General features: G+C 37.8%; 5 protein-coding genes and 1 non-coding gene across 10 annotated transcripts; 4 read left to right on the top strand and 2 right to left on the bottom strand.

Moving 5' to 3' along the window:
* The first annotated feature begins 37494 nt into the window (after positions 1-37494).
* On the top strand, positions 37495-37566 carry trnaq-uug. The gene has a single exon. It is a non-coding gene; the product is annotated as a tRNA-Gln (tRNA).
* A 696-nt stretch (positions 37567-38262) lies between these two features.
* LOC102233261 (calcitonin gene-related peptide type 1 receptor-like) lies at positions 38263-74953 on the bottom strand. Its single transcript, XM_005807655.3, has 13 exons — positions 74856-74953; positions 53480-53539; positions 53208-53382; positions 49982-50089; positions 49709-49821; positions 49344-49435; positions 49043-49172; positions 48681-48834; positions 45143-45203; positions 43587-43653; positions 42807-43022; positions 41249-41290; positions 38263-40543 (listed from the first exon to the last, which is right to left on the bottom strand). The coding sequence occupies exons 2-13, from the start codon at positions 53531-53533 to the stop codon at positions 40217-40219; spliced, it is 1539 nt and encodes a 512-aa protein (XP_005807712.1). The 5' UTR covers positions 53534-53539; positions 74856-74953; the 3' UTR covers positions 38263-40216.
* A 1967-nt stretch (positions 74954-76920) lies between these two features.
* LOC102233519 (E3 ubiquitin-protein ligase Itchy-like) lies at positions 76921-103948 on the top strand. 3 transcript variants are annotated; one of them, XM_023339125.1, is made up of 25 exons: positions 76921-77067; positions 81553-81591; positions 82529-82620; positions 84045-84186; positions 85521-85645; positions 88285-88419; positions 88537-88585; positions 89171-89340; positions 90315-90546; positions 90896-90991; positions 92545-92719; positions 93424-93493; positions 94609-94693; positions 94776-94904; positions 95864-95936; positions 96201-96272; positions 96449-96537; positions 96754-96913; positions 97016-97149; positions 97730-97870; positions 97948-98068; positions 98161-98265; positions 99780-99876; positions 101519-101591; positions 101714-103948. In XM_023339125.1, exons 3-25 carry the CDS (start codon positions 82551-82553, stop codon positions 101811-101813), a joined length of 2643 nt encoding a protein of 880 aa, XP_023194893.1. In that variant the 5' UTR covers positions 76921-77067; positions 81553-81591; positions 82529-82550; the 3' UTR covers positions 101814-103948. The 3 variants fall into 3 exon arrangements, with proteins under 3 accessions (XP_023194893.1, XP_005807713.1, XP_023194994.1); XM_005807656.2 differs by lacking the exon at positions 81553-81591; XM_023339226.1 differs by lacking the exons at positions 101519-101591; positions 101714-103948 and having other exon boundaries at positions 99780-99884.
* A 130-nt stretch (positions 103949-104078) lies between these two features.
* On the bottom strand, positions 104079-115567 carry znf341 (zinc finger protein 341). Of its 2 annotated transcripts, none has more exons than XM_023339002.1 (16): positions 115521-115567; positions 114536-114646; positions 113253-113443; positions 112132-112281; positions 111734-112060; positions 111450-111621; positions 109099-109192; positions 108928-109018; positions 108342-108501; positions 108033-108265; positions 106766-106974; positions 106445-106541; positions 106064-106196; positions 105825-105936; positions 105621-105691; positions 104079-104707 (listed from the first exon to the last, which is right to left on the bottom strand). In XM_023339002.1, the coding sequence occupies exons 1-16, from the start codon at positions 115549-115551 to the stop codon at positions 104163-104165; spliced, it is 2727 nt and encodes a 908-aa protein (XP_023194770.1). In that variant the 5' UTR covers positions 115552-115567; the 3' UTR covers positions 104079-104162. The 2 variants fall into 2 exon arrangements, with proteins under 2 accessions (XP_023194770.1, XP_023194821.1); XM_023339053.1 differs by having other exon boundaries at positions 109099-109189.
* Positions 115568-116107: 540 nt separating this feature from the next.
* Positions 116108-130463, top strand: e2f1 (E2F transcription factor 1). Of its 2 annotated transcripts, none has more exons than XM_014471961.2 (8): positions 116108-116214; positions 117140-117431; positions 117701-117800; positions 122099-122318; positions 122386-122538; positions 123135-123249; positions 123593-123881; positions 125157-130463. In XM_014471961.2, the coding sequence occupies exons 2-8, from the start codon at positions 117180-117182 to the stop codon at positions 125396-125398; spliced, it is 1371 nt and encodes a 456-aa protein (XP_014327447.1). In that variant the 5' UTR covers positions 116108-116214; positions 117140-117179; the 3' UTR covers positions 125399-130463. The 2 variants fall into 2 exon arrangements, with proteins under 2 accessions (XP_014327447.1, XP_023193310.1); XM_023337542.1 differs by having other exon boundaries at positions 117100-117431.
* A 1732-nt stretch (positions 130464-132195) lies between these two features.
* tgm2 (transglutaminase 2) lies at positions 132196-137674 on the top strand. Its single transcript, XM_023340287.1, is given in 11 exon segments — positions 132196-132451; positions 132540-132638; positions 132723-132871; positions 133027-133204; positions 133751-133864; positions 133867-133888; positions 134026-134129; positions 134281-134431; positions 134433-134460; positions 134723-134799; positions 137378-137674. Coding segments are annotated over 11 exon segments (1341 nt in total). The 3' UTR covers positions 137541-137674.
* The last annotated feature ends 6505 nt before the right edge of the window (positions 137675-144179 follow it).

Below are 144179 nucleotides of genomic sequence, written 5' to 3'. Positions count from 1 at the left end.
AGAAAATCATTAAAGGAGTTAAAGAATCTGTACACCCTGGAGAAATGGCTTCAACCCAGCAACAAATTGACGTGATCTTCGAAACTTCTGTATTTCTGCAGTAATCTCAGAAAAACATTTGAAAACCACCAGGTTTTCAGATGTTTTTCACAAAATATGAGTTTTTCAGAAAACTCATATTTGACCGTCAGCTGACCTCAGCCACAGCTTAAATCGCTTCATTGATCAGCTGTTTCTTTTCTAAACACTCATTCACCAGGTAGGCAGGAGAAAGATGCAACAACACACTTCAAAAAATATCCCAAATCTGCTTGATAAAATTAAGGCAACTCATTTCAACCAATGTTATTAACTAAATCTGACTATATTTTTTAATTTGGGTTAAAGTTAATTCATTTACACCTTTTACTTCTAGTAATTTAAGTATACTCAAACAGTCATATAGAGATAAATGACCTTTAAAAACGCTAAAATAAAAAAACTTTATAAAAACTTGATAATCAAATCTCTCATTACTACAGTGTAAACTGCATATTTAAATAATTTAGAATTAACCAGTATTAAACATCGTATTCAAATAATAAAAAAAACAAAACAATGTGACAGCTTAAAAATCCAAGTTAATGTTAGATATGATGATCACCAATGTTAAATGCAAATTTGTGTATGAAAAACTAACAGACAAATCTGAAGTCATTTAATGAAACTTTAACTTTGCATTTTCAATAAGAGTAGCTGGTTCATTTTACTGACAAAAAATGTGCATAAATAACATTATTTCATTTCATTTAGCTGAAAAGCTTATTTATTCTGATCAGAAACATAATCATTTTACCAGAATTCACATAATCATTGTGAATTTGTGTCACAACTGTGACAGAATTAATTTTGAGTCACAAAATTAATTGAATTGAATTGAGACAAATCCAATTTGTCTCAATTCAGTTCAATAAATGTCACAAAATTTATTTGTGACACAATTAATGTCACAAATTGTGACACAAAATTAATTGTGACACAAAATTAATTGTGACACAAAATTAATTGCACACTAAGACAAGCAATTCAGGAATGAAATTAAAAAAATTAAAACATCAGAGATTTAAAAAAAACACCTTAATTTCTCAAAATAGTATCTTTTTTCTTTAAATCGAGATTTGTGTAATTTGTCTCACTGACCTTGTGCACATTACATGTTAATGTTGAAATGGTTTAATGCTTCTTATGAATATTTTTGTGTTTTATCAGATGGACCCAGGAAGATTAGTAATGGGTAGTTTACACTAATGGGGATCCTATTAAATAAATAAATAAATACACCAAACAGTTTAATTTCAGATTCAAATAAACAACTTCCACAAAGTTATTACGGTACCTTAGTTATATTTTTGCTTAACATATGAGTTAAAATCTTGATCAGGGAATCATTTTTTTCTTTTCTTTTTTTTTTTTTTACAGCGCATACAGGAGGAGAAAGCTGCTGCAGACCCTATTTTATTAACACTGAGTCCCCTGGTGGTGAGCGGAGTGTCAGGAAGCTGCGAGAGGAGAAAAAAGGAGACAATGAGGAAAAAAAAAACACTTCTAACTGAAAGGAGATGTAATTAAAGGTCTGAAGGAAAGTGGTGATTGGGTGAAATGGGAGGATAAAACCGACTGGGCTGTAAATACGCGGGGGCGAAGGGGTTGTGGGAGGATCAGGCTCACAGTTGGAACGACAGATGACTTCTATTACAGTAAAATTGCTACTTGAGTCGAGTGGTGTTGTAATAAAATTGCAGTCTCCCATAAAAAAATCTAACCGGGATACAAATCTTTAGTCTTTACCTCTCCTAGACGACTTCTGCATCACTTTGAGACAGGCTTTTGTCTCAGATCAAATAAAACAACAGATTCTCGGCCAGGAAACACATGAAGCACGTTGGCATATCGGTCATCTGGAAGGGCTATTTTTGTGTTTGTTTTGTTGTTTTTTTTTTAGTGTGGGTGGAGTTTTTTAAGCTTTCAAATAGATTTGGATTGTTTTTCTTATCAAGTTGATTAAAAAGTAGTCATTTTGAAATTCAATAATTCAGTTTTATATCTTTCTTTATTGTAAAAGTATAATTCTGACCCAATAGTTTTATCCAATTTTAGACCTATAAAATGGCCTTTTATTTGCCTCTTTTTTCCACGCTGCTGTAGAGAACCCATTACGTCTTTCACATCACTGCTTCTTGGACTCAGTTCTGCTTTTGATATGGTAGACCATTGTATCCTTGGTTATGCCATACTGTCAGGATTACAGAACCTAAATAGCAACAGGCTTATTGGAGGAGCTTCAGTCAGACTGAGTGACTCGTTGTCCTCAAATGCTTGCCTCTCTTGTGGCGTCCCTCATGGCTCAATTGTTGGACCAGTTCTTTTTGCTCTCTCAATGCTCAAATGTTAATTGTTAAAGCACATCGTCAGAATTATACGACTGCTTATTATGGCCATTGTTGATAGAAAAAAAAAAAACAAGAGCAGTACATTTCTGCTAAAAATTTTTTAATTTTTAAGATTAATCTCAGAAATTTTCTAGAAAACATTTGGAATTTTCTGAGGTCGAAAAGTCAAACATTTTCAACCTTTGAAAAGTTTTTTCTAGAAGATTTGAGATCTCAAAATTACTGAGTTTTTTTGGAAGAAATTTGCTCCTTTTTTGTCTGCAATGGCCGTAGTACGGTATGTAGAATTTATCACTATGTGGATGACACTCTCTATGTGACACCAGACCTCTTTTGAAAGTCAATTTTTACCTTGAGTGTTTAGAGGAGGCTAGTATGCGATGGGATGAAACCGTCTGAAATCAAACACAGGGAAGATGTTGTATATTTTAGAACTTACATCCAGTAACATTTTGTCCCTTCAAGTTGTAAAATGAAGCCCTTTGTCAGAAGCTCCTCGGCCTCTGGACAATTTCATCTTTTTTTACAAATAGACAAATCCTCCAAGCTTTTGTTTTCTTGTGTGATTAAGAATGATCACAGAGGTGAGTCCACCTCTTTCCTCTAAAGTTGCCTTCATTACATTCAGCCCAGACTTTTAAACTGGTCTTTAAGTTGGCGTTAGAGTGTCATAGTTGATCCAGCTAAATGTTTTAATGGAACATGAAAGTGAGATCACGTTACTGACATCAGTGGCTGCCTGTGCGGCAATTTTAGAGTCAATTGTACGATTTTATTATTTGCTTTTAAATCTTTATATGGGCCAGCAGCTTGCTTTATTAACTCTCCATATTCCAATTAGCTCTGCTGAACTACTTTTTCTTGCAATAAGGTGGAAACAGAGAAAACTCTGGAATAGACTATCCCTGCAGATTAGGCCTGCTCCATCATTACACTTTTTTAAAATGTGTCCTATTTTCTGTTTTGTAAATTTAAGTAAACCGATGCTTTTCTGTGTGATTCCTTTTTTGATATTTTATGATTTGTAGAGCCTTTTGGTTAATTGATGCTTTTAATGTGCCTCAAAAATGCATTTGATTTGAACGGAATAGTTCATGTAATCAAAAAACCTCATTAAAAAACATTGAAATTTTACAAGATTCTCGTGGTTAATCTAAGAAATTAGACTGCCATTTAAAATTAAATTTCTATTTGGAAATTAGTTTTTGAGTTGAATTAAATGAATGTTCAAGGTTTAGATCTGTCATTTGTTTCTGCTCATTCAAGTATTAATAGAAAGGAAGCTTTATCAGATGTTCAGCTGATAAACCACGTTCTGCTGTAAGTGTTCAGTTCCTTTTAAGCAGCAGGAACCAAAATAAATAAAAAGTACAAAGCTGAAAACAAAAAAAAGATAACCTATAAGAACCCACTTTGCAGTCTATTTCTAACCCATTTTTTCCCCAGCCTTCCATTTCGTTTTATTTATTTTTCTCCACTTTAAAAATGTCAAAACAAGTGTTCTTCTGACATTTTTACACCTTCCCCTTTTCAAGAAACCAATATTCACGACATATTTCCCAAGACAGTAAGGCGTTTAGCACGTGTTTCCTGTGCAGTTAAAACTTTTATAGTTTTGTTTTTCTTGTCTGCTTCTGTCTTCATGTCAACAGTTTGAGCCACTCAGAAAATTTCTTCTCTGCATTTTCTTTTTTGCTACTTGAAAATACAGTCCAAAGTATCCACCAGCTTACTGTGTGTTGCACCACCTTGGCAGAGTCCAAAATATATTTGATGGATTATGTCCACTCGCTTCAGCTCTTCAGGAAGTGTTTAATGTGAAGTGGCTGGTTTGGAGAGCGGATGCTCGCTGTGTAAGGAGCTTCCAGCGGGACTGAATACAGTCATCTGCACAGAACAACACAAACATAAATCAACCGTACCCTGACAAAGCATCTGTGGAGAGTAGTTTTCAGTAAAAAACCCCAAAAAATGACAGTCCTTCACAAATATGTTTCATAAGTCAAGATCTAACCAGTGTACAATTACGTATCTTCAAACTAATGCACCTTAAAGGAAGAAAATGAAAGATGGACATGATGCTTATTTCTAGTTCTTCCAATTGTGAAACAAATAAGCAAACAGAAATTAGATTCAATTGCAGCTCAAGAGAGAGAGAGAAAAATCCATTAATTAAGATGCAGTTATAAAAATACACATTATCTCATCATCCATCAGCCAATCAGAGGAGACATCAGCGTCTTATTCAGGAGTTGGAGCTACAAGCCTCTTATACTCCGGAGGCTCTGCATTTTTGTCTGAAAACAACCTATCATCCTCCTATCACTTCCAAAGGTCTTTTTTTCGTTTTAGCCATTAGTAACGTCCGGTTGTTGATCATGTGACTTTCCTAATGTGAAACTTTTCATCAAAAAATTAGTTTTTTTCGAAATTGCCGTGCTACCATTTAGCAAATTTTTGGAATTTCAATTTGTACAATTCTATGGTTCAATGTAACTAATGTTAGCTAAATGTTGTCATTGATCATATTATTCATACATAAGCCTGTCGCAGTCGTCAATTAATAGCATTATAAATTAAAATGAGCTGAATAATATTTATATATTTTTTAAGGCATCATAATCAGTTTTATTTATGGTTTCGATTGTAAGTGTTTTTTTATTTCTGTTTTGTTTATTGTTTTTGGTTGTTTTCTTTTTGAAATGTAAAAAAAGAAATGTAAAATATCTCCCAGTTCCAGTGTTCTGTACAAAATTAAAGTTTATTGATCTTTGAAATGGTGAACTTGCTTCATAATTCAATATATATTACTTGAAAATTGTCATGATGGGTTCCAGTTTCTTCACCCACATACAGAACACCACCAGGAGAATAGATATTCAGATAAATAAAGTTTATTTTAACAATAATGAGAAGTGAGATTGTGCGAGTCTGGTCCTTGAGCTTGGCAACCGGAGTCATCTGTACAATGAAGAGCAGTGAAAAAGAGAAGGTGAGTTTGAGGTCATAGGAAAGTGGAACTTCGAGAAGAATAAGACCGATCTTACTTGATTTGAAGATAGACGTCCGCCAGGGGGGCACTACAGTGGTTTCCAGAGTATAGTCTATTTGTGGGTGTGCTTGAAGTGGTCCGGGTTCCAGGGGGAGGTCTTGACAGAGTGAGTTCTTGTTGGTGATGTGAAGGCTGCTGTGGAGGGCGGACAGGTAAGTTCAGGTGCGGAGGAACAGAGGAGCAAACTGACTGCCAGCTGGGAATCCAAGAACGGTTTATTGGAAATCTGCAGGGGCGAAGAAGGTACTCGGGTAACCAGTGGGTAACGATCCACAGCGTCACGAGGGAGGAAAATCCAAAAATCCAGGTCTCGGACTTTACAGGGGAATTATTAAAGCGTCACAAAGAAACACCTGAGAGAGAGGGGCAACAAAAATAAATTACTAAAAGTAATCTTCAGAGAAAACTCAGAGAGCTAGCTCGGAGGGGCACAGAGTACCATAACTGGCAAACACTCAGGCGTTGAAGTGCTGGCAGCCTGCTCCTCATATACTCCGGGATGATATAGAGTGATGAAACACAGGTGCGCTGACACAGTCAGCGGGCACGCCCTCCAAGGTGTGAAGCCTCTAGTCACCATCTAGTGGATGAAGGGGGAAGCAGCAGGCAAAACAGAAAACAACCCACAAAGAAACCAAAACCCCGGTTCCCAACAAAAATGGTCTCAAAACAACAATGTTTATCATCAAGCAAAGCTTGTTATTGTGACAGGCCTATTCACACTTGTACAAATAGCTGTTAAGTACAGGAAATGCAGAGGAGAAATATGTTTTGTTGGCGCCCACTCTACTGTGGTGCCCAATGCGTTCCATATCCACTTTTTGCACTACTGGGTCGCATCTGTTTTAGTTAGTAGTTTATAATATACACAGTCTTTCTCAGCTCTGCTACAAAGAAAAAGCAAAACTGTGAACTGTGTGAATTTTAACACTTGAATACTTTATTATTACATTCCTGATTTTGTACAATCTTACTTCTGCTTTTCTATCTCAATATATTCGTCACATTCTCGGTTTTAAAATCTGCACTTGTCTTAGATCATCCACATTTGTTGCTGTTTGTTTTGCCTCAGAAGCACACTGAATTGACGATCGTCTCATCTACAATGTCAATAAAGCTGACTCAGTGGACCACGTTGTTCTGACTTATGTGAGGAAACGGGACTAGAAGTGTGTGTGTGGCACTAATTGAGAGAGACGGAGAGGACAGGAAGGAGAAGGGGGGTTACACTACAGACACATGAGACAATGGGAGTGCCGCGTCACCATTTGACAATCCTGGTCAATGTCAAGCTGTTGCACAACACCCATCCCACCCCTCCCTCTCTGGTCTCCTGTGTCCTCCTTTGTTGCCTCATTTTCTTGCAGCTCTGCACGCTCTCTGCCTGTCTGCTCTCTCCAGTCCACACAGCAAACGTAATTATAGAAGGCCTTTCTGCTCTCTGGAGCAAAACGTAGGACATTTGGGAGCTACCTGAATGTCGCAATGATGAGAATGTTTCAAAATGGACCTAAACTCAAAGCATTTTCAATGGCCTCCACTCCCCCCTCCTCCTTACATGTAGTCCTTCAGCATTCTTTAAAAGGAATAACAATGCTGTGTCTCTTTGCTGTCTCGCCTTTCATTCCTGCATGCCTCTCTCTCCCTCTGGTCCCTTGTGACCTCTGCCTCAGTGGGAAATACAGAGGAGGAAGTGCAGATCACAGCTTTAAATGATTCTGTGTGTCTGGAAACACGGACAAGTCCACAACCAGCCAGCCAACCCCTGGCTGACCTGAACTCTTCTGTCTTCCTCCATCGTTTCCCCTACATCACATTCCTCACTGCCCAGTTCTTGCCTAATGTAACGGTGAAACATAATTCTCCTGTAGGGCCATCATGTGGCAACGATGCAACCATTGGTCAAAATTTCTGATATTTGCTGCTATAATTCTGTTTTTTCAAGAACTTCCTTTTAGATTCATTGTTCTTGTTGAAATGATTCGAGTTGACAGTAAAATTGCATAAAACCTCCCTACACTTGTTTTGCACAGCTGAAAACTGCCAGATGGTCTGGAGAAGGACGCTTGGCTTTAACCCGTCTGACACTGACCTACCGCTGCTGTTTATCTTTACTATTAACGGCCCCAATGGGAAAGTATTTGTAGAAGAGCATTTTCTGTTCAATATGTTTCTCCTCATATATAAGTACAATCCTGAATAATCATGATAAATATTCTTCCCATAGGCTAGACTGTTGGCTAAATAAGTGATTAAATTGAACCCAATTTAGAGTTTTACAGGTCAGCCAACCTCTACAGTGAAAACAACATTTAAACCTTAAAGTAATAACAGAACACTGGGATAAAAAAAAATTATCAACTAAATTGCAGAATCTGTAATTAATTGAAAAACACTTTTTGTTGCAGAATTATTTAATAAATAGTCACATGAGCTCAACAACAGACATTTATTGTTTCTGATGTCACCTTTATGTTATTTAACTATCAGATCAATGCAAAGTGCTATTATAACTATTCACATTTTCAGGGTTTTATTCATGTAGCTTCTTTGAAAAAGTACTTCTTCAGAAATGTGGACACTGACGTTAGCATTGGTAAGTCTGTGCTGCTGCCACATGCTTAGCATTGAGATGCTATTTGGACAGCTTTGCAGACAGGCTAACTCCTTTTAGCACAAAATGAACACAACAATAGTCTTTTCCAGCATCCTATCAGATCAGTTTTTAAAGCAAAATCAACCCCCAGTGAGACCAGAGAAGCTGCTTTGTTGTCAGTCACTGTTTTTTTTTTTGCTTTTGCATCAGATTTACTAACGTACCAGAAACAAATACAAAGGTTACCAACTAGTAGCTTTAATTGTAATTTTATGTTGAATGCAATCACATACATCTAGTCAGGTTTGCAAAAGCAGACTACGCATTAAACTTGGTAAATAAAGTGTCCCATTTCCCATTCTTGTTATCCAGAATGGAATAAAAAATGTATTAGGTATGAAAATATAAATAACCGACCCCAAAATGTACGATATTTCATGACTTTCTTCTAAAAGAGAATCTTTTTTTTTCAACAGAAATCCTTTCTGTTGTCTTATTAAAATACTGTGCTTGTTGAAAACATTTCATAATAATAGCAGTCGTAGTACACTAAATGTGACAGCTTCTGTTTTTCGGTCTGATGTAAAGAGCAATGCAGTTGGCTCCTCCACATCCTGCTGCCCAGAAAAAGTAGGAATCACCATAGCAACCAGTGACTATCCTTTGTATGAAAAGTATGAAAATTACACATGGGAACGACTCATTTCACCCAGATCCTCAGAGGAGATTCCAACCAGCATTATAACAATCTCTGACTTCGTCCTTAAATAAGAGCCACTTGTTTTTTTCCCTGAATGAAAGTGTCTTCAATCAGAGGCTTCTTCAGGTTCACTGCAAGACTGACTGCTACATAGCTGCTCACAGCATCACCATCTTTGAAAACACTAGAATGATATCACTTTCCACAAAAAACATTTTCTCTTTGGGATAAACAAGGTATTTTTGAACTGAATTACAGAGAATCGGCATCATGAGGGACACAACTGCTGAATCTGTTGGTTTTCTATTGCTTTACTACATCTTGACAATGTAGAAAATTAATGACAGATCTGGTTATGGTGGTGTTGGGTTGCTATTATTTTGACCAAAGCTCTATGTTAACATATGAAATAACCAATAAATTACTACTTGCTCTTTACTTAAAATGTGTCTTAAAATGAAGTAGATTGCATAAACATCTCCACCGGATTGGAAGATTTTCAGTAAAAAAATTTTTTACATACATTCTGTTTCTGCTAAAATATACAAATTAGAGTATATTTGTATTTGTAAAAGGTTACTCCTCCTGAACATCCATAGGCTGAGCTTTCTCTGTGGAGCTTTGATGAATTTTGCATGGCTGTTTGCCTAAAACGTTCCCCTGCATAACCTTATTTTCGAACACACTCGTTAGTCTATTAATGAGCAGAGCCATGTGAACCTGATCACAACATTCTGAGAGCGCACAACGCTGATAGTTAAAACCAGCACAAAGCTCGTGACAACGCAAACATCTGGTGGGTTTTGCTCCATGGGGGACGATACGTGCACATTTCCACACGTACAGGTATGATTGCTTCTTGTATCCACGCGTTTGGACACACGTGGAACACAGGTTGTTTTGATTTTCATTCCCAAGACAACAGGTGCAAATCGGGAGCTTATCCAGATTTCCACCTTCCTCTGTTATCCCACCTAATTTCCCCCAGAGGGAAAACACGGAGCGGGGGAAGTGGGTTCAAAGAGGTATAGGCCAGACTTATATAAGTGGAGCGTTTCCCAGCTGTGATGGCTGAAGAATGTACGGTATGCGCATAGATGCACATGTTCACAATTTGCACAGATGCATGTCTTCCTACTTGCATCTATTGCATGTTGAAAAGCAGAGCGGGAGAAAAACGTAAACAGCTCTGATCGTTATTCCTCAGAGGCCGGGTTATACATAGAAAATTATACACTGGAGAGCCAACACCATCTGACTAAAGCTCTCTCTTTCAAACCAAGAAGTGAATCACATTTGTTCCATGAGAAAAAACAGCATTAAAAAAACATGAAAAACAAAAGTTTTTTCCTTACAGTCAAGCATGTGAAGTCCTTGTTTAGATAGTAGAGGGGCCCCATTTGCAGTGTGTGTGGGTGATTTACACACACACCCCTACCCCCACATACGCACACACACACTAATACACATGCCTATGTGGCATACAGGCCATTTTGATGGAATAGTCGAGGTAAATTAATACTGTTTTGTGTTTATTAATACTGTTTTGTGTTTCGTTGTGTGTTATTTACTAGTGGTGTCGCAGGTTGACGTGGTTGCGGAGGGGGTCAATATCACTCCGCCGTTGCTAGGTAACGACGGTTGTGGAACGTTGGCGAGTGTGCTTTTTTTTCTAACGGCTGTTAGGAACGAGACCGCTAACGGAGTTACTTTGTAACAATTATTAAATTAAAATGTTGCGGACTCAATCTCAATATCTCTTTTGATTGTTTGTCACCGTTACATTTTTGGCGAGCCAGCCCCAGGAGGAGTTTCAGCTAAAAGTAACTAATCCAAACGAGACGAACCGAAGACGGAGGAGAAACTACCGATGGAGCAGCTTCAAGACGAAGTGAGCAGAACGCTGCTGATGCTAGAGAAGTCAGAGCTAATTTTAGTTTGTAAACACCTCAAGAGTGATGAACCTCCAGGAGGGTTTACTGGCCAAACTCGGCGTTCCCTCATCAGACTAGCAGAGACCACACTGGACGATATCGGAAATGAGGAAGAACCTGAATCGTTTCAACGGTTTCTCCAGAATTTAATCACCTTCATGGAATCCTGGACGTCGGATGAGCCCAGAACACCAGAACAGACACAAGCTGACGAAGGTGAATTAAACTCACTAAAAGTCAAGTATAAGGAATTCCAGGAAGAACATAGCAAAGCCCGACAGCGCATAGAGGAGGAAATTGGGGTTTTAGAGAAGAAACTGAGCATGACAATGCATATGGAGGAGACTGAACCACACTGTGCTCCATCACCTCACATACCAGAAGTGACCCTCAGGCGGGAGTTTCGGATTTGTGGGCAGATTGGAGAAGCTGGTCAGAGGGATAAATTGTCCTATACAAGCCTGATCAACCAAATTGAATCTGGGCAGAGGAAAGGATATTCAGAGACTGAGATCCTGGAAGCAGTCATACGGGCCATAAGCCCAGGGCTTCACCTGAGAGAGATGCTGGAAATCAAAAGAGGACTGACACTGTCCACTCTGAAAATTATCCTAAAAAGCCATTTTAAAGTGGACTCTTCCTCTGACCTCCTTCATCAGCTGATGAACATCTCACAAGATCCAAAAGAATCTGCACAGAATTTCTTATTTAGAGCTATAGAACTGAAAGAAAAAATGCTCTGGAAATCAAAAGAAGAGGATGAAAGCGAACAATTCAGCCCAGAACTGATACAAAGGAAATTTCTGCGTTCCATAGACACCGGACTGCTAAGCGATGCAGTAAAATTCCAACTAAAACCTTACCTGACTAATCCTGCAGTATCAGATGAGGTCCTAATTGAGCGGGTGAGTGAAGCTGCAAACTTAGAGCAAGAAAGACAAAAAAAACTGAGAAAAAGTGCAGTGAGTAGGTTCCCGAAAATAAATGAACTGAGAGCTGAAGGAGGCATACATGAGTTTCAACCTCCTTCCATGGGAGAAGCTGCAACCACAAGTGAGATAGGGGACACAGTGATGACCAAAGATGTACTGAGAGGGGCCAAGAAAAATCGAAACACAGAACAGGAAGCAGGAACAACTAAACTCATCGAAGGACTGAAGGCTGAAATGTTAGAACTAAAGAAACTGGTGTTGGAAACAGTGGAGATTACTAAGAAACATCAGACAGAGAGAGCTACCACACACAGCTACCGCAAACCCAGAGGTTGCCCAGCCTGTCTAGAAGCACAGTCAGGGGAGAGGTGCACTCACTGTTATAAGTGTGGTCAAGGAGGACACCTTGCCAGAGGCTGCCGTCAGAACAGGGGACAGCAGGGAAACTGGACAGGGCTGCTGGGCCGGGACCCTCAGTAGCCCCACACAAAACACTCAGTCCCACCACAAACAAACCAGGCTCCCATACAGAACTTTCATCTACCCCAACAGCTCACTACATGAATCCACGGAGCAGACAGAAACTTCTGAACCTCATAGGTAAGAGATGCATTGTTCATTGTTGGATGGATGCCACTCCAGTAGAAGCATTATGGGACACTGGTGCCCAGGCATGTCTCATTAATGAAGAATGGAGACAATTACACTTACCACACCAGCGAGTTAGACCTCTGAATGAACTACTGGAGGTGGATACACTTATTGGGCTTGCAGCAAATCAGACACAAATTCCTTTTCTGGGCTGGGTGGAAGTGGAATTTAGACTGGGCAAAGATTCACTCTCAGCAGAACCCCTGTTGGTACCAGTACTTGTGTCAAGTGACTCCAGTGTGGCACAACAACCAATAATTGGCTACAATGTCATAGAGGAAGTGCTAGGAGACAACACACTTAAACACAGGAAACCGGAAGTCATCCAAAATGTGTGTGGAGCCTTTGCTGTCACTGTCCAAACTGCACAGACAATTGTCAAACTAATTCAGACATCAGATAGTCAGGTTGATGTGGGTCTTGTGCACACAGGGAGAAGTCGAATCAAATTAGCAGCTGAACAAATCACCATCATCCATGTTAAAGTTAATACTGGAACTCAGTTCAGAGGAGAGGACCTTCTTTTTGTTCCCTCGGAGGACTCGGTGCTGCCAGAAGGTGTCAGTGTTCAGGAGGGTCTCATGACAGTTCCTACAGAAAACCCAGGATTCGTATCAATCCCAATTTCCAACACCAATAAGTATAATGTTACTCTACATCAGCGTGCAGTCCTGGGGCACCTAGAAGCAGTAAAGACAGCTTATACTGTAAATGCACAACAGTTGAACATCACTGTTGGTGAACAACAAGATGACCCTTCACACAGAACAAAGCCAGCTGCAGCTCAGTCCCTGATTATCAACAGCAAAGCAGAAAAACAGAAGCCAACACAGTGGGATCCTCCAGTTGACCTCAGCCACTTAACGGAAAGCCAAAGACAGACGGTGAGACAGATACTGAGAGAAGAGTGTCATGCATTCGCCTATGATGAAGGTGACATAGGTTTAATTCCCTCTTTGAAACTTCAAATCACTCTGCATGACACTACTCCAGTGAAGAAAACATATATGTCAGTTCCCAAGCCATTACATCAGGAAGTTAAAGAATACCTTCAAGATCTACTGAATAGAGGCTGGATAACTCAGTCACGTTCTCCATATGCATCACCAGTGGTATGTGTGAGAAAGAAAGATGGGGGTCTGAGGTTGTGCTGTGACTACCGGGAATTAAACAAAAAATCTGTCCCTGACCGCCACCCTATTCCCCGAATCCAAGACATGCTTGATTCTCTAACTGGCAGCTCCTGGTTCTCTGTATTAGATCAGGGGAAGGCGTACCATCAAGGGTTTCTGGATGAAAAAAGTCAGCCCTTAACTGCTTTCATAACACCATGGGGTTTGTACCAGTGGATCAGAATCCCCTTCGGTTTGAGTGCTGCCCCAGCAGAGTTCCAAAGAAGCATGGAGGAATGTCTGATTGGTTTAAGAGATGTGATATGCCAGCCCTATCTGGATGACAATTTAGTTCACAGCCCAAGTTTTGAGGATCATCTCAACCACATGAGAACTGTGTTACAAAGATACCAGAAGCATGGAGTGAAGCTGAGCCCAAAGAAGTGTGAGGTGTTCAAAAGAAGAGTGAGATTTCTGGGACGTCTTGTCTCTGGTGAGGGCTACACGATGGATCCAGCAGAAGTGGCACCAGTTCAAACTTTGAAGGAGAGAACCCCCACAACTGTAGGAGATCTGAGAAAAATGCTGGGATTTCTCTCCTATTATCGAACATATATACCCAACTTCTCCAGAATAGCTAAGCCCCTCTACCAGCTTCTGGCTAGTCCACCGGAAAATCAACCTGAAAATCCACCATCAGGAAAGCAAAAAGACAGACGGAACATCAACACTGCAAGAAATAAAGGTAACCTCCCATCAAACACTCCCATTCACTGGACACAGAACCATCAAGAGACAATAAACACACTTATTGACAAACTCACTGAGCCTCCCATCCTTGGGTATCCAGATCTCACCCAACCATTTATTCTGCATGTTGATGCTTCCCAGGAAGGGTTGGGAGCAGTTCTGTATCAGAGACAGAATAACAAAATGGTTGTCATCGGGTATGGATCTAGAACACTGACCCCACCTGAGAAAAATTATCACATGCATTCAGGAAAATTGGAATTTCTAGCACTCAAGTGGGCAATATGTGAAAGGTTTAGAGATTATTTGTACCATGCACCTCATTTCACTGTATATACAGACAATAACCCCCTGACCTACATTCTCACCACAGCCAAGTTGAATGCCACAGGTCACAGGTGGGTTGCCCAACTTGCCGATTTCAATTTCACCATTAAATATCGACCAGGCAAACACAATACAGACGCAGATGGCCTCTCTCGCATGCCACTGGACATAAATGACTTATTGCAGCAATGTACAGAAGAAGTGACTCAGGATGTGATTAGTGCTTCAATTCAGGGAGTGACTGTGCTTCAAGATGCCCCATCTGTCTGGATAACCACAGCTCACATCAATACACTGGACTTAGTAAGGGATGCCTCTTCACCTTCATTGCCTGCCCCACTAACACCAGAACAGATCAGAGAAAGTCAAAAAAAAGACCCTCTCATCAAGCGAGTCATGCATTATAAAAGCCAAGATCAATTCCCCCCCAGAGGAGTGGTGAAAACCGAGACTGCAGATGTTAGAGTGCTCTTGAGGCAGTGGCGAAAACTATATATCAGCGATGATGGGATCTTATACAGAAAAGCAGGACATACGTCTCAGCTAGTGTTGCCAAAAGAACATCATCCGTTAGTGTTTCGAGAATTACACAAAGAGATGGGTCATCTGGGGGTCGAAAGGACTCTGAATCTGATCCGAGACAGGTTTTATTGGGTCAGAATGCAGCAGGACACAGAACATTTTGTGACCCAAGTGTGTGAGTGTCTAAAGTCAAAACGACCACAGAGAGCAGCCAGAGCACCACTGATGCCAATTGTGACAACACGTCCATTCGAACTGGTTTCAATTGATTTCCTGCATCTAGAGGCCTGTAAGCAAGGCTATGAGTATATTCTGGTTATAATGGATCACTACACTCGCTTTGCACAGGCCTACCCCACAAAAAACAAATCCGCAAAAACAGTTGTGGAAAAGCTATTTGATGACTTTGCCCTTCGCTTTGGCTTTCCGGAGAAAATCCACCACGACATGGGGAAGGAATTTGAAAACCAGTTGATGGCTCAACTGCAGAGGTGTTGTCACGTGCGAGGGTCCCACACTACCTGCTACCACCCACAGGGTAACGGACAAGTGGAGCGATTTAACAGAACCCTGCTGTCTATGCTCCGTACGCTCACAAGTGCGCAAAAGTCTGACTGGAAAAAGTCGTTATGTAAGATGGTGCACGCATATAACTGCACCCGCAGTGACACCACCGGCTTTGCTCCATATTATCTACTCTATGGGCGATCCCCACGTCTGCCGATAGATCTCCTGTTTAACATACAGCCAAATGAAACACAGCAAAGCTATGCTGAGTATGTCAAAGATTGGCAAAGCAGGATGCAGCAAGCCTACAAGATCGCAACCAAAACTGCCACCCGTGAATCGAACAGAGGAAAAAAAGGATATGACAAAAGAGTTTATGGAGCTGACCTGCAGCCTGGGGGGCGTGTGCTTGTACGCAACTTATCAGAGAGAGGAGGTCCTGGTAAGCTCAGATCCTTTTGGGAAGATAAAGTGCACATCATCACAAAGAGAAGAAGTGATATCAGCCCAGTATATGAAGTAGTACCAGAAGGAGGTGGCAAAAGACGTGTGCTGCATAGGAACCTCCTGCTCCCTTGTGACAGTCTGCCAATCGACAGCCCAGAAATAGACTCAAAAATGACAAAAAGGACTAAAAAGACTAAGTCGAATACATCTCCATGCCATCTTTGTCAACGAGAAGAATCTTCAGACAGTGAGATGGATGAGGAAATGGAGCTAGTGTGCCAGTTTCCTCCTGCTCAGCACAATGGTCACCGAGCTGTCAGCTTAAACCCAGATGCTGAACCATTTACACCAGACCAGCCTGACCAAGACAACGCATCGAAAGTGAATGAATCTCAGGCTAATTGGATGAACAACATACCAGAAGAAGAAGATGGAGGCCAAGACATGGAGCTACACCAGGATCGCCCTGAGCCATCTGCAGAAACAGCTACTGAGGAAGAAGAGGATGCAGCTGTTCCACCACCTGCATTCAGCTACCCAAAGAGAGAGCATCGCCGTCCGAGGATGCTGACCTATTATGCTTTGGGGGAGCCAACCATGGTGGAATTAGGCATTAAAGAACTACCTGTGAGTATGATCCCAACCGGTAAAGAACTTTGGCGACCCTGGGTAGTTCCAGGTGTTAAAGTACAGAGTTAAAGACACACTGTATATAGGTTTAAGAACTACATTTAAAAGAAAAAGACTATACTTGAATTCTCAAAAGACAGTTTATTGACTGTGCTTTCAAGACAAAAGACTGGTATCAGAAAAAAACTGTGGCTGAAATTAAGGTTCTGTTACACTAGAGAGATGATCTGAACATATTTAGAAGTATTTGTAACTGGACATTTGTAATCTAAAGTGACAATATCCTCTGTTAGTGGTGGACACTATTACAATAATATGTAATATATGTATGTAATGAATGTCATGTTAAGTACCTTACTTATAACATCACTTCCAGTAAAAGGTCTTTAAAATGTCATAGGACATTTTTTTTTAATGAGGGGGAGAGTGTGGCATACAGGCCATTTTGATGGAATAGTCGAGGTAAATTAATACTGTTTTGTGTTTATTAATACTGTTTTGTGTTTCGTTGTGTGTTATTTACTAGTGGTGTCGCAGGTTGACGTGGTTGCGGAGGGGGTCAATATCACTCCGCCGTTGCTAGGTAACGACGGTTGTGGAACGTTGGCGAGTGTGCTTTTTTTTTCTAACGGCTGTTAGGAACGAGACCGCTAACGGAGTTACTTTGTAACAATTATTAAATTAAAATGTTGCGGACTCAATCTCAATATCTCTTTTGATTGTTTGTCACCGTTACACCTACACACGCACACATGCGTAAGTCTACTGATGGTGGGACAAAACTTAAATTTTTAATAAATTTAATTTCAGGGTCTGTAATTAATTATTCACATTTAATCACATTTGAATCAAACTACATAAAATAAGCAACATGTTCAATTTAAAACAATCATTTGCTGTTAAATTATTGTGTAAATAGACACATGAATTCTGCATCAAATATTTATATTTTTGATACCAGCTGATTTAAAGGGCAGCTGGCCCTTTAAATCCTCGTTTGATTTTTACATCACTCTTTATGTTCTGCTGCAATTCAGTGCGATTCTGCTTGAATTTTTTAAACCTGTAGTTTTAAAAGGACATGAGGTAGAAAAAGGCAGCCAAGTACTGTTGTGGCTCTACGGCCAGAGCAATAAGCTCCCTGACATGCTGGGGCTAAATCTTTCATGTGAGAGGGGAGATGGGAGTTGTGTGTGCGTGTGTGTGTTAGTATATGAGTGACAGACAGCTATAAAGCAAGCTTGGTCAGACTGTGACTGAGTGTTCACATCCTTAAAATTCCAACTGAAAGGAAAAGTTATTTAGAGCTGTAAAGTAATAAAACAATGAGCACTGTATTTGTTAATGTTTGATGGGAACTGATTCAGTTTATATTGTAAACGCGCTGCAGCTGCTGAGGGCCGTTTTATACATTAAGGTTAGTTACAGGACTTGGTTGGGGTCAATGTTTAACCATGAGTGTCTGTGCTCTCCAGATTTGTTGCATGCACTAATAATAATAGAGGCCTAAACTGGGAAAAGTACACAAAAAACACAGAACTGAATGGAATAAAAGAGTCAGTCTTTTAAAGCTTATACTACCTAATTATGACTCTTAGACAATCAAATATTATTAATTCTGTTTTAATATGAGTGGCTTGTATTGTGGTGAACTTTTGTGCTATATGGGTTTTTATTCTTTTTAAATTTGTAACCTGATATGTTTTTTAGATAAAAAAGAAGCTTTTTATTCATTATTATTGTTATTCTCTTTATGATGGAAAAAGCTTAACTTGTGTGTAATGGACAGTAACATATTGTGTTTCTCTTGATTGTACCCTGAGGGACTACAGATGAAAACTAGCACATTATATCATGTGCAACATCCGTTTTGAAATAAATAAACAGCAACAATGTTGATCATACAGCAAATATATTTATGACTTTTTGGTCATGTTGAAACCACGGGCTACCAGGTGATTTATTGGGATTTTATGGAATAGATCAGAATAATGCCCACAAATTTATGTTGAGGATTTTCATGTAAAGAATTGTAATTTGTTTTTATTATTTTTTATTGTTTTCTTTCTGACAGTGTCAATGTGAAGCCCATCAGATTTACCTTCACAAGTGGAGCAATACTGCTTTCTGTATGATGCGCCACCTCCGATATATGTATGAAACTTTATTAGAAATTGTTTTTGTTTATTTCAAATGTAATAGACACAGAAGCAAAAAAGAAAAAAAGAAATGGACAAAGGTGGAGGAAAAGGTTTAAAGGGAAAGAAATTGATTAGAGAAAGAAGCAGAGGGAGAAAACAAGTCAACACCCTAAAAGTGAATTTATACATGTGTATCAATGACAAAATGTAAATACAATACCGACTTGGAAAAATAGTTACAGTCATTCATTTTTTCCACATTTGGTGACATTGCCATCTCAAACTTTAATGTATTTTATTGGGATAGGCAAGGATTGATATTTACTATTTATCCTCCTTCATTTACTCCCTGGTAAAATCACCTTTCACTGTAATTACCACTGCAGCTTTCTACATGCAGACTGACATTTTAGTCCATTCTTTACAAAATAGGTCAACCATAGTCAGACTGGGTGGAGAGTATTAGAACAGTACGTCATGACACAGATTTGTATCTACATTTTCTGACTGACATGAATATGCTTTCATGTAACCATTCATTTGTCTTTTGGAGACAAAACCCAAAAGTGTTAAACTCCAACCAAAATTCCAGAACCAGCAGGACTAAAGTTTGAAACCATCTGTACTAACAGGTTTTCTTCCAGGACTTCCCTTGTATTGAGCTCCATCCGTTTTCCGACCAACTCTGATTTACTTCCAAATCCCAACTAAAGTCAATGATGGTACCTCCACCAGGTTTCACAGCAAAGATGATACTTGAAGTGTTCTTTCAGAGTTAGTTTGGAACCAAGCGTCGTGTTTTGCATGTGGGCCAGAGAGGTTAGGTTTTAGTCTTGTCTGACTCTTTCAAATGTTTATTTTGTTGTTTTTGTTGTTATTTCTTAAAGGGCTTGCAGCAGGCTGAAAACAGGATTTCTTATTGCTTTCTTTCAACAATGGCCTTCTTCTTTCCACTTTTCCACCAGGGCCATGTTTGTGGGTACATAAATAATACTTACCCTGTCAACAGATTCTTCTCTCTGGTTTCTCCAGAGCTACAATGAGGCTGATTCTCTGACTGGTGCTCCCTTTCTCCAGGTTTCCATTCAGGTAAACAGCCATGTCTTGGTAAAGTTGCTGTTGTGCCATAGAGAGTATTCACTGGTATTGTCGCTGGTATGAAAAGCTACATACCAGCGACCTCTACAAGCAATGATTGTACTTTTAAAAATGTTGTTAAAGAAAATGTTTTATTTTTGCCCCATTTCATTACTTTGTGTTTGTCTGTTACATAAAATCACTACAAAATACTTTGGAGTTTGTAGATGCAGTGTGACAAAATGTGAAAAAGTTCAAGGATGTATTTTTGCAAGGCTCTGTGCTTGAAAGAGCCTTCTCTTTTCTGGTCGGTCTTTTTAGTTCCACTGAAACAGGCATTCTCTTTTAAAATTACTCTTTATTAATAGTTCTTCAAGAATTCTGAAGGTCTTTTTTGTAGAATTGTACTCTCGTTTCCATTATATTGCTTGAAGATTTTCACCAAATGGTTTCTTTTGTTAGTATCGCATGGGCATAAAAGATCTTGCTAAACTCTCCACAAATAACAGATGATTTAGTAAAGAACTAGCCAGGGATGACTCATCCACTTATATCTCATTTTAAGCTGCTACACTCACTACAAAGTCAGTCTCTGTTTACTTTCTCAAACCCTTAATTTATTATTTGTTCAAAATAAATGGAGTTCCCCACAGGACCCTGAATACTTAGGCTCCACTGTGAACAGCCATCAGAAGTAGTGTTCAAATGCAGAGCATAGACCGAGGAAAGCTTTAAAGATTTATGGGGAGACTAAGCTTCGGTTTAGAGATGAATGATGCAGGCGGAGGCCAGTGACCCAAAGGGCGGAGGGAGTGGGTGTTGGGGGTATGGTCGATTAGGGTGTGGCTACAGACGGGACGAAATTAGGACACGGTTCAAAAACACAAACGGATTCCAACAAGGAACAAAGAGCCAACTATAATGAGTACAACTGTGGCGACACAGAGCACGTTAAAGAAGAGGTGACGACACGTCTGCACGTTGTTTGACCGCTGGAGGTGACTGAGGGATGAGACGCAGGTGTTGATGATGACTGTTCTGGGTTGCCCAGGGAAACAGCGAGAACAGGAAAACAGAAACAGTGCTGTTGTTACAGATGCACTTGTTCACGCTCACTAACATCCTAAATGCCCTTTGAAGGTTTATTAGCTGTGGTCAATTGCCTAAGGAAACCCATTAATAGCACTATCTGTGACTCAGACCATATATTTTGTGTAATTTTTGGGCTTTATGGTGACATGTTAAGCAGGAACTAAAGGAGAAACTAAATGTCCTTTGAGGTGGTGTAATTACATTCAGTTCCTGACGAAACTCACCAGCCAAAAAAAAAAAAAGGTTCTGAATGTTCTTCATCTGGGAGCCATAATTATTTAAACAGTGAAAAGATGACTTTCAGTTGAGTTAGCAATTAGTGACTAATCTAATTTCCCGGAATAGTTGCAGGGGGTCACCATCCCTGTCTCAGGAAGCCTCAAAGATGCGTCATTAAGTCTGGATTTCAGTGGAAAGTTACTGTGTCGTAAAAATCCTGCCGAGGTTTTTCCTCCCCTCGCCAGGAAACACTGCCGGCTTGCAATTTGGGAATGAAAAAAAAAAATAAAATCTTTAATCCCAGTTGAAATTTGAACATTAATTGTGGGTTTTGGTCAGTGACTGCTCATACGTGGACCATTTACAGATGAAGAGCACAGGGCCCAGTGTGTGGTCAGGCAGGTCTTTAAAGTGCTAAAATAAGACCACTGACACTTCTCTTCTGTTAGCAAACCACTTGCATTTCATACCAAGACCTTGTAAACAGATAAAAAGCTGAAGATTTCAAAGGAGACAGTATTTTTCTCCAGGTGGAGGGCAGATTAAATGAGTTTTTACAATATCCATCCGTCCACGCAGTCCATTCGTCCGTCACTGTCCTGAACACATTTAGAAATGTATTTCATGTCTTCTTTTCTGTTCTCAGTTTTATACATAAAACTTTGAGCTTCCTATGTTTATTTTAGCCAATTCCCATTAAAAATCTAAAATATAAGAAATCAAGGATCCAAAATATGTAAGCATGTTTGATGTAAAACATATTTTTACAAATATTTAAAAGACAAAGCTAAAATGATTACAGATTTGACATTTTGAACAACATTTTATGTGTTTTTTATCTGTTGTATTAACAATACAGTTCAGTTTGGTGCAGATAATAGCTGCCTTTAAATTGCTTTATAAAAAAAAATGGACATTGACATTCTTACATTAGCAGTTAGCTAGGTTAGCAGGGCTAGCTTCACTAAGATTTCAGTTTTTGTGTTTATATAGAGAATGTATTGTATCTTTGTAACTTAATGCTGAGACTTCCAAATCCAGTGTAACAGAAACTGATATTTCAAAATGTTAAACTTGTTTAAGCATGTTTGCTTCCTCCTACTCCCCAAGGATGAAAAACCTCAGACATGTCTTGACATGTTGCAGGAGATTCAGTTTCTTTTGAAACGACTTCTTACCTACTTACACTGCCTCATATTTGTTTTTGAAAATAGTTCACTTTAAAACTTTATTCAGTATTAGCTTCCACTCTGAAAGATGTTGTTAGAGCATCAAGGATGCGTTTATGTATCTTGTGTACAGCAATGAGAAAAACCTTTGACTTTTGAGCTTCTGACATCAGTTAAGGTTGAGGTCTAATGACCAACATTACCTACGCTACACACAGAAAGACACACACAGGGACATTTTAGAAGCACCCCTTAGCCTCACACTCTGCTATTTTTGCTAATTTATGGAATATTTTGCCTTGAAAGAATCATGAGAATTTTATGTTGTGAGCTAAAATTTGTGTCCTGTGTTTTGTTTTTTTTATTACTATTCTATAATAAAATACTTCATATATTGACTGTGATGTAGTTCAGCTGCAGAAAAAAAACCCCTCTAATTAACTTGGTAAAAACCAGCCCCTTGTTCTATGCTTTGCTTCATCCAGAGGGTCTGGACTCTTAGCTATTGAGAAAATTGCTTCCTGGAGGCATGAACTGTTGAAATTTTAAATTTTACCCAATCGTTAATGTTGCCTGTGATGTATGTTATGCGCAAGTTTCATGCAAGTTTAATTGAAATTGCGTGCGCTATAAATAACTATCAGAGAGAAGTACTCATCCAAACGAGGTGGCTGTTATTGCTAATTCTTTAAAATCACTTCCTCTGCTGCCTTTGCTAAAACTACACACAGATTACAAGTGTAAAACAACGCAGAAGTTCAACGTCCTCATTCACAACTTCTTCTGTTCTTCGTTTGGCCTTGTAGAAATTCTACCAGAGGGAATCCAAGCAAAGGGGAGCAAGCCCAGACTGTGCTGGAAGTGAGACTTTATTCTAACAGAATTGCACAGGAAGGCACTGATGTGGCTAGCACCAAATAAATCTTATGTCATAATTCTGTACTGGCCATCAAAAAGACAGGTCTTAATCATTTTTGATTGTAGACCAAAAGTGCCAATACCTCTCTCTTGAAGTTTTGTGTTCCTGTAAATTACCACCCTGTCATGTCTCATCTTAATTTTTGAGGAGATTTTTCAGTTTCCTCACTGCATTGAAACAGTGTTGATAAACCCAATTTAACTGTAAACCAAATGATTGGTTTGTGTTTGTTCTACATAACTAAGCTACAGTATGGAGCATTATTTGTCATGAGCAACACTTGTATCAGTTGTCTGTCTACCTAAAGAGTCTAAATAACGAGACATTTTGCCACAGCCTTTGTTACAGATTGCACACTGATAGCAGCTAGGCATGATGCTTCTGTATCCTGCAGCCTGAAAGGTCACTGTCATCCAGGAGTTATCATCTGTTCTCAAGCTCATCAGTCAGTTATCTCAGTGGCGCTGAATGTTTACTCCTATTGCAGCTGACCTTCAAAGCAATCTGTAAGATTCGGTTTTTTCCAAACCCCATCTTATCCAGGTCCATCTGTATTTCCTTTTTTTCTCTCTCCTTCTACAATATAAAGGCCAATGATCCAAATACATTTCATTTATTGTGGAGTGGAAGACCTATTTACTGGGCTGGTAATGTTCAGTTCACTCTGAGGAGTGCTTGCTTACACTGCAAGTCTGTCTGTGGGAGTTTTCATCAGTGCAGCCTGTGGGTTTTATCAGAGGTGTCCCACCTGGAGGGAGTCTGGGAGTAAAAACAGCTTCAGACAGATTTAGAGGTCTTCTTGCTCCACAGGAATGAATGAATGAAGAGTGTTTGTGTTGCAGTGGTGTTTGAACAGCGTCCTTTTTTTGGAGCGAGTTTCACGTAAGAGGCTCCCGAACTGAGCAGACAAAATGCACCACGGCGCATTTGAATGATTTTTTTAAAAGAACCAAAAGGACAAAAACCTCTAAAACAAAAAAAAACCATTTTATGTACAAAAGAACATGACAGAAAATTGGGGCCTTTTAAAATAATAAATTACAGAAATTACTTTGTTTACATTTATTTTAAGTTTGCAAATCATAAGAATAAAACTTTAGAATGTTTTCTGTAAAATACAAAGGGCAATATACTATATATTACAACAGTTTGCCTAATTTGGAGATTTTGTGGCTCTTTGAAGGGATCTGAGTCTTCAGTTTCACGTCAAAGAGTCGTTCAAATTATCCATTTCTAAAAATACATTTTTGAAAGAAAAAGTCATCTTATTCCAAATATAGATTTATTTTAATTGCTTTTATGACTGAGCTTCACTAAAAAGTTGAATCCTCTGTATTAAAGGGGAATTATTAATGTTTTACAGGCACATAGTGCCATTTTATAGCACAATCAAGTCACTATGTTACCTTCAGTTGTTATGAAAATGCTACATACATGATATATGACTGAACAGAAATGTGACTGCTGCACCATAAAACTTTATGCTGTAACTAGGCTGAGAGTTGCTTTTCAACCGTAATAAATGGACCTATTTAATGTGCGGATGAATTTGATGATGACACTTGACAAAATGTAATGTCTGTTATTGGCTTTCATAACTGTTGACTCTATGATGTATTTCTGATGTTTCCCTTTGTTTTCACGATGTAAAGCACTACAAACTGCCATGTTGCTGAAATGTGCTACACAAATCAACTTGATTGATTGATTGTAATAACATATATATGAGATACATAATTTATTTTTCTAATTTAATCTAGTAGTTTTATTTTAAACTTTTTCCTGGTGGTGGCCATAGCAGACGACCAGCAAAAGATTAGTCACTGATTAGCCTGATCTGTTTTGAGGAAACAGAGAAAGCTCCATTGAGAGTATTATTGATTTGGTGGAGATGTAGGCATTCTCATCTGGTTTATCAGAAATGGAAGCGCAGATGAAAGATGAGGCCAGCGGGAAGAAAGTAGGACAGGAAAAGTAGGGGTTCGAGCACACAACCTTGGGGAACGCCGTGGGATGGAATTGGCCAGGAGGAGGCGCAGTTGTTTACATAGATGAACTATGTAAACTTTGTCTGTCTGAAAGGATGGATCTGAACATATATAGATGGCACAGAGTCAGTGATGTGGAGGAAGACTCCAGGTGGGTGCGTTGAGTAGCCTGGTTGATAGTGATGAAGGAGAGGTGGGGTTAAGGTAACTTGATAAGGAAGAATACGTTCTTCAGATTGAGTTTTCAATAGAGTAACATTTAAAGAGACAAGTCAATTATATAGCATTATGTCGTAGCATAGCAGTGAAGCGGGCATATGAGACAGGAGTTATTAGAGAAAATAAGAGGGTGGTGAAGGTTCACTGCAGCTGAGGATGTCAGGCCAGCTTTGGCTTGCTTTCCCCTGCCGCTGTCTCCTTTTTGGAAGTCGGTCGGGGTTACCCTCAGCAGAGTCCTGAAGGTGCAAAGCGGGGATTCTTGATGACTTGATCAGACATGACAGAGCAGCGGTGAAGGAGCCATCCGTGCCAACTAGTATAGAAGGAGAGGACAGAGGAGAAAGTCAGTCACAGCCCAGGGGCTGAAGAACACGAGAACGCGTCATTGTTTATATATCTGGTTTATTGGAGATTATTGTGACATAAAAGAAAAACAAGAGGAAAACTAACTTAACTAGCAAGATCCCCTGGATGCGCTTAGCAACAAGGAAGACATCTGGAAGACATAATTAGTAAAAGAGAACGGGTTCAAAATAAGATCAAGGGAGCTTATATGTCCAAGGTGTGAGGAGAGCAGGTGTCAAAGGGTGCTAATCTGGAGCCGAGTGAGCTACTTAGATGATCCCCCTGTTACCCGGCTGGTTGAAGTCAGGTTGCTGGGTCCAGTCAGAGCATGTGATGTAATAAACACAGACAGAGCCTAGCATGCAGCTCCCTGGGCCAAAACACCAATCTGGCGCATATGACACGTACCAAGGGATTCAGATCAACAACAGAGTAGGCTCATAGACGCTTTGCTTTCTTCATAATAGTTTTTATCTTTTTGTGATGACATGAAAAGATGCTGATGTAGGCTATAATAAAGTAAAAAAACAAAAACAAATAAACATTAGTGAACTCTGCAAGAAGTTTAAATAGTAAAAAAGAAGCAGCTAAAATATATTGTTTTTATTTTTGATTTTGATATGATTAATATCTTTTTGTTTTTCTTACAATATAAAAAGGGATTTTGTTTTTTTTACTTTTTCATTTTAATATTCTTAAACCATTATGCTTGTTTAATATATATATATATATATATATATATATATATATATATATATATATATATATATATATATATATATATATATTTTTTTTTTTTTTTTTTTTAAGTATTTATAATAACATTAGGAAGAAAACACTCACTTTTCTATTCAATGAAAATATATCTTTATAAGCTTCACTAAAACTCCCATTTTTAAAAGAAAAACAATTTCAAAAACACAAACTTTGGTTTGTTGGCAACCTCTAACGTCTTTGTCATCGTCACTGATTGGCTGCATTTTTCTTTTGCCTATAAATTGGAACAAAATCTCAGCTAGGGTTGAAACAATTAATCGATTTAATTGATTATTGAAATAATCAACTAGTTTAGTAATTGATTAATCATTAACTGGACAAACTCAGAAATGACTATTTGATGAATAAACAACACCAGTGTTGTATAAAGTACTGAAATCTCAGAGACAAGTAAAAGTATAAGTACCTCTCCAAAATATGACTTTGGTAAAAGTCCAAGTCACTGACTGAAATGTTACTTGAGTTAAAGTCTTAAAGTATCTGAAACTTCTTGTACTTAAGTATGGAAATTACTGTAAAAATGGATGTACTCAAGTAATGTAATGAAAAGTACAAGTAAAAAGTAAAACAAAGCAAATGCAGTTTGAATGACATTTTTTATATTTTGGTAAACTTGTCAAATACACTTAAAATAATGTACACAACCAAGTGCAGGCAAAATTAAACCTGCTAATAGATAAACCTGCAGGCATCACTTAGTTAAGAAAATTAGGTGCTTTACCTATAGCACAAGGTTAACTTAACCTGCTTTACAACTGAACCAGCTTCTTAGTATACCCTCCAGGACAGAAAATACAAAGTTTTTGTAAGCCTCAAGTTTTCCCTTCAAGTAAGGTCAGTGCTGAAAATGAGAAAAATAAATAGTACAGAAAATGCGGCCAACATGAAGAAAAAGAACTGTTACGATTACTCTACTTCACAAATCAGTAAATCAGTTAATGCTACAGTCAGTAGGTGGTCCACACAACTGGTCATTATGCAAAAGAAAAAAAGAATTGGGAGGGAAATGCAGCTTATTGGCATCTCTGTAAACCTGGTTTTGAACTTGCATGCCTTTCCTATATTCGTTAAATTTAGTCTAAATTGCTATCGCTATGGCTTCTGTCCCCCCTTGAACAGAGGAGTCTAGGTAGCCTGCTACAGTCAACATTAGGCCTCAGCTAAATACACCACGTGTGGAACTGAAACAATGCCAAACAAAGTTCATTAATGGTCAACGTTTCACAATACAGTAGTGTCTAGTGACCAAGCTATAGTTACTGAAACAGGAGGATTATAACCATTTCATAAGAAGTTACGTCGATGTGTTTCTTCAAGTTGGACGGGGAGTTTTTGTAAGATAGAATTTCCACATCTTCGGGCAGGAATAACATAAACTGCATGCGGTACGACGAATCTTTAACACCCACGAAAGAGTATATTGTGTTTAAATAAGGCCATGGGCTCTCATCACCAGCTGGTGGTTCCCCTGGAGCCGTGTCCGACGTAGTTGCAGTCGTTGTGGTCTCCGTCTCCTCCTCCATGTGGCTGCTGCTGATTGCGAGACTTGCTTTGTGTTTAATGGGAGAAGCGAAACAGGTGTATCCTATTGGTGGTGATGAACAAGCCCAGGCAAGCAGGCTACCAACTTTGTTCGGTAGCCTGCTTGCTACTTGCTAATCAGTAGGTGGGGTCAAAACACTTGCGTTTCTCTCTCTCGCTTTTTTGTAACGAGTAACTAAACCACACATTGAAAATGTATCGGAGTAAAAGTACGCAATTAAGTTCGGAAATATAGTGAAGTAAAAGTGAATGTCATCAAAAATTTTCATACTCCAGGAAAGTATGAAGTACTCCAAAATATACTTAAGTAAAGTAGTGAAGTATTTTTACTTCGTTACTATACAACACTGAACAACACCTTGTAATTATGTCAAAACTGTAGAAGAAATTTGTTAGATTTGTATTCAAAATAATAAAAAAAACGTCTTTGTCACTTTCCTTACTTTGCCTTATTCAATTTCTATAATTAATTAATAATTAATTATTAATCGGTAATGCAAAAATGAGTCAATCAATCTATTAATAATTAAGCACATTTAGTAAAGAAATGCTGTTATTGCATTTTAGTCAATAAAATGTTTATTTTCTTATAATAATAAAATTGAATCATTTGTTTGCATCTTTTAATTAATTTCTAATATTGTATAAAGTAAACTGAAGCGGTTAAATAAAAAATCGGCAGAAAGGCCAATTTTCTTATCCAATTAATCAGTTAAGCATCAGCATAATTGATCAGCAAAATAACTGTTTGTTGCAGCCCTAATCTCAAATATTACAGATAACAAAACAATAACTAATGGACATGGGAAACATAGTTTCCTATGTGTGACACTCCAGCTGCATTTCCTCTTTCCTGCAGCACCTGCACTACCAGCAGCACTGCCGGCACACAGCAACCATCAGATATCCTCAATCTCAATGCGAGTCATCGTCCCAGGAATGAGGCTGTGTGCGTACAAACTGTCTGAAATAAAAACATCAGGGAAACTCATGAAGCACACCTGGATGCTGACATGGGGGTGCAATAAGGAGGTAATCTCTCCAAGCTGTAATGTAACTTCATATGGGGCAGATTTTGTTTTAATGCATGGAGCACACCTCGCTCAGCTCAGCTCAGCCTCTTTCCTTAATTTTCTCTGTGACTTATTTAAAAACTTCTGCTGAAACCTAATAGGTCCAGGTGCTCCTAAGGTCAGTCCAAATGCCGTCCCAGTGAGCCACTGCTGCAAAAACGGACTCTGGGAGCTGCCGATTTTAGCATTACCGACTATTACGTGTCAGTTAACACTTCTATTTAAAAACTGGTCAAATTATCCCATTTCAATAAAGCTAAAAGCTGAAAATAATACTTTCAAGACCGACTAAAACAATTCAAAGGCTTTTCGGTGTGATCAGTGTCTGGTTTCGCCACCAACATAAATACCCTTCAGCCCATAACAAACATTATCAGGTGGGAACGCCGGACCTGTCCCCTGTAATTCTCATTCCAGTGAAACCAAACCCAACCTACCGCATTTAGACAGCTCAAGTCTCGCAAGGACTGTGATGAAAATCTTGTGACATGTTTAGCTTTTGCAGGAGGACTCAGGAGACTCCAATCAACTGTCCAAAACATGCTGTAACAGTGCAAGTGTGTTCTAGTTCCTGAAGTCTTTTTTCCCTTTTGTTTAGGCAAGCCAAATGAACACATGACATCACTAAGGTTGTAAGTCTAAAAAGGGAGAGAAGGTATGTAAACTATGCCAAATCTGTCAGGCTAAATTCAAGGGAACTCAGTGGTCCTCTCAGACTCCACAAATACGTTGAAATAGATTACAAGTATTTATTTAATCCTGTACTGTTAATGAAACCTACTTCATTACACTACTAAGGACTGACTTGATGTCATTAAAGGGCCAGTGTTATGTAAAATCAACTTTTTTGAGCTCTAGATTATAAGATTACTCCCTCATGAAAAAAACATAACTGGAGTGTCACCTTGACTCTTTGCATGCATGTTTGAGAAATCCTTTAATCTCTGGTGGCAACCATTTGGGTTATGTAAGGGCTTGCTCTGACCTCCTCAGAGCTGCAATCTCGAGCCAAGCTTCTTCATTACAGAACACCTCTCTCCTGCAAATCCCCCACTCAGCTCCTCCAGACTAGCGGCAGCAGCAGTTAGCAAACACCTGCTGCAACTGTGCATCAGCTGACCTCAGCAGAGGAACTACTTCTCAGTGCAATGCTCCTGAGAACGAGTGTTAAAGGGTTAATGGAGAAACATTGATGCAATGACTTCCTCAAGGTGGAGTTTCAGAAAGACCAGGAGCTTTTAAAGAGACAGAGGCCTAATTTCAAAATGTTGAATTGCAAGGTCAAATTTCTTTTAAGTCATATTTGATATACATAGCATTTATATACCAACTGAAGGTAACATAGTTACTGGATTGTGCTATTAAAATGTCACTAAGGAGTTGGAAAATATACAGTATAACTCCACCCCTTTAAGTCAAGGCCAATTTTTGGTACAGAAGCAATCATATAGATGAAAATTCAAGACTAGAGTTATGTAGTTAAAACTATCAGGACAGTTTAGGGTCTTAAATAGTCAGGATTATACTTATACTCAAACCGTATAGCATATCAAAGACCACATTTTTTTATTCTCCTCTTTAAATTCCATTTTATCAATTTTCTTTACCAGCTCAATCCTATTGGGTCAGAGGAGGACAATCTCCAAGAGTTAGTGGGACATGGGGTAAAAGCTCAGCAGATTGTCAGTCAGTCATGGAGCAACTCAAGTGACACACAACATGAAAAACTATCTATACACACTCACACCAAATGACAATATAAGTCAACCAATTAACCAACTAATATGTATTTTTGGCTTTAGGGAGCAAGCAAAAAGAGATTTTTTTTTTTAACCAAATTTATCTTTTGGCAAAGAAGAGGTTGTGGGGTGCTGTGGTAGTGCAGGGGTAAAGTACAACCCATGTGTGGAGCCTTGACCGGGATGTCATAGGTTCTAGTCCCAGTCTGATGACCTTTCCCTGCATGTCTTACCTCGTTCTCATTATCCACTTCCCTGTCTCACCAAATAAAGGCTGCTAGAGCCAATAAAACCTCTAAAAAGAGGTTGTGTTTTTTTTTCTTTGACCATTATCTTAAGAAGCTGATGATATTTAATACACAGCATGAAAGCACACATGGGAAATGATCACCAAAACATCAGATGTTCTGTGATCATTTCCAGGAAGAGCAGCCTTTTAAACTCATATACCAGGTCTATATAGTATATAGACCTGGTATAGACCTGGAATGAAAACTTACAAAGTTCTCATTCCAGGCTACTGTTTTAAATCTAATATAAATATAATACAGTGCGACCAACTAGAGTTAGGGTTTTCACTCCTTTAAGTTGTTTGATAGTGATTAAACTTCTTAGTCAATGATAAAGGCAGAGAAAATAAAGTTTGTCATCTGAGCTGTTGTCATTTCAGAATTTCTCCTTTTGAAAACTCATGACCATCTGCTCAGTGTTTTCTCAGCTGCTCAGCATTAACATGCTCTACACGGCTCCTTCACGTCTCCATGAGTTTTTCTGTTCTTCTTGATTATGAGATAAACTTTCATAAAACCCAAACCCTCCTGATAGTGACGATCAATCACCTTTTCTTGATCCTGCCTTGTTTTGTCCTGTTTTCACTGGCAGAATTACATTCATAATGACATAAATCACCTAGAACTTAGAAAGCTGAACAAAAGAACCTCTTTTTTTTAAATGCACTCAGTAATGACTCACTTAATGTATTTAAAAAGCTTCTTAAATGTTTGGTCTTCACCTTCTCCTTTGAATACAGCTGTGAAGGACAGCTGAAGTCAAGTAGACCCATTATCCTAACTTTCCCTCCTACAGTCTTACATTTCCTTTTGAAATTTTCTTTCTTTAAATTTCTTGATCAGTCACACATTGTAAAAAGGATCATGTTGCACTCCACTTGTTGTTTATTAAACCTAAGGAATACAGGTTATTGCATCATGTAGCATGTATGCTACATAGTGCTACATTATACTACCAAAACTACTGAAAAAGCTTTTGTGTTTTGGTAAAACATTTGGATAATCTTTCAGGGAAGCATTTATAGGAGTTTCAGATATTTTCTAACACACATGGTTACATATTTAGTTTGTTATAACTCTTAAGATGAGAAGAGTTGCTTATTTTTTAGTCGAATGCATGTCATGGTCAGTTATTTAAAGTTTTAAGAAAACACTATCTGAAAGTGGGTTAAAGGTAAATTCACTAAATACCAGCGACCCACTGAGCAGCAATTTGCTACAACAGAGCCAAGCTCATATGGTTGTAGTAGTTTGTAGCCTTCTCCGCCCAACACCACCTTCAAAATTAAGGCCAAAATGTAAAGGTTTGCTGGTCCAAAACAGGAAGTGCCAAAGCAGTTAAAGTAATAACTTAGATCTCTACAAATCCATGCATTCTAACATAACTATTTAGGCAGTCTGGTTTGTTATAACTGTATACTTATTGAATAAAGAAGTAAGGAACTAGGATTTCACATATTTTGTACAAGTAGAGTTTTTGGCTTGGTTTGGTGGTTTTGGTAATTCTGTCTTTATTTTTATGTCAGAATCTAATGGAATGGAATGTGTACACAATATCTGAGTGGATTGGTCAGAATTTCCTCCAGCTCAAAGCAAAAAAGACTACAGGTTTAATATTTGGTCCAAAAAAGGTCAGAAATCAAAACTGAGCTAGGCTCCACTGGGTTAAAGAGCACAGAGTGAGCAAAAACTTAGATATCTAACAATCTGAGGCCTGAAGTTTCTCCCAAAGAAAGTCAAACATTAGCTCATCCTACTGCTACCTTAAAGATACTGCAAGAATAAAGACTTTCCTGCCAGAAGAGGACACAGAGAAACTGGTGCAGTACTACATAGGCTAGACCAGTGGTCCCCAACGACCGGGCCGCGGACCAATTGGTACTGGCCGCGCAAGAAATAATGAACTACTTCCGGATCTTTTATTTTGAAAATCCTAAACCGGATTTTACCGGTTACATCTTGTGCGTCAAAATTGAGCCAACTTGCAGCAGAATGAGTAACAAAATAACATCGGAGTACTGCGCACGCGCAACCCCCCACCCCCCTCCCGAACAACAGCATCGGACCGACTAAAAAGGTTGGGGACCGCTGGGGACCATTCCAGTCCTCAACGGCCGCTGTCCTGAAGTTTTTAGATGTGCCACAGGTACAAAACACTGGAATGAAATGGCTTAATTACCTCCTCCTTGTGTAGATCAGTTCTCCAGAGCCTTGCTAATAATCTAATTATTCTATTCAGGTGTGGCGCAGCAGAGGCACATCTAAAAGTTGCAGGACACCGGCCCTTGAGGACTGGAGTTTGACACCCTTGGGGCTAGACTTTGGTATTACAACCATATCAATCATGCTTTTTTTTGTGCTTGTTTTGTTTGTTTTGTTCCTCTTTTCTTCTGGTCAAGCTCTTAGAATTACTGGAATACCAAATACTCTACCATGTCTGTGTTGTTGTGGACCAACTCCAGTCAGGATGGAGTTTGGATAAATACCAAATTAGGATTTAGCCTAAATAAGACAGACAGGGATTACAGGAAAAGAAGGCAGAAAAGCTTGTAAGTCAGAGTGAATGGCTTAAATATAAAATCTATGCACAAGATTCATACAAGTTTGAATCTTCTTTTACTTACTTCATACTTCATATAGTTTTTACATTATATATTTTTTACTCTCAAAATGTATGCAATTGAAACCAGATGTTCATAAATACTTTAAAAAAAACTCCAATAACTAATTATTTCTTATTTTGTATCATTGAACAAGAATAAATGTTACCTGTTTTATATCTGTTGAGTGAACCAAAACCATTTCTAGCTGTTAAATGTTGTTGATGAATGTTGACACCATCAGGTGTGAGGAGATTGAACCAGACTTGTGGAGATCTATAGATGTTTTCCTGGTTTCTCTAAATTATTTTCATAATATGACAAAAGCAGTAGCGCTTGTGGTATAGACGATATGAGCAGCTGCCCATGGCGACTTCTCCTCTAGGGCAGCATGAGCTGCCACACCATTAGAAAGTGTGCAGTTAAATTTTTAGCCTATTTTGCTTGAAAATTAATTATTTAACAAAAAATATGAGCTTTTTACAACAGTTTTGCAATTTAATTTGTGTTTCTTGAAGTGTAATAGTGTAAACTGTCTAATACATTTAGCAGTTAATTGAGTTAATTGTCATTGTGCAGTGACATTTGTCTTAATAAAAATTTAACTAGTAAGACATAATTTTGTAAAATTTTGACAATTGGTGCAATTTATTTTAATTAGGGTTTTTTTTGTATTTGCATTGTTTACTTTATGAGAGTTTGTAGTATTATTCTAGTTACTTTCACATTTTTTCAAATAAAATATTAAAAGTAATTTTGAGTGTGTTCATGATGATACATTAGGGTGACCAAACGTCCGTATTTCCCGGGACATGTCCGTATTTCACGTCCTGTCCCGGGCGTCCCGGGTTTTTTTTAGAAAGTGAGGAAATGTCCTGTTTTTTAAATTTCCTTCATTGGACCATTAAATTTACAGGCACTAGGGCACTGCGCACAGCACTGCGTGTGACGTAATCCCTGAGCCGCATCAGTGCGGGCAGCCCTGTTCTTAATCAGAAGATAGATAGCGTGGCTGTCAGTACGCCAACAACATGCCAAAGTGCAAATGTATGGAATTTCCCCGCTTTTAGAGCAGCCCCCCCCCCAATCCCCCACGCTTCAGGTTGTCCTGGTTTCCGCAAATTAAAATATGGTCACCCTATGATTCATGATAATCTAAAATGATGTGTGGAGCATGTTGGCAACAGACAGGCTAGGACCGCCCCTGGACATCAGTAAGCACATTTAAATCAGATGTTGTGAAGCTGACAAACCCGTTAAATTAGAGAATGGGCTTTCCAAGTTAAGTTAACAGCATATTCATTTCAAATTATGTTAACTTCTGAATTAAAAAATACATTTTAAAGAATCTCTCCAACTACTTTGAGCAAAATTAAATATTTTGGGTAATCCTGACTGAACAGGAAAAGTTTAGTCTAATTTAAAGTCAGGTAGTGAAGAAGAAAAGCAAATGTCTTAATTTTCTTTTCCACAATGTGTGAAAAATCTAACTTCATCATTTAGGTAACTCCAGCTTTAACATGATGCCTGATTATTAGATTCTTCTTCTCAAAGTCCAGCACATTATTGATTTTCCTCTACGCTGGTTAAACATGAGTACATGTGTGTCCTCACGTATTCTCACTGTCTTCCTAATTATATGTGCATGCATTGTTCGCTGGTCCAAGGGGGCGTCAGGTCAGGTGGGAGGGGTCTCCTCACGTGTCAGGGATTGTGATGACACAGACGAGAGTGTGGGAGCTTTAAGCTGTTAGTACAGGCTAAGCTGTGGGACATTAGGTTAATGTATCCTCGCGGCTCCTCTGAGTTAAACAATAGCTGAATGGAACTGTAGAGGACAGGCCTGCCTACAGCTACAGTCTGGGATTATTCACCGGAGCATGAAGAGTCACACTTCTTGGAGTGCACTGCAGAAAATAAAGTAGATATTTAGCTTTGATTTATTAATATGTGCTGCAATATAGACACTAACTATACAAACATACCTAAAAGGAAGCACCTCAAAATTAAAAAACATAAGTGAGTTTTTTCACATCAGAAAATAATAACAATCAACTGGTCTCAGGTTCTAAAATTGTTCATATTTTAGAATACACACTCAATGTATTTGACACTGTCCATTATTCATTACTCAACAATTAAGGAAAAATGGCCTATTTACTTGTGGAAACAACAAAGTGCATCCTTGCAGCTTTCACAGGATTTAAGAGGGAAATTAAAGCAGGAAGGAGCTGCTAACTAATCACTAAAGCGCACTTGTGTGCATGAACCTAATTAGGCCAATTAAGTCCATTGTCCTACTGTAGAACAGATTCCTGACAAAGGGAAAATACAGTAGAGTTCTCAATCTGCCAAGGAGTTTGCCCAAGCAAATGCACCCAAAGTGTTACTCTACCTGGTTGCATGAGTTAGATTTGCAAAGCAGCATAGAAGGCTTATCAGAACACCCAGAGTTGACCATAAACTCCTCTATGTATCAAAGCGTTCTAGAGAGAAATGTGAAGCGATCTGAAATTTGACATCTACAGAATGGAAGGATGCATTGTGATTAAAATGGAATATGCAAGAAACTACAAACTTCAATGAAATAATGAGATGTTGGTAGTGCAACGAGTCAAAAATATGCACTATAATTTAAGAGACTGATTGAGTTATAGAGAGCATGACTTCTGAGAGGTACTGCTGGTGAAGATGGTTCTACAAGGCTTTTAATTAAACTGTGTAATTAGTATTTAAACAAAACTCTTAATTTCTGACCTAACTTTGTTTAATAAATAATGACAATAATGTGACAATGCTTTTCTCTGTGTTTGTAGACTTCAAAAATAAGAATAAAACTTTATTAGAGGATGTTGAGGAACAGATTATTGCCATCACTTCCTGCTACCATTATAGAAAAACTTGTATTTTCAGTATATTATTACTGTAGCTTTGGTAAATATATTTTTGACATGTTTTAGTGATATTTTCCACATCAGTTTTATACAATATTCAAACACACTTAAAAGTTCATTAACAACAAAAGTGCCAGGGATAGTCCACTTCATACTGTAACAGCCTCAAATCACACAACGATTCTGAGGGTCAAAATTCTACATCTTTAATTTAATGCGCACTAATATAAAAGCATCTGCTGCCCCCTAGAGGCAAATAGTGTAACTACATTAACACGAGCAAGTCCTTCGCAACTTCCACAAAATGGTGACAACCGATACACTGAAATACGTAGCTGTATGCAGAACATCGCTGAAAGTATATCTTAAGTAGCTAATGGGACCTTTGTTTCCCTTTATGATTAACCTACAATTCGCTTTTGCTGTTCGACTGAGGCTAGGGACACCACTGCTACCGGAGTTAAATGCTGAAATAAACCAATTAAAAATGTCGTCCATTCATATTTTCTCAACTGGTGCTTAGAAAAGGTGTTTAAGATGTTTAAAAGCAGGTACCTTAAGCAATTAGTCTCTAAATTCTGAGTACACGAAGCAGATAGAGGAGGAGTGTCGCTGTATAAATCGTAGCATAACTTGCTATTAGCTGAGCTGCTTTAAGGATACGTGGCATCATGTGACGTGTACTGTCAAAATACCAGTCATGTGGTGTAATGTCTTCGTAAATTGATTTACTACCTCAATGTATTAGACATATATTCATTTAATAATACATATATGTGTGGGTGTATATGACCTTAGAAGTTGAGTGCGTATTATTATCTGGTCCCATGGTGTAATGGTTAGCACTCTGGACTTTGAATCCAGCGATCCGAGTTCAAATCTCGGTGGGACCTCATCCTTTTGTGCTGCCTTGGAGTTGCGTTTTGATTTGAAGTCAATACAAAACTGTTTCAGTAGACACAAAATCGTCCTTAATCTATGTCCAATTCATTTCCCATAACTAAATTCTATAGAAAATTTAGATTTAAATTTAGAACTTTATTTCCACATATTTATGACAGTTTTAAAATATAAACATCAGCGACATGATATTGACATTTCTTTGGATATTATTTTTTATTTTGTAATGTTTCTCAAAACTGTTTATCGGCTGACCAACACTGACGGAAGTGACCTGATACGCTGCGTCACACAGCGCTTTCATTCGCAGCTGTTGTGCTATACCCCATCTGTGATCCCTGCTGCATCTACACTGGAAAGATTTGATTTTATGCAAACTGTTTATGCATCTGGCTTACAATGACAGCAAACATGTTAAAACTTCTGTAGTTTTACAATAAAGTCTGTAAAGAGTAGTAGTACTGCAAGTGTATATACAGCATAAAACATGGAAAAGGAATGAAAATAAAACTCCACGGGTGACACAAAATTGTATATCTTTTGGATTTGTAGAAAAATATTTTGCAGCAGACATACAAACCAAAATAAAAACAATAGTATCAACATTTAAGACATCTGAAATATTATTACAAATATACATAAACCTTGCAGTGCTGCCTGAAGTAAAAATTAAAAAAGAAAAAACTATATACTGACAAAAAATGCTGTGAGGTTTATTTTTAGAATAAAAGACTTGCATCAAATTAAGATTTTTTACAGCAATACAGAAAAATGTATGACATTATATAAACTGTAACATGTGTTGACATGTGTTGGCAAATCAAGCAAGTATTGTGGGTTTGCACTTTAACACAAGCTATGATGTTCCTGGATATGCTATGAACAAGATTTATTGTGTTGACAACAGGGCCTACTTGTTGTAAACACATTCAGTTAAAAGTTCAACTTGACTTGCATACCAAATCGAGACCAAACTGTCTCAGTTTACGGTAAAAATTGGCTTTTATTACTCAGTTTGCCGTCCAAGCTAAAGGCTTCAGATAAAAAATATCTAATTTACAACTAAGCAGATATGAGAATAGCTGTGCTAAGCTTTTGAAAAAATGACCAACAGTCTAGGAAGCTGGTTAGATTTAGTAACCAGTTAAAAACAATTTTCACTCTACTGTGTTTCAATAAGACACAAACACGAGAGCTACTTAAGAAATGCCTCATTCCAGGTTTAGAGTTTTCAACCGAGAACCTAAGACAGCCTACACAGTGCCTTATTGGGTACCTTACAATGGCAATTTGGGTTTCTTTTAGAAGGGCAGAGAGAAATTGGCTGGTGACCAGAATTGTCTGAATTCCTGCTTGGTAAACCCAGGCAGGTGACCAGCCAGTTTTTTTGTTTTCAATCAGTGAACACACCATGCTTATCATTACCAGGCTTGTGCTCATAACACTGTGATGTGGACGCTGAAGCTGAGCGGTTAGCTATTTTCATAACCAGTGGGGTCTTTACCATGAAACTAAAGGAAACACAAAGATGTATATAAGCTATTTGAAATAAAACTCTATTTTCAAAAACCAGTCTAGAAAGATTTGAAGTTAGGTCAAGCTGTGAGTAAGAGAGCAAGATTTAAAGCTGATAGCAGGGAGACTAAACCGAGTACAGAATAGTCATTTTATCTTATTGAGCTTTCAAAATGTGAGCAACAAGCTGGATTTGAAAATCCAGCTTGTTAAGGTAAGAATTCAAATTCTTTAGAGACTGCGATTTTAGCAATGCTATCTGTACTAACCATGCTAATCGCTAACATTCTCGTGCAGTAGCCTCACTAATATAAGTAGCTGATAACTGCTGCTGGCAGCAAGATGAAGCTCTTGTTATATATTAATGTATTACAGATTTTAAAAGGAAATTGTAAAAAGCTAAATGGATGTAGACAATTTCACAAAATGAAATTCAGAACCAGCCACCAATTTCTGATATGTTCAACTCTGGTGTCCTTGAAAGACATGTGAATTTTTGTGTGCATGTTATGGCAGTTAGTGAGGTCTCCAACGTTTTTGTGAGTTACGGGTCAGAGCTGGACATTTCCAAGTTGCCATCCATGTTTTTTTTTTTTTTTTTACAGTTACTGAAAGTAAAGCAGAGCATTGTTTGAAGTCAAAATACCTTGTGATAAAAATGGGATTTTTGTATTCTCTTAAACCTTTTCACATTTTCTCATGTTACAACTGCACAGTTTGATGTGTTTTATACACAATTATGGACGACTTTGTGCTAATCCGTAACATAAAATTTACTGAGGATTTGGGTTGTAACATAGGAAAATGTGAATAGTTCAAAATACATACGCCAGACAGTGTAAAAGCTCCGTAAGGCCACAGTGCACAGTTTGGAGTAGCATTTTCAAGTGTAGTATAAAAGAAACTTTAGTTAAAAACAAGAAGGAAAAAAATATGATGCACTGCCTATTAAAATGCACAGAAACAATACAATGGCACAATGATTAACAAATGTCTTCCTACAAGTTCTTGACTGGTGTAAAAATATCAGATTGTTCATACAATATCATTTATGTACATACAAAGCAATCACTTTCCATTTACTTTGTAAATGAGTTTTTAGTTTCTTTTTTTCAGATGTTGGGTGCTTTAGTTGTTGGACACCACAGCCGTCATCTCTGCTGCTTCCGAAGTTAGCGGTCTGGTCTTGGTTTGTGCATCCTTATCCTGTCCCACAGGCATGAGGTGACAGGTTTCCGTCTGTTGGTGAGACAGCGCCGCGGCAGGCACCTCGACCGGCACCTCGACGGGCACCTCGACGGGCACCTCAGAGCTGCCAGTGGCACGGCTGGTCTCCACGATGGAGGAGGTAGTGTGACAGCTGAAGTGATGGCTGACGAACTGAGTTTCTCCCAAACCCGTTTTCCCCCAGGCGATCTTCCACTGAACCCACTTCCTGCGCAGCGCTGTTTGGGCCTGCACATAAATTCAAACACATGTTTCTGGATTGCAGTTTTAAACAGCCATGTTGTAAAACTTAAAAAATTTGGTTTGGGAAACCCTCTGAATTTGATGACATCCAGCTTTGTGGAAGCGTGCTCAGGAGGTCTTGAGTGGTAAAAGATATGTAAACTAAGTGAGAGTATGTAAAACATGAACTCAGTGCACCCTAATCCTAACCCTATGGCAACAGTAAATGTTGTTTTAGGACTATCTGCAACTGAAGGACTTTAGAGAGGATTTTTAAAAATACTTTACATATTTACTCTGCATATTCCTGTTTTATGAAGAACTGCTTTCAAATGCCTTCATTGTAGCAGGAGTTTAAAAAAATACTTGTCTGCTTAAAAAATGCAGTGGAAATTAGGATTTGTTGCTACTTATCAAGATTTGATGTTCTTCTGGAAAGAATATACAATATAAATGTTCAAATGATAAAATTAATTCAATTCCAGTAAGAAAGCAATGGCATGGCAAAATGCATTAAATATGATTTTTTTTTTCTTGAAAGCCATTTTATAAAAATCTTGAGCAACATGCAGACATACAGAAATACACATAAAGAATACATGTAAATTAAGTAAAAAGATTATAGGTAATTTAATTCTTATTTTCTATTAGATAAAGTTGAATGATTTTTTCATAGAATTGGATAAGGTTGAAATAGATAGATCAACATACCTCTGCATTGCAGAAACAGAGAATAATTGACACAAGGAGTCCCTACAAAATAAAAGACAGTTTATCAAACAATTCATAACGGATACAAGTAAGATTATCATATTAGTGCAGAAAACACATGAAAAAGCTAATTAATTATTAAAAGTACTCAGTACTCATAACATAAACTACATTAAACATGTTTGGTGTAGTTTTCTACAGATTAACAAGCTCAGGGAAATGTCATGTTTTGTTTTCTCCTTTACAAGTGAAGGATTTGATACATATTTGATTAAGATAGGTTCAATTATTTTAGAGATCTGTGCTTGATGAAAGCAAATGGTACATTTATTTTGTTTAATGAAGTTAACTGATTACATGTGCAATAAAAATAAAGGAAAGATTTTAGCATAGACCTTTTAAAAATCTTATGAATTTTTTAACTACAGTGGCTTGTATTACAGCCTCAAATTTTAACATATTTTCTTTGGATTTATGTATATTTGTATTTAGCCTCCTTTTGGGAATGTCTCCACCAGACAGATCTGGATTCTGACAAAAGTCCAATTCTGTTCTCATTTGTCCGTTTATTCCTGCAGGTATGTGTCAAAATCCCTGCAGAAAGAGTCCTTTTTGCTGCAAGGCAATGAAAAATAAAATCAACCCAGCATTGAAAAATAAAATCAACCCAATTTAAAAATCTGAAGTCAGCATTTTATGGTGCAAAAGACGCACCCCTATGCATGATGTGCCATAGGGGTGCTGCGCTGTAGGGGGCGCCAAAACAATGGTATAAAAAATTACTATAGTGGGTATTTCTGTATTTCACAGCTTTTTGCTTATGGCTAAATGATGCGATTCACACCAGAGTCAAGTTCATGATGTGTCCGCATATAATTGACCTCAGAAAGGTCAAAGTTGACTCCCTGGCAATGATGATACCAGACTTGTCACTGCGTATCCCTATTTTGAAAATCCTTTATCATTTTCCTTCCATTTCATAAAGATGCTTTGTTTGTTTAGGTTTATCAAAATGTTACATTATCCTTTAATGTTTTATTTATTTTATTGATTTTATAAATCAGTCATAATCAACAAAATTTGCCATTTTGACCAAAATTATATATAACCCCTTTCTACAAAATAACGAGAATTAAATAAAAACACTTAACATAAAATAAGTGATTGGATAAATATTCACCCCCTTCAAATCAGTGTTTAGTTGATGCACCTTTGGCACGGAGTCTGTGTGTATCTGTCTTGATCAGCCCTGCAAATCTGAAATTAATTGGGGGGGATTTCTCCCAGAAACTAGTTTTCACTTTGACATTAAAAGTTTTTTTGTTTCGTTTCTTTCTTTTTTTTTTTTTTGTAATTTTTTTTGTCAAACCCCAATCCCCCAAATTTTATTGATCATGATTGATTGACATCCAGAGGGTTGAATCCTGTAAAATTCCTCATGAGACACTAAAGTTTGCAAACATAAGGCAACAAAATATGAAAAGGTTGTTGAGATTTTAATACTTTTGCAAGAGATTGTAACTCTGAAAAGTAGCTTAAAAAAATCACACATGTGTACCTGGAAGTTGGAAAGGATCGCCACAAAGCAGTAAATGACTTGGTTATCAAATTCGTGTGGTGTCCAGGGCATGAGGATGTACTGGACTCCCAGCAGAGGGATCAGGATGAGCGTGGCTCTCACCGCCTTCATGTAGGTGGTAGACTCAGCGCAGTGCGTCTTCCTCAGCTTGGTAATGAGGACTCGGATGACGTTCAGGAGAAAGAAAAAGTTTACCTGATTGGGTGGACAGAAGACAATACAAGTGAAACGACAAAAAGATACACGTGAAACTGCAGGCATTCATTGTAGAGGAACAACCTCTGTTGGATTATGTCCAACCTCTGTTGGACATAATTTGTAGAAATTTCTCCCAAACATCTGCTGATTGAACAAATAGTAGACCAGAAGGTCGACACACCAGCTAATGGACAAGAAAACTTTGTACAGCTCTGGTGTCAGAAATAGTACAAAAGTCCTTGTTGTTGTTAACTCCTTCAGCAGTCAACCTTTCCAGAGGTTAGTAGATGGCCCTGGGCTAACATAATGAACATTAATCCATCAAAACACAACATCACTTCAGTAAAAGTCAAGCTGCATTAAGCCCAGTGGTCCAGATGATGTCTGGCCTGTTTCATTGAATTCTTTTGATTTGAAAAAATAGAAAACCTATTGAAATGCCCAAATCATTTCCCATCAATAAAAGTCACATAGCTCCAACGCTTTTTGACCAGTGTTTATATGGTAAAACAAGTAAAGGAAATGCTTGATAATATGCAGAAAAAACAGATAACTACTTACAAAGAGTGCAGCATGAATGGGCCCATGAATGATGTAGAGGAGGTGGGAGTTTGAACTGATCCAACACCTGGAGAAAACAGAGCTAGCATTTTAGGTAAAGCTCCGCAGCTTTGATACGTTTACAGAAAAGACCGTTCCGTCAGCTCAGATGATGGTTGTAAAATCCAGTTAATACAAATACAGAAATACTTAATTGCTCTCAGAAGGGGATCAATGTTGTTGTAACTTACATTGAACAAAAATATAAACGCCCCTTGTCAAATATGAACATTTGGGTTACACAATATATAGAAAAACTTAAAGTATATTTTTAGCTATTACTGATCTTTATATCGGCATTGATAACAAGGTGGTTCAGCCATTTGTAGCGGATTGACAGTCCTTTGAACATGATAGAGGTCAGGTTGAGGAATTTGCCGAGCATGCAGGTTGGCTTCACGTTGTGTGATGCGTCTGTTGTCAGACCAGTAGTCTCATTAGCTGTGTGTGTCGCTGGTCTTAGCTGAGCTTGTGCTGGAGTGGTTACACGTGGCTGACGAGGATGAGGTCGATTTGCAGTAGTGCCAGGCTGTTGGAAAAGAACTCTTAAGCGGCCAATGGTCCGATAATGGACATAGAGCCGTGCAGCTACTGCTCAGGTGGACATCCCTGCATCCAACATGCCAATGGCACGCTCCCGCATAACTTGTGACATCTGAAACTTTATGACTTGTGACAAAATTTGACATTTTGGGGTGGCCTTTTATTGTCCCCAGTCCAAGTATTGTCCAGCTGTTCCTCATTTTGTCTGATCATCCACTGGACATGCCCCACCCATGCACTGAGTAAAAAAACAATTCACTGAGTAATGCTCACTGACAGCACGTTGAATTAAAAATTATATACAAATCAGGAGAAATATTACTTTTGTACAATAAAATGTCAGCAAATGCTCATTTACAGTTGTTAACTCCACATGGCAACAATATTTGACATTGAGCATTTTTATTTTTGTTCAGTGTATTTCAGATTCTTCAGAGTTATTGTAGATGATGATGGTTGTTGGCAGGAAAGATCTGTAGCAGTCTGTATTACAGAGAATCTGAAAAAACCTCTGACTGAAAACCTCTGAAAACAGTTTTGAGAAACTGTTTTCTCAAGACAGTTTCCTGAAGAGGATAGTCAGGGTTGGCCATCATTTTCTTTATGAAGAATCCTTCTTTTCATAGTCATGACCATTATTTTATTCATTTTTTACTGCACTATTGTAGTTATTAAAGTAGAGGTTACATTCCAATGATTAACTTAGCTGTTATTAAAATGAACATTTCTGTTTGACTAGATGTAAGCTTTAATAAATAAATAAAAATGAATAAAAACAAACCAGCAAGCACAGGACACCCAACATGCCACTTTTTATGCATTTATTAGAATAATATCTGTGAAAACTATTTGTGAGATTTATTTTGAAAAAAAAACTGGAGTGAGTTGGCCTAAATACAACCAGGAGGATAAATTAAGGTTGATCATAATTCAGTCAATACAATGAAACAGACCACAGGAAGAAAAGTACTCACGTGTCATTAAAGTAGAATCCACGAGCAAAAGCATATATAAGGGCAGGAAAGATGGGAAAAACTGTGAACACAGAAAAAAAATCCACAAACATAAGAAATATATCATCCCACCAATCCCTGTAGAAGCTGCTGGAAGTTATAATAACTTAGGTTAGTTGCTCAGTAGCTTAATGTAGATTAAAAAGTGAAGAGGAAACACTGAGTCTTTCAAAACATTCACTTTAATGTTCTATAAATTAGTGTCTCAGTTTCTATTTTGGCAATTGCACAAGTGATATAACTCAGTTTAAACAATTGTTTAAACTGAGTTATATCAATACAGCATATATACTGATATAATTCAGTGTAAGCTATTGCTTAAACTGAGTTAAACAGCCTTCCATAAATAAATCAGATAAATGAAGCTGCTCCATGTGCATTGATTCCAAAAGCTGGTTAAAAGGAGAAACACACATTGCTTTTTATTCAGCTCAGTAACATAGCCCCAGCATTTCAAAAGCAACAATCACGTGAAGGAAAAACTGATAAGTGTGGAACCAGAGAGCCTCATCTGAAGAGACACTTATATAAGGAGAGAAATACTCAACCAGCAAGGTTACATCTTTGTGCTGAATGATGTTGAAAATGTATGCTCTTAATGCATCAAAGGTAGTCCAGGTCTTTATGTGTAATAACTGCTAATGTAAATATAGAGCTGGTGTGAAGTACCAGGTTTGGGAGGTACAAAACATTTATATAGTCCATGTTACTTGTATTCATCTCCATGGCTCCCGTGACAAGAAGTCTGTTCCTGCCTCTGCTTTAACCTCTCACTGCTGTCAGTCAAGCAGATTGAAAAAACTGAACCTCCTTACAGGTGTGATGTTAGATAAATGTTTAAATAAAATGTACTTTTAAGTTTATCTTCTATGATTCTTCATTACATCCTACCAAGCATCTGAGGGTGAATGCTAAAATTTCCCTTAAGTTTCAGTTTAGCTAAACGATGTAAATCCTTACAGGCTGACATTAAGATGGTTCTCTGAACTGTTTCAGGAGAGTTTAACTTATTTAACTTATAGGAATTCTTGAATCAGGTGTGAACTTCAGTGTTTATTTTTTTCATCACAGTTGTGAATTGATGTTTGAAAAGTCTTGAGGAGGATTTGAACAGTAATTCCTTTGTGAGCAGGCTGAGGAGAGCAAATTGAGTAAATGGAGTCCTGTTGAAATAATTCATTTCTATTCAGTCCAGTGCAAGAAACAGATTGGGGTTCTGATCAAGGTATCTTTTAATAATCGATATCAGAGTCCCTGACTCCACTCACTCTGTTGTTGCTCTACTGTTTGTAATTACATTAGCCACTCCCCCAGTGAGTCACGTGGCTAGCATTTTGCATAGCTAGTTATGTCAGTTGTGTGTGTAGCTTGCAAAACCTTGCCTTACTTCATGTAATCCGTGGTGCTTTAATAACAGAGTGAGGTGTTTAAATATAGAAACACTTTAGCTTGAGAAACTGCTGTGACAGGTTGAGTGATGGTTGGGGCTCCACCACACCATCTTAGCCAATCGTCCCCTCCCTGCTCATCCTGTCCAATATGTACTCATTTAACAAGGCAAGAGTGGTGAAACACCTCCCTCTGTTATCAAAGAACCAGAGATTAAACTCATTAACCCATTTCTTTCTAACATTGGTCAATGGTTCGGGAGAAATGATCCACCTGGCAGTCATCCTGATCCAGGCATGAGGTAGGCCCCGACAACAATTAAACCTCTAACAAAGGTGGATGGAAACCCTGTACTTCCACAAGTGAACATCTATTTGACAGTAAGACAAATAAATGTTTGCTTTAGACAATGCTTAGTGTCTAAAGCAGCACAGTGCTGCTTTAGACACTAAGCAGTACTGGGCCTCAACCGCACCCTAGTGGCCCCAGGGAGCCAATGTAAACTGATGGAGATCACAGCCATTCACCCTCTTAGCTATGGTCAAGAGTGGGAGCAGAACAGAAAGAGTTTTCATGGTAATACCTACAATAGGTCCAGATAAACTTTTATAGTTGTAAAAGCCTTCTTCCTTTTCTAACAGTCACTGTAGAAAATAAAGCACCTCAACTAGAGAACACTCAAAAGAAACACATTGTTCTCACACCATTTTCCAGAAACCAATTCAGTTGAATTTTGGTTGATGTCTTCTGGAGAAGGACTTGCAGAAAATAAATTCCCTTTTACCCAGGTCATGCCAAGACAGACAAATGATCCTCAATCTCTTCCTGTGACAGAAAGTTCCTTTGAAAAAGAGAAGTCCTAGATCTCCTAATAAAAACAGGATTATCTCCAGATAACTTGCCCAAACAACAGGTTACTGAGCCTACTGTTGATTGTTCCCTGATGGTTGATGTAATCTACCACTCTGGAGTTTCCATCTTCACTAGTTTCCAGACATTTGTGTGAACCAATCAGGAACTGTGGATACTAGATACTACCACCTCCAGGGTGTTCTGCTTTTGTTTTGTTGGTTTTTTGATAGAGTCTTTCTGCTCTTGGCATCATGGATGAGTCCAAAAAACTTTTATTTTTGCTGATTCTCCTGAATTAGTTGTGCTAAGGCACAAACAAATGCACTGTAATACTTACCAAGTGTTCTGGAGTGTGTGACAGAAGCTCAAGATGGCAGCTTTTTCTGCTCCATCATCCTCTTATTATAAATATGAGATGGAACACTTACAAGGACTGCTGGTAAACTTAAAAACCCAAGAGGATTTGGTTGCCAAGCAGTGATGTTCAAACACCTCACAACATTTCAATGGACTTCAAGCTAGTATCCAGAAGACAAAATGAGAAGGGAAGGTTGTCCGCTTTTTGTTATTTGAGATAAAACTATGAAGGCTGGTGTAAAAATGGGAACCTCAGACAGTTATTCATGCTTTTATTTCCTCTCAACAAGACTACTGTAACACACTTTTCACATGAATCAACAAAAAGAAGCTCTTGATCGCCTTCGTTTGGCCAAAAGCTCTGCACCAGTGTTTTAACTGGATCAAACAGAAAAGCTCACATCACTATTTACAGTGATGTGAGTGATTAATTCTTATGGCCCTGCATGGTCAAGCTCCTTCCTTTAAAACAGAATGATAAAAGCCACTAACATGAGCCCTCTGGTTGTCAAACCAAAATTTACACGTAGTTCCTCAATGCTGATGTAAAACTTTTAAGACTATTGAACTTCAGCTATGGAGATAGCTTTATTTGTATGTAGGTTGTCTTTAGAGTCTGAAATAACTTAAAAAGCAGCTAAATGCATTCTTATTCAAAGACATTTTGCCTTAAAATCTTTTGGAATGCAAACTGTAGTGTAAAAAAACCTCATAATTCCCTTCAGTCTCCCAGCAACCAGCACAGTCAAGTCCAGTGCACAAATCAGAAACATGCAATGCTTCTGCCCTTATTAAAGCCTTGATCAATCAATTATTTAAGGTAGTTGTCTGTGACATCTTATATTTAATGCAAATAAGTGGATCTGAAACAGCTGTAGATAACCAGAACTTCCAGACTTACCCCATCCCAGGACATAGTACCAAACCAGCTGCTGTTCCCCCACAAAGACGGCCACTATGATGAGCGTGTGGAGATAGATGCCCTCACACAGCATCCAGAAGTAGTTGGAGGTAGACGTATACGCAACCAAAGTAGCCAGAATCTTGCAGCTGACCTGATGGTAAGAAATTCAAACATTTGTTCACTGATAGAAAACACAAACCCACTAAAATCTGTGCAAGTACAACAGAAATCTATGAATTAGCACCTCTTCTATAAACCCCAATAAGTCCAGCTTACATAATGTATGTAACTATGTATTTTTCTAATGAATTAAAGTTAAATTCTTAGGTGTAATGAAATGAATCAATTAATCAACTCACAGGGTTGATGGCATTTATGGTTTGCCTACCACCGGAGATCATTGAAAGCCATCCCATGGTAAACACAGAGTTGAAGATGAAAGAGATGAACATGTTTTTGTGTAGAGAGATCCTCTGACAGCTAAGACTTCTAAAATAGAAAAACATATTACAGAGAAGATTAAAACAATCAGATTAATTGTATTTTTAAAGACATAGAATCTGAATTTTTCTCTGTGACATTTATTTAGTCGTTTAAAGTCATTAAAAGAAATATACACAGCAAATGGACGTAAAATTGGATCAGGCAATTTAGACTCACTTTAAATAGGAGAAGATGATCAAACTGATGATTAAAGAAATGATGGATATACCATGACCGGCCATAGCCAGGTAATAGAGACTGAGTGTAAACTGCAAGACAACATAAATGTTTGGTCATAGTTAAAGTACACACCTGCATAACATAACTTTTAACCTAGCAACAAGACAAAAAAAGCATGGGTTTAGCTGGGGGAGTTTGCATAGTCACTATTATAACATGTTATAACAGGAAAAGGAGGGCCATCAAATGTACACAGTGTCTCATCTGGAGTCATGAATGTAGACAGATTAAGATAGTTTCAACTAGCGGCGGTTTCTGATATGGGCAACATGGGCAACCGCTCAGGGTACAAAGGGCATTACCTTGAGTTTGTCTTTACTGTAGGCAGAACACAGTGTGTAGTTAGTCCAGACTCTTTTACTCGCTGGATGGTGGAACCACTGGCCATCAGGATTGCAAATTTTGGTAGCTGTTTCTGTTGTAAAAAATGAGCAAAAACTCATTCAGTCAACAGCAATGTGTACTCAAAGTGTAGTTATTGCTTTTCCAGGAAGCATGATACCCATATAACTAAGATAAATGCAAAACAAAACAAGCTTTAATACACATGTATGCAAAGCTTTTGAAGGCCTTACCTCTGGCGTCAAAGTCTATAAAGTATGAAGGACACATCTGCATGGAAGTCCCTGGCGCCGAGTCGTCCCAACACATCCAACCGTCCCACGTACGGTTACAGAAAGGGCCTGCAGAGAACAAGACATCGAGAACTGAAACAACAGCAGTGTAGACGTGAGTCAGAACAGTGGCTTTTTAATAAAAATAACAACATTGTACTAAAAACAACCTAAACACATAGAAAACATGAAATAAAGTGAAGAAAACAATAACTGACAGATTAAAGGCTCAAAACCATTGCAGAAATGCATCACTGTAGATACTGTAGTACAGTGAAGACAGTCAATGTTTATGTATCCAGCCAGTTTTAAGGTAATTAATTTTTATTTTCTACAGAACTGAAGTTGAGAGACCAGTCCTGGTTAATATTTCCCAAACTTTCCCTTTTGGGCCATAATTTCAAATGGGATGTATGGCACAAGAACCAAACCAAAAAAAACACACCTTTCCCAGTGAAACATGGTGATGGCAATGTTACTTTCCATCATGTGAAGCTGGAATGTTTTATTTTTATGAGTGAATTGAATAAGAAAAAGTTCAAAATAACATTTTCACCCAAAGCCTTTATATATTCAGAACAAATTTCATATTAAACGTGAAATGGATTAGCTGGTGTGTCTAGTCTCAAGGCATGCTTAATGTAAAAGACAGAATGGGGGTTGATGTCATGTTTGAAAATGTTTTGTTCTGGTTTTGGTTGAAGGTGGCCACTTAAGGGATAATTCAAATGTTAACTGTGTGATTATTGAAGTGACATGTTCTCCTTTCAGAGCCAAGTGATTCAAACAAGCTGAGCACTGAAAAAAATTGAAGCTAATATTAACCTGGAAATGAAAGAAAGGGTTAGATTTACAACTATGCCAAAAGGGCAGTCATATCAAAAATGAACAGGAAAAGTAATATAAATGTTCTCTTTAACAATGATTGTTATATTTTAATAAAATGTCTCACCAAATCCTCGCCCACTTAAAGCTTGTCAACAATGGACGGAAACCTGCCAGTGCTAAGTTGCACAGAGGCATGTTGGGAAACGCTACACAACATAACATTTGAAAGGCAATGAACGGGAGAAAAGGGCGCTGAGAAAGAGACAAAAGGCAAGTTTCCTTTCCTTCAGAGCAGACTTCCCTGCAACCACCATTTCTTTGTCTTTTCTGCTTGACTTTACATGGTGAAAAGTTGACAGGATGACAAGTAATGGATGGAAATCTGCATGTAAAGAAACAATCTGGTCCACATTAAAATATGTAAATGCATTAAATGCTGCAGGATTTCTAAGATGGTTACTACCGTTGCCTCACAGCTAGATGGTTATGAAATGTTTAATTCTTGGCCATTCTTACTTGTCAAAATAGAAAATAAAAATCTAATAATTTTAAAAATTATGCTCATCCCTTTTTGACACTAAAAATGGGAAACACTTTGTATTTAAATTTAAAGGTTTGTATTTTAAAACAAAAATAACTTTAATATATTTTTCTAAAAGGAAAACCAAATGACCAAGTTAGCCATTAGTCCTCCTGTCCTGTTAACTGCCTGAATGAGAAAGGACACCATGGTTGTATAATAAACAGGAAATCGTACATCCAGGGCCGGGTTTACAAGGATGTGGGCCTACGGGCTGGAGATAGTTTTGGTGCCAATTATTTGGCTGCAAAGAAAATTATTTAATGCAAATTACATTATAATAGATAGTCCTATATGTATGAGCTGAAGCATATTAGCTACATATTTAACACATCCTGTAACTGATAACTCCATGTTGTTTCTAAAGAAATTAACTACATCTTTATAATTTTCAGATACTTTAATATTTTTTTTTTATTATAAATGAATAAAAATCATTAAATAATACAACTGACAAGATTGAGGGCCATGAGTTTTATGTAAAAAACCTACATTCATTTTTTTTTTAAAATGAAACAAAACAAAAAAATGAAAGAAAAAAGTCTTTGAGCCCCTTCACCCCTGACTGGAACTAGGTCAGCCCTTTTTAGGGCATGTGGAAGTGAAAGTGAAAGTGAGAGTCTTTGTCATAATTATTTGTTTTTAATATTGTCCTGTGTTCCATTTTGGTATTTTGTCTTACATTCAGGCTTCTGTTTTTTTTTTGTTTGTTTTGTTTTTCTCTTTGTCTTGAGTCGAGTTTTTATTTGTTGGTTTCACTTTCTGCTCCCTGGTTTCCTTATTATCTATTCTGACTTTAGGTAATCATTACTCCCTCAGTTCATAATCTTGCAGATTATCAAGAAGATCTTTAACATTAAGCACTTAGATGTGGCTCTGTGTGACTCGTGTCATAGATTTTGTTACAGTTCCTCTTGTCTTAGCATCATCTCATGCTTTATTAGATAACTAAATTAAACTAGATGGAATCAAAATTAAATTAAAAAAATATATATCAACCAACTGTTTCTGGAGCTTGTGGTGCATCTGTGTGTTTTTGGGTTCTTTATCAACCTATATCTCTCCTTGGATTGTAACGAGAATTAAACAAGCCACACATTTTTCAAATGTTCAGATTGTTATTTTTCCAAAATAATAAATAACATTGTCCGAAGTCTTAGTCTCATCTCATAAAGTCATGCGAAACAAATTCCAGAACCAGGAGAAGGGGCTTAGCGCTATCAATCAACGTCATGTCCTCGCTGCTAAATGTGCAAATGCTGGAGAAACAATTTATTGTTACAAGAAAACCGCCGACCTTGGTGGCTATGCTAACTAGCCTAGCATTCACAACAAGATCTGCTCATAGTGAAAAGCTGTAGCAGTATCAGAGAGTGGAGGGCAAGGGGGTGAGCAGTATCACACAATCATGTTATTGACAGCACTAAGATCCGCCCCCTGGCTCTGATTGGTTGTTTCCAGTTAGCATTGGGAGCACTGAGAGAAGGCAGAGGAGCTAAACTTTTTCACAGATTGCCTGTCTCATAGTATACGGTCACGACATGAAAAAAGTAACTCCCAAATTTTTGGAAAAGTAAAGTACTGAAGCTTTAAAGCGCACATATACAGTAAATGTAGATATTAAAACCTATCACTTATTTCATAAAATGTATGTATTTATTTTATTTTTCTCTGCCATTAAGAAGATTTTTCTGTCAGATATGGCCCAGACTTGCTTTCCACAAAATAAATTCCTTTAAATAATGCTTTTAAGGACAAGTGGCCAAATGACGACCTCACCTTCATCTGTGTGAAGTGGCTCGTGAATCATCTTCAGGTAACATTCATACTGAGCCAACAAGATCTGATGTCTGGAATTTCCATACAGGGAAGATAAATCATCATTGCTGAAATCTGCCTCGTCTGCTGGCTTTTCAGCTGGATCCAGTGAGCCCACATCCTGAGGGACGGAGACCTGGGTGTAGCGCAACCAAAAACATTATCTTTACCATTAAACACAGCTGTTAAGCCCCATGTTCAGACATAAAAGCATTACAGTGAGCTGCACTCACCTCTGTGCCCAGCGCCAAGGCAGCCACGAGTGAGAGAGTGAGGCTCATCCACATGTCTCTAAAGGAGGGAGAAACAACACTTCACGTTAAGAACCAAGTCGGCAAATTGAGCAATAATTGTTTCAACTACAAGATAAACTTGATTTTCTTTTCTAATAGAGGAAAAATTCATATAATTTGAGTGGACTTATTAACTGTAAAGTAATCCCTGGACATATTGTGCTACTTTTAGTTTAAAGATAGCATTGCACTTTTATTTACTTTACATGCATTTTCTCATCTATGAGAACAGGAAGTTCATGCTCTTGCAGTCATTCGTCTCTGCTGTCTCCTCAGGGTCACAGAAACAGATGTGTGTTTATTATTATTACTGGGCAAAAGGGCAGCAAATTCCCTTAAACAGTTTCAGCATTAATGAACTAATGAACTCCTCCCTCCGCCTCTCCGGCAGAGTCTATAAACCTACGTGCAACTTGACACGTTCTGTCAGGGTAAACAGGATTTCCCAGCCACTGTGAATTTGGATTTAGGAGTGAATAAAGAATAATTTTAGATCAGTTATGACAACATGAAAATCAGAGCTGTTCTCACTCAACTCCTTCAGACTACCCAGCAGCAATTAGCAAACAGCTGGTGGAACTGCTGAGCTCATTATAGGAGCTGCTGCTCAGAGCAGCACTGGTAAAAAAAAAAAACATTGTTAAAGGGTTAATAGAGGAGCCATGTTGGGTGGACTTCCTAGAGGCAGTGTGTCAGAAAGAAGTTTTTAAAGAAAAAGAAGCTCAATTTCAAGGTGTTATATTGCCAAATCAAATTTTGTTTCAGTCATGTTTGAAATGTAAAGTAGTTTTTAACCACTGAAATTAACATGGTTAGTTGACTGTGCTATAAAATGGCACTGTGTGGTTGGAAAACAATACTGCCTGCTTTAATAAATCTTTGTTGTGGTTTGGATAAAATGTATCAATATACATCCAACTTTGAGAGATTTTTTTGTTAATCTTCCAATTAACAAGACACTTAAGTTAAAATGATGAATGTTTAATATAAACATTCTTCTGTTTTATATGAACAATAAAACAGAAGGTTCAAACTAAATGAAATGAGGCAGCGTTCACAGTATGTGTTGCTAGCGGGGCCGAGCAGAAGCAGTACCGGCTGCCAAGTCATTTAACACAAGACTCAATGTTTTTGGGAGGAGGCGTTGCATTAAGAATTGTACAATTATATGTTTTCCCCCTGAACCGAGTTCGACTCTCCTTCGCTATCACTGTGACACGCACAGTAATACAAACATTATGATTTGCAAGACCATTCATCAAGAAGCAAACAATGAGTGCCCTTCAATGTTATGCACACAGAGACATGTACCGATTGTTAAGACATCACAAACCAAAGCACCAACGCTGTCACATGATTGTTTCAATTTGGCAGCTGCCATTCTGAGCGAATGTCACCAATAAATGCTGCGTGCAATCAATCTGTAAACCAAGCAGAGTTATTTGGGTTTTCGCTCTAGATTGAAAAGCTTTTGTTTTATGCCTTTGTTTGTTTGTCCTTTCAAAAAGAAATTTATTAAAAGGGGTCAAAAGCAAAATTATTCACTATTAACCTGACAACACTGTTATCAAATAAAACCCTCTCCAGTCAGCTCACAATAGGCCTGTTGCAATAAGCAATGAATCAATTAATCACATGATAAATTAAAACCAACACACTTATAAATAGACAGGAACAAAAGAATTAACGTATTAAAATTTGAATGAGTTTGGACCAAGATATGGTTTTCAAAAATACAATTTTATTCGAGTGTTGAGCTGGATGGTGAAAACGCTTAACCCTACATTATGAAAAATGTAATAAATAACTCATAATGTTATTATGAGTTGTTATTTTCCATAAAATCCACAAAAGAATTGTTATTTGTTGGATGTTTGTGCTCGAAAAGTGTGAAAAAATACATGAACCGACCGGTATCTGCCATATCTCCATCTGCTTCCAGCGTTGGTGCTGATTTTAGCTCAGGGATGTGTCACAAATTCATGTTGCATAGACAAGCATGCTGTGTGTATATCTGCATGCGTAACCAGCCCGACCTGTGATCCTCAGAACGACATGAAGAAGGAAGGGTCAAAGGTGAGCTGACAAGTAGCGCCGTTAGCAGGAAACAACAATCAGCTCAATCTGGCCGTTGTAACTGAAATGTTCTCCAAGAGTATTTCTGAATAAAGTCCTTTAAGTTTTCTGGTTGTAAATTTTTTTTTTCAAACTGGTGCGCTAACTGTCCAGTGTCAGAGCCATATTCTCAGGCAAAAAATACACAACAATATAAAAATACACATCAAATACAGGTGCTTAAATCCACAGTCAAACCCAAAAAGTTGTCAAGAACCTGAGGAAACACAGCATCTGCAGACCATCACACTACCAGCATTGTGTTAAACTGTTGTTATGATGTTCTATTTGTGAATAAATGTGTTGGGCGAGTACCTTTAAAACTGTTTTTATCTTGATGGTTCATAGGATATTTTTCCTAACATCTTTTGTATCAAGATATATTTTGGCTGATTAGTTTAGTTTTAGTTTTTATTAGCCTGGCCATCGCCTTACAGTGCAATTCAGCTCAATTTTCATCTCCCCTCACTCACTCTGGGTTTCCTCCTATTGTCTTGAATTCCTTCTGTAGATTTTCTACCAGGCCAATTAGTGAACAAGAGAAGTTGTAAACAATGACATTGAACTTCTGCTCTGTTTTAGAGTTGTAGTCTGTCTGTAGTTTTATCAATGGCAGCAGAGGAAGTAAAGGAAGCTGTTCAGTCCTTGTTGGGCAAACTTTCAAAAATTAAATCAACAGCCATCTCGTTTGGATCGGTACTGCTCTCTTGGCTACTTACAGCACAGGCAATTTCCTGCAAGCTTCACATTGTCGACTGGGTAAAATCTAAAAGTTCAACAGTTTCCACACCTTTAGCAAGCAATCGCTTCTCCGTATCAGAAGGTCCAGACCCTCTGGACATTAAGCAGCCTCAGACGTCTCCTATGATGCAATTTTTGTTTCTTTCTTACTGTTGAATCATGAACCCCAGTCTTCACTAAGACATGTGAGGCTGACAGTGATTTCCATGTTTTGGCTCTTTTGTAACTTCCTGGATGAACCATGAAGATTGGGCACTTTGGGTTTCCATAGACCAACCTTGGGAGGATCACATCTCTTCTCTGTTTCATGTTTGTTGTTCTCACTTGCCACTGACTTGCCAAGATCTCACTTGCCACTGACTTCTAAAGCATCAGAGTTGAGCATGTAGCCTTTCACAGGCTGATAGATTTCAAACACTTTCCTTCTCATCTGTTCTTCATCAGGATGGATCACAGATCGGAACACAATGTGCTAGTTTATGAGCTTTTTTTAAGCCAAACTGTTGAATATTAGTGATTTCCTAATTCCACAGACCTTTAAGAACCAGTCACAGGGCAACTACTTTTTAACAGCAATGTTTAAGAAAATTATTTTAATTGACGCTTTGGTAAGCAATGTGCCAATATATTTGTAATACAAGTACAAGTACTGTATTGGAGGGCGCTACAGCAACAAAAACTGAATAAGACATAATTGATGTATTTGTCACCACATCGTCACATGCTACTTTGGTTATGCATAAATTGCCTTGTGAAAATTTGCTTTAAGCAGATACTGTTCCTCCATGTTTGTTGGTATCTCAGTTTATTAAGAAATATATTTTTGCTGCAGCTTCCTCTCTAAAGACCATTCTTTTAAGCCGAGTTCAGCCACGACAACGCCATGACTCTGCTATGAATTAAACACGATACATCTTTGTCCTCCCAACACTTACTGGTTGGGTCACCTTAAGCACCACAAGCAAACAAAGTGTCTGCCTACTTCTAAATAGTAGCAAAGCAAATGATTTATAAATGCTATTGTTGGTATCCATGTTGATGATTCCTGCGAAGTGGAACATTTTCCTTTAAAGGAGTTCTGACTTCTTTCTGTGAAGTGATGTTTAGATGATCTGGAGCCAGTTACTGTCAAACTGGAATGCAAATCTGGAACTGGAAACAAAAATCCTGCGTCAATTTGCCACATGGAATCACACATGGTGAATAAAACACCATAATAGCAGAAAAGCAAAAATATTCAAGAATTAAGTCTGAGAAATTCAGTCTTGTGTTAATTCCTAAGTGGAGCTAAGTTTTTAAATCTTTTTTGTTTTAGTCACATCCTGAATCTCAGTGAAGGAAATTAAAAGCCAAATTCTGAAAAATGTGTGTGAATAGCCTTCCTAATGTTGTTAAACTTCACTTGCTCTTAAGTGAAAAAAAATCTTTCTACCAACATTTGCAAAAAATTAGGCATTGCAGAAAATGAAACAATTTCAATATTTCAAGTTTGTGAAAAACAATGTTATTAAATATCCCAGAGAGTTTAAAGAGCTTTTTGATACTTTGATTTCTCAAATAAATAACTGGGTAGAGTTGTCTAACTAATAAAACTGCATTACTAAATCCAAGAAAGGGTGTCCATACAAGGCTGTAATTATAGTGAAGTGGGGACAGAAACTGCTCAGAATGAACAATGACTTTCTCTGGAACTTGACCTTTCCAGAATATTCAAAGTCAGTTACTCAGCTTTTGTTTTTCACTATTTTTACCTGTTAAATAGGAAGCCATGTTAGAAAGCTGTTTGGATCAGACTGAGTATTAACCAGAACAAAAGCTGAAAAGATTCAGTGAAAGTGGAAATTCAAAGAGACATTTTATGGAAAGGCAAACGTTATGTTATTTGACCACAGGGACAAAAATTATGTTTGAAAGAATAAAGGCTTTTAAACCTGATAATGTCATAATAAAAGTAGATTAAGAAATGAAATAGAGGAACTATTCATGATCAACATGTTCATAATCCCAAACATGAATCAGAACTGGCTTCAGACTGCAAAAAGCAGGATAATATTCTGCAGTAATGTATGCATATACCAACCACTCTTCTTTACTATATCTAATAAAGATGGTTTTGGTTTCTGAAACTAAAAAAAACATGACAGAACCTGTAACCTAACGAAATAGTTTGCAATAAACCATAAGTCAATTAATTGCAAGATAAACTAAAGTGAGCTCAATAATTTCCATTTGCATGATTTATAATTATTCTTTTCTACTAAAAACTGGATGTCAGTCTGCTGCTTTGGTCACAATTAGCCCTTTTCTGAAAGACAATTTTGCTTACAGAGATTTCATAATTGGTTTTGTTTGTTGTTTCTGTTGTTTTATTTATTTTAGATATTTAAAATATCTTCCAGTTCTGATGTTAAATTTTCATTAGACTTTAAAGTTTATTGATCTTTGAGAATGTGTTCTTGCATTATTATGCCATTACCATTATATTAGTTGAAAATGGTCTCAAAATAACAATTATATTGTTTATTGCAATAACTTCTGGGATGATCTATCATTCAGAAAAGGTTGTTATTGTGACAGGCCTGTGTCTGATGCAATATTGTGATCTTAAACATCTTGGTTTTTTTAGCATATCATCATCACATTTAACAGAAATAAAGACTGTGTGAAATTACTTTATATGTTTCATGATTGAACTGAGTTATCAAATAATAATTTTCAATTATATTCAAATTTATTCAGAGGCTCTGTACATACACACAGTATTTGCATATGCTGTTCTTCCTAAAACCTCAGCTGAAGGGTTTTTTTGGAGCGTTGAACAAGCCCTGCAAAACTTTGTTTGGTTTCCCATTAAAGCCAATGAACCGGATCAGAAACCACTGAAAACCTTTCAGACACACAGACGCACACCCCCATACAAGACAAAGGAGGTCAAATGAACCATGACATGACTCATATTCTTCATGACAAAAACATCTTACTCCCTTCAGGATACACATATGAGTTTCTGGAATTCAAAATAAGCCGGGTCAAATTTAATCTCAGCCTCCCTCTGCATTCTGAACCCCTGAACTGAATCTGACGAGGAAATGAGTCAGTCTGCAACCTCGACCCTTGCAACTGAAGGAACTCATTAAATGTATTGATTTTAAATTAATTAAGCTTTTAAATCTAACTGGGCTCATTATTAATTCAGAGTTACATTTGTATCTTTGGTTGTGTTGAAAATGATTCAGAAAGCCAGAAAAAAACTAAAAAAAAAAAAAAAATCAAAATCAAGTTATTCATTATTGCCCACTAATTTTCAAGCTGCCTCTCCTTCCAAATTAAATATGATCCTCAATAGTTCCCAGAATGCATCATGGATGCCTGTCAAATAATGACCATGTCATATAAACAGTGTACAACGTGTGGGTGGGGGCAAATTTAATCAGCAGAACATATGACAGGACTGCTAGATAGGGGAGGAGACAGCCGAGCATTGACTCATTGCATTCCTGTCTTTTGAGGTAACGCTTGTTAGGAAACTGGCCATAGTGTATCCATATTTTATGAGTCGACTGGATTTTCACTTCTAGTCCAGAGTAATTTTCCTTTTCGCTGCATTAGTATCAGCTAAAACAGAACAAAGATACCGCTTTACAGCAACGCTCAATGAGAAGATAGAAATTGTGAGGCAAAAGTTGATAAGGAGGTAATTAATAATAAGATACAAAACATAATCCTCCAATAAACAGTTTACGGCTCATCAGTATCAACATAAATTAACAATCAAATTCTAACATTGCTGATGTACTTCAGAGTGATTAACTCCCCAGCCTGAGGAGTAGGGACATAGCCTACAGAGCCTCGGTCAATCAGATGGTAATCACCAATTAGGGAGTTTCACACCTGATGGTCCGGTAGACTTGGTTTGACTTGGGAGCAAAATTATAACATCTGTTACATTTTCAGCTGGCTCAGTTCTGGCCTATGGTCTTTTGTGTTTAAATAGTTTTTCAAACACAAAATCAAGGCTAAGCAGTCAGCAGTAATGGGCATATACTGTTAAATACTTCAGCAACCATATCTAACAGATGACTTCAGGTGCATCAGCTCTGAATTTCACCAAAATTACACCAGAAGTAGTACAGCGGGTTTCCTTCTTTGTTCTTCTAGTACAGGGGCAATTCATTATGCTAACCAGGAAAAATATCACATGACCTCTTGCCCAGACCCGCAGGGTCCTGCAGACATGTACATAATTTGACCAGAACCTGAATATGAATCCCATCTGATAAAAGTAATACCTGGCCTGGGGTCTTTCTGCATGGAATATTCATGTTTTCTCCGTTCATGTTAGGCACCTAGAGAGAACGTGGGCTCTCTCCAGGTGCTCTGGGTTCCTCCCACAGCCCAAACACATGACTGGTAGATCAAATGATTACACTGAATTATGTGTGCGTGTGTAGTGGTTCATCTACCCTATTGAGTACCATTTCTTTCTTCTATTTCTTTGCCATATTTACTAGCTTTCTGAAGACAGATGGGCTTTATGAGGACTCAAGCCTGGTCCTGATACAGTTGAGCCCCTTGTTCAGGGTCAAAGGTTAGGTTTAGAGGTACAAAGTGAATTAGGTTTTGGCTAAGGTTAGGAAGAGATTAGTACTGGTTAGGTATAGAGAAAATGTCTGGGTTACATATATGTCATGATGTGTTGTAGGTGAACCCAAAAGCTCCAGGCAAAAGCATAGAATGGCCTTGAGTGTGTAACAAAACAATATCAGAATCCAACTACAAAGGAACATCCAAAGGAGCACAACAAAATCTAAAGCAAAATCCAAAACAGCAAACATGTGGAGGAACAGAGGAACACAAGGGGAGAGATGAGCAAAGTGACCAACATAGTAACCAGACAGACTGACGAGTTGTGACTGAGATAGAGGAGCTTAAATACTGGGAGGCAGCAAATGGAACAATGGACCTAACTAGATGAGATGATTGATTACAGGTGTGAGTAGTTGGCACATTAGCTAGCTGAGGGGCGGAGAGAAGATGGCACAAGGAAGCTAAGGAGATCTGCTGGGGGAATACAAAAGGGAGGAAACAGGGAGCTGAAAATACTTCTAATACTAAAGAAACACTAAGACTAGAGAAAACCTGATACTAGAAGAGAAAAAGACATGAGGGAAAAACTTAAACAAACCTAAATAGAAACAAGGCTGATCTAACAATAATAAGAACTAAGGAACATGGAGCTATAATAACTAGAAGATCTAGACAAATAAATAACCTAACTAGCTAGAATCAGTAAAGAAAGATGGACATAGATTCAGACAAAAAGACTAACTAAACCTAAAGTTACAAAATAAGAAAACTAGAAATACTACAGGGGGAGGTAGAAGGACTTAAGAAATAACCTAACTGGGATTACTAAAGGAAGATGGACATGGATGCAGACATAACAGAACTCAACCTAAAGTAACCAGATAAGAAAAGCTAGAAACACTACAGGAGGAAGCTATAAGGACTTAATAACTTAACTGGAACTACTAAAGAAAGGTATACCTAAACTCAGACATGTAAGAATAACTGATCCCAGTGTGATGAAATAACTAAGAAATAAACATTACTAGAAACACTACAGGGAGCCTGAAATAAGAAATAACTAGAAGGATTACATAAAAATAATCTAACTATAATCACTAATGAAACCTAGACATAGACTCAGGCATACAAGAATAACATAACCTAAGGTAACTAAAGAATAATGGTAAATAAGATGCAAAAGCAAAACAAAACCCAGAGTCCTGACTGTATAAATACAACTATTAAAATGAATGGAAGTCAACACAAAGTCCTAATATGGGCCGAAATACAAACTCGAGTGTGTGTGCGTGTGTGTCTGTCCTGTGTGTCTCCTCCAATAATCATTGGAGGGAAGAAGGTAAGTAGATGTTTGAAAGAAATAACAGTTCTCCACTGGATACCCTGAATGATACCCTATGACCCACTAGCTTAGCAACTCATGAAACAACTTAACTAAACATATCGACTGTGTTTTATCTGATTTATAGAGACATGTTTTCACATGTCTATGTCTAATAAACTAAAGGGTCACTGGTTGGGGTGAAGAGAAACCCAAACATTGTTATGTTGCTATTCCAGAATTAGCTTTGTGTCCCTGGTGCCCTGCAGTAAAATTGACTGCAGATGCTTGTCTCTGAGACTTGAAGTCCTGGGAAAGAGAGAGCTCAGCCTCTTCCAAGTCTTTTATGCATCATAGCAAAATAAAAATGACCTGATCACAACCTCAAATGTACAAAAACACACAACTGATTTCTGACAGTCATCATTTTTTAACAAAAACATCTGGCATTAGTCTCCAATTTTAATTAAAATAGACTAAATATTTTTGTCTTGTTCCACCAAACAGTAGAATTGAAAGGGGGAGTGTGTCCCCCCCCAGTGCTGTAAACCAGAGTTTCATCCAAAACCTTCAGGTTATTTTTAACAGAATCATAAAAAATATAAAAAAATATTGTATTCCACTCTGCATTTAAAATTAATTTATAAATGTTCATAACTGGACTTTAGAAAGAGGCAGCAGATAAAACAAACTTAATATTTCTTTTTTTTTAGGTTCAGCTGGAATGAAGTCATTGCACCTAATGTGAGAAAACATCAGACAGACAGGTGTGTGAGGGACTAAACAAAAAAAAAAAATCACAGTCTGGAATATTTATTCTGCGACGATCGGCAACAAAGGGGAACAAATGACCGCATAATAAAAGTAAGTTCCTTTTAAGGTGTCTAACACAAACATTTCTCAGAAGAACAATTGAAGAATGGTGTGCTGCCGATAGCAGTGTTTGACAGATATAAGATAAAAACCCAGAAACAAAATGGAAAACAATAGAAAGCAACAAAACTGCTGGTTAAACTGAGACCAGAGTAATTTCAATGGCATATCGGTACACATGCTAATTCATTTCATTCTTCTTTTAGGAAAACAAAATAAATATCTGACTTTAATGTTTTTTAAAAAAAATCACAGATTCACATTTAAAGTAATATTCTATTCTTGCCATCATGTTTCCTTGGGCTGGTAGTAATATTAATTGGGGCTGCACAATATATTGTCACTAACGTCGGTATCGGACGATATTAGTCATATTGGTATCGGTTTGATAAATAAAACAGGGCCGATATTAAAAAGCAACTTTTTTCCCCATCATATTAATATCAGATACCAATATTAGCCTAAATTTTCACATCGGTGCATCCTAAATATTAAACTGGCCCAGCCCATCTAGATTCCCAACTTGAAACCAAAAGGCAGACAAAAGAGGAAGCGAGGGATCAGAATGATTGCAAGGAGACGTTCCAACCTCCAACATTTGGGGATCACCACAAAAGATAAATCAATGTAAACATGCAAAGAGCTTTTTGGCAAGCAAATACTGTACTATCATTATCATCAAGGGTATAAATAATTTTACATATAACCAAGTGTGAATTAAAACAAAATAAATTAATTATTTCACAATTAAGACTGTTTTAATATTACTCTTATCTTTAGATAAATACCTGTCTTCATTTCCTGTCAAACAAACTTCTTGGTTGACTGAAATTAGTTTAAAACTAAATGCAAATCTGTACGAGATTTTGTCACATAACTTTATCTACACACATGGAACAGACCAGACACCGTCACACATGCATCCAGTTTCCAGATCATTTTTATTACCTTTGCTACTGGAGCTGGTGCAGCAGACACATTTATTGTTAATAAATCAGTTAGATAATGCTGCACAGCTGAGGTTTTGTCTCACTTTCCTCCTTTATAAAGGAAGCTGATGTCACATTGCAAAGCCCCCAAATAGGAAGCACACAGCTGTTTGTCTATAAGTTGTTGTCAAAAGTTATTAATAAAATTAGTTCTTCCAGATGATCAGAGAATCAATCTGGCACAATTTTAATTTGATTGAGTTTGAAAATTTTGTTTATTTTATGGCTAATAAGTAAGAGTTTGAAACTGGGGTCACTGTCTCTTTTACAAACCTGTGAAATAAGTGATTTCTTCTCATTTCCCAAGTAAGTGAAACTATAAACCTACAATTTTTCTGACATGAATTGATTTTTCTGATTTCTGCCAAGATCTCCTTGACCTTGTATGCATGTGTTTTAGCATTTCTCACCCAGTAAGGTTCATTTTTCTCACAAATATTAGAAAACATTGTGAGGACCCACTACTCCCCACGGGGCCCACAGTCTGGGCCCTATTGAAAGAAGAGCTGTTTTTGGGTTAGCGCTTAGGACTAAGGTGTGAATCAAGTTTATGTTAGATTTCTGGTCAGACGTCTCTCAGTAATGGTTAGGGTAAGTTTAAAATTCAGAGTTAGCTTATAGAAATGAATGAAATATGAATGGAAGTTAACGCAAAGTCCATGTGAAGATGGAAAGATGTAATATGTGTATGCTTTAGTTTTTGGCTATCCTGTAGAGCTCTACTATTACGTATTTTATTTCCATTTTATCAATTTCAGAATATCAACTCACACAATCTCCTTATGTGAGGAAAGGCAGAGGAAGGACGAAGGTTGAGAAGACCACTTCCTGCCACTTCTCAGCTCTCCACTTCTAAAGAATCCGGCCAGTTAAAAATAAGCCATTGTTACATACACACAAAGGAACAATGAAAAAGCTGTCAAACAAGGAAGGTGAAGCTAACGTGGAGATCTGAGATAAAAAAAAAATAAAAACACACACACACACAGGGTTCATTTGACAATGGTTTTTCAGGCAAGTTAGTAAATAATAAAAACAGTGACTGTTGGAGTAATTCTCCTGAATGAATAAATGTACATGAGAAGGTGTTACACCAGATTTTTAAATCAGATGTTCGCATATGTAACACAGTGCATATATTCCAAATATATTTAAATTGTTTGTCCTTTTTATCTTGCCGGCTCCAGTTTTGATCAAATTTTAGCTTTTAATGAAGCCTGCAAAACGTTATTGTGTTACTTTTGATTTTTTTGGTTAACTTAAGGAAGTTTAAATTAACTTCCTTAATTTAATGTTAAGGAAGTTAACTTAAACTTTCTTATTTTTGTCGATTCATCTCCCTTCAGATTCTCCCCTTTTACAGATCACAACAATTACATCCTGACTACAAAAACACATATTGTAGACTCACATCAAATGACTTCAACCTTTCGTCTGTCACAACAATGAGCAACAGCAGCGGAGAGGAGTCGCCATCCAATATCACTGAGCCACATGTAGCAACTGCTGCATTTCTCTGTCCAATTTACACAATCAGTGCAGCCTCACTGCCTCATTCACAAATAATGATAATGGTGCAAACATGGTCATCACACAGAAGAGAGCAATTTACCCCATTTTTCCTTCAGGTGTAGTTGTTTTAGTTTCATGATTGAAATATGACAGTCAGTTATAAAAACTGCAGTCATACAAGCCAAAGAGAGAAAAAAATATGTTGTTGCGATTTTCAAAATCAAAACACGCGTCTTAAACTATTGTAACACTAAGTGGACACTTTAAAATCAGTAATATTAATAATACATTTCACTTTTAATACACAATCCTTTGTAAACAAAAGTTATTCAGTAGTTTTCCCTCAAAAAAATGGTCAAAGTTCAAATGCATTAGACTGCACATTTATTATATAAATATGCACGGTACTAATTTTCCATACACTGTCTGTTATTTATATGTTTTAGTCAGAAAAATGTTTATTGCATTCTGTTATTTTAAATAAATAAATTAAAAAAATTTATTTAGCTTTTAGGATCATTTTTTAACCTGAATGAACTAGCATTTACTATATATCCATTATCTGTTGGAAAGGTGGATTCTTCTTTCCATGAAAAAGGTATTTTTTAAAGATGAACAGTTCCAGTCTTTAATGCTGTGAAAATCAGTGACTTTGAGATTAGCAGCATATTTTGGGTACAATGTAAAACCTTATGCTTCATTGTATTCCTGTGCTTTTGGTTACTGTTCCCTAAGCACTTCCTGGTCTTTAACAACCATTTCCCTTCATTTACTCACTGGTTCAACATGAAATAATCAAAGGTTCAGCTACTCCATGTCAGATTCCCTGTTGTCTTCACCTGCTGTTTCTGGATAGTTGTGTGAATTAAAATCATATTTTTTCACTATGCGCAACACTAACCATGGCACATCTATACATAATGTGTAATTGAAATGCAGGAAAATTTGTTTGCCAGCAAAAAGCAAAGAGCAACTGTTTCTTTGAGGGGTTTTGTGACTTAGATGCAGACTCTAGTTGTCCCACATGGGCAGCTCTTTCAGATTCAAGTTGTGAAACCCAGCAGAAATTATTTCACTCATCTATTTAAAAAGAAACAATCACTGCAAACATGTTGGGGGTCACCGTAAGCATTGACACAAAGCAATGTGAAATTTTACATTCCCTATCTCTGTTGGCTGCCAACCCAAGCAGCTAGCAGGATAATTGAAGCGTTATCTCCGCTCTTGCTGAGCTGCAGCTCAGATGTAATTATGTGGGAAAAAGAGAAAAGCTTTTGGACAAAGTGCTTGAAAATGGCTCCCACACTCATTCAATGCATCAAGACAACAAATTACATGGCAAACATTTTCAACCCTTCCATCAGCAATATAAACTCTGCAAGATAATTTATCTTATTAAGATGCTTTAGTGGGTCATTTTTATACATGCATACATCAAATAATGAATTGGTCTAAAAAGCAACATCAACATCAAAAACATCATTAACACACAGGATAACTTACAAAATAGATCACTTGCTTTAAGTTCTTGTATGTACAAATTCTTTGAGGGTCAAACATCATGAGGCCAATAAAGACATGATAATTATTATAAATGTGCCATGTAACTTGATTTTATGTGAACAATTGACATGTTGGATAAAAGGAGAATAAAATACATCTTTTCTACATCTTTGATATTATTCAACATCTACAGGGAAATTTAGGTCCTATAATTTCCCATCATACCCACTGCTGCACACACCACAGTTCAACCATTAGAAATCTTAATAAAATTGAAGCCAGTGTTGCTTAAAGCTTGTTGCTAAAATTAGCTTACTAATTAGCCAGTTTGGGTTAGCTAGCCTTTGAACTGCAGACTTTTGGTATGCTAACTTTTTTTTTCAATAGAAAGTAAACTTAACAGCAATTGGAAATAGTTTATAGTTTTCACCCTAAAATCTTTCAACAAGCTCACAAAGGGAAAGTGACTCTTGGCAAGAGTTACCAAAAACATGTCTACAGGTTCTGTTGAATCAACCCATGTCTGAATTGGCCAATAATTCAGACATGAGTCATCAATACTAATAGTTATGCCAAATATTTTGTTTCTTCATAACAACGATTAGTTTTTTAATATTTGTTATTCTAAAATAATTCCTAACATAACCTTTGGTGTTGTCTTCAGTTCAATTTCAGATTTTTCATTTACAACTCCTTTAATCTGTAAATGAAGAATTTACAGATGAATGTTTTGGTGCCAGTTGATGTGAGTAAGATAAGTAGATTAGCCAGAGGTATTTTTCCTGAACAAGGCCGCCTGTTGTTGAGCCTCTCATTTGTTTAGAATGAAAACATTAAGATGATCTAAATACTAACAGAGCTTGGGGTAAGTTTTCAGTTTGCCACAATAACTGATTCTGTGTATTTTACAGATATTTGTACTTATTTCACGTCTTGTATTCGGGTTGGAGGTGGGGCGACTTGCATGTGTTGCTCCTTCAACATTAAACTAGGGCTGCAGGTAAAGATAATTTGATCATTGTTCATTCTGTTCTGAGTAGAGCATATTTACAGAAAAAGAAGGAGTTTCTTTTATCTTAAATGCAAAATGTATTTTTGTACAGTTTTTGCTGCTCTGACAGTTTTATCCTTTCAGCAAATGACTTATTTTTAGTCTTTTACACATAAACAATTAATCGAATACTAAATTTTTTGACTATTATTTCAATAATCAATTATCACAATTAATACGATTAATCGTTTCAGCCCTACATTAAACAGTCCTACAAAAATTGGGGCTGCACATTGCTGTTAGTGGAAATAGCTAACATCAAAGTTACTTTATCTTCTTTGAAGAAGATAAAATCAACATAAGGTGGTTGTTAGTAATATGAAATTTGCAACATAAACAAATTGGAAGGTTCTGCAAGAAAAACATTCAAGTGGACTAAAAAGACATCAGAGTTAGGACAATAATCACAGAAACATGCTTTGAACATAGAAAATGCACAAAACATTAAAGACAAAGATGTAAAACAGGAGACAGTATTTGTGGTCAAACTGTAAAAAAATCAACTGAGATCAGTCATGTTAATGACTAGAACACTCATTAACATGTAAGCAGAAAAAACGATGTTACTGGGCTAAAGAGAATCAGACGTAGCAGTTTCCAAAGCCACTGATGATGTAAAGTTGCATGTCAGGTGAAGGATCAGGTCTGATTGGATCCGAATTGAAGAATTTGCTTTTTCACTCATAAAGTCCAATTAAAACTTTTTTTTTTGCATTTTTAAAAAATGATTTCTATTCATTATCCAAGATTGGAGTGACGGCAAATTCAACAATGCCATTTATTGTGTAAGTATGTTGTCACACAGTCTGATTGTTCAGCTGTTGGGTTTATATTTGCACCATGTCGGTTCTCCAGAGTGTTTAATGGCACATCTTCTGTCCCTTATGTATAATTCCTTTCACTTTTGGTCTTGAGCTTTGCTGAAATGGCCTCTTAATGCTGTCTGATCCTATAAACCACCTAAGAGAACAAGCAGTTAGCAAAATTGGGATTTATGAGAACCCAGCCATCAAAGTATAACCAATTACTGACTTTATACTCTTGTAATTTTACCAAACTCTTTTATTTTTGTAGTTTGGTATTCCATGATAGTTTTAAATTAATTTTTTGTTTTTAAAAAACTCAGCAAGTCTAGAAGAACAAGCATAAATTGTTCTCTATAGCAGTCTTTCATAGTCTGCTATATTAACTTGTAGTGAAATAGGATGAAATGTAAATCACACTGACTTGTGTTTTTAACATCTTTTAAATAATAGGCAACTTTAATATTTGCGTCCATATTTCATTTTCAATTAATCAATATGAGATTACGCATCGAGCGACAACTCCTGCACCCCTGCAACTATTATTTGCACACAGAATGCAAGCACACATGCCAGCTATCTACCACCTAGGCTAAAATAAGCAGAGGTTCTCTCACAAACTCCAAGGGGAGAGGAGGTTGTTGCTTGTGTTATGAAAACTGGACAGCAAGTCGTGGAAGTGGGGGGATAGTTGGAACCAAAGTGGCCAAAACACCTATTAATACACTGATAGCTTCCTGGCAAGAGCAGGCTGTTCCAGTCAAAGGGACACTCGGCGGGTGAGGGGGTGGAAGTTTCCCACGAGCGTGTGCAGAGTCAGCCTGTATCATCCCGGGAAGACGGGGAGGTGTTTAAAAGTCAAGCTGCTCTCAGATCAATGTCTTGAATGTGAGTATTAAACAGGAAACAACTCCTGCTGGTGGTAGGAACAAAAAAACACTTTAAAGATGACCTACTGGGCGTGCCGTGGTGGCGTAGTGGTTAGTGCCTTTTGGAGGCCTTGAGTCCTCGACGAGGCCGTCGCGGGTTTGACACCTGGACCCGACGACACTTGCCGCATGTCTTCCCCCCTCTCCTTCCGTGTTTCCTGTCAGCCTACTGTCATATGGGGGACACTAGAGCCCACAAAAAGACCACCGGAGGGGTAAAAAAAAAAAAAAAAAGATGACCTACTGTAGCTCCTTGAACAGGTCAGGATAGGGCTATGGGCTACACAGACATGTTCATTCAATTTTTACAAAAATCATTCTAAAATAATAAGATTTCAGACTTTTTTGAGCTCCTTTGACGATGAGCTGTCTTAGGACCTCCGTCACTTTAAATCCAAATAAGATGCTCCTAGCCACGCCCAACAACTCAACTTTTACAGCCACACATGCATAATTATTATACCTACATAATTATGAAATTTTGCGGAATTGATGGTATAATTAATGGCACTGACACAAATAAGACAAATGTCAAACATTGTCTTATGTCCTTTACAGCAGTGGTCCCCAACCGTTTTAGTTACGCGGATTCGCAATTGTGCTGCGGACCAGGGGGCAGTGGGGGGGGGCGGGGGTAGGGCTAACCCCCTCATTTTTTGCGGCGGTTACGTTCCAAAAAGAACCCGTGATAGGCGAAATCCGCGAAGTAGGAAGCTTCAGTTTTTTTTACAATTATTATACAATAAAATACTCCATAATACATTGAAACCAAAGAACAAAACCTTTTTACAGGCCCAAACATTTAAAAAAAAAATTGTTTATATCATGGACAGGACATGAAAATTGTTTATACAGTACTTTTATTTGTTAAACAAATAAAAAGTACTCCATAAACATTTTTTTTTTTTACAAATAACCACTGTACTGTAAAATAATAATTTTAATATGAACTGAAAGCGGATTCCCGTGCCCGAATTGCGGAGATCAGCGCCGCCCCACCGTGACCTGAGTTATTGGATTAGAACGGAAAAAAATAAAAAATGATTATGAAAAAAAACAAAACTAAGTACAGTAGGAGAAATAGTGACTCACGTGTATTTCACTGCTCTTCTGACTGAGCCGCTGCATCCTGACTCGGCTCTGTAGCGTTTTTTTTTTATTCTTCTAAAGCCCGCGGTGCAGGTTTGTTTTTTCGAGAGAAGAACATAGTTATCGGTAGATGTTATCACTCTTTTTTCTTCTGGGCAAAAAGATTCTTATAAACTGACATGCCACCATCGATTATATTAAATTTGGCAAGCTGTTTTACGTATGTGTACAAATTATACCGCAACGTTGTTGACACACAGGTAGAGAAGAAGAGGAGAGACTGTTTAGCCAATCAGAATGCAGAACACAATGCACGATGCAAATCCGCGAAAGGTGAACCGCGAAATAGCGAGGGTTCACTGTACTCTGATGTATTTTTGTTACTCATTCTGCTGCAAGTTGGCTCAATTTTGACGCGCAAGACTTAACCGGTAAAATCCGGTTTAGGATTTTCAAAATAAAAGATCCAGAAGTAGTTCATTATTTCTTGCGCGGCCGGTACCAATTGGTCCGCGGACCGGTACTGGTCCGCGGCCCGGTGGTTGAGAACCACTGCTTTACAGTACCGCACACACCTTTCTGTCAGATCGGCTTTCATAAGTTTTTATAGCCTTTGAACCTTTCCTCATTGTATCATATACACATACAGCACAAATGAGAAAGTATTTCCTTGTGGCTTTCTCTGAAAGACCAACCTGTCCATGATTGTGAAGACTAAGAAAAATGATACATGGTTTAATTTTTTATTTTTTTCCCCTTTATTTGCATGTTTTCAATCAAATTCCTTCTTTGACAGTGAGGGGGAAATGTTTGTACATGGGGAACACATTTCAGGGAAACCTGGAAGCAGAACACATGGAAGTTGTTTGTGAAGAAGACTGAAGGTTAGATGGAAAGGGCCAGATTAACTAAAAAGATCCTCTGTGATCATTTCAAGACCAGCTATTCAAAAAACATACTGTCTTATATCATTTACGGTCTTTATTATCATTTATCAACCAAACATTCCTCTGTAGTGGAGCCTACATAGTTATTGACAGCATCATTCCTGTCAATAACTGCTTCAGCTTCGCCATCCATAGCAACATCAATCATGACTTGGGTGCCATTAAAGTCAAACTCTGGCTCAAATAAACAAACTTTGCAACTCAAATTCTTCAGGTTCTGTGTTGAAATCTGTCAGCATAACTAGAAATGTTGCTTTCTGGTTCTGCTTGTGCCAATGGTGACATCCGTTTTTTTCCTAGGTCTGACCAACTTAGATTGTGACCGACTCATGCTTTTTTGATACAAGAGAGAGAAAAAAAAACTAATTGTTAAGGTTCTTTGATACAGGAAGTAATTTTGAGTCCAACAGAACATGAAAGAATTACATGATTCTCCATATTCTTGAATCATAGAACATGCCATATGCCCCTAATTTTTTTTATACAGTAAATAAACATAAAAAATGCAAACAAAACATCTCTGTTTGAATGGTGTGTTTACAGACCAAAAATGAAGGGAGTTTATAGTTTTGATGCATTTAATATACATGATAAATAATCAGATTTTTAGTATTTGACCTAGAGACCACCAATTTGGCCAGTCTCCGATGAACTGATTGGTGCATCTCTACACTTCTCTCATGCTAGCAGAGCAGTACAATTCTCAGGCCTCTCGTGATGTCATCAACCTAAATACGCACAAAGCAGATGACCTTCTCTTTTCCCTCCTGTGAACTTTTGACAAACTTAATATTTTGTGAATTGCCACAGGGGAAATTCATACTTCATAACCAATCTTTTTTGTGTTGGTGTATATTTTAGAGTAACAAGAAAATACACCATGGAAATTACCTTTAAAGCAAAACCAACCAGTCTGCATGAGGTGGAGTAGTGATTGCTAACATGCATGAAAATAACCCAGGAGAAATGCAAATTATTTGAGGGAAAAACAACAAAAGCTTTTGCAAGTTCTTCTAGGCTGCTGGGAGCAACTGAAATTATTCTAGTTTGCATCTGGCTGTTCTCCCTTTACGCTGTTAGCAGATTTAATGTGAAACAAAGCAACTTTCTTTAACTGCAATTTTATGGGGGAATTTTTCTGCCATAATCCAAGAGCACACATGAAGTCCTGCTTTCAAAATAAAAATGTAAGCAAAAATATTAAAAGTTTTGAGAACAAAAGACAAGAAATCCTGTTTTCAGACTAAAAATGTGTGCTCTTGGATTATGGCAGAAAAATTCCCCCATATAATGTCTTTAATCTATCTAAAAAAAAAAAAAAAAAAGCCAAAGCAGATGCACAGAGGCATGAAAAAAATTTTCACATAGAGATTTACTTTTTATTTCCTTTTTGCCCTGAACATTGAATCCAAAATGAAATTTAAAATGAACAGGAACCAGTGAAAAGTCTTTAAAACCAGAGGGGTTTGAGCTCTTCTGTTTCCAGTTAAGAGACTTGAGAATAATATCCAAATCATCCTTGTGGAAAACATAATAGAACCCCAGCAAGAACCAGGATGTTAGGGATAATACATTCTGCTCTCTGCCTGAAAATTGGAATGGAAAAAGTCCACGCACCAGTTCATAAATTTCACTCAGATTAATCATCTCCTAGTGAAAGAAGATTCTCTTCCATGACATTAACCAGGCAGCGCATGCTTGAATATCCTTCAATAGAGATGAATTAACTCTGCAGAGATGAAGCGATGTAACAAACTCATATCCAGTTCTTGCAAAAGCTTGACGTGTCACAACCAGTTTTAAGGTTCAATCACTTTTTCACATGACGCCAAGCTGGTGCGGATGGTCATTTTAGTTTAAAAAAACAACAAACTATTCATCTCTGTCTATTTCTAAAATTTGCTTGATAATCTAAAACATTCCTTTGTAATAATAAAAGCTAAAACAGAATAAATATGCAAGGGTGCACATACTTTTTTAACAGTACTTTATCTTCAGGTGTTTGCTCATTACTGATATAATTTAAACATAAACCCTTTTGAGCCTAAATGAACAAGATTACAGACCATCTTACTGACTGTCAGTCAGAGGCATCTTGATCTCAGCTGTAACACAGACTGCTATTATATGTGGAATCCTTCATACACAACGGCTATCTTGGATGATATGAGTTACAGCAGCATTTTCTTTGGGGTTAGTAAAGTATTTTTTAACTGAACTGAATTGGAGCCCTGCTTTAAGTATCAGTTGGTCACAATAGAGTGAGTCTGTTGTTATGACGTCCATTAATGTGAAGCGGTGTAGATGAAGGGCGAGTCCTCGGTCAGCACCAGCGAGCTCAGAGTAATCCTGACGTGACATTTGACATCAAGGATGGCAGTGATTTAATAGAGCTTAATAGTGTTTCCTCTCGTTACTTAGATAAAGCAATCTATCTCTGCAACAGCAGCTCTTTAAGCAACAGTAAAAGCAGACAAAAACACTTGCATCAACCTTCATATTCTTTATGACAGGAGAAGCAGTTACAATAACTGACTTAATGTGACTGCATCTTAAACACACTGCTATTAGATTTCAAATAGGAACTTAGAATGTGCATCGTATTATCTATTTGATTGATATTAAATGACTTAGTTGCTACATAATGCTGCATTTGCCACAATATTATATTTTTGTTTTTAAATGCATTGCCAGCTTTTTCTGTTTAATATTAAAAAAAAAGTATTCCACCTTGAGCTGTGTAGGAGTATTTATTTTTTTTAATAACACTACTGTACTTTCACCTGATGCCTCATTCAGTCATAAAACAGAAGTAATTCCGTAAAACCTATCTAAAGTTAAGATTCGTGACTTACCTTTTTTGAGTGAGATGTCAAACTTTAGTTTCCTCCAGTGCTCGCATGACCCGAGCTGGAAAGCGTCTCATTCCGTCTCTCTAACAACTCTGACCAAGCCCACAGACTGAGCTGCAGCTGTCAAGTCAGCTGACATCACGTGCCCCCCGTCCTGCCGGTACTTTCAAAATAATAGAAACAGCGATTTAAATTTTTGTTTAAAACCTCGGTAGTCTTAACATCGGATTCTACTTTATTGAAGGTGATAAATATGGACTTCGGATTCTAATTTATTTTAGGGGATAAATATGGACTTCACTGTAAAACAACCAATTTTAACTACAAAACACGTACCGGAGAGGCATTCATAAAGAGAACTATTGTGGTGTCTTGTTGCCTCATGTCCAGCAAAACAGCGCCATCTGCTGGTTAAAGTTGGATGTCTTATTGCTGGACTTGTTCCTTAATAACTAGCCGACGTATGACCCGGTCAGAAGCGGAACGAGAGGAGCTTCTCCTCTTAAATCAGCACAATGCCAGTCAGAAATTACCTGCAAGTGTGTGTGTGTGTGTGTGGGGGGGGGGGGGGGGGGGGGGGGGGTGGGTGTATGTGTGGGGGTGTGTGTGTGGGTGTGCGTATGTGTGCGTGTGCAGTGGGTGTGCATTTAGTAATACTAATACAAGCAATATTATTAAATTAAATAATGTATACACTTGTGTTGTTTTGTTGAAAGAACTCATTATCTTTATTCTTATTCTAATCTAATTAATTGCTTAGCTTGATTAGCTAGATTTTATTGATTTTATTACCATTATTAATATTAGCTGTAGTGCATCGTAGTATATAATACTGTGTATTATATTTTCTTATGTTGTGAAGTTGCCCTTATATTACAGTCTCTGATTCTTATTTTTCTCTTTCTGTATTTCTTACCTTAGTTTCAACATGTATGGTACACTTGAATTTGTCCACTGTAGGTCAAGAAAATATATTCTTCTATTTTATTCTGGTAATATTTCTGGAAACTGATGGCAGATTCTCTATGGGCAGATGGTGCCACCATGGTCTGCATTGCCAGGCAGACCATGGTGGCACCATGCCTGGCAATGCAGACCCTTCTTGGACGAGCTGAGTGGATCATCATATTCATGCGCTCTTTGAAAGGTGTGCAAACTCCGCTTGGCCGGCACGTCGCTCTGCTTTCTTGGTGACAAAATGGTGCGTACCGAAGGAACTCTTGATTATAATAATTTAGAGAACAAAAACTTCATTCAATGTAATTAAATAAAGTGTTAACGAGTTGACTTTCTTTTTAGGTGAAAACAATCTGATTAAAAACTGCATTAAAAACATTGTGATTAACGTTGTTTAGTGTGTATTTTTTACCTGTTGTATATGCAAAACAACGAGGGTCTTCTGAAAATTCATCCCCTTCACCATTTCGTACCTTTTAACGAAACGATCGTTAATGTTTACTCCATCTAAGAGATTCTATGATCCTATTTTGACTATTTGAAATTATTTTTCCTGGTCATAGTTGACTACAAACCAATTCGTCCCGTCAGCCATTAGCACCCACAAGTTTTATACCTAAACATTTCATACTAAAACCAGTGTTTTTTTGTAATTCAGAATTACATAAGACATAAATATTTCTGAATAAAATTTCTCATTATTATATTTTTTTGAAAGCTTGTTCTTACAGTACATTGTAGGCTATATCAAATTATTTTTCGTTATAATTCCCATTTGCACCAATAAATCTATAAAATATGACTCCTGACTAAATCAAAATAACTCTTAATTTTGACATAATCTATATGAATGAAACATATTTTCCTTAAAAAACAATAGACAAATTCACCCTATTTGGGACTTATGCTTTTATGACAACTTAATTCTGTAAACAAATCAAATTCTTAGCAAATGAATTAATAACATTAAATTGTTTGTTAACAGGTGCGAAATGGAGCCGTAAATGCATCAGCATGTTTACTGATCGCTCATTGGTGCAATCAATCTGTTATCTGAGCCAATCATAGAGCGAAGGGGGGTGTCTAACATGCGCCCCACCTTGTTTCGATCACGTGACGAGAGCTCACGAAGATGGTGGAAGTTTCTTCTTCCTCTGAGTGAGACACCCCGACAGAAACCCAAACATCCAGTCGGACCAGGGCTGGGGGAACGTTCCAGCGCCGCCAAAAACATCCTTCAAGCCTCCATTTGGTTCTCGGTAAGACTAAAGCAAATACCTGTTTGTCTCGGTAAGGTGGTTTGTTTTTAGAGACTCCGTAGTTTGGGGTTTTCATTCTGCCATGATGATACAGGCCAGCAGGCTCTCAGGCTGATACGGCATCAGGTTGTCAAACCTGAAGACTTGCTGACGTTCAACACGTACACAGCAACTACACCAGCTAAGAAAATACAACTGCTCACAGTGACAGCTCCCTGTTTCACTCTCCGAGCGGGACTTACTGTTCCCGGTGCTCGGCTACATTTGTTAGCACATTCCCAGTTCGAGCAAGTTATGTAATGTTTGTCATGTTTATTAGGCTAGGGTGCCAGAAAAGGCTAGTGGAGGCTCGAGCAAGTAGAGAAAAGTGTTCCCTTCGTCATTTGAAACCTTTCTGTAGTTGGATATTCTTTAACTTTTACAAATAAGAACGAATAAAGTAAACCCATTAACTTCGTAAAACCCAGCTGTCAGAAATGTTTTCCATTTACAAGGAAAGTGTCGACCACACCTGCTACTGCGTCACTTAATGAGCTGGCTAATTACGTTCACCAGCAAAATACAAGGCAGTATTAATGCCATTGAACTATTTTGTCACACTTTTTTTTGACAATTTCTTTCTAATGGCCACTCTTCCAAAATTGAATGAGTCATTATTAATAGCTTATTAATTTTCAAAAGTTGACAGAAACTAAACACAAATTTCTCTTAGGCATTGTGGGACGTTGTGAATTAGTGGTGAAATTCAACTTTATCAACCAACAATGTGTTGAAACCCATTTAGGTGTTCAAATTTGTTCCAGTACAAGCAGAAAATGATCAAGTTCACAGGTTTTCTCCATCTTGGGGGTGGGGGGGGGGGGGTGGCCCCTGGACAAATAGGTCACCTCCTGCATATGTATTTTGAAAGACAGCCTTTATCATTGATATCGTCGTTTTCTGTCCTCCATTAAATATTAATATGCTTTTATTGCCCGTTATTACCAAGAGCCCTTTGTTGGCGCCTCTGATTAATGCTCTCATTGCCAGGCCTGTTAGCATAGGTGGGCAGTAGTTCTACCATATTCTATTTTCAGATGGTGCTATCAAGGGCGTAAATCCCATCTCATTATTGGGGGGGATCATAAACATGAAAATTTCTCAAGAGCAATTTTGGGGGAATCGGCGAGGTTCCATTGAAATGTAACATAAAATGTGGTTTAAAAACCTTTTAAACCACATTCAAGCTGCAGAACCAAAAATGACTAGTAATGCACATCAAACATGTTTTATTCCCAGTAAGCAGCCTGCAGAGAAGTAAAACAAAAATTCAAATCTTGCTTAGATACGAGTTTTGTTCAGTCTGACTGATCTAATCTCTGCTACACCTTTACAAAAATTTAAGATTCTAAATTCAAAAGCTTTAATGAGTAATTCCTCTTAATAAAATTCCTCATAAACATTGATTTATTGAAATGGCTCCCAATACAAGTTATGGCCTATTTAAATTATAACTTGTTAAGTTGCTTTATTTTTAAACCTCTTTTAGTTTTGGCATGAACTGGGTAACTGAGAACAAATAAGTAGATAGAAATGGATATCTGGGGAGTATCATAATTTAAAGGTGACACTTAAAGCATGAGAGTTTATATAGAAAAAAAAATTCAGATTTTATTTTGTGGTTTTAAAGGCTCTACGTTGAAGACAGTGAGAAATAAAGGCATAACATTTTGTTCATTTCTATCTGTTCTCTCTTCTGTTCTTGGCTCCCACACACAGAGCTGGGTCCACTTGCTCAGCCCCTCCATCCCATTTCAAACTCTTCTAATTTAACTAAAAGTTAAAGAGTTAAATATGAATGAGATGTTTGCTACCTTTAGCAAAAAAGCTTAAGTCTATGAAAGCAGTGTAGCAGTTTTGCTAATAAGGCAGTTTATCATTATTCAGTCAAAGTAATGAAATAAACTGCAGTCTGATTTTTATTAATGTGTTTCTTCCCGCTGAGCAGTGAAGTAAATAAAATGTTTACATGTCTTTTGCTGAAAGTATTTACTTACTGGAGAGTATTTTATTTGTGATGCAGAGCCACAGCAAACAGGTAACTCCTTACTTCAGCGGCTCTGTGCCCTGTTGCTCCTCTTACACTTTAGACTGAACCATTGTTCTAATAATAGTAGAAAAAATTTAATCTTATTTTTTTCTGACATAAATGGCAGATTTATTTTGGGGGTTTTGTGTTTTCTTTGCCTTTTCATATTGATAGTATTTAAATACAAATGTTTCTTCAAAGATTTTTTGGGGGGGGACAATTCTAGACTTTGAAGAGAAGAGACTGAAACTTCAAAGAGATCTGACCCCCGTGCCCCCCTCTCAGGATTTACGCCTATGGGATGCTATGTGAAATGTTTAAAGCTTGGAAAATTATTTTACATCATACATTTACATTTTTTAAACGTTACCACTTTCTCCCTGACCTGTTTGCTATCTGAAAAGCCCCTAAGAATTTCATAAAACATATGGATTTATACTAAGATTAACTAAATACATGTACTAATTGATAAGTAGGATAGAATGCTAAAAGAAAATATTTTGTATATATATTTCTTGTTTCATCATAGTCTTATTTCTGTGTGCAAATGGCTATTAAACAGTCCCATTGTTTTTTGGGTTTTTTTTTTATCCTTTTGAATCTTTTTCCAAAGTGGGTTACTCACCATGCTGTTCGATGCCGTTTGTCCTCCACCCTGCTGTTTCCAAACCAGACAGAGAGGCAGTGAGGAAGCTCTTGGCGGTCACTTTTAAAATTTGGCGACAATCTGAGTTGGAAGATCTTCTTTCCATTAGCTGCAGATCAAGTAAAGAAGCTTTCTTTGGCTTTCAGATTGCATCTCTGGCACGGATGCACCAATCCACTTTTTTCACTTCCGATATCAATACCAATATCTGAGGCATAGCATGGACCAATACTGATCTGATACAATTCAAATGACACACATGATGGAGTTCTAGCTACTCTAAATACAGGCTGATTGTCACTCAATAAATGAAAAGTGCTCAAAGCTATTGAGAAATTGACAGAAGGAATGACATTGGTCTATAATTATCAAGACAGTAATTCCCTCCATCAATAAAGTAGGAATATTTTTCCTAATGTAAGAGGGTTTTTTTCTGCACTTAGACTATGAAATTTAGCTCAAGTAGGAACTGCTGTCTCTTCTTTATTTCAAATCAAAGCAATTATATCATGATAGTAAAAATGGTGATATTTTTACTCATGGTTGTCACTGTAAAGTGAAAGTCTCACTCTGGTCCAATTGAGGGTTAGGTAGTTTTGTTTACAGGGAACTGTTAACCCTGGTCCCTGTCAGCTGGCCTAATGACATTGTTGCTGCAGCGTAAATAGCAATGGACTCGGCAAACACTCGACTTCAGGCACTCCAGAGGCAGGACTGTGAGAAATTCAGAGCTGAAGGCAATTAGGAACATCGTGACATAATAGTTTTTATTTTCAACATGAGTCAGTGGAATGTGGTGCAGTACAAACACGTTTGGATGTGGTCACCGTCTGATCTGTGATTTGAGTTGGTTTGTGGAGTCTCTGCTGTCACAGCGGAGAGTTTCAAAAATGTTAACACTTCAGTTTTGGCTATGTAGACATCCTGAAGTTTAAAATTTAGCAAACACCCAGGCAGAGCAAAGCTAGCCTTCTTCTGGAGCTTCAATGTCAGCTGTTGCAATGAATTATTGACTAAGATCAAAGCCATGGTCGGAGTGAAAGTTTAGCTAGGGGCTGCTCTGTTTCTCCGCCGTGCATTCCTGACTAGCTGGAGCGGGGACCATGCATTATTCAGAGCCACTCTAAGGTAATAAACCAGATTCAAGGACAGATTGCAGGATCTGGTTCCTGTGCACATGTCCTGATTCCTTGGGATTTATTGTTTTTTGTTGCTATGATATGGGATTCACATCATTCATGAATGCCCTGCATTATAATTTGCTTCCTGGTTTTGGAGCGGACTCCTGTCCGCTTAGCATCACATATGCATTCGAACCACACCAGAGTTCACCTCAATCAGATCTAGATCTAGGTTTGTAGGTGGACCAGAGTTTGGTTTTTTGGTCTGCATCAGAGTTTGATTGTTCATTTACATCTCCCCATGTGAACCGGACTTTCTAGGCAAACAAACTAGAGTTTGATTAAAGCTCTCTAAGCAGTCCTGGTCTATATCTGCATCAACCACCTGCATGAACTTTGATTAACTTTAAAAAAAAATTATTGTAGTAAAATGCAGAACGTTTCGGACTTATGCTTTAAAGCTAGAATCTGCAGGTCAGACCTCAAGGATAAGGAGAAATGAGTATCTGTCTGGATACTGCTAACTCCACTTCAGTGTTAGACGTCTATAAATAATATTCTTTCAAAGTTCAGACTAATTCACTCTTAGACTCAGATTTGTTTTGAGTTTAAAGCTTGTATGTTGACCTTTGCCCTCTTATCTATCGCAGCGGTGAAACTTCCATTCCATTCACCTGAAGGCTTGACTGGTAACTCTTCTAGTTATTTGTGTTTAAATATGCCTTTGTGTTTTGGATTTCTACTTTCTGTTGAGGCTTTTAGAGATTCTGGGGGGGAAATATAATAAGCAGATGTGTGTCTACAATCATCCAGTCTATGAATTTTAACATCAGGAAGAGGAATGAAATTGTATTTTTAATGTTTCCATTTCTTGAATCTGAGATGAGGCCTGTCATGACACCAAAATTTACTGGATGATAAATTGTCCCAGAAAATATACAGAGGAATGATAATATTGGTGTTTTTTGAGAATGTTTCAAGTAATATAAAGGTAAAAGAACATATTGTCAAAGACTCATAAAGTTTAAATTCTAATGAACATTTAACACTGGAACTTGAAGACAAATTAAATTTCCAAAATAAACAGAACAAATAAATTCAGACTCTGTAAACAAAATTGTCCTTCAAACAAAAAAATATCCAGATGATACCAAAGCAGCAGACTGAAGACTTTTATCATCCAGTTTTTGGCACAAAGAGAGAGAGAGAAAGAAATGAGAAGAAAGATAATTAATGCAAATGGAAATTATAGAGATCATTTTAATTTATTATGCAGGTAATGCATTATTGCTAATTGCAACAGGAGGGCTTCGTTTTTCAAATCTCATAAGAGGCTACTGGACCAAAAAGGGGATCACAGTTGCATATATAGAAATTCATTAATCTAAAGTTTTCAGTCAGTAACATCTGATGAATTCTAATTAATGTACAATTTGAGCAAAAAAATACCAATGAAAAATAATTAATCTGACATAAAGTAATTAACTGCATAAGCATAAAATGGAGTGTATACATATAATAAATTGCAGCTAGTTATGAAATCTGAATTGGCGAAGGCATGAATTGACCCAGACCTATAGGAAACTGCTTGGTTTCCATCTTAATGATTTGTTCTCTTCCCTTCAGGCCCTCTTCCCAGCCCTATGTCATGGCTAGTGGAGTCGCCAAGTCAAGCACCTCCAATGGGTACCCACCGAAGGCACAGCTACAGATCACTGGTAAGTTTTAACACTTGGTTTTAGGTGGAATTAGGTACAGGAAGGGAAAAGGAGTGTTGGTTGAACTATGAGCTCTTTCAGTTTTCAAATTTTTGTCTGAAGAAGCACAAGGTGATGAAACTGCAGAGTGACTGTTCCTCACAGATAACAAGTCTGAAACACCCACTAACTTTGGACCAAAGTAAATGGAGTCCACTTCTCTTTGTTAATGGACTTTGGATTCCACTGTAAAGACAATAATGTCAGCACTAATTGTTATTATTCTGAGTAATGTCCAGGCACTTCTACATGTCTGTATTGTAGTTGTTGGAGTACAGCAACCTCCACAATTGTGCGAGTTAAACTTTGGTCATCATTTTTTAAATTTTTTAGATATGGGCAGGTAAAACTGAGCCATTTCCTGATTTCTGAAGACTAACATATGTCTGCTTTACTAAAATAGTATGCTCACTTATGTTTCCTGTTTTGAATAGGAAATGAAAGACTACTCGGTGTCATTTATACCCTGAGATGCATCACTACACAGTAAAAACAGAAAATCTTACCAAGTACTTTGCCTAGTTTCTAGTGCAAATACCTTGATACATTTGAAATGGGACAAAACTAACTTGCATCACTTCAGCAAGTTATAGGAGGTTGTCAATAATTCCTTAATATTGATGAAAAAGTTCTAGTTTCACTGGCAGATTATTTCACTTACAACATGAGAAAAATGTCTTGAAAACAAGTACTTTTTTTAAAATCAATATTCAAAATGTATTGACTTAAAACAAGATCTTACATTTTGCTGAAAAGTTACTTGTGAGTTTGCTTTGTCACATTTCAAGTGTACTAGGACATTTACACTAAACTCTAGACAAAAATAGATTTTTTTGCAGTGTAATTAAAATATCTTCTGTACTTGGACTAATTTAGGGATATGAATAATATTTGATGTTTTGTGGGAACAACTAATAATTGCAACTCCGGTGTCAAAATAAATTGTCTGAAATGGAGTTTTTTTCCTCCTTATCAGTAAATGTTTTCATTGTGAGGTTATATTCCTGCAATAAAAGATACAAGAATGTCTTTTATTGCATTGCATTAGAGTTTCACAAGTCTTTCTTACTGGAACCAGTAAGCATGTAGAGCAGTGTAGTTGAATTAGACTTTACTCTGGCTTTAAACCCAGCAGTCTGTTTTGTTTACTTAAGCTTACTGTAAAACCTGCCTCATATTTGCATCCCAGCACAACCCCGCAGATAATGCAAACACACTACAATAATGGGGAATGCATTGATTAAGATAAAAATTTATACCACAAAATATAACTCCATGTTTCAGTTTTTCACTCTTGGATTGGTCATGTTTTAGCTCCTTATCCTTTTTTATTTTCATTTCCTGCTAGTGACTCTGTTCTATGACACCTCCTCTGTTTGTTTCAGTGCTATCAGCAAAACTGAAAGAAAACAAGAAGAACTGGTTTGCTCCCAGTCCTTATGTAGAAGTGACAGTCGACGGGCAATCCAAGAAAACAGAGAAATGCAACAACACTCACAGTCCCAAATGGAAACAGCCGCTCACGGTGTAAGTCAGCATAACTGAAGACTCATGTGACATTGTTTCACAGATATTACCAGGACTTCACTTCAGTGACTAGTCGGGGAAAAATTAGCACATTATATTTTGGATTCACTCAGCTTTAGGAGGCAGTGCATCATGCCTTGCGCATTACTTGCCTTGAAGGCTTAAATGTTACCAATGAGGTGTTTCTGAAAACAAGTCTGCAATTCTTGAAAACTGTTGAGCTATTTCCAGGTTTGACTGAAAAACAGCAATTTTCTTTGGATTAGTTTTTTTTCTTAAACAAAACTATAAGCTCACAGAGTTTTATGGAAATTTTAGTGCTGCTTTCTTCTGCTGCTGGAGCAAAGTCCTCTCAAATGTTTCTTTGCAGGAGAGTAATGACAGCTTTGTTATGAAAAACAAAGCATAGCTTTAACTACAGCAAAAAAAACTTCTTGGGGACAAAAATCTTTATGGGAATAAAAACTTTAATCGCATCTCTACTAGCAAACTACAAAAATGGCTGAGAGGGGTAGAGTGAAACTCTTTATGACCTGGTGGTGGGCGGGGCTGGAAGTGCATCTTTTGCATTTACAGGGATGGCACAAAAATGAGTTCCTCTCAGAAAAACCTCAGAACAGGAATAAAAAAGAACTGGAGTGACAATAATGAGGAATTCAGACCAAAGCATTGAAGTTCCACTTTATTACTGAAAGATTTAAGTGGGAAAATGATTTAAAATCATGAGATGTCCAGTCCACTGTAGACATACTTGACACAAATTCCTTTTGAACTTTATTTTTTATGTTTTAAAAAGATTTTGGAAACGTCGGGCACTTTATATTAGAAATAGACAAACTCTGTCACAATGTTTTTTTTTGTTTGTTTTTTGCATGTCTGGCCTTAGGTTTTAAACAATACATGGTGCCAAACAGGCCTCAGTTTTCCATTATATTTAATAAAGAGCTCTTCTACAGTTTTTTAGAGCCTTGACAACAGAAGCATGTATGTACGAAGGGAGGTAATTGGAGCCATGTATTCACAATGTCTTTTCCTGGTGCTGGTCAAACAGCTGTCATGGTGTTATTTATAGACACTCTATGTTCTTGAATAGTTTGACTATTAGCCAGAGGAACATGTATGCAGATGCTTTAGATGATCTAGCTAAATAATCACCTGCAATATGTTTTACCTGAAACCTAGTATCAATACATTTGTGCAGACCAAGTATCCTGGATGCCATAAAATGTATTTTTATAATAAAGAAAATGATACAAGGACCCTAAGGGTCGCTAAAAAGCAGAAGCTTTGTTTCTGGATTTCTCTGGATTTATTAAAACATTTTGCCTCAACAGGATCGTGACTCCATTCAGCAAACTGGTGTTTCGTGTGTGGAGCCACCAGACCTTGAAGGCAGACGTGTTTTTAGGTATGGCCATGCTGGACATCACCGAGACTCTCAAGTCCAACAACATGAAAAGTGAGTAGTTGGAATGCAAACAACTGTCAAAACATTTAGCCCCCTGCAGTCATCTGGTTATGAAACCATCATATGTTACTATAAGCCATGTATGACTGCCAGTTGCTGTTGAGATGAACACCAACAGTTTAGGAAGAGGCTGGGTACGCCGACTCATGGTTCACCTCACCTGAAATGGACCAGCAGAGCTCTACACGCCTGAGGAAACAAATTGTCTGATCTGGAGCAGAGATGCGTCTGAAACATGCAGAACGCCCACTCTTGACAATTAAGCATACATTTTGTTAGAGTCCACACCTAAATCTCAATGAAATACGATAGAGAAACTTGAATCCTTTGAATAGTGATGTTCACACTTGGCCTGTCAAAATTTTGCTGAGTGATAAATTGTCCCAGATGTTATTGTGATAAACAATAATATTGTTGTTTTGAGACAATTTTCAAGTACCGTATTTTCCGCACTATAAGGCGCACCTAAAAACCTTCAATTTTCTCAAAAGCCGACAGTGCGCCATATAATCCGGTGCGCCTTATATACTGTATATACCAATATTGAGCCACAACAGGTCTCGCAACTACAGTAAGCAGCCGCCGACTTCATTTTCCTCCGTAGAAGAAGAAGCGCACGGTGCACGCTGGGTTTTGTGTAAAGACCCTAAAATGGCTCCTATTAAGAGACACGCTTATGATGCAGAGTTTAAGCTCCAGGCGATCAGTCACGCAGTAGAACACGGGAATAGAGCAGCAGCGAACGAATCAAAGTGGATATACATTGTGATTGCACTAGCGTTAGATTTACCTTAACAGTATCAGATTGTTTTTTACGTGTTTATTGAATCCAGGAAAAGTTCCCCTCCACTATATGTTATACCTTGCTGTTGTTAAAAGATAAACTGTGTCACGAAAATACCAAGTCACTTACTTTACCTCGGGGAAAATAATAAAACAGCTGCTTATTCATTTTGGGAATGAACGGAGTTTTCAGAACGCTGGTTTGTAATCTATTAATAAAGTTTGACTGACCTATCTGACTGTTTTGTTGACATTCCCTTTAGCGCAGCTCCATCTAATGGATGCATAACGTAACCCCAGCCTCTACTGTAGCGTCTATTCTATGCGCCTTATAATGCGGTGAGCCTTATATATGAAAAAAGTTTTAAAATAGGCCATTCATTGTAGGTGCACCTTATAATGTGGTGCGCCTTATAGTGCGGAAAATACGGTAATATGATGGTAATGGCACAATAATGCAAGAACACATTCTCAAAGATCAATAAACTTTAAAGTCTAATAAATATTAACACTGGAACTGGAAGACATTTAAAATATCTAAAATAAATAAAAGAAACCACAAATAAAATGAGTTATGAAGTCTCTGTAAACAAAACTGTTCTTCAAAACAGATCTAGTTGGGCCAAAGCACCAGACTGGATGACTTTTATCATCCAATTTTTGGTTGAAAGACATGAGAAAACAAACATGCAAATGGAAATTATTGAGCTTGTTTTAATTTATTATGTGGTTTATTGCTCATTGCCACAGGCCTAGTTTACACATGCTTTTGTATCCAACCTGACTGAGCTGGAGATGTTTTGCTAAAAAGAATGGACAAAGATGTCTGCTGTAAAATTTCAAAGCTGCTGGAGATGCACCTCATAAGATTTGAAGCTGTTTGGTAGCAATAAGGGTCAGAATACAAAAGCATATAAAATTTTTCAGATTCAATTTATGAAAACTATTTTAATGTCAACTAACCTAATCAAAATGAGGTACTACGTATTTTGCAGGTCTATTTTTGAAAAACTTATTTGACAGAATATGCAAAAGCTGAAGGTGTCTGGATACTTTTTTTAGTGTTGATGTGTTTTGCTTTCTCAGGCCTGCAAAGCTTTTTGGAGCATTTGAGATCATCAGATTGCATAAACGGAAAATGTTTTATCAGTTTGTAGCAAAAAGCTTGGCTCTTCCTCACCGCTCTAGCATGTGAAACTAAACTGCATAGTTCATAAGGAATGTGAAAGATTCACACCAGTTTTTCTGAAATAGTTCTTCTTTCCCTGTGCTCATAGCTGAAGCTGGATCTTATGTCTATGCTTGTTGTATGTTGCAGCTGCATCTCTTGGTGACAAGTTGAGCAGTTTTGGAAACTAATCCAATAGTGGGAAAACATGCAATAAAAAGCAGCTTGAATTTCATGCAGATTTCAGGCTCTATTAATAATCATTTCTGGTATGTTAGTCATTGAGAAGTCTTCCTGGTTTTTTGCATAGTTACACTCATTCCAGCACTGCTGATGGTTAACTTGTGGTGAAAATTACATACTGTGATTGATGTTCCATGTCAAAGCAGAAAAACGCACCGTTTTCAGAATAGCTTTTAGCCCAGATGATGCATCTTCTTTATGTACTTTACAAACAATCTCCTGATTGAACTCGCAACAATAACAATCCTAGGCAGAGGCAGCCCAGTAACTCGTTTTGTTTTCTTTCTTGTTCCTCTCATTTATTTGACATATTGCATGTGTATCTGTTGTCCAGATGTGATGGGTGTTTTATGACGTTCGTCTGCACTTTATTTCACCGTTTTGCATTGGTAAGGTTTTACAGTGTATTTCAGATGCAGATGTATTGTCTCTGTAGTTTCCGATCTGGTGCAGTCACTCCAGCTGCACGCTGACAGAGAGCACTCAGACATGGTGGGGGACCTGTCCGTCTGTCTGGACGGAATGACGGTGGACCCAGAAATGTTCGCCTCAGCAGAAGCTGACCACTACAGTGAGCAACCTGGATTTAAGTTAAACCATTTCAGTTCATATTGAATGTTCATATAACAGTGCAGATTATATGGTATGGCAGCAGCTTTTAGATTTGTCTTTTTGTTTCTTTTTTTAGGTACATCTAATGGAGAATCATCACAGCACAATGGGGATCCTGCTGTAAGGTAGATAATAAAGGCCCATTAGTGGCACATCATTTTATATCAGTCAAATGTCTTGAAAGTAAGATATTTATTTGTTTAAAGTTGGAAAGAGATTATGCCTATTAATTTACTAATAGAATTTATACATTTGTCTTAAGTGCAAGTATCGGAAATAACTGAAGGAAATAAGATTTCTAAAGTAAAATTGTGCATACTACTTTAAAGCAAATGTGCATTTTGGTGCATGGAGTAAAATTATAGATATTTTGGATGAGAAGTTGTAAAATGCTCTACTATAAATATTTCAAAACACTTTATAGGAAAAAAAAAAATACACTTTTGAGTTAATGAGGAGAATGATAAACTATTTGCAACTTAGTTTAATGCATACGACCATGAAAATGTATATTGTAATTATTGAGAAAGGGGCAGGTTTACTCAACATTTCTCTTCTTCCTGCTCCTTTTTCACTCATGTATATGAAGTGTTGTAGGAGAATCTGTAAATTTATGTTAAATGGAGTGAATAAACTGGTTGATGGACATCTCCAGCTTTATTTGGTCTTACTTTGGTTGTCTGTTTTTTTTGTTGGTTTTTTTTGGACAGGTCAAGTCGAGACAGCTCTCCAGCTGTGGACACTGATCACAGATCCTCTCCCAGCACCCAGAGGACAGTGAGCAGCAAAGGGTCTCCATCAGTGGGAGGACGGCCCGCCCGACCACCCAGACCCTCCAGGCCTCCTCCCCCAACGCCCCGCAGACCAACTGCTTCACCAGGTGGGACATGAAACCGCCCCAGACTGTACTTGCACAATATAACAGGTTATCGAAATGATCTACCCGCTCCATGAAACATGACCATAACGCTGACAAATGTTGACAGTCCAACATACTTTCTGGTTGTAAACCTTTCACACAGAAGTCTGATTGTCATTGCATTTAATTAGTAGTATGAATGACCAGGAGGAAAAATATAATCATATCAGCAAAAACTCTGACTTGAGCTTCAAGACCTGCTGTGTGAACATAGCCATAAATGTCTCCTGTGATTTGACATATTGTGAGGCTCTGGTTGTTTTATTAAGGTATGTTTAATTAGTTGTTTGCGTAATTGAATTTGTATTTTGAACACTATTTTGATGGGAATTTGACATGAGTTTAAATATATTAATGGAATAGTTTAGATTTGGATTGTAATCTAAATCTAGAATGTGGTAATTTAGCAGTATTTGTTTAGATGAATATTTTGTCTAAAGCAATTTGTATTTTGTTTTATAAGTTTATTTGCAATCTACAAGTGGCATGTTAACTAGATGGCTGCCAAAACAATTATATTATTCCATCAAGCAAAATGGTAAATCTAGGCAATGTTAATTCTATATTTTCTAAAAGTAAAAATGTGTAAATTCAAAGTAAGAACAAGTAAATGTGGCATTATTATAACGAGCAAAAAATGCTACATTATTTTGGCAGTAGTTGCAATAATTGTTACAAATCTGTTATGCTTCATTACACCATGCCTCGTTATAATCCTCTGATCTCGTCGGTGCTTCCAGAACCAGCCGGGTTGCTGCGTGTCAAGCTTAACTTATCTGCATCAGATTCTGCTGATCAACGTAGTTTTCAGATTGGACAAACACAGGTGGATCATAAAGTAGCTCTGCTCTGCCAGTATCTCTGGCTCAGGCGCTTTGACCCAGTTGCTTTTGTCACTTTATAGTAACATTTTATGGGTTTTTCTTCCCCCTCAGCCTCTTCTACCAATGGGATGGCTCCCACAGAGACTAGCCAGGGCCAGGCAGCCTCTGATACACCGGTGCGGACCCCGGGGCCCTCATCTGCTCCGGACTCAAGCCCATCGACGTCCTCAAATAGGAGCTCCATGCCCGCCTCCACAACTGGAGGCGCAGCGACCAGACAGCCGACCACACCTTCCCTCCCTCCCAGAGCACCATACGCCAACGTTGGACCATTGCCTCCTGGGTTGGTTCTTATGCTGCAGTCTGCGCTGCTCAAAAAAGCTGCATCAGCAGAAAATACAGGAAGAGAAGTTAATGAGTCATTCGGAGAGACGGCGTTAGGAAATGGTGCCATCTTTTTAAGTCAAACAAAACCAGTAATCTTGATCAATTTAGGGCATAAATATTAATTTCTGAAATCAATGAATGTTTTCTTCAGGCTGTTGTGATGTAGTTGTTTTACAGGAAGAGCAAAATAAAAGCTTAAACTTCTAGCATAGGTTTGCCACACATGAATTATGGGAAATTTTTGCCTTTTTAAAAACTGTCTTGTATGTTTGATTCATTTATTTTTTCACCTGTTTGTCCTATAGATGGGAGCAGAGGGTGGATCAGAATGGCAGGTTGTATTACGTGGATCACATTGAAAAGAGAACAACATGGGAACGTCCTGAGCCGCTGCCCCCTGGGTACAACTTCTTTTCTCAAGACTGATGGCTTTAAATATGGATGTATCAGTATTGCAGTAATTACAGTTCTTATTTTTAATATCTCTACAATGTCAGCTTGCATAGATTCACAGTTGAGGGTAAAGTATCTTCTTCATGTTGTCCTGGTGATTTCGGTGAACTTGCTATATTAGCTGCTGTCAACAATTATTTTGATGCACAAGACAAATTATTGGGAGTGAAATTATTAGTGTGATTCAGGTTAAAATGCATACCTGAGTGAAGTTGGGCCCCCCCACCTTCTTCAAATTAGACAAAATTGGTGTCAATCAACTCGGCTACGTTTGTGCTGGTTTGTGCAGCAAAAATTTTCGTTTGTGCCGCTATCATTTTAAAGATATAAAGAAATGTTTTTAGAGGTCATCAAAGGTCAACCAGCCCCCCACCTTCTTCAAATCAGACGAAATGGGTGTCAATCAACTCGGCTACGTTTGTGCTCGTTTGTGCAGCAAAGATTTTTGTTTGTGCTGCTTCGGTTTTGAAGATATTAAGAAATGTTTTAGAGGTCATCAAAGGTCAACCAGCCCTCTTAATATCTTTAAAATGATAGCTGCACAAATGAAAATCTTTGCTGCACAAACCAGCACAAATGTAGCCGAGTTGATTGACACCCATTTCGTCTGATTTGAAGAAGGTGGGGGGGCTGGTTGACCTTTTGACCTTTACCCTTTCCTTAATATCTTCAAAACCGAAGCAGCACAAACAAAAATCTTTGCTGCACAAACGAGCACAAACGTAGCCGAGTTGATTGACACCCATTTCGTCTGATTTGAAGAAGGTGGGGGGCTGGTTGACCTTTGATGACCTCTAAAAACATTTCTTTATATCTTTAAAATGATAACGGCACAAACGAAAATTTTTGCTGCACAAACGTAGCCGAGTTGATTGACACCAATTTTGTCTAATTTGAAGAAGGTGGGGGGGCCCAACTTCACTCGGGTAAAATGCATATGTAACAAGTTTCAAAGAAACAGGTAAAGATGTGTAAAATAAACCTTTAAAAAATTGTTAAGATATCTTTTGATGCAGCAGAAAAATGGAACCTTTTTTCTGAATGCATTTATTTAATAGGAAGAAAAAAAAGTCTCAAAGAAGTAATTCTTAGTTACTGGTGGCGCAACAGTTTGAGTAATGGTTGAGTAATGGTTTAACCATTACTCAACCATTACAGTTTGAGTAATGGTACTCAAATTAAAGGTTGTACATTTCTAAATGTTCTCGTGGGAGATGGCAATGCTGCTGGAATAAAAGATGATTTTATGATTTCCACATCTAGATGCATAAATCTCAAATCAGTACAATTCATGAATAAAATCAAGGGTCAGATCTGTAAAGTATTTAAGCCACCTCAGATTCAGAATGTCTGTTAGATTTGATTTTAGGTCTAAATTGGTTGGAAATGGCTACAGCTTTTAGCTTTTACCTCTTTTCTTCCTATTTCTCCATATAAGAATTTTTTTATTTTCTCTTCAAGTGTTGCAGAAATAAACGTTTCCTCTTCTGCATGTCTAAAGGTGGGAGCGTCGTTTTGACCAGATGGGCCGTGTCTACTTTGTTGATCACATCACGCGAACCACCACATGGCAGCGGCCCACAGTGGAGACGGTGCGTAACTACGAACAGTGGCAACACCAGCAGAGCCAGCTGCAGGGCGCCATGCAGCAGTTCAACCAGAGGTTTATCTATGGGGTAAGACTTCCTCCTTAACATGTGATGGGAGAGTGGGGGAATGTGGAGGTTCGTTTTATAAAAAAACAAAAACACTCAGCGGGAGAAAAGCGTTTTTTTTTCTCACCGACCTTTGTTTTTTAAAAATGTTAAAGGGTAAATAAAGGAACCATGTTGTGAAGAGTTTAGAAAGAAAAAAGTCTCTTAAAGACATTAAACTGGTATCATGAGATTTGTGTAGTGGGAACCTTGTGAAATCTGTTATGGATAAATTTTCTAAGTATATCCATATCTAAAATATATCTGAATACACAAACTGAATTCAGACAACTTGTGACTGAAGAAAAAAAAAATGGTAGCAAAGATATTCAGCGTCTGTGATTCTGTGGTCTTAAGGCAGCATTTTATTTAATAAAGATTTGATCTGGAAATCTCTACACAACCTCAAAACCACTTCATCAAACCGCTTCTACTTCACCAATACAATGAAGCAACTTAAATTACATAAATATATTTCCACATCTTGTCATGGTTCTGTGTTCTTTGTTTATCTCATGTAAAAAAACAAGGCAAGATTTTGATCCAGTGCTTAATAATTGTACCTAAATTTGTGTCACAGAATCAAACGGAACTCTGGAAACTTTTGTACTTTGTTACAATTTTATCTAGTTTTAGTAAAATTCAGTTTGTTTGTCTTTTTTTTTTGTCAACATTTGCCCCTGAAGGTTCAAGACCAGGCAGCAGCTACTCAGAATAAAGAGTTCGATCCTCTCGGCCCTCTGCCTGCTGGGTGGGGTAAGATCATTAAAGGCGCCGCAGCCCTTCAATGGATCAGGCACATGAACATTGACCCATCATAACAGGTTGTAAAGTTATATTCAGTATACAGCCCAGATCCTTTTAGGAAAGTCAAGATAGGTTTATTTGAAAAGCATCGTTCATGCTCTGAGTCATTCAGAGTGCTTTGATGGAAAACGAAAGAACAGATATTAAGAAGGGCCGGTCAGAAATATTTAGACGTCTGAAACTGAGCCCAGAAAGTTTAATTTATGTTTCTATATGTACATATAAAACCTAACTCATGCAAAATTATACAGAAATATAGTAATCACATAGAAGTGTGGCTTAAAAACCTGGGTTTTTTGTCATGTCTTATACATTAGACCAGTCATCCCCAAGCCGCGGACCAGTACCGGTCCGTGAACTAATTGATACCGGGCCGCACAAGAAATAATTAAATATTTCCGTTTTATGTATTATCCGAGTCTGAGGGATCTTTTATTTTGAAAATCCTTTAACCGGATTCTCTCTGTTACGACTTGCGCGCCAACATTGAGCCCACAAGCAGCAAAATGAGTAAGAAACAGAGGTCTTTGGAAAGTTTCTTTGCAAAGGGAAAAGGCCCAGAGAAGAGACATGAGAATGGATTTATCCTGGTAGGTGATTCTCACATTACAAGCCCGCTCTGTATGATCTGCGGCGACTGGTGTTCTGTCAGATCAGCATACGCCGTCAGATTGTCATACGCTTAGCACAAAGTGACGTCTATATCTGTCAGACAAGTATACGCTGTCATTACCATATGATTTTATTTCATCAGCAGCATAGAATCATGACGTAGATCGTCATACACATTTATAAACAACTGTAGGACATCCTGACTCAACGGTTAACTAGTCAGACCGTCATCAAGCAACAGGAAGGCGAGTTTTACACGGGAGTGTGTTGTAGTTGACTGCAGCTTTAGCTAGTCACTGCTTTAAATAGACTTTTAAACCACGACAATGCATGTATATTTATCTAGTTCTCATTGAAAACTGTTTATTGACTTATTTTCGTCGTAACTTGTTGTGTATGGTGAACTGACAGGAGCAAATGAATGCATGCAGATATGTTTTCTGTCCCTTCAGAAAAGAGGACGGATGGCAACGGAAGAGTTTACTTTGTCCATCACCAGACCCGCTCAACTCAGTGGGAGGACCCTCGAACTCAGGGGTAAGAGAGGGAATTCAGCCCCGTCTTTTTGGCTTTGTTTTCCTGAAAACTGAAAACATCTTTTTACAATTCTCATTTTCAGATTACTGAACGAGAAGCCGCTTCCTGAAGGCTGGGAGATGAGATTCACCGTGGATGGCATTCCTTATTTTGTAGACCACAACAGGAGAACGACTACCTACATTGACCCTCGCACGGGGAAATCCTCTCTGTATGTTTTCCTCCTCATTACTTTCCATTCCCCCCTAAAAAAATGTAAGCCTTCCTATTCATGAAGAGGACAACCAGGCTAGCTAAAGAAAAATAAGAAAATTTAAGAGAAAATCTTTATTTGAAAAGATTGTGGAAGAGGTCAGACCGGTTCATTGCATGTAGATACACACTTTAGACACGTTGCATGTTGTTTTTTTTACATCTGAAAATTTTGAGCATGCGTCCAATACTGGAAGGCAAAAAGACGATTCTTTAACATGCTAGCTGCGCTTCCGCTGTACAACAATTCTGTTACCTACATCTCCAGGTTTTATTTAATTATTAATTTAGTGCATCGAAGAAAAAATAACACTGAAGAACGGTTGATATTTAAGATTTGGCACATTGTGTTGACTTGACAGCTAAAACCAATAGTAATCGTCATTCAAATCCACACTAATTTGCTCTGATAAAAACAAACTAAAACATCAACAAGGAATTTATAGGTTATTGAATTTTTCAGGTCACCAGAAACATTGAATTTTGTCACTACGCAGCACATATTGGACCACAATTACTTCTATTTTCTGTTTATTTAAAGTGATAACTATAAACTGTATAATTGCCCATCTCTACTCCTGTCTTTTTGTTTAGCCTTTTTCTCGTACATTGACACTCATGAGCTGGAAGCAGGCGTATTTATGACTTGTGTTGCATGTTGTGGCCAAACAGGTTTGGTAAAACCACAGAATGATTAAATGAGCTGACATGAACTGCTAACATCCTGACAAAGAAACCTGAGCAGGTCACCCCCTACCTAATGACTCCTGCTCTAAACAGTTTTAAATAAAAATGTCTTTATTATTCTGCGGTGTCAACAGCAAGCACTTGCACACAACTCAAAGTTATGTTTATAGAACTATTTTTATGTTTAATACACACTGACATGTGATATAATATTATTATTGTTGTCTATAGTGAAAATGGACCACGGATCACTTATGTTCGAGACTTCAAAGCCAAAGTTCAGTATTTCAAATTCTGGTGCCAGGTAAGAGTCAGACTGACACCATTTTTGTCTATCCCACTCAGAAGTACTTCTGTGTGGAATATTACCAAAGTATAAGGGTTTATAAGTTATAGTTTGTGATTAAGCTACTGCAGTGTTGAGATGGGGATGAGTAGATTTCATCCCACTAATATGGAAGAATAATCTGTAAATAAGATGCAGTCTGAAGTTAAAACAATGAGTGCAGCTAAAGGCATACTTTCTTTTCAGAATTAGAAAAATCTTCTTTCTTTTGTTTTTTTCCAGCAACTGTCTTTGCCTCAGCATGTTAAAATCACAGTAACGAGGAAAAACCTCTTTGAGGATTCTTTCCAGCAGGTATGTTTGCAATGAATTCAATCTGACAAAGTGTTCAGTGGAATTAACCAGAGCTGCTGTTTTGCTGAAATAACCTTTAATTAGCTAAAAAGCTAAACTCAAAACATTTTGTATTAAAAAATGATCATTGAACAAGTTATTGTGAGTTGTATTTATTTATATTTTGTCTATTTTAGATAATGAGCATTAACCCTCAGGATTTGAGAAGGAGGCTTTGGATCATCTTCCCAGGAGAGGAAGGACTTGACTACGGAGGTGTTGCCAGGTAAGTTAAGGAGATTGAGAACTTAATTCTTGCCACACCTTTAGCATTTTCATCATTTGATGATGATCTACGCTAACTCTGTTATTGTCGTCTCAGAAGCTTTAAGAAGCGCATAAGTTTGACTTTTTGTTTCATCTCTTTGATTTCCACCAGTGATTGGAATGTGTCTTAACAAAAGCCCTTGTTGGACTTGTTCCTCTCTGTCCTTTCCTGTAGGGAGTGGTTCTTCTTGTTGTCTCATGAGGTTTTGAACCCCATGTATTGCCTGTTTGAATACGCTGGTAAAGATAACTACGGTCTCCAAATCAACCCTGCTTCAGACATCAACCCCGACCACCTCAAGTATTTCAAGTTTATTGGACGATTCATTGCAATGGTTCGTTTTTTTTCATCATGGCATTAAAAAAAACTTTCGGAGTAGTTGAAGAGGTCTGTTGTGAAAAATAAAAATTAATATTCCATTGTTTTTATCCCTCAGGCTCTTTTCCACGGCAAGTTCATCGACACTGGTTTCTCTCTGCCATTTTACAAACGAATGCTCAACAAACCTTTGACACTCATTGATCTGGAGTCAATAGATCCTGAGTTTTATAACTCCCTCATGTGGATTAAGTGAGTGTGATCATATCATTTTAGCTCTTAAGATTAATAAGACAAATTAAGTAAAAGTCAATATTTTAAGATGCCTAAATGTCCGTTTTATTCAACTTAAAGTCAGATATAATTGTGGTTGTATTGCTTAGATATGAAATAGATATGAAATAATTTTTGTTAATTTGAACTCAGAAATGGTTTTGGTTGAATCATTCAATAACATGAGACTCTCCTAAAAGAAGTCGAAAATCTTTGACTTTTTAAACTCAGAAATTTCCACTTTTCTCTAGAAATTTTCTGTGATTGATGTCAAACTTTGATTTTTTTTTTTTTTCTAGCAACTTTTCAAACTCAGAAATTTCTGAGATCTCAAAAAGTCTTTTGTGGCAGAAATATATTCTTTTTTTTTTTCTCTCTCTGTATGTACAACATCCTTAATGCACCATCTTAGTCCACACAACCAGATTCCAACTTTCCCTTGTTCTGACAATTTGTCTTAGAAACTTATCTGGTTTGTCACATTGTAAAGCGTCTGATAGCAGTGTAGTGTAAAAGCGAGCAGTGATACCACTGTGACCAACGTGTTGTCTCATTTCAGGGACAATGACATCGAGGAGTGTGGGTTGGAAATGTTCTTCTCAGTTGATAAGGAAATGCTTGGAGAAATATCCACCCATGAGCTTAAAGAAGGCGGGGGAGACATCCAAGTTACCGAGGAAAACAAGGAGGAGTACATCAAGTGGGTTTTTCTTTTTGTCTGTTTTCTTTTATCTGTGTTGAGTTGCTTTGTGTTTACCTCTCTGCTGCCCCCTGCAGGTTGGTAGCAGAGTGGCGGCTGTCCAGAGGAGTGGAAGAACAGACGCAGGCGTTCTTTGAGGGCTTCAATGAGGTCCTCCCTCAGCAGTACCTGCAGTATTTTGATGCTAAAGAGCTCGAGGTGAAGCTGAAGCACAAACTTGTTTACATAATGAGTGATTCAGAAAACACAACGAGGCGCAGGCTTTAGGATGAGTTCTTGTCCTTGCACAGGTCATGCTGTGTGGCATGCAGGAACTGGATCTGGGAGATTGGCAGAACAACACCATCTACAGACACTACACTCGGACCAGCAAACAGATCGTCTGGTTCTGGCAGGTCGGTGGGAAACGGTTGGATATCGGTTTTCACTAAATGGTGAATCATTTAAAACGGAGACAGTTATAACAAAATTGATGCTAGTGTGGTTCGGGCTCCTGGAGTTTTGTGACAAACTGTCAGAAAAATGCACTTCTCCTTAAAATTGTTTTTTCTAGCTATGATGGAGAATCTGGATGACTTGGAGGGGAAAAATGGTGGATATTTTATGATGGATAAAAATTGACATGTGAGGAAAAAGGTGATACTTCACATACATCTTTATGTACATGTTTCTCACCAACCCTGAAAATAGCAAACATTGAAGGTTTGCTTCAACTACTTTCAAACTGAAGACTGTTGTCATGGTGACCTGGTAGCACTGACGTACGATGCATTCCCTGATCTGATTTATCCATAAAACAGTTTTACTTTTTGCTTGTCTTTGAAGCAGCACAAGTTAATTTTATAGTGAAGTTTTTCTGTAAAATGTTTTTCATTAACTTCAGCCATAGTAAAATGGTTTTCATCACTAGGCCTGTCATGCTAACAAATTTTGCTGAGCGAGTAATTGTTTCAAAAATGATTGCAATAAGTGATAATATTGTTTGAAGACCTTTTTACACTGATTTAATGGAAATGATGTAGTAATGCATGTGATTTCCTGCCAAAGATAGATACACTTTATTTTCAAGAGAAGACTTGACACTGGAACTGATAAACAAAACAACCAAAAACAAAATTAAAATGGATTCTCAGTCTCCATTAACAAAAAATGTACTTGAATAAAAACTAAACATAAAGCCAAAGTGGAAATAATACTGCATTCAACCAAAAGAATGCAGATTATTGCCCGTCAGTAATAATTAGATTTAAATAGAGAAGATGGGCACATCCGACTACCTGATGGAGCAAAATTGCTACCGCAGTTGATAAACCTGGTAACTTTTCAGCTGTTCTTCATTAACGTGGCATAAATGGATTATAATGATTTTCATTCAGTCAGGAATGACACTAGCCACATGCATTGCAGGTAGATTGTAGTAAAACATTGATTAATGCCTGGTTTTAAAATTAGTTAACTGGACTTGTAGCCATTATTTTGTGCCCGTTGTTGGACGGCACGATCGAACTGTTAAACATAGGATTTCTGTCGGCTAACGTGTGATCTCTCAGGTTTTGAAAATGGGCCAACAGTCGGCCGCCAACTTTACGATCGTATAGAGTGCACTGGGCTTTACACTAAGGAAATGAAGAAGGGAGGGTCAGTGGAGAGCACTGGAGTTGAGCCTTTTTTCATTCAGTGTCATTAACAGAAAAAGAAAAAGGCCAGAAGAAACGATAAAGCTGATAATTAAAACGAGGTCGATAGTTTTAATTTATCATGCAATTAATTGATTTGTTTATCGCAACAGGCCTATTCATCACTTATTTGAGCAATTTAGTCAGTAAACTCTGACTAAGGTAATCTATTTTAATCTGCCATTGCTGTAGATATTTTCTTGGACTTCTAATGTCAGTATTTCTGTCTGCAGTTGATGAAGGAGATGGACAACGAGAAGCGGATGAGGCTGCTGCAGTTTGTAACCGGCACTTGTCGTCTGCCTGTGGGAGGCTTCGCCAACCTTATGGGTAATTAATCCTCTCATTAAAATATTTCACTTGACACGTTGATTTTTTTTCCACGTATCTCATATATGTGTTCTATCTGAATAAGGGGACAGTTGGTCAGCTTTAATACGTCTAAAACCCTGGCTCTGGAATAACTTGAGCTCCTCGTCTCTTGTTTCCTGAAATGTTTACATAATGACTCTGCACAGAGCAAGTTCTCTGGCTATGGAAAGCCAAACCAGTTCTTTTACAGAACCAGTTAAAACTGGCTCTACTCCTAGTCCTGTCCTTCATTGGAATCAGCTCTCTTTTAAAACACACAGGATTGTGTGTACATAGTTTATTTCCAGTATAATTAAATTTTTTTCCCTCTTTGCCATTTCATAAAATTGTTTTCTATTTCCTCTACTTGTTCACCATATTCTACAGTTTTATTTCTGAAAGAATCAAAAAAATGTTGGGTTTTCTTTGCCGTTATTTTGTGGGGGGGATTATTCCGATGGTAAAGAGTGTCTCTCTCATTGCTCCAAAAATGATGCATAACAATCCATGTTATTAATTTTCAACCCAGTCTTGGCTGAAACATCTACATCAAAAATATTCCACTTTGTAGTTTACTTTTTGGAACATCCTGCACATTGTTGTTTTGTTTTTGTCTTTCTGTGTTTTTTGTTTTTTTTAAATAAAAACAATGAAAATATTTTAAAAATATGAACAACTTATCTGGATTGGTCTGAAGCTGTTAAAGGTTGAATAAAGTGAAAATGAAAAAAATATTTGAATTTTATCTTAGTATTATTAGGTGTACCATTTTGGGTCAGCAGGATAAATATTGTCATTTTCAAGGTGCTTCAAGGATTAAAACCCTGATAATCAACACTCTCATCATACACCCCAAATGTAACCCAGCTGTGTGAAATTTTAGCTGTTTTGAATTAAATTAAATTTTGGGTGAAATACAGTAATTAGTTTCTAACCAGAGGTAGGATTTCTTTTACATTGTACAGGCATTTTTAAAAGATTATTTACTTCAGTTTTTGTTGTTGGTTTATATTGTTTGAGTTTCACAGGATTATTCAAATGAATATTAAATGTTTGTATGCCCATGTGTGTTTTAAAATATGTCTTCACAGTTGAATTAAATTACACTTAAATAATTTAATGCTATAATTAATTTAACCAAATTGGGGATGGGTGATATGGCCTGAAATTTCTATCACGATATTTTGTGGTATACGACAAAAGTGACAATAACGTGATGATATTTATTACTTGTGACTGTGTCACAGCTGTTACAGCCCCACAAACACAAATACTGCTCCTGAACAACCTGTTTATAATACACTTCTTTAGGACGCAAGACGCACAAACTGCTAACAGTAAAAGCATTTATTTGTGTTTTCTATTGATGCGTCTTTCAACAGTGGAGAAAACAGTAAAACTAACGATACAACAATAAGGATAGTTTTTTGGGGGTTTTTTGTAAACATCGTTAATTGAGATTCATCATTACATTTATCACAACAAATAACAATACGATAAATACTCATCCCTCAACCAAATGATTAAACCTATATGCCATTAAATAAATGAATAAAAAAACAGTTAAACACAGACATGGGGACAAAAGACGATTCAAACTGAAGAGTGTCCCTCATTTCAGGGAGCAACGGGCCACAGAAGTTCTGCATTGAGAAGGTGGGAAAGGAAAACTGGCTGCCCAGAAGTCACACATGGTGCGTTTCAAAAAAACCCAACATCAAACACACAACTGTTCTCCTTCTGGGATCCTTCAAGTGATTATGATGAGAAAACATATGTTCTTCAACTCTCTAATGTGTTTATTTTTGTGCTGCAGCTTCAACAGATTGGACTTGCCGCCCTATAAGAGCTACGAACAACTCAAGGAGAAGCTGATGTTCGCTATTGAGGAGACGGAAGGATTCGGACAGGAGTGAAAGAGGGAGACAAAGTGGGAAAACCCCGACAATGTTTAAATCAGGGAGCGCCAGCCTGCAGAAGCAGCAGGTGTTTGGGAGAGGCGACGCTCGTCTGCATGCACCGGCTGGTGAGATGGCTGCCAGCATGTAGTCGGGATCGGGGAAATCCTCACAGCAAACCTCTCATGGCTTCATGAGCGGGAGCAGAATTTCATATTCCTTCAAAACCAAAATCCGAAGGCTGCCTTCCAAACGCGGTCGTCATGTCAACGAGAGAAACTCATGAGCGGGGGCACGATCTGAAACGTAGAGGGCGTGGCTTTAAGTTTTCAACTTGGCTAAGTTTCCCCAAAACGAGTCGCTTTCTAATCTGAGTCTGTACTAATGATTTAAATGATTCTTCCTCTCTTAAGTTAACATTAATGACTTTCAAAAGCTTCAATAACAGACAATCTTGGTGCTTCAGAGATTTGGGATTCCTTGCTTTTGTTTTGCGCTCTGGATTATGTCGTGTTTTGAGTCTGTGAATCGATGAATGATTGTGAACAGTGTTGTAACCTCCATTATTTTTTTAATGGTGGTGGCAAATGTTATAAAAACCATTTAACTGGCCCTAGTTTTATAGGGCTGGAGTCTGCACACTGTGATCTGTAATAACAGGACAATATGGATTAGAGTATTCTGGAAGAATCTTAATGTTCTTAACAGCTTTAATGACCTTTTTTTGGTCTTTTAATGTACAGAAATAGTCTTAAACCAATTACTTAAAAATCCCCAGAAGACCAGAAGAAGGATAATACTGCATCAAACCAAATAAAATGTAATCCTATGAGGCACTTGCATTGCAACCCGGTTGTCTCTTTTAAACATGTAGCATTTGAAACATGAACAAGTGTTTTCTTGCCTTATTTTGACATCTTTCACAACAGACCTCAAAAAGGAAGGGATGCAAATGTCGTTTTCAAAAGTCAGCAATAACTGAGGAAATTTAAATCCCGCCTCTCTCCTTACACCTGTCATTTATAGCTCATTATGTCTGAACTTGTGAAAAATAATATATTTTATTGTAACTCTGCATTAATGAGCACCCCTGGTGAAGATGTGTGAAGCAGCTTTTAAAATGAATCTTTTTCAATAACATTTAGAAAGCTTAGAGAAATCTGTTAAGAGATGTCATTTAAAAGCAAAGTGTAAATTTAAAAATGCTTGTTATGGCATTTTAAAACAAATGTTTAAGGAAACCAATTGTGGTAATTTTATAAACGGAAAGTGAAAAGTAATTGAACATGAGATATAAACTGAATCTAAACTGAAAGATTAAAAGTCAATTTTTCAGATTCTTTATGAAGAATATTTTACTGCAAAGAAAGCTGAATTTATTTTGAGGCTTTTTAAATATTTTTGTCCTGGGTGCCAATAAATCTGGAGTGCTGAAACTCCAGCACTCCAGAAAGTCATGGCTTTTTTTTTAATCACCAAAAAACTTTTTCCTCACCAAGTGTTGAAGCTGAGGAAGATTATGTAATAAAATGAAACCTCGTGTTGTGAAGACTGTCTGTTTAAACTGTGTAGTCACACACTGAACCAGGAGAGGAAACTAACTGATGAACTTTGGATTCAAGATGAATTATCAGTTTTTAGCCTTTCCCCCCCTCAGGCTCCCAGCCAACAGAAACAGTTGGTCATGTGGTAAAATAATTCTCTCTGATCAGACTGATTCATTCCCCCATTGGAATAAATAAATTGATCAGAAATGTCCAGGAGAAACTGAGGTAGGAAGATTTATTGGTAATTTTAGTTAAGAGAACAACTGTATGAAAGTAATGGATGTATGAGGATCAAAGGTCAAGTTGTGCTCATTTTTGAATTTTTCACAATGGAAACCCTTGAACATCGTAAACGAACATATATGGAAATAAAAATAAAGATGCTAATATTTGTTTAAATATTTTCCAGAATCCTGGTTAATCCAGCTAAACCACTGTCACTCCTGTACAGGACAAGAAGCTGTAAATGGTGTTCATAGCAAAGTTTCTAAACATTTTACATACGAAGTTTAAGGCAATGCTCTATTTTCTTTTCTCTCTAACTGCTTATGTACATGAAAGATGTGTAACATAGGAATTGTCACGTTAATAAATGAACTCAAAACATTCTGTTTTTGGTGTTCTGGTGAAGGTAAATGTGTTTAAAAAAAAAAAAACCTGAAGGCTGAAATACTGGCATGAGTTAATTTTAATTATATTCTATACAAAACTCTGGGGGAAATGATCATAAAACATCTGAACAATGGAACTGTTTTAATATAAAACAAATATTCTCATTTCCCAGTACAGGAAACAGCTTAAACAAAGAGGCAAGTTTGGACTACAAACATGGCTGCCTCTGTGAACTGTTGTGGGCATTGGTCCCAGTCTGTGTCTGCAGCTCGTCACTGGTTTCCATGCCACCATGTTCCTCTGCCCCTCTCTCAGTCTGTCCCTCGGTGGTAGCCATGGCAGCATGGTGGCCTCCATCGGTCCCCACTTCGTCTCCTGGCTGAGTTTCTCCTATCTCCTGGTCTCCATCGGAGCCGTCCTCTTCCTCTGCCTCCTCTCCATTAGTCTGCAAGCGTTTGGAAATCCTCGTGAACCTGCTTCTCCTCCCGTTGCGCTCTCCTTCCTGCTCCTCAACCGCCAATGCTCCTGCAGCCTCATCGGCCTCCTCGTTCTCCTCTGTCCTCTCCTCTGCTCCTGTCCTGTCTCCCACTGTGGGACATTTGTGGTCTCTGTAGTAGCTCTGCCTGGTGAACCCCTTGTTACATGTAGAGCACCTGAACCTGTAGTTGTCTGTGTGGGACTGCTGATGCTCCAGCATGTGAGCCCTGCGGCTGAACGCCTTCTGACAGAACAGACACTTGTAGGGTTTGATACCTGGCAGAGAGGAGAGCTGGTTACAAAAAGAGCAAATGCCAAAAAAAATTCTAGAATATATGAGAAATTTACACAATCAACTTTTGACGACTTTAACACCAAGAATAAAGAGCACAGGTTTGAATTTAATGTAAATTTTCTCAGGGTGTCTGCACAACTATAAAGAGTCTTAAGTCTTAAATTCATCTATCTAAAATAAAGCCCTTAAAATGTCTTAAATTCATTTTTAAAAAGTAAGTTGGGCTTTAATATGGTCATTATGGATATCAATTTTATTTTAGAAAGTGCAAATTTCATCACCAAACTTCATCCAGCTAAGTAAATTCCATTCATAATGGTCTTAAAGCATTTTTAATTTGAGATGGTAAAACCTGTAGAAACCTGTAATTTTCTTATATTAAACAATATTAATATGAGGTCAAAAATGTATTTATATCTGCACTAATATTTGGTTTTATGTCATGCATTGGTGGACACACTTTCACTACTGTGGAACTAAATTTTCCATTTACTATTTTTGGTAACTTTGAAAAAGCTTAGTGAACTTAACTTCCTCTAAATACCATGCTGATGGTTTAGTGCTTTAGGGTTACTAGGGTAGCTAATTTTCTAATTAGTGGTTCCAACCATTGATGGTTCCACCACAGCCACACAACAAGCTTCATGTTTGATCATTACAAAATATATGGACTCAACACTTCGAGCTTGATTGAATTTTGAACCCCAGATGAGACATAGATGAGCTGTTTGACCACAAAGACTAAAGCAACGTCTGGAAAGCAATCAGTTCCTGATAAATGGACTCGACCCAATGTGGTAAGAAGAGTGATCAGATATCCTAGCAGAATTGTGCCAGAAGCTTGTGTATGTAAACTAGGAAGATCTTCAGACAGATGGACCGTCGTTTTCTCACCAGAATGTGACAGGATGTGGGCTTTCAGTTTGTCTGGTCTGTTGAATTCTTTGGTGCAGCCCACATGTGTCCTGAAAAAGGAAATAAGGGAGAATAGATGCAAAAATGTGTAAAAACATTAAAGTATTTGAGCTATAATTACATAGTTCGGGTCAGGGGAAGAAGTTTGGAACTTTTTTACTCGTCCTCCTTCAGGAGCCTCACCTGAAGGGACACTTGTATTTCTTAAAAGGCTCGTGGATCAGCATGTGTCTCTTCACTTTGTCCTTTCTGTTGAACGTCGCCTCACAGAGGGAACACTTGTACGGTTTCTCACCTGGAAACGGAATAAAACTCATCTTTTGTTGGATTCAAGGTTCACACAAGTTCCCTGACTTAACACTACAAACTGAAACTGCACATTTTAGATCTGAGTTGGAAAAAACCTTCGTTAAATTTCAGACCTGAGTGAATGCGAGTGTGCAGCTTGAGGTAGTGCTCAGTCTTGAAGGCCTTCTTGCAGATCTGACACTTAAATCTTCCTCCAACGCCATGAGTGGGCAAGTGGCGCCGGAAGTATCTCTCACATGGGAAGACCTGATGATGAACAGAGAGACGGCAAGCAGATCAGAGCTTATCCAGACATTTCCAGCTAAAAGTGAGAGACTTTGGTGTTAAAAGATCAAGAGTAGCTTTAATCACTATAGCAACACCTAGTGACATAATAAGGAACTCAAGACTCAGAATGAAATGGTGTTTAAAAAACTTTGCTGCTCCTGATTTTCTCTCTTGTCCAAACTATTGTATCACTCTGAGCCTTAGATATGTGCGGCATGATGGCGTACCTTCTGACAGTGAGGGCAAGGGAAGCTGTGGGAGGCGGTCAGCAGGTGTTGCTCCAGAGCTTCCTGGGTTGAATATCTGCTCTGACATTTCACACACCTGCAGTGACACACAGAGACACTCTAGTAAAAACTAAACACTGCATGTAAAGGAAATGCTTTGGGAGTTTTCTGTTGTATTTGGACTAAAGAAAAAAGTCGGAGGGGAATTTTTAAATATAGTAGAAAACTAGATATAGATAGATACACAGACATTTCTTCTACATGTTTACTGAAGCTGATGTGTCAGAAGGAACATCCTGCAGGAGGAGTGGCTGTCTTGACCTGAACACGCTCGTCTCCTTGCGGGTGTTCTGCTGTGGGCAGAAGCAGTGGGAGTACTGGTGGACTCCCAGCTCAAACAGGGAGGGGAAGACCTTGCTGCAGAGGTGGCAGCGGTACGTCAGCTGCTCCTGGTGCGTCCGGATGTGTTCCAGGAAGTGGTCAAGCTTCTGGAAGGTCTGGGAGCAGCTCTTCAACACACACTTATACACCTGCAGGGAAACACACAGCAAGCAGTAAGAGCGGCTGCATGTCTGACACAACTTTAGTCCCAATCTTCTCAATCCCCATTACTTATGTGTACTGGAACTTGTACAAAAGATTAAAAAGCAAACTAAATTTCTTCACTTTTAACTCAATTTCTATACTTTTTAATGTGATCTTGAATGAGATTTCTTCAGGCTTCAGCTGCTTAGAACAGAAAAACAAAACATTTTTCTCTGCTTGTTTCGCCCCAAACCTCTGAACAAGGAATGGATTTTAACTTTGTTCCCTCATTACTGAACCTCCCTCAGCATAGATATAGCCATATTTGGTAACCATGGAAATGTCAGACTCTCGGCTAGAAGCTGCAGATCAGACCTTAGTGACCAGGAACACTTAATCAAAAAGACATTGTAGGGAACTCTGATGGTGCCAAAAATGTACAGATTTTGGTAGTTTTAATTTTTTTCAATAAAATGTACCTAAATTTGTTGTAATTGTTTTTTGTTTTACACTGGATTTCCAAAATATAGACTTAAATTAGAGTCAAATATAAAATGTTCTTATTGCTTTGTTATAATTCAATAAAAATAAAATCAAAAACAAGCCATTTTACACATGTAAAATTAATTGACCTATATCATTTGCTTACATTTTTTTAAATAATGAGGGTCCATCTGAAAATATTGTATGAGTTTATGGGATAGGAGTTCATAAGTTTCTTACTTCTTCCTACTCCTTTTCGAGCATGTTAAGATTATTGTACAAAAATATGTGTCTTTTGCATTCCTTGTTCATGTGTGTGATTTTATACTTCTATCAAAACACAGAAATAACCAGTCTTGTAGAAGGTGCCAACCTGTGCCAAAGATAAACACCGAGGGATTTTATTTCCCAAAACCTCTTTACATTTGCTGTAATTATCCCCAGATGCATCAGACTCTACACAGGTAATGTGGATCTACAGTTTACAAAGGTTTGTAGCCTTATTCATGATATTTCCAAAAGGTTTATATAATTTGACGGGGGACAAAAAAAATAAATAAATTATTTTCTCCTGCCTCACCTGCTCGCCTTTATGCTGGGTCAGGTGAGACTTTAGTTGGAAGTAGGTCTTGAACTTGCAGGTGCAGAACTGGCACTGGTAGGAACTGTCTATCACAACAATCTGCTTGGTTTGAGCGCCGCCCTGCTGGTTCTGGTCGGACATTGAGCGAGTGTGACTATCCTGGGCGTCTTCCCCTCGGCTGGCTGTCAGACCGGGTTCAGCCTCTGTCGCTGCCTCCTCCCCTGGTTCCTCTGTAAACAGGAAGTGAGCTCACTGTACAGGTTGTGAATCTGGAGTTAGTTTTGTTGTCCTGAAATTGAAGCTCACCCGTTTGGACCGGCTCTGGTTCTGCTTGAATCTGGTCTCGGTCCGTGTTGCCTTGTTTCTGCCGCTCCGCCATCCGTTCTTCCTCAATGAATGAAACGGGAACCACCTTCACAGTAATTGGCAGCCGGGACACGGTGTTTGCCACGCTCATCGGCCACACCTGGACAGTCAGGACAGCAGGGGGCGCTCGTTCATACAGATGTGAATCTCTGTGTTTTGTGATTTGAGTTGATTCCAATTTTTAGGGTTCAGATACAATATTTAATTCAGAAACCAGTTTTTCTTTTCAAACGGTCAAGAGTTCAAATTATGTGACTGACAAGAGGAAACAAATACAACATTTATTCAAAACAATTCTATTATGATCTTAACTGCCTGGCTTTAAATACAAAAATATAAAAAAATGAATAAAAAACAATTTTACAAAACATTAAGCAGACTCAAATCGATTTGACCATTTTGAACTGAATTCCAGGCCGAAGAACTGTGATTCCCATGTAGAATCGTTTTTTTTCTCTGCACATTTATGTATTTACTTCAACCATCTTAAAATTCACCTCTAGAAAAACAAAAACAGACAGTCCACCTTGTGAGTCTGCATGTGTTTCTTCACATTGGACTTCTGGGCGAAGGCCCGCCCACAGACAATGCACTGGAACGGTTTCTCTCCTGTGTGGCTGCAGGCAGAAAACAGACCAATTGGTCTCCATCGACACTGGAGTCAGTTGGTGGGTGAAGTCCACGTTATGCTGCTCACCTTCTGATGTGCTGCTGGAGGTCAAAGTTTTTGGAGAAAAACTTATCGCAGAAATTACACTTCAGCTTCGGACCTTTTCCCTTCAGGTGATCTGCTGAGGAGAGAAACCTAGAACTAGAATTATAGACTTTACTGTCATTTAAAATCTACATTTTGAGCAAAATGTTGTTGCAAGGCTCCAATAATGATAAAATAAATAATTAATAATAAAATGTATGAATCTAAAATAGACAATAAATATATATATGTATATATCATAATCAGCATCATAGTCCAGACTTTTTCAACTTGATTGGCACTTCTGCTTTGCATCAATACCTTGAATGGTTGATTGTTTATTCCTGTAATATTTTAGGCAGATTGTGATTTATCTGTAACTTGTACACATATTGGAACTGAATATTTAGTATTCAGTTTCTTTTTACAAAATGTTCATGTGATTTTTTTTATCTGTGGAAAAAGGCAAAAGTTAGGGGGACTTAACTTTTGCCTTTTCCAAACCTGTCGTAATAATTTATCTCAGTAAGCAATAAATCAATGAATTGCTTAATAAATTAAGCTCTTGATCATTTCCATTCTGATTAATATTTTATTAAGTGTAATTTTGTTAATAGAGACTTCATAATCTATTTTCTTCATGGTTTTGGTTGTTTGCGGGGTTTTTTGGTAGTTGTGATTTAATTTTAATAATTAAAATGTCTTCCAGTTCATTAGTCTTTGAGAGGGAAAACTTACATTATTATGCCATTAACAATATATTACTTAAAAATTATCTGAAAACAAAAATATAATTTATTACAATAAGTTCTGGGACAATTTAGAATTAGATAAGTATACATTTGTATGGTGACCGGCCTAATCTAGTCTTACACTTTTGACTGAACACTTTTGACACTTTTGACTTGTAGCTGTCCATGTTTCCTTTCATTGGTGGGTTTACTGGTATATTTTGAGCCACTGTCATGTTACAGAGCATTTTAGAGGATTTAAGTTGTGGGTTAAACTATAGCCCTGCAACCCAATTTGGCCCGCAGCACAATTATATTTGGCCCAAGCTGTATCTCCAGCTGTCTGCCAGAGGCGGCCCCACTAACACTACAAACCCTTGAATGTTTTATAACCTAACATGTGAAGTCGACACCTCCGGTCTGATCCTGAACAGAAAGCTGGCCAGAGTTGATGTGAAGATTTAATTTCCTCTTGTGAACAATGAAGTGTTAAATAATAATAATAATAATAATAATAATAATAATAATAATAATAATAATAATAATAATAATAATAATAATAATAATAATAATTTTTACTTTATTCATCCCAGCAGGGAAATTATTTCGCAGTTACAGCACACGACAGGAGCTGTGTCTGCAGGCAGCCAGCTGAGCCGGCGCCATTAAAAGAGGGAAATCAGCTGAAAACAAATAAATCAATGATTTGCAAAAACTCTAGAAAACCAGGCATCGTTTCCTTCACTTCACAGCTAAACACAAACATTACTGCAGCTGTGGCTACAACCACAGCTGCATTCACACGCATTCACACATCATCGACATGTGAGTGTGTGTGAATGTGTGTGAATATGAGTGACTGATTTCATTATAACGTGTCTTTAAAAACACTCTGGTGGTTGGAAAACCAGTAAAATCACAGTAACATACATTCACAGTCAATCAAAGTCTTCAATTGATGCCTGCTAAAACAAACAGTGCTCCATATTGTAGCAACTAGTTACATTTACTCAATTACATTTACTTGAGTAATTTTTTGAAATGTTTGGAAACAATTTACATCTAGTAGTATTTTTACTCTGCTGTACTTTATACTCTTTACTAATTTTCTTATAAAATATCTGTGCTCTTAATTGGGTAAGATGTCTGGATTCTCTACCACTGTAAGGAACATCACAAAAATTAAGAACAAACTCCTTTTAAATAAACATTCACCACACACACCTGCAGTTTTTCCATCAGTTTTATATTGACATAAACTGATCTGGAAAACAGTTTATTTTAATTATGTTATTTATATAAATTATTTTCATTTTGATTCTTAAAATACCAAAATTACCACATAACTTTATATTTTGGTCCATCTTCTGATGTAGTTCTTAATTATTAATTGATGTTCTGATCAGTTACTCTGTACTTCAGTAAATTTTTCAAAAAATACTTTTTTTCACTTGGAAAAAAAGTGAAAAAATTTCTTGGATTGTTACTTGTTACTTTTAATTGAGTAAAAATATGTTGAAGTAGTGACACTCTTACTTGAGTCCACATTTTGGTTACTCTCCCCATCTTTGCATACATAAAGTAGTTGTTAAGTGGCAAAATGTGACTCTAGTAAGCCATCACCTGCTGCTCCGTCCGTTGTCTTCTTGCTGCTCCGGGGCTGTTTGGGTATGATGACCTTTTCGAAGTCACTCAGCTCCGCCATGCTGCCCATGTGGCTGCAGCTCTTTGCTTTGCTGCCCTGCTTCCCAGGGCTGTAGACGGGACTGCTGCTGAACGACTGGCCCTCCACGCACTGGCCGGGCACCCAGTGAGAAGGAAACAAGTAAGAAACACGGGAACTGGAACTGGATGGTGTATGAGATATTGAGAACCGCAGCAGGAATCAGAGAGGTGGAGGAACTCACCTGAACAGGGTGGAAAGCTGGCAGGCCTAACGTATGGATCTCTGCTGCACCGCCAGCACCAGCAGCTGCTGCGGCAGCAGCAGGGCCTGCCATGTGGGGCATCGTGCTGTACACCTGCACCACCGAGTTGCTGTGGCTCACTGGCACCTGGGAGGAGAGGGGCTGCTGGGTGGGCTGCCCAGCTGGCAGAGCGGGGGGCGGTGCCTGGCTGGAGGGCAGAGGGTGGGAAGCCTGCTGCTGATGCTGCTGCTGCTGATGATGGTGGTGGTGGTGGTGGTGATGGTGCTGAAGATACGATACCCCCGCTGTGTGCATGCTCAGGTTGCTCTGCAATAACAGCAAAACATCTGAAGAATGTGTTTCAGTTGGAGCAAAGCAGCGGCCGCTCCTGGATGTACCTGTATGGGCGTCTGCATGGCGGCCATGGGCTGGTCGATGGAGGTGAAGGCGGAGATGGCCGACATGAGGACATCGTCGCTGACCAGCACGTTGCCTTGCACCAGAGTGTGAGTCAGAGGAGATGGAGGGACTGTTATATAGGTGGATACCTGATGGCCGAGCAGGATAGAAGGAATTTAAACAACTACAGATAGCCTTTAGTAGTTTTTTAGCATTTTGTTGCAGATTTGATAATTAGTGTATCCAAATACCATTAGCTTCTCGGCTAGCATTAGCTAAGAACCATTTCCTTTTTGTGCCATTAAATATGTAGAGAAACACCAACTTTAAAACTTCTGGGTTTCTTCTCATTTTTATTCTCTGTTCAATAATTATTACCTTCGTTTAGCATAAATGCTACATCAGACCTTCTGATTTCATACTAGCTTGATAAATTTGACTGGCAGACGATCAGAAAGATGAACATGGCAAATAACATTACAATAAATTACTTTAACTTATATTTTGCAGTTATGATTGAAAAGCAGATTAGATTTTAATATTAAAGAAATATTAACATTTTCTGATTAAAAATGTATTAGACTCAACTTTTTAACTTGACATTTTTTTATATCTGCCATTTTTCCGAGGGCACTACTTAATACTTTAAAAACCACTGGGCCAGATTACTGCACTGATGTATTAGTCACATCAAATATGAATCGGTCTCAAATCTATTAATAAATGAGTCTGAAAGAATCCAAATTTGGAGCTAATATATATTTAAGTAATAATAAATAATATCTATTTTTTCCAAGTATCTTTATTTTTAAAACAGCAATAACAAGAGAATTGTTCCTCTCCACTGTCAACACATACTTGCTCAGGAGAAGGGATTGCTGCAAGCAAAGTGAGTAGGCAATCAGATTTGAGGCATTCGTATGCTCTGCAATCTCTTAGTTTCCACTGATATTCCTTAACAAAAAGGAAACGGGCCTACAGCATCACAGATCCTTTTCTCACATACTTATTTATATTAAGTAGAACTCAGCTGGAATGTCTGTTGCCACAAAGCTCAGTATTGATCACAACTGACCAAAACACATCGTTCCAGTTACAGTACACCCCGCTCTGTCCTCACCTGTCTGTTGGCGGCAGTTTGCGGTACGGAGCCGATTGACGGGACAGGAGCGTAGGCGTTGGTGGAGGCCAGGGACACGGTGGACAGGGAGGGGGCGCCAGACTGGCACTGCTCCCTCTTGTGCGTCATGAAGCCAGGCAGAGAGTTGAACTGTTTCTTACACTTCCCACACAGGAACACGTCTTCGTCATCTGCAGGATGATTAAAAACAACCAGTCCAGTTATTATTAGTGGGAAAAAATTCCTGCTTGATGGATGACTGCAGATGAAAACGAGAGCAAACAGAATATTTCATACAAACTGGTTCATCACTCCAAGCAGTGAATTCCTGCATGTGTTCTCCTGATCTAATGGGACATTTGTAGTAACTCCTTCCTGAGCTCCATGCAACAAGCAGTTAATTAATCACCCAATGATTTCCATTCTGATGATTTATATTTTTTGAAGGGCAAATTTGTTTACAGACACTTCACAATTCACTTTATTTATGGTTTCTGTTGTGTTATTTTTATCTATATTTTATTGATTGATTTTGTTTGTTGTGCTTTATTTTGGATATTTAAAATATCTCCCTGTATGGAATGTTATTTACAAAATTTAAGTTTATTAGTCTTTAAAATGGCAAAATTGCATTACTATGCCATTATCAATATATTTCTCCCAAACTATCTTTCTTAAAAGAAAATAACATAATCTGCAGAGGTAGGGGAAAAATCATTTACAAAGGTATTTTCCAGAATTTTTTTACAACATTTTTTAACATTTAGATACAGATTGTCCATTTAAGTTTAATTGTCTTTTTTACACACAGTGCTCAACCTCCCTTCCAATTCCACTCTTCTGTTTTTTTGCATCTGTATAATCTTCAATCAGTTAAAATTTAGAAAACATGGTAAATGTGGGCAGGACTTTGTATAATCAATTATATTAATGTTTGTAAAAGTATCCAAATTAAACCCAGTCCAGCTTTGAATTCAATTCAAAACATACAAATAAAAAGATTTGGAGGCCACAAAGCTGTGAAATTGCCTTTTTGTGTTTACATTTTAAAATTTTCTGACCAAAACTCAAGTTTTCTTGAAACTAAAAATTAAGGTCATCATCCAAATAATGCAAGAGCTCACATAAGAAGAAATTTAGATTTTTTTTTTTTTTCTGGCTTAGAAAAAAATGGAATAAGAAATAAAGTTTCTAAAGTTTGTGTGTATTTTTCCCCATATTAAACTGTAATTTTTCCATATTATTCCAGACTGTGCAGGAACCCTGTGAGTGATCTCACGTACCCATGGGCTGGATGGCCGGCGTCGCAGAGACATTTTGGCTGTTTGGGTCAGGAACTCCACCTTGACCATCCAGCAGTGACTGGACTGCCAGCACAGTCTGGTTGTCCATTCCTGAGGAAGATATAGATGGAGATCAGGTCACTGTGACAAAAGTAGTTCTTTTCATAATATGATGTGCATTCTGACATATCGAGCAGTAGTTTTGATCCTCTACTTACTAATCAGGCAATTCTGAAAGCAGTTGGTTGCACATTTTATTTAGGGGTATCTGAGTAAAGGCAGTCAGAATACAAATGTACACCATATTTTTCAGAGTTTTTTTTTCTTATTATTATTATTGTTATTATTCTTAAGAAATAAAATAAAAAAACAGTGTATCATTTTCCATAACACTTCAGTTACATTTATGCACTACTTTTTCCATCACATAAAATCACTACAAAATATATTAAAGTTTTTGGTTATGATGTGGAAAAAATGTGAACAGGTTCTAGAGTTAAAAATGATTTAGTTGTGCAAAGAAAACATCATTTCTGCAAAATGTTCAGCTTTCTATGTGTTTACGTCTCCAACCACTGAGGTTTTGTACTCTGAGTACAAGTTGTACATGGGTTCAATGTTAATATGAAATCCTAAACACATCAGGCCTAAAATCGAAGCTTGAAACAACTTAGTAGACTTGTGACAGCGTGTTGCAGTTTAAAAGGACAGCGAGAGAAACGAATATCGCCTCAAACTGCGCACCCACAATAGGACGTCTGATAGAAAACGGCTGGAATAAAAACGGGAAAATATTTCATATCTCCTTGGTTGTTTACATTTACACTTTCAGAGTTTTTCCTGTTCTCTACAATAATAAACGTCTAACTGAGATTCAGACATGTTTTTCTGATTTCCATAAAAACCACAAAATATATTTATCAAAAATATCCTCAAATGCGCCACTGTGTTTATGGTTATACAACAATAAAATGAATATTACTACCTTCGAGCACCTCAAATATTGCCTGCGCCATCTTGAAGCTCTCCTTTTGTGTAATAGACGCTCTACTAGCAATGCCTGCTGCTTGGTGTAAATACACAAAAATTAAGAAAACGTGAGAAAAGCATTTTAGACATGAAGGCTTGACGGAAAATTCAAGTATAGCTAACTTATTGGGGGTAGGTTTTACTTAAGTTACAAAGTGTAATAGCTAATAATAAATATGTATTAAGTACCTGTATAAAAAATAACTTGAAAATAATGAGAGGTGCTGGATTTTTAAGCTCAGTCTCAGCCATAATAGCAAATTTGGTATGTGAAGGTTGGTATAAGTTACAGAAGTAGCACATTAACTGAAATTTTGTGTAATTAGCCATTTTATTGAATAAATGTTGATTGAGAATGATTTTCTTCGCTGAACATGAACGCATCTTCCAATCGAAGAATCTGTGCTCGTGCACGTGACAGGCAGCTGTTCTCGCCAATCAGAGCCCACCAGCCTCCCGTCGCGGAAAACGCACCTCTTTGACCAATGGGGTTCGGTCTTTCTCTCCACGTGCAGGTTTCGCGGCAAAAAAGATTTCGCGCGAAAACCGACCAACAGCTTGTTTGGATGTCGATCAGCTGGGACAATAACAACAAAAACGGCAGAAAACTGGGTCGCGAGGACACTTTTACAGATCGGCCGCGCCCAGTGGTAAGCGACCCGAGGACCTCAGCCTGCCGGTGTGATAAATGAACGTAGATTTAGGCTCTTTCATTTCGCGTTATTTTTGCATGTTTTGACGAACTGCTTCCTGCGTGCCCCAACAAAACGAGGGGAATGAAGATATACGGCTAAAGCTAACATGCTAACTCACCCTATACATCTATACGCAACTTAAATCTTGTACTTTCATCAAGACAGACGCCTGGTTTCACAAATATACAGACAGAGATGATTTCGGCGCGTGGCAATGCGTTTTGGTCTGTAGATATTTTATGCTGATAAGCTAACTTCTGTAGGCTGCACTAAAGTTTCTTTAGCTAAATATACGAGCTCTGATTTCAAAGTAAAATGAAATGATGCCAATATAAGGTGGTTAATAGCTAGCCTAACTGCTGCCCGGGTCATTTAGTGAACTTGTGCGAGTCTTTGTTGTTGAGCTATAAGTTAGCTTGTTAGCAGGGCATCACAGTGGCCAGGCCGCGGCCGAACTCTGCTGACAGGAGGCTCGAAAACAAAAGATCCGCTCGCTCCTGAACCAGTTCATTCATAACCAGCGTTCATTACCTCCACCATAACATTTTAAAAATCTTTTTAATAACATTTCTGCCTTTGAGTCCGTAGGCGTGGTGCGGATTATGCAATTGAGCAACGATTCTCAGTTGCCAATTTTCCTGTTTGGCAGAACATCCTGTTTTTCAATTTAACCTCTCATCTACATTTGATTGATCAAATCAGTATTTCTAATACAGATTTAAGTGACTAGGTCAACAACTTAAAGAAAAAAGGAGCTTTGCTTTTGAGGAAATGCTCTAACTCCTTTTAACAACACACAGCCCTGAAAAGATTGCCCATTTTGCACCACAAAATTCACAGGACACTGCAAATGCCAGTAGGTGTTGGTCCTCTTTCACAGCACGGCATCGCAGCGCGCCCAGAGTCCAGTGAGGACCACCATGTCAGAAACTCTGATAACAGGGCAGACGTCGGAGGATCTGCTGGCGGATTTTGAGACGCTGCTGAACTCTGGGACCATAGATCTGGGTGAGGAGCACCAGATAGTGATCATCACCAGCCCCGGCAACGAGGGGCTCCACCCGGCTGTCGCCCCGACCAGCACAGGGGAGATTCTGCTCTTTGCCACGCCGCAGGGCCCTGCTGATGTAGGGATCCAGGACAAGAGGCGGCCGGTTCTGGGGAGACCTCCGGTGAGAAGAATGAGGGATGGGGAGATAAGATGAGGGGAGGGCGGGGTGAGAGAGAGAGAGTGAAAGAGCAACAAGGGAAGTGGTTAAACGAGGGCTTTCAGATGTTCTGCAGTGCAGCAGAGCTCTTCCTAAACCTCAGCATCTGTTGCTTGAAGGCATTTTGTTTTGCACATCTGCATTCTCCCATGATGCATCACCTCTACATTATCTAATACATTGTAATAAACCTCCGTTGTAACATGTTCTCTCCTCCACCTGCCTGTGGTCAGGTAAAGAGGAAGTTGGATCTCGACAGCGACCATCAGTATGTCAGCACCACACGACCAGCCACAGGCCAAGTCCCGCCCTCCACACCTGCTCCTCCTAGAGGTAGATGCATTTAAAAAAAAACAACTCACAGCATTCATCAATGCGAGTGCTTCCAACACACACACACACACACACACACACACACACACACACACACACACACACACACGCACACACACACGTATATGTCAACCTTTGTTATTCTTTTAAGAGCAGCTGCTGCTTTATTTGAAACGTCCTCCATTGTTTTCTGTCAGGTTCAGTAGTTAAAGGTACTAATGGCGGCTTTTCTCTGCATTCAGGTCACATCCAGTGACAAGTTTTCACACCGCTCACCCTCAAACTTCTATTCACACTGCAACTATAAACTACAACACCTTGTATCAAGGTTTTATATGATTGACATAAAAATATGATATGGGGAATAAAAATGTGTTAACCCCCCTTTACTCAAAAAGCACAACACAAGCATTTGCTTTCTAAGTAGTAAGTTATGCCTGATTGTGTGCAATTTATTTGATCTTTGTTCATTGAGATGCAAGATCTCATTTACAAGAAAGAAATGTTTTTATGAAAATAAACAAAATTACAAACACAATACAAGTAGTTAAGAACTATGTCTCAGTTAAATAAAAACAAGTGCAAATTTCAAAAAAAGTTTCCTCTTTTTGTATTAGAACAGATCAGAGTAAGAGAATGCTTTAGTACAACTTCAGACTGCACTAACGAAATACTGAAAGTATAAATTTGTCTGTTCTGTGAAGGCCTCAGAGGTTTGTTAGAGAACAAATAGCATCACCAAAACAAGAAACAAGCTTTAAGTAATAACAGACTTTTGCTGGGGAATAAATTGTCTTAGAACTTTTTGTGATAAATGGTAATATTGTTATGAGATCATTTTCAAGCAATATAACAATAATGGCATAATAATGTAAGTTTGCCCTCGCAGAGATCAATAAACTTTAAATTCTAACAAACACTGGAACTGGAAGAAATTTTAAATATCTAAAATTAATCATTCAAATGGAAATTACTGAACTCAGTTTAATTTATTCTGTGATTTATTGATTTATTGCTTATTGCGACAGACCTAATAAAAACACAAATCCACTAAACCACTGTTCAGTCCGTCATCCTGACATGGAAATATGGAGTAAGGCAACCCTGTCAGGACATGACTTCTGTTCGGACGTGAGAATCTGCCGACAGGAATGCAGTTTAGTGAAGCTATTCACAAATCTGACTGTTATAAATGGGCAGGAAAGAAGATATTTTTGAAAGAATGTCCTAAGAAATCCTTTTTGTAATTTGCTACAAGACAGGTAGGGAAGATGGCAAACATATAATTGGAACTTTTTTAATGTTATGCATGGTGATGAAAGAACACTGCACACATGTTGAATCACTGTGGTGGCTGCATCATATGCTTTTCTACCGTGGAAACAGGAAGGTGGTCAGAGTCGATGAAGGACAGAAAACGGGGACGTCAATTCAGTTGAAATAACTTTATTTGTCCCCGAGGGGCAATTTCAAGTCACGAGTCGTACAGACAGACTGAAAAGTCATAACGGGCAACAGAATTCATAAAATGCACACATGCTAAACAGACAGGAAAAAGTGCAGTGTAATTTGTGACTGTGTACAGTGTGTAGTAATTCTGTAGCCAGTCAGATTAAAGCTTATTTACATGATAGAATGGTCAAGTCAAAGCCCAGACCTACATAACTGAAAACAAAAACGGCTAAATTAAGATCATTAGGGAATGGGATTTAAACAAATGGTTCAAACATTTTCAGTACTCTGGTAATTGTTGGGTTACAATGGATAACAAATATGATTTTATATGAAATTTGACTTTCACGAAAGGAAAAAAAAAACCCATAAATGGACTTAATGAGTAACACACAGAATTAAACAGAGAGAGCAATCACAGCCCGGTATGATCAGAACATTGCTTAGTGAAAGATCATTCAAATATAACCTAAACTGAGACAGACTGGATCAAGAGGGCAGCCTTACCTGCAAATAAAACGGTAGTTATAGTTTTTCAGTTTGTAGATTAAACAGCTCTTGGTGTTTTCTGTTGATATTGTAGTGTATGCAGACGACTCATATACAGCAGGTCACCTGGAACAAGCTGCTACTAGGTTTTTGGAAACAAATAAGACAACTTTGGCTTCAATCATCATATCTCAAAATGAAAACCGATTAGACATCGCAATGGATTTTACAACTTAAGTACAACCAAAGGAGTTTCCCAATTTTTCATGATAAAAATCTAAAACTCAAGACTGTGGAGGAGACTAAATATTTAGGCATAGTTTATGAGTCCAACATCATTGAATCATAAATTATTCCATGTAAATCTTTTAGACAAGTCAGAAAAATAGATTAGCGCTTGTTAATGTTAAATTTTTTAATAATTTGAAGTATGTTTTTTTTTTTTTTAGATTTTGTAAAAGCTTAGTTATTACCTTTTGATCTGTGTCGAAAACATATTGACATATTGTCCACTTACCCATATAACACACTAGTTGAAGTTGGAGGATGATGGTGCAGCATGTTTTTTAATGACTTACCACATGAACAAACTTCTTCATATGTGATTTTTAAATTGTGTTTCTTATTTAAAGGAAACGGTGCAATTGGGAAATTGTTCTCTTTTTTTACATTAGCAGAATACTAATGTCAAAAAACATTAGTAAAATAGCTGCGTATACTAGCAGAATACACTCTTAGGGTGTCTTTCAACAACGGCTCCTACTTCTCTGACTTACCAGTAGACCTTTTTCAGTTCAGCTATTTGCAGTTTTAAGGTCATTTGTTTATTTCTAATCTGCCATTTCCTTCATGCCAAACAGGATGAGTCTACAATCCCTCAGTCAGAAGAAGTGAGACACTCTTCCTCTGTTTCCTCAGTGTGCACTGTTGGCCTGCGAGGCTGGATCTCAGTACCATCCTGACCTTTACTCCAGCACCATGTCAGGAGTGGAAAACAGATGTGCTGATCAGATTGTCTGGTTTTGTGTTAGAGCTGCAGTGAAGCGACATTGTTCCTGCACAACGCAGCCAAAGAGGAACCTGTTTCAGTTAAACCCAAAGGCCGACGTAGAAAGAAGCTCCTGTTGTTTTATCTTGTTTCACTTTGTCCCAGCCGCCTGCATTTCACTTCCTGTCTCTGCTGGAGAAGAATATCCAGACATCATCATGCTGCTTCTTCCATTTGTTTTGTCCCCTGAACAGTTTTATTTATTTTATTTTTTTCTTCTTTGTTTTTGCAGTACTGTTTTCATTCTTAGATGATGACCTGAGCAGTGCTCCTTCAGATATCTGCTTTAACTCCTCTGCTCTTTTTTAGGCTGCTCCAAAAGCAGGAAGTTGAGTACAGTAGAGGGAATTCTGGGTAAATACAATCAAAACAAACACGTCAGTCTAGCTAGTCAGTCTTTAGCCAAAGACAAAAGAGAAATCCAGCAACAGCTAAAATTTTACATCATTCCATTGTTTTTTACATTTTGTAATGAAGGAAGTTGTTCTCACTTTTTTCTTTGGAGGTTTTTATGTTGTTTCCTTCAGTGATTCTTGGTGCAGCGCTCCCACAGGACAGAGGAGGAACAGGTTTTCAAACACTTTGGTTTATTTGATACAGCAGATAAACACAGCAGCTGAAAATGGAACAAATGTTATAATTTTGGTTCCAAATCAAACCGAGTCTTCTGGACTATCAGATGTGAAAACATCCTTAATGTTCATCTTGCTGTTTAATCACTAATGTTTCCTCAGAGGCCTTCACAGAACAACTGGATTTACACTGAGATGAAATGACTCACGAATAGGATGTTATTGGTAATTACATGACTTCTGTAGGCAATCCGTTCCGCTGGATTTTATTAGTGGTGTCAGAACAATGGAGGTAAAATTTCCTTCCACATCATAGTTGTGTCCTACTTTGTGTTTAATAATTAAACAAACAGGCGAATGTTTGAAGTTGTAATGTAACAGATGAAATGGGGTGGAATATTTCGGAAGAGGATTTTGCAAAATGTTGAACTCGAGAGCAGGAGCCCTAAAATGGAGGTTCAGTTTGCAGAACATTTAATAAACCAGGAGCCTCTGTTAATCCTGAGCATCCTCTTCATGACACTTCCCTCTTCATAGAAAAGTCAGAGGCTTCTTCAAATTCTCTATAACACAGACTGCTACAGGAGATCCTTCCTGCCCACAACACTATCAGAGTCTTAAATTAATATGAGTTGCTGCAACGTTTAATTTGGGATTAATTTTTTTGGGGATGTTTTTTGAAAGAATTTGAATTCTACAGGAAATGTAAACCTAGATCTTCTTTTTTTTCTGCAAAGTTCCTCGAAGCTCGACGGAGAAGTCCCGATACGACACGTCCCTAAACCTGACCACCAAGCGCTTCCTGAACCTGCTGTCGCAGTCGGCCGACGGCGTGGTGGACCTGAACTGGGCCTCCCAGGTCCTGGATGTCCAGAAGAGACGCATCTATGACATCACTAACGTCCTGGAGGGAATCCAGCTCATCTCCAAGAAGTCCAAGAACAACATCCAGTGGCTGTGAGTGTGGGAGCAAACCAGACTGCCGGAGTAACTTCTGAATTTTAACCCAACTGTTGTTCCGCAGTGGCAACCGTATGGATGCCAGCCTGGTGTCCCGGCACAAGGAGCTGCAGAGGGAGGTGTGTGATCTGACTGAGGCCGAGGAGCAGCTGGACGAACTCATCTCTAAATGCACCCTGCAACTGCGGCTGCTCACAGAGGAACCACAGAACAAGAAATATCCTTTTACTGCTTCTAGTGAATGCTGTCTCAGTGACCAGGTTTGATTCATCAGTTGGTTGGACAACTGTACACCTGCAGAAATATTCATACTTAGGCCTGTCACAACAACACATTTAGCTGGACAATAGATAGTTCCAGAAATTATTGAGATAAATAATAATATTGTTGTTTTGAGACGATTTTCAACTAATTGTGATAAAGGCATCTCTTGAAAGACAAAGCATGCATAATGATAAACAGTAACACATGCTTTTTTTCTTTTGAGATTTCTGTATGGTTTGCTTATACAGTTCATGTTAACTTGAATGACCAATATGGAGTTCTTCTTTTGCACTGTGACAACACAGGAGGGCATTTTATTTGCATAAGGTAGAAGAAGGAACTTGGAAACGTAATTTTCAATTTAAATACTGTTAAAATCCTGTCTTTATTATGGTTGTATGCAGCAATTTCAACATTTTTTGCACAACCATGTGGTGCTAAAGATAAAGCTTTAGTCATTTTAGTCACTGCAACAATCAGAAAACAAAATTGTAAAGTACGTCAACCTGCAAACAGAAGTGTTAGCTCTTTAACAGCTGCGTCCAGCAGGCTGGGCTACGTGCGCTGTCAGGACCTGCGGCAGTCATTCGACTCCCCAGACCAGCTAGTCATGGTGGTCAGAGCTCCTCCAGAGACCCAGATGCAAGTCACAGAGCCCAGCGAGGTGAGGGCAGAGGAAACCCGCCTCAGTAGCTGCGTTTCCATTTACCCTACAAGTCCACAGTTTGACATTTTGAACATAAATTTGCTTAATTTAGCGCCAATTTAAAAAACAAAAAATACTCTTTGCCGATCAAAAGCTTCACAAGTGGTGTGAACAAACTTCTTCACGTGTGAGTTGTAATTTTGTTTCGTATTTAGTAGAAACACAGCAATTGCAAAATTGTTTTTTTTTTTTCCAACATTAGTGGAATATTGACAAAGTTTGGACATGTTTGTAATGGAGCTGCAGTGTGTGAGTTCCTCCTGACTGAGCGACGCTCCTTCATGTCGTCCGTCTCTCTCAGGGCTACCAGGTGTCGCTCAGGAGCACGCAGGGTCCCATAGACGTCTTCCTTTGTCCAGAGGACAGCTCTGGCGTGTGCAGCCCCGTGACAGGAGGCAGCCCGTCTCAAAGCACCTCTGACCCCTCCCACGCCCCACTCCCCACCCCACCCGCCGAGCCACCGCCACCTTCGGCCCGTAGCGGAGCAGCAGCGCTGGACGATGGCGTGTCTTCTCCAGCGTCCACCTTGTCCACGGTAACGGCGGCCTCCCAGCAGGAGGCTTCGCCGCTGGTGCTGGGTGGGGATGCAGGTGAGAGTTCACTCTCAGGCGTTTCTTACACACAAAAAGATAAAGACCGACAGCAAAGTCAACATGGCTGATCTCAGGAGAGGAAACTGTATAAGAGTGACGAGAACTAAAACCACAAGTACCATATCTTCCAGAAGGAAGTACCGTATAGTAATAGTGAATAACAGTAATAAAGTCACTGTTATTTTGTTTTGCTGTTTTTCTTTTTTGTCACATTTTTTGACTTGTGAGATTTATACTGCAGAGCGACTTATTGTCAGGGAAATACAGTAGTAAAGAGAAGGATGAAAAAATTCAACTGAGCTCTATAATAGTATAAAAATTTGAAATTGACATGAAGCCAACCCAAAAGTGGAATAAATCAAAACTACAGGATCTAGCTGGAAAGGCTGAGAAGTACCCATTTGGATTTATTCATTTTCCCCACTTATATAATAAGAATACCAAGTCTAGAAATCCGTTTCATTAGATAACAATGATATACAACAATGTTACTGACTGTGCTGTCTGTGTTTTTCCAGAAAACAACGACCAAAAACAATCAAATCAGATTAAGATGAGCAGCGATTTGTGCTTTACAAGCGGAAAAAGCCACATGTACTGCAGAGTTTACCCAGAGAGTCGGGTGTTTGGTTAGCTGAGTAGCAGCACACACAGAGGGTCACTGCGGGGCGAGGCGGGGCGAATGAACGGTGTGTGAGAATACGAACATACCATAACCAGATGACCACGCTTTACGGTTCCTTTCAACTACATTTGTTTTTGTTCAAACTGAATGCATATTTAAGTTAACATCAGATCCTGTTCATTTTTCATGTCTCTTTCAGGTTGTAATGGCAGAAGTAAATCATCATGTCCTCTACAATGGAAATGCTGTAAAATTGAAAATTAAAAAACAAAAATAAAATTATAAGGTGTTCCAAATAGATCAGAAACCACATATAAAAAGAGCATGGAAGACCCTGTTTTTCTTTGGGTTTAGCTATTGTCTGCTGAAATGTTGCTCCAGTAATTAACTAAATAAGTGTAAAGCAACAAAGTTGAGCCACATTGACAGACAGGTTAAATTGCAGTACTTACATTGCACGTCTGACGGGATTTTTTTTTTTTTTTTGACATGTTTAGTTATCTCAGAAGTTGATCAATCTCTCAGCAGGAACGACCGGTTTCACAACAGTGCTTAAACATAACTCTAACATCTTTAGTGGTTGGCTGCGTTCCCGTGCCATTGTCTTTTTTCTTTTTTTTTTTCACACTTCTTGCTTTCGTCAACAGAATCTCTCCTGGGGGGAGACCTGTTCTCCAGCCTGGGGGACATCGACCACTTCGACCTGTCACCTCTCTCGTCCTCGGACCTCCTGAATGGAGAAGGCCTTCCTCTCCCGTTGGACAGTTTCATCAACCTGTCCCCTCCCTACAGACACGACTACCATTTTGGACTGGAGGACCATGAAGGAATCAGCGAACTGTTTGACTGTGACTTTGACGATTTGTCGCACGTTTTGGGCGACGGGTAGATGGAGAAAAAGACGACTTGAATCGTTCACAATGTAGGACTTTACCTTTCCGCTGAAGGAGAGCTGTGAACCAATATTTCACAGTCCAATCTTAGTTTTCCTTCCCTTTGGGCTCTGGGAAATTGCCTAGTTATGAAATCTCAAATTTGTCCTTAATTGTATATACCAATGTGAGCAAATCTCTGTGGCTATTTTTTAAAATTTTGACCAGGATTTCAGCTTTAGTATGGCTATTTAAATTATTTATATAAGTTTATTTTGATATTTTGTACCACGTTGTTGATTTTGGATGAATTATCCAAGTAGACATTGGGCAGAGGGGGATTGGAGTTTGCATGTGCAGCAACATGGCGTCTAGGATTGGTTTCTCTGAACACTGATTCCAGATGTCAAGAGGAGTTTTGATCGTCAAGGGAGGATTGACGGCCTGCTATTAGAAAGCATCCCGGAGGTTTTCAGAATGAAAATCAGCAGAAAAGCACAAGGTAATTCCAACATTGGAAGATTCTCCAATCACTGGAATTCTTCAAAACCAGATCATGTCGTGTCTATAAGGAGATGTTTTCAAAGCCAGAGCCCTGATGGGATTTTTATCCACTTTTAATGAAGTATTCTTCTCTGATTACATTGTAAGAATCATCTTTCTTAGAATTTACCAGTTCTGAGGACTTCTCTAGAGGAGAAACAGTGTCGGTGTGTGGGGAAACCAAGCAGTGACAGATGAGGATTCATTTCTGAGCATCCTGATAAAAAGAGGTTCAAAAAGACCCAAAACAAACCCATCCTTTATTCTTGTGGCATAATCTCAAAACTGAAAATTTTAGAAAAACAAGATCTTTATTTTGTTAAGAAATAATTGCATTCTAGTCATTAAGAAGTCTGAATTTCAGCATGGCGACAGCCATCCACTGCATTAGCTCTGACAAATATTTTAAGCTTTACTTTCCATAAACCCAGGTCCCTCTTGAAAATGAGATCTAGATCTCAACGGGGTTTACCTGATTAAATAAAGGAATGATACATAAAAATAATAAATAAACACCACTTTAAATTTCTTCATTACATCATTACAGTCTCTACATATAACATTGATTAAGATGCATTCTTCCACCTGTGTTCTGTAAACATCTTTCCATCACATCTCACTACTGTAGATGTGAGGAGCGGCCATATTGAAATGCAAAGTCCGCCTTATAAGTTGTAACTAGAGGCAGTCGGAGTTGCTCAGTTTCCCCAGTGTGAAATCCAACTTCAGAGGGCAATCAGCTGGTTTTTCTGACTGAGAAGACAGAATTTTCCAGTTTTGTGTGCGTCTGTATTAGCATTAGCCCACGGCTTTTCTAACAGATTGAGGTCTGGCCATTGAAAAGGCTCATATTGTGTCTGGTGAACCATTCCCATGTTGATTGGACCTGATGTTTGGGGTTATTATCAGATTCTGACTGATTTTCAGTTCACTGAAAATCTGATCTTTTTTTATTCTTAATACTCTGTTTTATACTCTAACTACGTATGTCCATACTGTCAGGCCCACAGCGTCACAGACTCTACTAGACTTTTCTTTCTTGTGGAAAAGCTCCATCTCTTGCACCTTTGAGATCATATGCTGGTGTACTGTAGATTCCCAGTCATCACTGACATGGCAGAAGGCGACTGGTCTTCTTCTGCTGTTTCACCTCTCATTGATAAAGCTTCATTGAAAAAGCTTCTGAACATTGTTGGTAGTAGCTGTCGTCAGAACTCTCACAACAATATGGTTGTTAAGGTTGTAGATGTGGCAATTAGGACACGAATCACTAGCTACATTTCCATTTACCATGTTGCACAATTTGACATTTAGAAAATAAATGTGCAATTTCCAATCTTGAAAAAACTTGGGTTTTTTTCAAATGTTTTGGTGCTAGGATGGCGCTAGGGTTTTTGGCCGTATAAAAATTGGTTTAATTTGCAAAACTGCAACAGAAACACAACTTTGGCCTCACACCATCCACGACCGGATGCTGCCACTGGCGCAAACCACGAAGAAGAAGGAAGCAGTTGGAGGATGATGGCGCATGAATTATTGTTCACGAGTGATTTTTAATTCCATTTCTTATTTAAAGAAAACACTGCAATTGCAAAATTGTATTTTGTAGACTTCAGTGGAATACCAACAAACTTTTACTCACTTTAAAATGGAAATGCAGCTACTGGTGCTTCCCCTCCACCCAGCTAAATGTTTGGATCGTTGTTGCTTTTGAGATGATGATCTCATTTTATGATTTCTAAATGTATTTACGCCTTGTGATCAACTGTTTACCAACATACTGATATTATTCTTGTGTTGCACTTCAGGAGGTAGCAACAAACAACACAATAAACTGTAAGCGGTAGAATGCTATGCTGGGGTCAGTGTTGACGTTTTGTATCAGGTCAAAAGTGAAACCGGCCCAACCCAATGAAGATCGTTGAGCAGCATATGATGACATGCTGATGATGGTGTTCAGCACCTTTTCTTGCATTTAAAGCACTGTGTACATTTTAACAGTCTGTTTGAAGAAAGAGAGGAGAAACCCCCGTAGAGATGTGACGCACACCAATCAGACGAACCCTGAAGGCTAACACCGCCTCTTTGGCTCAGTAATCCCAGCGGCATGCTATTAAAGCACACACAGGCTTGTTTGTGATCTCTGCAGGTTGACTGAATGTGAAATGACAACAAGTTGCTCAGAGTTGCTCGTTTATTGAACTATGATCTGAAAGGGGTTTCAGTCTCATCAGACCAAACCAAATGTTTCCAGATTAAATTCAAGTAGAATTTTAGCAAACTTCATATCTCTTGTCATAGTAGGACATTTCTCCCAAACAGCTGGTTAAATGGCGTATAATGGTTGTTATGGCGACTGGTGACTCCAAGATGACACATTTTGCCCCTGTTTTCTGAACAGTGAGCTTTGGAGATATTTCTGCCCTTTTGGACCATCCTTCTCACTGTGGGGCATACTAGTGTCAAAACATAATGGGAATGTATGAATTGAAAACAATTGTGCTTCTATAGATTATGTTAAAACAGCTACTTTTCCCTCTACATAATAAATTCTCGAAAGTTAAAGGTAGGGTTCTTAATTTTTTTAGATGAGATTATGCTGCTGCAAATAAAGATTTAAGTAAGGTTTATTTATTTTTCTTTCTTTTTTTACCAGCGATGCCAAGAAGTTTGTTTGCATGTCTGCAGACTGCTGCGGCTTTGAGTAGCAGTTAATCCTGATCAGACTTACTTAGTCCTCACGGCATTCAGCCACAGTCTCAGGTGTTTGGAGCAGAGTGAAGTCTTAACTCAAACATGTGAACAGGTGTGTTTCAAGAAGGGTTTTGTGTAGGTTCTGGTGTGTTTTATTTTCCTTTACATGTTTAGCAGAAGATTCAGATGTTAGATGTTCACCTGCTGGAAGACATGGAGCTTTAATCTCCATCTCAAAGCTTACACAGTGGACTGTGGATCACTCTGCATTGCTGCAGGTGTTAGGAAAGATTAGGTAGAAGTTTTAGATTTGGGGAAAAAGGAAAGCAGAAACGAGGACGTCTTGTTTTTCAATGCACTTCAGATCGGCTCAGTATTGATCATGCCTTAAATCAGTTACCTATCAGGTAGAAGGGAGTCAGTCGTCTTCATCTTGACTGAAACCCTTCATTCATGTTTTTTTTCCGCTTCAATTGCATCAACCTGCATCTTCATATTTGATTACAAAGCTTGGAGGAACTGTCCGCTTTCAGGTTAGATCAGCAATAAGGCATTTCCTCGATATATCAGATGTTTCTCATGCAATGTTGTACATGCAAAATCTTTGTCTTAAGTTATGTAAGCTAACCATTTTATTTGAACTTTTTGCTTTCGTAAGCATTGGACTTTGATGTGTGTGGGTGTTTGTGTTTATATTTATTTTTTGTTCTGGAAAAGGGTTTAGGAGGGATTAAGGTACAGGTAAATAGAGACTTTATTTCAAATATTTTCCCCCAATTGTGACATTTTTGTAAATCTCCACCTTGTTTTGTGCATATTTATAACTGAATGTTTTTCCCCGTCCTATTTAAATGATATACTGTATTTCTCCACATTTACCCACCTCCTCTGAGTGCCATTTGATTATTTAATGACTCCTAAACAAGGTAAAAATGACTTTAGAAAGATGGAAAGTTATATTTTCTTTATCGATAGACTTTTATTACTTCATGTTTGAATTGTAAAATTGGTTTGAAACAAAAATATTTGTCATAAGTAGAATTTCTAATCTGAAATTAGCCATTTTTTCAGTTTCATGCTTCAAACTCCTTTTAAAGTGTAAAATCTTCATAACTAATCTCATATTTTATCTTGAAATCCAGTTTGTAACATGGAACTATTAGGAATTTGTTTGCTTGGCCTTAAACTCTGAGCGGCAGCTGAACTGTAGAGTTGGCGGCGCCACCCTCTGTGTGACTCGTGTTTTTCTCAGCAGGACATAGGCAGTGCCTTGGTGAGGTAAAGTGGTGATTGTTGTGTGTTTGTGTTGTGGTGAAAGAACGTGTGGTGTGCAGGTGGTGTTGGATAAAGTTTGCACCTTTTAAACTTTTTCAAAAATTAATTGTGTTGCAGTTGTAGAAATCAGTGGCTTGCATAATGTGAAAGCGATTATAAATGGCTTTTTAAAAAAAAAAATGGGTCAGGGATGTGACAGATTATTCGGGGAATAGGACATTCAATCCGATTTTTATAACACTATGCTAAAATTTTATTTTTTATTTTTTGGCAAAGTCAGTTTGGGATACAAATGAGGACAAAAGAAGAACTATTATTATTTCAGTGCTATGCTAATAAATATTGCTGTGTGCTATGTTATGGGAACCAGACTCACGCAACAGTGTACTCATTGTTGCATTTGTGTGCGCGTGCGTGTGTGTTGGTGCGTGTGTGTGTGTGTGTGTGTGTGCACGTGTGGGTGTGTGTGTGTGTGTTTCCAGAATTACAGATTAGTTTCAGTGCCCTTTTGTATCAAATTCTCCATGTCAATGTTTTTGACACAAATAAAAGTTGACTATTTTGATCTGACCTGTTTGCACCATCTCTTATGTGCATTTCACACTTCTTCTCAGTTTGCATTCATTTATTATTTATTAGCAGCTGGAAATATTGTAATGAAACAAATAAACTTCATTTTCAAAATGAAAATTGCTTAGAAATTTTAAATATTTGTAAATTCAGGAGCAATCTTGTTGGGAAAATAATGAGAAACTCAAAACTTGTTAAATCAGAAACGTTCTGTTATAACGAGGTGAATTATTCATCTTGTTATAATGAGATCTAAAAATATGTTTTTCTCATAAATGACGATGTTAAAAGGCATAAAGTGACTCACTATAACTCCTTTTTTCACATTGTTTCTTCTAGATGACTTCTCAAAATCCCAAGCAGTGTTACTATTTTTCTGTTACTTTTCTTATTTAAAACAGTATATTTATTTATATTTATACTTTTTAAAAAATCAGTCAAAACCAGTTTGTCCTTTTGTTGCTTAAACTAGATACTGCTCCTATCAAATTCAGTAAGTTTTTATAATACTTTAATGACTTTATTACTAGTAATTTAATGTTTTTTATTTTCTTAGTGTGGCTAATACAGTAAATGAAGGTTAACTCTTTTAGCATTAAGGAAACAAAAACAAAAATAAGCCAATAATCTGCATGGAAGATTAATCTAGATCATATAGATTATAAATGTACATTGACTGTCACACACCATGTAGAAGCTACATTACATCACTGCCTGTGTCATGTCGGTGACAAACATGAATCTGTACATAAAATCAGATCATCAAGATTATTATTAAACACGTTGTGTTTTTGCACAAAAAATGTCAAATTTGTTGCCTTTACTAAAGATTTTTATTCAGATTTCTTTTAATTCTTCCATTTTTTATTATTTTTGATTTATTAAAAAGACGAGTGGCCAGGATTAGACATTTCATACACTCTAAAAACTGCTGGGTTAAAATCAAACAAATTTTTATCAGTTTTCTAATGCAAACCTAATCAAACATGAAAGTGATCATGACTCAACATACTGGTTCAGGTTTAGAATCCCAAACCTGGATGTAATATTGTCTAAATCTAATATGTATTTAAAAAGGTTTTTTTTGTTCTGTTTTTTAATGTCCTCCTCGAAATTCATTCAAAATTTAGATACTCGTTTATATTTTAAGTTTATATTTATGTTTACTTAGTGGTGAAAAAATAAGTGCAAAAAACATAAACCAAAATGAATGATCTGTTTTTGACTGCAAAAAATACTTTCATGTATATTTATTATTTAATGTTTAAAATGAAAAACAAATAACCATGTCTTTTATGGTTTTTCTTACTGGTCTCTGATTAGTTACCAATATCTTCCCATTTCTTATTCCATCCTGTTTTTTCAGCTAAGCGTGATCAGGTTTTTGTATAGTTCAAAATGGCGGCTATGAAGAATGATGAGGCTTCTGCTGATGTTTTTTTTAGAAACCAGCACCAACTCAATATTCATCCAATGTGTTGTTAGAACGCTTCATCTTCTGTCCTAACAGCAACAGAAAATACTAAACCATTTGTTTTGTGTATGTGTAAATTATATTCATACTAAAGCAATGCTGAAGCAGAAAACCAAACTTATTAAACATACAGTACAGACCAAAAGTTTGGACACATCTTCTCATTCAATTCAATTAGAAAGTGTGTCCAAACTTTTGGTCTGTACTGTAGTTTAGTATTCAGTGTAAATTTGAAAGGTGTAGTTCCACATTTCCATTATGAGTGGTTTCCTCTGTGTAAGGAGTCTGACTCAGGGGATCCCAGTTTTGTTCTCAGAAGAATGTTCAAACCACCAGAGGTGGTCAGCTAAAGTTCATCCCAGAGACATCCGTTTTGGGTCAGTCACCATCCACATCTGCTCCCTGGTTCTGTTTTCGGTGGGAGTCTATCAGCTCCTGGTCCAAATAGAGACAATTCCAGCACAAACTTATGAAGTTGGGACATTTGTGTTGCGGTGCAATCCTTGGCTGAGAGGTGAGTCCATGTTTTTCTTCCAAATCCCTTTCCCACCTTTGCTTTTATTTTGTTGAAGATGCCCCACTGTCCTGCTACTGAATTTCAGATGATCCGGTATACATGGCACAGAAGGCGAGCATAGAGGAGTATGTTAAGAGTGATTATGGACTGGTATACATGGGCAGTTGTCAAAATGTACAGAGTCGTTTGGTCAGGTGGGAAACACACAACAAAAATCCTACTGAATAGAAAGATTCAAAACTTTATTTGCAGAAAAGGATATAATAAGGTGTGTTTGGATTTGAGCAGTATGACCCAGGAGTTCTAGAGGCATGTCTGGCGCTACTGCAAGTCAGCCCACAGCACCAAGACAACAACCACGAAGACTACATCTCATGAGCAAACCCTGTGTACCTCTCTCTGGTCATCTGTGCCATGGCAAGCTATAACAACTACCCTATTATTAACAATAATGGATTCCAATGCACAAATATGTGCCAGTATTCATTGCAACATATCACCAAATCACATTCTCTAACAAGTTGCTGGTCAGTTCTACAGAACATCAGGTAATGTGCCTCTTTTTGTTGAAGGTAAATGCCAATGATGATTTGGAAATTCTGCTTGGAAAATGGGAGCATGACTACCGTGACGGTGTCAAGCCAACAGCTTGGACCGGAAGTGCTAAAATCCTCCAACAATGGCTCTCATCCAAATTCAAGCCTGTGCGCTACAGGCAATGCCTGGTCTTTGCATCGGTCCTCTGCACAGGTACTTCTGGAATCATCACTATCAGGGTTCCAAAGACAACACAGTGAGTCTGGTTAAGATTCTGGTTGAAGGCTTTTTTTTTTTTTGGACTTGATGTCTTTCTGCCTGCCTCCCTGGCCAGGCAAGAAGTTTGATCCATTGATCAAAGTTGGTTGGACCACACTCAGGTTTTTCTTTTTGTCCTTGTTTAGATTACTACTGAAGTATAAAACTTGTTCCTTGCCCTACACCAAGGTTGTTTTCTTGCCTTTGGACACAGATTTGGTCTTACTGATGAAGAACAGTGATGTGAAACAAACTGCATTCCTCTTTTCTGAGGAATGCAGTTTCTCAGAATAGAATAGAATTACTTTATTCATCCCAGCAGGGAAATTATTTTGCAGTTACAGCAGCATAGAGACAAGACACACAACAACCACCACTGAGTAGCAATTGTAGACAAAATAAAAATAAAATATAACATGCTGTTTATTGTCCATAATAGACAGAACCTTCTTCAGTTCTGAGAAATGCAGAACAAATAAAACACGCAAACTTTTTTTTCAGTTATGAGAGTGCTGGGGATTCCCTCCAGGAAGGTGGTGACAGTTTTCAATGCAGCCCATGACACTGATGCCAACACCACCATTGAAGAGTACTACACAACCAACGGGGAGAAGTTGGCTTGTCCAGAGACAGCATTTGGTACAGCAAACATAACAGCTTTTTTTTTTTTTTTTTTTTTTTAAAAGATGGTTATAGTTTTGTTATGCAAGGATAATCTGCATCACCATTCCATGCATTTCGGTTTGTAGAGTGTGATCACCTGTGTGTACCTACAGGAACTTCCATGTATGGGTGGAGTGCTGGATGAGGAGATCGGACCTTGGTCCAGGATTTGATGGTTGGCAGGTTGTTGACCCAACACCGCAAGAGAGGAGTCGAGGTAGGGTGGGAATTGTTTCCTAAACTTTCCTACAAACAATTTAAGTAAATTCACCCACCAGAGTATGGTTTTCCTCTGGAGAAATGTTTCTATTGAAGGTTCAAAGTGAGAAGTTAACACTCTAAAATGTAGTGGTGATCCTGTCTCATAGAAATATTCCGATATAGTCCGTGTCCGGTTGCTGCCATCCGTGAATGCTGCTTTTCCGTGAAGTTTGACACCCCGTTCCTTTACGCCTCTGTTGACGGAGACATCCGTTGTCTTATTTTGCACAATGGGGTTGTGGTTGGGCAAAAAGTGGACTGTGGGACAGCTTATATGCACCAAAAGCGTCAGCTCAGATGCTCTAAATGCTTATATCTGTCTTTGTTAAAATGCTCTTGCTGTCTTTTTCAGAAATGCAAAGACATGACTTAAGAGGTATTCAAACTTGTTTTTGTGTCTATAGGATTCGTAAAATCCTTCTTTAAATGTTTTTTTTTTCATCTCTCTTTTTTCTCAAAGTCTGCTTCAGCTCACACTCAGCTACAGACACTAGGGGTAACATTAAATCTACACACCCCACAGACGATTATGTGTCGAGTTAGGTCTAGCTGCTGCAGCTCAAAGTTTTTCACTTTTTTTCACAGCATGCAGGACGTCTCCTTGTTCTCTGCAGATGTCCTTGTTGGTAAGATTTTAGATGCACAGACATGCTGCTCATACATGAATACACTGGTAAATGTTTCCAAATTAACTTTGTTTTAGATGCTTTCTTGTGAAAACTACTGTCTCCTTAATGAAAATAGTTTAGATCTAAATAACTTTACAAAAATTATGCTTTAATGGGAGTAACTGCTTGAGTCTTAATGACGTAAATATTGTTTGTAGTTATTAGATGTAAGAAACTTAAAAAACTGAATGAGAAATAGCTGTTACCTAAAACATTCATTTCAAATCTCCTTAAATAACTATACTTTTATCTAATAAGAAGACATGAATGGCCAGAAATCTGTTTTATTGTTTTCAGATTTGTTAAATGCATAAAGACCAAATGGAGAATCAGTTCATTTTGCTTTCACCTTGAGCCACAGAAATGTATTGTTTTTTTTAATTTTTTATTTATTTTTGAAAGTCAATAAAATCTAACCCTCCCATTATTATTTTTTTCTTTTTGTATTATTACTCAACATTTTCGCCTCATATCAGGACACGGTCCATTACTTCCGATGATTGTATTGGTAAGATTTAAGGAAAAAACACATTCAACACATATTGTCAAATAACTACATTGTATTATTTTCTAAACCAAATATGTAGTCTTTAATGCTTTCCAGTGCAATTACTCAAAGTCAAAAAGTGCAGGCACTTTAACTATCCTGGCAGCTAAGCAACTCTGTCAGAAGTGATAATTAACATCCACCTATTCATGTCACATGACTAACATCACTACTTACATCATGAATGATTGCGGCACTGCTCTTAATAAGCAGAAAAGAGATCAACTGACGAATGTCAAGAAGAAGAAAAGAAATGGCACAAATGTCCTTCAAAATAAAAGAAAACACTTCAAAATAAAAGCATGAACATGAGACATCAAACTACTTGAAGAATTAATAACAAGTAGGTAAGGTCTTTGTTCATTCATTCTAGTCAAAAACCATGTAATAGATAATCTAGGGCAGTAGGGGGCGTTAAAGATGACATTCCTTCCTTAAGAGAAGGAAGGAATGTAAAATTGTCCAAAGTTAACGAACTGAGCAGTTTGTTTTCTTTAGCCCTTTGCTCTCATTAGTAGTGTCTTAGTAAAACATTCAAAATATTTCTCCATATTTTGTCATGTTAGAACTTCACACTCCAATGTATTTTGTATATCAACACAAAATGGAGCATAAATATAAAATGCAAGGAAAAGTATATAGATATGTAGCATTTTTTTACTATTAAAAATGATAAAACAATACTTTATAGAATCACCTCTTCCTGTAGTTACAACTGCATGTAGTTTGGAGCTTTAGCAGTTTTACACACTTACAAATAAAAATGTTCATAGTTTTAGCAAAGTTTGGGATTGTTGTTACATATGTTTCTGATTTTATTGCACAGGAATACTTCAGCAACCAGATTACGTCAGCCATTTCATGGCATAATTACCTTTGCAATACAATCGATTTTTTTTACCTTATTCTCCTTTAAATATACAAGTTCTTTATTGCTAAGATTAGATTAACAAAGAAAAGCAATCTATTGCCCTTTCTACTTATATTTAGTGCCATTTTCTAAGCTAACACACAAACATTTTTGTTTCTGGAAGCACAAAAATTCCACACAGATTTATTCAGTTTTGCTGCAGTACTGGTGGATTGCTTTAAGTTCAGCACTTGCATAATCAAAAGCAAAGCAAACAAGAGGAATGTCTTAGAAGGCATCTATCATAATTTGGCCCAAACTGGGTTTAGGAATACATCTGTGTATTCCTTTCAATTATGTTTGCACTTTCATGTCCAGAAGACATCTATTCTCCAAGAGATCATGAAAAAAAGCTGAACACAGCCAAAGATTACGGAAAAGTGACCATAACTCTTAATGCTACACATTGATATAACTAGATAACAACAGGCATCCGTGTTGTGTGTCACATGCTACACCTCTCAAGCACCACAGGTCCGTCTATAGTTAGTTTTCCAAAAAAACAACTTAATACTTGGCCAGGAAAAATCACTCCAAGCTAATACGACATATTGTGGATGTGGATTGAAGTTAAAACATGATGTTCTGAACACTGAGTTCTCTCTTTCTGTAGGTGTAGAAACAGACTTTTAGGAATCTGTCTTATATTCTCTCTATCCTTCTCTCTCCTCTGCTTGTATCTCCTTCTTTCCCTTTAAAAATTACATTTAATCACAGTGGTTGATTATGATTCATGATTCATGCTTTTGGTAATTTTTTAGAGCTCCAAAATATGATTATATAAGTGCTGTATATCTTTATATAGGGAATGACAGAATGTCTTTTTAACCAGATATTGTGATAGTTTCTGTATGTAGCTGTTGAACAAGTGTGATTGAACACAGTTATTTTGTGATCATTTTGCACACAGTAGAACACCAAACATATCTCTATTTTGAGAGAATAGAGAGATGTTTGGTGTTTTGCCTGCTTTTGAGGAAAACTATTGGACCTCTGGAGCGTTTCAGGGCTCTGGAGATAAACGCTCTCTCTGTTTGAGCTGAAATTGGAAGATTAAGTTTCTCCTTTCTGTCCCCCAGGGTGGATTTCCTTCATCCAGGCGAGAAGATAGAGAAGAAAGTGTCCATCAAGGCCACTTCACATGCAACTAAGCTGCTAGTAGCTACTTTGTCACACAGCAACAACTACATCACTGTTTCCAAGAGTTACCACAAAGTTTCTGTCAGGGCCCCATGGTTATGAATCTATTTTACCAACTCAACTCAAATCAAAATGTGAATGTCTAAATTCACTTAATTAGAATATTTTAAATATTTGTATAAAAATTGTATTTGTGTAGCTTTTTTATAACATAACACAAGATATATGGCATGCAATTCACTGATAAAACAAGATATTCGAATAATAAATGGACCATTGATGCTCAGCTGTTACCATAGAAATACAAGGCATTGACTAATTCAAATGAGTAATTTTTTAAAATTTTATCCCTACACAATTTTGAAACAGAGCAATAATAGTGTGCAGTCACAGGGGGATGTTACAAGTGACTATAAATACCCCAGACATTAAAAGTATCAAATCACCTGTAAAGGTTAACAGGCTGGCAGAAGAACAAACAAACTCTTAAAGGAAAGTCTGAAACTCTGAAGTTTGGTTCTATTTATTGGTTTTGAGCAGTAAATAGTCAATTATCTTTGCATTTTTACTTCAAAGGTTTTATTTAGAGTTTAAGCTGTTTTAGATGGCTTAAGGTTTATAGCACAGCAGCCTTTCTTGGTTGCTTATCCTTGTTGTGTTTCCACTTCAGTCACCAGGACAAAAAAGAAATGACAGGTTCAAAAATGAAGCCAAAAGAAGTCCCTGGATAGGTGGCGGTACTCTTCATTTGCCAAGGATTTTTTGTTGTTATTTTTGATTGAGGTGGGAGTGTGCTGAGCATGTTTGTTTGTTTTTTTCTTATTTTAATTTAGTCACGCTTGTATAAAATAGTGAAATGGATGAATGGAATATTTAATAAATTAAAATTCTGTTATTTTCCATTTTCAGTTTTCTATTTCCACATTTTTCCAAACAGATGTGCATTTGTTTGGAACTTCAATCTGAGAGAAACTGTGGAGAGAGCGAAAGATTAGGGTGATGGCAAAGAGGCTTTCCAACTTCTAAGACTTGGAGATAAATCCTCAAAGATTCAGGCAAAAATCTGCTCAGCATTTATTAAAACCATTTGGTTGCTGTAATGCTAATAAATATTTTTCACTTGATTAAGGAAAATAATACAAACAATTTTTGAGATGCTATTTTTGTGCAAATGTAAATAAAAAGTATTTTCACTTTAAATCCCTTTTTTATTACTAGGTATAAACAAACTTTATAAAAATAACTTTAAATCAAAATCTTTCAGAGGCACACTTTAATATTTTGGTTGATGTAACAAAGCTGATTTACAATTTAGATTTTTTACAACTAGGTGTCACTATTCCCTAAAATTTCAAATACAGTGGCCTTCATTCTACTTGTCTTCGATTTAAGTCTGTTATTTTAGAGCTAGTCTATATTTCAAGATGGCAACAAAAACCAGAATGACATGCAGCCCAGGTCCACTCAGCCAAGAGAGAAACCATTTTAATCAACATGATAGGCAGCCTTTGGCCACTCAGCAATTTCATCCTCCTTGTTACCAATATATCAATGCATAGCTTAAGCATCATAATGAGACTTGATTAAAATCAATAAATCCTACATTTCTTGTAATCCAAGCTATAATGCGGCAGGCTTCTCTGCCTAATGAATAAGTGGTTCCTCTGTGAAGCCTTGAATTAAATTTTTCAAGTCCTCTGTGCCACTTTGTGTGATTCCTCAACTTAAAATAAAAGCATGTATAATTAATGGTTTCTCTTTGACATTCTTGATTACACTGAGAAACAGGGCTGCAAAACAAATTAATAAAAACCACTATTTGCTTTGGGACGCAGCAGGTGTGATCCTGCTGCGTCCCAAACCAAAAGATGGAGTTTGATATGAAGAATGCAGCTAAGGAGATGTTTGTTTGTTTGTTTGTTTTTTAAGTTTTGTTGTTCCACTTTTTAATAGTTCACAGATATGCTTGAATTTTGTCATATTTTTTAAGTTATTACAGGGACTTCTTAGTTTTAGTTCAGAAAAAGGTGCATCACATTTTTTTTAGTTTATTAGTTTATTTCAAACAGGGACAGTGTGTGAAGATAAAAGATGCTTTGCACTAGATGTAGATTAAGTGGATAGTATTATGTAAAATCATCTCTTTTTTTAGCTTTACATCATGTTATAATGTTATTCCTTCATCAAAAACAAACCTGGAGTGTTGGCATGATTCTGTGATGCATGAGAAATCCTTTAATTTCCATAGCAACTATTCAACTGTGCAACAATTGCTGGCTCCTCTTCAGAGCTGCAATTTATAAACTTCCACCTCACAGAGCAGCATTTCCCCACTCAGTTCCTTCAGACTAGCCAGCAGCAATTAGCAAACACCTGTTGGAACTGCGCACATGCTGGGCTCATTATAGGAGCTACTGCTCAGTGAAACGCTGATGAAAACCTTTGTAAAGAGTTATTGGAGGAGCCATGTTGAGAGAGCAGGAGTTTTTAAAGAGACAGAGGTCGAATTTCAAGATGTTAAATTACAAAGAAACATTTTTTTTTAAGTCATATTTGACATACGTAGCATTTCTATCACACTTGAAGGTAACAGTTACTTGGTCGTGCTACAAAATAGGACTATGTGGTTGGAAAACATATAATGCTGCCCCTTTGAGTTAGTTTCCTAAAATCCTAAGATCCCCATATACTTTATATACAATCACTGTACAGGAAAAAAAGTACAGCAATATAAATACTACTAAATGCCAAATTTCAGCTCTGTTATCACTAATTCCAAGGTTACAGTTTTATTTTTCAATGTGGATACTGCTGGTTTTCTATTAACTCTTTCCTGACATTACAAGGAAAGTCCTTCAGGTCAGTGGGAAACGTATAGTACTCTCAAGCAAAACATGGATTCATTTCTGGCCACATCTTGGCTTTCAATGGGAGAATAAAACTGATTAGTCTGTAATTGCAAATCCAGGCAACCTGAGAGGTTTATAAAGGCGGTTTTCTTTTGGGAGCCGTTGTCCCGTTATGACTTTCAGACAAGGATCGGTTTGACTCTAAGGTTTCCAGGTTTGACGTGCGTGTGTGGGGGTGTGCATGTGTGTGTGTTCATCCAACAGCTTGTGATCTCGTCTCGGTGGCGGAGAGATTGAGGCCGAGGCGTCAGCAGACGGGAGACAATAATCAGGCTCCACACTCGCTGATTTTCAGACAAATTAAACGTCAGGGGAACGCAGGGAGCGGGACCGCTGCGCTACTTTGAAAAGCTGAGGCTATCATAAATTATTAATGGCTCCCTGTCACGGCCTCTTTCTCCTCATCCGTTACTCCATTCCTCTTTGCCCAGCCCTCCCTCCATAGTTCCTCTCTTCCTATTTTCAAACAAACCTCACCCCCCTCAACTTTTTCAAATTCCTCTCTTCCTTCCCCACTTTTACCTGTCAGCTCAAGTTTTCCACACTGCTTCCTATCAGCTTTGTTTACAGTCCATATTCATCTTTCCTTTCTCATTTAACTCCCCTCTCCTACCTCCTTTGTGTCTGCTAATTTTCACGCCTCCCATCCATCTGCTTTTCATTACGGTTCCCATGTTAATCTTGGAAAAAAAGTGATCATGTTAATGATCACTTTTTCCTCTTCTCAACACCCTCCTGTCATCCCTCCTTCCTTCATACCATCTCTTAACGCTCTTGAGTCTCAATGGTGTTTAAACTCTGTTCTCCTCACCTGACTTGCTTTGTCTTTCGAGTTACCTTCAATGCGTTTGATGGTACACATAAATTATCAGTCCATCACCATGTAATTACTATTTGGAGTGAGTTAAAGTATTTGAGGATTCCTGTTTCTAATACAAAAAGCTGTGGTTCAAGGCTCAGAGATCTGGCTATAAAAGTCCTTCACTCAACTAACAATCTCTGTCAGGCGTCTCATTGACATAATTTGTCTTGAGGAAAACTCACTTTCATTCAATAATGCCTCATTAACCCCAAATTGACACTAGAGTGCAGAAATTCCCATTATACAAGCTTCTTAAAGGGGCAGTATTATGTATTTTCCAGGCAAAGTGTTCCATTTTTCAGCACAGTCATCTAACTATGCTACCTTCAGTTGTTAAGTTGTGTTGTTGCGCAACACCCCCCCCCTCCTTTCTGTCTCTACTGTCTCACTCTCTGCTTCCTCTTCTGAGAGGGGAGATGTGCTACCAGCTCTCCATCTAACGGGTTAATTGAGTTTCCTAAATCTGCCGGGATTTACCCTGTCCAGAACTGAAGTAAACTCTGTTTAAGCTGGTTTCGAGAAACGATTCACCTGATTTTTAACGGCCTACATCCAGGTGTCTCACCCTTCTTCCCTCTGTGAATTAGCCAGACTTAGCAGCCTACAGCCAACTAGTTTCACAGAGCACACCTGTTAACGGTCGCTCGTTCTCTTATTTTACAACTTGCATTTGTTATTGAACCAGGTAGGTTTTAGTGACTCGGGCGAGTCCCAAGGATGACGTTTTAAATATGGGCTACCAGCAACCTATAAAACATTTTCCACTTCTTCCTCTCCAGAATCAAACATCACAGCTATTTTACAACCATCAAAGAACTTTAAGGTGACTCATTAACTGAATGTCCACAACATCTTTTAGATTTTCTTTATGCTAAATATTTTATTAGTAAGGCATTTTTGCAAGGGTCAGTACAGCTTAATTCAGTAGCAGAAATAATCAAATAAGTAAAATCAATCATCTAGTCTGTCTTTCCCTACTGCTGATACTAAGAACTAAAAAAAAAAGGAACCTTTGAGAGAGACGGACGGAGCATGGCGCCTCGAACCCCAGACCTGGCACGACGACGAAGAAGGTGCTGCAGCAGGAGGAAGACGCCGATCGATGAAGGCCAGGATCTCCGCAGGTCTGATGATGAAGAAGGTGTTGCAGCAGGAGGAAGACGCCGATCGATGAAGGCCAGGATCTCCGCAGGTCTGATGATGAAGAAGGTGTTGCAGCAGGAGGAAGACGCCGATCGATGAAGGCCAGGATCTCCGCAGGTCTGATGATGAAGAAGGTGTTGCAGCAGGAGGAAGACGCCGATCGATGAAGGCAGGGATCTCTGTAGGTCTGATGAGCCTCCTCTCCGCATGGATGGTGAGGTCACACAGGACTTGGTGCTGGCAGGAAGGAAGGCACCAGTTCTTCTTCTTTGTCTTTGCCTTTGTCTTCATCTTTGTCTTTGGGGTCTGAACCCAGCCGATGAGAGAAGTGCGATTTGAAGCCACAGGTTGTGGGGCTGACGGGTTGGTCCCCATGGCCGGACAGTCTTCGGCTCCGTGGCCCCGGCTCTTCTTCAGCTGCAGAGTTCTTTGTCCATCTCTTGGCTCGAAGCTGCCCGGAGGATCCAACGAACGGTTCCTCTTTTGCACTCACCTTTTATAGGGTTTCTTTGGCTAGCACTGTTGCTGGGCTTGTTTCATTGGCTGACTGCTCAGATGATTTCATATCCATCACTGTCTTACAGACATTATGTCCTGATGTCTGTGCTAATGTCTCAGGGTTGCTCAACCTCCTATGTCCATTGCCTGCACAACCTTTCACCTACTCTCTAAATAAGGCGTTGATCATCTCTGCTCTCCTGTTAGTTCCTTGCCTTTCACCTTTCACCTACTCTCTACCTCCAACATATCAGTGATGTTTAATTGCAGTTACACCTTTTACACCATTTCAAGTTCAATGTCAAAATCACATTTATATCACATTTATTTTCTTTAGCTTCTCTGATCTAGCATTCATTTATAATTTTATAACCATAACTTATATCACATTTATTTTCTTCAGCTTCTCTGATTTATCATTCATTTATGATTTTATAACCATAACTTATTAGTTACTCTTATTATGATCTTAATGTGAGTTATTACAGATGTTTTTCTGAAAAGAAACCAAGAATAATCCATGATTCTAATTATTTAATACTAAAGTTACAGTTACTTGTTTTTCTTGTAAGTGTTCCCACAAATATAAGTGTAAATATTATTACAAGTAAACCAATATTAATATAAGTATTTTACTTTGAATCTTATCAAATTATCAAAATGTTTAGATTTAATTCTTTAAAACTTTACCTTTGAAATAAAGAATAGTCGCAGCTATTTTTATAAATCTGCAGGCTGGAACTTACTTCCTCTTTTTCCAGGAAACCTGCTTTTCCTGTTTAATGACTCTCTCTGACTGACTATGATTTCTTATGATTAGATAGAAAAAAGTAAAATTAAAGCAAAGTTTGCATGAGACAAAAACAACACACACAACCAGATTTATTTTATTGACACTTAAGTCTACTGTTGGGCCTAGATATCACTTGAGTGATTCATTTTAAAGATAACTTTATTTATTATTACTGTTAAACTAACTTTATTGACACTTAAGTCTACTGTTGGGCCTTGATGTCACTTGAGTGATTCATTTTAAAGATAACTTTATTTATTATTACTGTTAAACTAAAATCTCCAGCATGGGGAAGTGGGATGAGCTCGGATTTTCTTGACACCCCCTCCACGAGGTCAGACCTTTCACATGCTGGGAGTCCATCACCCTCCTGCAGTTCGCCGTCCTCATCCCCCGGAAAGAGAAGAGGTTCGTCTGGGATGTGAAGATGCAGATTCTTCATCCTTAGTTGTCACAGAGGGCTCAGTGTAGTCATCAAAACTCCACTTCTCTTGACACCCCCTCCTTGGAGTTTTGATTTCCCCCATGAGGTGATG

This window comes from Xiphophorus maculatus, chromosome 1 (genome assembly GCF_002775205.1).
Source record: "Xiphophorus maculatus strain JP 163 A chromosome 1, X_maculatus-5.0-male, whole genome shotgun sequence".
Taxonomy (NCBI): Eukaryota; Metazoa; Chordata; class Actinopteri; order Cyprinodontiformes; family Poeciliidae; genus Xiphophorus; species Xiphophorus maculatus.
The sequence above is the reverse complement of the archived record's forward strand: the minus strand, read 5'-3'. Positions and strand labels throughout refer to the sequence as shown.

Coding starts and splice junctions, on each gene's coding strand:
- LOC102233261 (XM_005807655.3), bottom strand. CDS start 53,533: ATGTGGATGAGCCTCACTCTCTCACTCGTGGCTGCCTTGGCGCTGGGC. Junction 53,383..53,479: donor CCTTGGCGCTGGGCACAGAG/GTGAGTGCAGCT, acceptor CGCTACACCCAG/GTCTCCGTCCCTCAGGATGT. Junction 49,436..49,708: donor ACAGTAAAGACAAACTCAAG/GTAATGCCCTTT, acceptor GTTGTCTTGCAG/TTTACACTCAGTCTCTATTA.
- LOC102233519 (XM_005807656.2), top strand. CDS start 82,551: ATGGCTAGTGGAGTCGCCAAGTCAAGCACCTCCAATGGGTACCCACCG. Junction 84,187..85,520: donor TGGAAACAGCCGCTCACGGT/GTAAGTCAGCAT, acceptor TTGCCTCAACAG/GATCGTGACTCCATTCAGCA. Junction 99,877..101,518: donor AGGCTTCGCCAACCTTATGG/GTAATTAATCCT, acceptor CCCTCATTTCAG/GGAGCAACGGGCCACAGAAG.
- znf341 (XM_023339002.1), bottom strand. CDS start 115,551: ATGGCGCAGGCAATATTTGAGGTGCTCGAAG. Junction 112,061..112,131: donor CCATGCAGACGCCCATACAG/GTACATCCAGGA, acceptor CTGTTATTGCAG/AGCAACCTGAGCATGCACAC. Junction 106,975..108,032: donor CCCAGCATAAAGGCGAGCAG/GTGAGGCAGGAG, acceptor GTTTCCCTGCAG/GTGTATAAGTGTGTGTTGAA.
- e2f1 (XM_014471961.2), top strand. CDS start 117,180: ATGTCAGAAACTCTGATAACAGGGCAGACGTCGGAGGATCTGCTGGCG. Junction 117,801..122,098: donor CACACCTGCTCCTCCTAGAG/GTAGATGCATTT, acceptor TTTTCTGCAAAG/TTCCTCGAAGCTCGACGGAG. Junction 122,319..122,385: donor AAGAACAACATCCAGTGGCT/GTGAGTGTGGGA, acceptor GTTGTTCCGCAG/TGGCAACCGTATGGATGCCA.